General features: G+C 44.4%; 1 protein-coding gene across 3 annotated transcripts; it reads left to right on the top strand.

Annotated features, from left to right (window-relative positions):
- Positions 1-43,921: 43,921 nt before the first annotated feature.
- Positions 43,922-128,251, top strand: TEKT3 (tektin 3). 3 transcript variants are annotated; one of them, XM_030206190.1, is made up of 8 exons: positions 43,922-43,986; positions 82,194-82,801; positions 88,889-88,972; positions 94,321-94,391; positions 102,366-102,509; positions 112,765-112,987; positions 115,689-115,843; positions 126,130-128,251. In XM_030206190.1, the coding sequence occupies exons 2-8, from the start codon at positions 82,223-82,225 to the stop codon at positions 126,344-126,346; spliced, it is 1,473 nt and encodes a 490-aa protein (XP_030062050.1). In that variant the 5' UTR covers positions 43,922-43,986; positions 82,194-82,222; the 3' UTR covers positions 126,347-128,251. The 3 variants fall into 3 exon arrangements, with proteins under 3 accessions (XP_030062050.1, XP_030062049.1, XP_030062051.1); XM_030206189.1 differs by lacking the exon at positions 43,922-43,986 and adding an exon at positions 62,753-62,826; XM_030206191.1 differs by lacking the exon at positions 43,922-43,986 and adding an exon at positions 79,346-79,396.
- Positions 128,252-144,179: the final 15,928 nt, after the last annotated feature.

Below are 144,179 nucleotides of genomic sequence, written 5' to 3'. Positions count from 1 at the left end.
AGACAAATGGTCCATCTAGCCCAGAATCCTGCTTGGCCAATCCCGGTATCAAGTATCTGGCAGAAACCCAATTAGTAGCAAAATTCCATGCTACCAGTCTTGGGGCAAGCAGTGGCTTCTCCCATGTCCATCTCAATAACAGACTATGAACTTTTTCTCCAGGAACCTAGATATGCTGACCGCTGTTACCACATCCTCTGTCAGCGAGTTCCAGAGCTTAACTATTCTTTGAGTGAAAAAAATATTTCTTCCTATTTGTTTTCAAAGTATTTCCACATAATTTCATTGAGTGTCCTCTGGTCTTTATCCTTTTTGAAAGAGTAAAAAATCGATTCACTTTTACGTATTCTACAGCACTCAGGATTTTATAGACCTCAATCATATCCACTCCTCAGTCATCTCCTTTCCAAGCTGAAGAGCCCTAACCTCTTTAGCCTTTCCTCATATGGGAGGCGTTCCATCCCCTTTATCAGGGATGGAGGTCGTACATGCAAATTTATTTCATGCATATTCATTGTGGATATCCTGAAAATTTGACCAGCTCTGTAGGTCCCAAGGACTGGGTTGAGAACTCATGGCCTAAAACTACCCAAGTTTAATGGGGAGGAGTGGGGTTAACTAGGTTAGGATTAACACTGATGTCCCTTTCATGCTCCTTCAAAAGAATAGACAGGGCAAAAGACAGAGTGGCTTTAAAATAATTTGTAAAAAGTTCCTTTAATGAGTACTCTAGTAATTAACATGTTTGTACAAAGATATGAAAAGCAAAAGGAAAATTATCCATAGTATCAAAGTAAATTGATGTTAAGATTATAATACTTCATCCAAGAACTTAAAAGGTCTCCTTTAATGAGCATTATTCATTTTCAAATTCAACACCTCTCATATACCTAACAGATGTTAACTACTCCTCTTTTAAATTTAGTTCCTTTTAGTTCATCTTTCTCCTTTCAGTTAGAGGGGCAGCCTCATTTTACCCTGTTTCCCTGAAAGTAAGACATCCCCCGAAAATAAGACCTAGTAGAGGTTTTCCTGAATTGGTAGATATAAGGCCTCCCCCGAAAGTAAGACCTAGCAAATTTTTGTTTGAAAGCAGGGCTGCCGAGAGCCGGACAAGGCCGCCCCCCCCACCCGAGGTCGCTGGGCCCCCCCCCCCCCTCCAGCCACCCTCTGTCGCTCCCGGAACTAATCTTAAATGCCTCCTTTCACCTTTGCAGCAAGCAGCAGCAGGGCAGACCTCTCCTTCCTTCCGTGCCCCGCCCTCGCGGACGTTACATCAGGTGAGGGCAGGACACGGAAGGAAGGAGTGGCCTGCCCTGCTGCTGCTTGCTGCGAAGGTGAAAGGAGGCATTTAAGGTTAGTTCCGGGAGCGACGGAGAGCGGGCGAGCCAACCCCGATCCAACCCCGATGTTTCCCCGAAAAATAAGCCCCTGAAAATAAGACCTAGCGCATTTTGGGGGGCAAAAATTAATATAAGACAGTGTCTTATTTTGGGGGAAACATGGTAGAAAGGACATAGAAGTTGGAATTGCGATGTTCAGGATGTCTTAAGTTTCACTAGCATTGTGGAACAGAATCTGCTGATGTAGGGGCTTTTCTAAAATACAGGAGAAATAAGTTTATGTGTCGGTAGCATAAGCATCCATTTTAGAAAAAAAAAGTTGACAATTTCAACGGATTGGGAACCAGCACATAAACGTATTTGTTCTGGCGCAAACATATTTATCTTAGCCAGTTTAGAAATACACACGTGTATTTTTCCAGTGCTTTCACAGAGATCAGTATCCCTTGCCAGTTTGGCATTTTGGGGGGGGGGGGGATATTAAACACTGGAGGATTAAGGGGACAACTTCCCCTAATCCCTCCAATTAGAGCAGTTTGTCAAAACCTAATCGTGTTTGGTAGCAGGTGTAAATCTTCACATTGATTTGATAGAGCATTGATGTTCATTCACCTTCTGAAATGAGGTATAAATATGTATCTTCTAGGCATGCTCTAGTCTCATCCAAAACACACCCAGACCATGCCCCCTTTGTAAAATGGGACCTTAGATGTTTATAGTAACGTAGTAAGTGATGGCAGCAGATAAAGACCTGAATGGTCCACCCAGTCTGCCCAACAGTCACACTCATTATCAATTCATGATTAAATCAACAATCAATGTGATATTATATACTTTATCAAGAGAAAAGCCTTAATGAATGAGCCCATGAATTAGTCATCAGTGAGCTTATGTTCCAGCCATCATTACTGGGAAGTTCCCCATAAAACAGGCAGAATCTACCTCAGCCTGTTTCTTGTCTTGTCTCTCATCAGTTTGACACTGAGGCACTAGAAGGTGTGTTTTATTGAGCCTTTGTGAAATTGCTGGGGCTGGCTAAAGCTATTTGACTAGACTTTGGTCTTGCGGCTCATAACATACACTCAGGGTGTGGGTTGAAAAGGTCCAATAATACATACGGTTTGGATTTCCTGCTTCAGTGCAGTGAGACTGCACAACATTCTTTAAGATGATGGTAATATATAGAAAAAGAGCAAGACAATAAATAGAAAAGGAGATGATAACTTTTTGTTATTAGACTAACATTACATTTTTTGATGAGCTTTCAAAGGTAACCCTTCTTCTTCGGGTCAGAAGTTCATTAGAACATGATGGAAAGTGCCTGCAGTACTACTACTACTACTTACTACTACTAGGGTTACGCAGCGCTGTACAGTTTAACAAAGAAGGACAGTCCCTGCTCAAAGGAGCTTACAATCTAAAGGACAAAATGTCAAGTTGGGGCAGTCTAGATTTCCTGAATAGAGGTATAGTGGTTAGGTGCTGAAGGTGACATTGAAGGGGTGGGCTTTGAGCAAGGATTTGAAGATGGGCAGGGAGGGGGCCTGGCATATTTTTTAAAATTTTTTTGTTACATTTATACCCCACACACGGCAGGCTCAATGCAGCTTACATGGGGCAATGGAGGGTTAAGTGACTTGCCCAGAGTCACAAGGAGCTGCCTGTGGCGGGAATCAAACTCAGTTCCTCAGGACCAAAGTCCACCACCCTAACCACTAGGCCACTCCTCCACTCAGGGAGTTTATTCCAAGCAGTACCACTATCTAGAATCTTCTCAGAATAGTGATTGTAGGGGTAATGTTATAAATGACATCAGCAGGTAGAACAGCATTTTACATGCTCAAATATGAGCATATATAATTGCCAGCAGGTATATGCACATTAAAGTATGTGTCTTCACAAAAGAGCCCTATTACAGATAGATAAATATAACAGACCCTGAGCACTGGAGTATGGGAAAATGATTAAAAAAAAAAACTTATCAAGAAGAAATTTGAGTGGAAAATAGTTCAGTGCAAATATCTGGCCTCTGGCTACAACTTTCCAATATGTTAACAAAAGTGTCTGCCAAGGGTTAGGACAATGATTGTAAACAGATGGATGCAAACACTAAAATCACATTTTCAGAAGGGGAACATTTTTATATGTTCCATCCACAGATCTTTATAGAATATTTTTAGATATTAAAATCCAGATTTTAAAATCCTATTTTGATTGGGGGAAGCCAAGATGGCTGACAGAACAGTCGTGCGGCGAGGAGCTCAGTAAGGGGCCCTTTTATGAAGCCGTGTAGGTGCCTACGCGTGCCGAATGTGCGCCAAATTGGCGTTACCGTCCGGTTACTGCGTGGCTCTTGTGGTAATTTCGATTTTGACGTGTGTCCGCTACGCATGTCTGAAAAATATCTTTATTTTCTGGCGCACATAACGGACGTGCGCCAAGTGGCATTTGATGTGTGTAGGTCATTACCGCCCAGATTCTTTACCACTAGGTCCATGGCTGGCGGTAAGGTCTCAGACCCAAAATGGACGCACGGCATTTTGATTTTGTCGCACGTCCATTTTTGGCAAAAGAAAAAGAGGCCTTTTTTTACAAGCGCTCTAAAAAATGGATTGGCGCGCACCTAAAACCCACGCCTACGCTACCGCAAGCCATTTTTCAGTGCACCTTTGTAAAAGGACCCCTGTGTTTTGTTTGCACCTCAGCATCTTTGCAAGAACCCCAAGAATGGTCAAATACAAAAGGAGGGTGTGCAGTTATCCACTTTCCATGCTTCCTCTCTTGCTTTGGTCCAGCAGTCAACTGTGGGCTTCATTGCCCTTTTACTGGTGCTTTCATCCAGGATCAGATGCTTGGTAAGTAAAGCCTGCACCTCTAGTGTTGGGGTCTTGCTAAACCGTGGGGATCTGAGACACCTCTCAGACCTGGAAGTTCAGGTTGACTCTGAGGCATAGGAAGCTGTGGTGGATGTCAAAGTTGCTGCTGAGGTTAATACCCATTGGCAGGATGTGTCAAGGCGGAGCAGCAGCTCTTTTACAGTTATCATTGGCCACTGGACAAACCTTGCAAGATGCTTTGGAGAGTTTGGGCATCTAAAGTATCTTTGGAAAAATTCTGGCTTAAGAAACTTGATATGTTATTAGAAGGACCTGATTTATTGCAAACTAAAGTATAGCATCAGGGTGAGTCACTAGGAAAACAAGTGAAATAACATAATTTATTTATTGCGGCAGTGTCTTGCAGAAAATAATAATGGAGGTTTTTATTGACCAAAGAATAAGAATGGAGTCGCTATATAGTGCAACCTTGAAAATTTCTCAAGTTGCAGCTTGACCAGGTTGGTTTCTGACTTTGAGGTCTTTTCCTCCATTTTTAAAGTTTCATCACTCATTTTTTTCAAACCATGTTGCTTGATGTGAACAGGGGTTTTATAAACATGTGTACCACTGCCAGAATAGAAAAATCCCGATAGCACACAATAGCTGATTATATCCAATTGATGAAGAAAGGTTTTTATGAGCGTGCTAGCAAACCACAAATTTTTGGTTCAGCAAGCAGGGAGATTACTAAGGGGTCCTTTCACTAAAGTGCGCCGAAAAATGGCCTGCACTGGTGTAGATGCATGTATTGGACGCGCGCAGGTTCATTTTTCAGCGCACCTGCAAAAAGGCCTTTTTTGGGGGCTGCAAATGGACGTGCGGCAAAATGAAAATTGGTGCATGTCCATTTTGGGCCTGACAACTTACTGTCACCCATTGACTTAACAGTAAGGTCTCACGCGCTAACCGGGTGGTGCACACAATGTCGATTACCGCTTGGTTAGTGCCACATGCTGGAAATTTTCCGGGGCGCGTAGTGGGCACACGTACAAAATGAAATTACCTTCTGGGCCATGCAATGGCCGGGTGGTAGTTCTGAATTGGTGCGTATTAGGTGTGTATAGGTGCCTACATGACTTAGTAAAAGGGCCCCTAATATTTTTACCCAGGAAGGAAATTTGGCATTTGAGTTTTCTCCGATTGCTGAGGCTTTCACTGCTTATTACCAGGGTATATATAATACCTCTCTATCCCTATTGACCCAATTTTTGTTTAAAGCATCAGGTTGAATTTAGAATCCCTTGGCTCTTCGAATAAAGATCCTTTGACCTTTGGTGAAATATTTTAAGGGAGAATTTTTAATTCCTTCAATGGAATAAAAACAAGGTTAGATATTTCTTTGACTTTTTATCAGTATTCCCAACTGTTTTTTTTTTTCGTAAACTGCCCAGAAAATAAGATGGCCTCTTTGCGCACTCCTTATTTGGAATCTTTCTTGTTCTAGAAGCATGTTTATAAGAAGTATATTTCCTAAATTATATGGAGTTATTACTGGCTCTGTGCTATCTACGTTACCAAAGTATACTAACAGATGGTCGGATATATTGGGGAAGGAATCCACTGTGTCAGACTGGAAAGCAATCTGGAATCATACATTCTGCAGATGTAGTTTGCACACAAATTAAATGGATGCTGAGAGTCTCTATCACTCCTTGTAGCAGCATGGGCAAAGGAGTGGCTTGGAGCCCCAACAAACAAAGTCACTTAGGGCCCCTTTTACCAAGCTGTGGCAAAAGGGGGCCTGCGCTGGCATCGGTGTGTGTTTTTGACGCACACCGAGGCCCCCTTTTACCGCAGCGGGTAAAAGGGAAGGCTTTCTTGTTTTAAAGAAATGACTGTGCGGCAATTGAAGCACTTGCTGTGTGGCCATTTCAGAGGGAGCCCTTATTGCCACCCACTGAGGTGGCGGTAAGGGCTCCTGTGCTAATCTGGCAGTAACCGGGCAGCATAGTAACATAGTAAATGACAGCAGATAAAGACCTGAACGGTCCATCCAGTCTGCCCAACAAGATAAACTCATTTTACATGGTATGCGATACTTTATATGAATTCCAGAGTTTGATTTGTCCTTGCTATTCTCAGGGCACAGACCGTAGAGGTCTGCCCAGAACTCTTCTTGTACTAAAAGTTCTGACGTTAACGTCAAAGCCCCTTAAAATTTACATTCCAGCTCACCCATATCTATTCAGTTATGATCAGGGCGTAGAACATAGAAGTCTGCCCAGCACTGGTTTTGCTTCCCAATCGCCACTAAGATTCCGTGGATCCATTCCTTCTAAACAGGATTCTTTTGTGTTTATCCCACGTATGTTTGAATTCCATTACTGTTTTCATCTCCTCCACCACCTCCAGCGGGAGGGCATTCCACTTATCTACCACCCTTTCTGTGAAAAAATACTTCCTCACATTACTCCTGAGTCTGCCCCCTTCATGATCTACCATTTGTTTGCTCGGGAGTCACTTTGGAAGAAAGTTGAACAGATGATTTGTTCTCAATACTATCCATAACCGGGCAGCATGCGGCACTGCCCGATTATCGTCAGGTACACGCTGGCGCTACAAAAATAAATATATTATTGTAGCACCGACTATGACACTGCTGGAGGTAGGAACTACTGCCAGGCTGATGTAGTAGAAAATAAGGTGACTAATTTAAAGAGGTCAGGGAGAAGCAGCTGGCATACTGGGCAGAGAGCACTGCTGTACTGAGCAGTCTCCCCAACTGTCACTGGCTTTGTGTGGGCCTCTACAGGAAGAAGGGCAATTTGCATTTCCATATGTCTGACTACAGCATCAGCCCATTCCCAACATCAGTATATCTCTTTTCTCAGTTATGAAAACTCACTCCAGATTTCTAGCTCAAAGAAAGCAGCAAGAAGGAAAAGGGAATTCTGTTCCGAGTGACACCTGCATCAAAGCATGCTAATGTAATCAAGCTCATGTAAATGAGGCCATTTTGTATTCCCCAATGCTCAGAAAGAGCACCTAAAACAAAACTGCCTTACCTCTGCAAAAATAACACCAGGTTGGAACAGATATTAGGGTGTTGGAAGAGAGGATTTCTCATGATTCTTCAAAATGTGCCAGTTTTGATTGCTTTTGGAAGCAGAAGGAAGCCTGTGCAACAGTGGTGTAGGAAGGGGGGCGGGAGGGGCGGTCCACCCTGGGTGCACACGCTCGGGGGGGTGCCGGCCCCGCTGGTTCCCTGCTCTCTCTGCCCCGGAACAGGTTACTTCCTGTTCCGGGGCAGAGAGAGCAGGGAACCAGCGGGGCCAACGCAGCTCCAAGTGACGTGCACTCGGGGCGGATCGGCCCTCCCGCAGGTTAGATTGTAAGCTCTCTTGAGCAGGGACTGTCCTTCCCCATGTTTAAACTTGTACAGCGCTGCGTAACCCTGGCAGCGCTATAGAAATGCTAAGTAGTAGTAGTAAGGATGCGGTCCGGGGGGGGGGGGGTTGCGCTCTGGGGGGGGTGCACCGCAGAGGGGGGGTCACGCCGTGCTGCACCCGGGGGGGGGGGTATGCAGCGGCGACCCGCCCCGGGTGCCATTAGCCCTCGCTACGGCACTGCTGTGCAAGCCCTTAAGAGCTGGTGGATTCACCGGTTACAAACTATTGGACCAAAGGTTTTGAATACATCTACAGAATGGAGACTGTTTTTGTAAAATGTTCTTTCCCTTTAAATCGCTTCAATGGGTGTAAACCCATTTTAATTGGTTGTCTGAAGAACTGGCATCCTGTTAAATCCCAGGCGCCATTTTGAAACTGCTATGCCGAGACAATGCTAGTCTAGAATGAGAAGTAGGATACATTCCAAGTTCTGGCTGGGTTCTTGGCTTTTTTGTGGTCTTACAACTGATTTTGTTTTTCAAATGGCATAAGGGCACAGTGAACAATGCGAGTCCCTTAAAAAAGCCAGAGGGCGAAACAGGTCCCTGTTGGGAGCACTGGATTGAAGTCAAGTGGCTGATGTTAAGTGCCTGAAGCTAAGTGCTTTTGATTATTTTGAAATCTTAAATGAAAAATGTAAAAATTAAAAGAATAATGTGGAGGTTTTTCTGACCTTTGATTAAGCAGGCCAGAATTATCTTTAAACTCTGTTGTTTTGTCTTAAAAATCTTTCAGGGCTGTGCTCCTCAATACTTGTTCTCTCTAATCACAACTCTGCACTCAAACTATGGGACAAGAAACTCTCTAAAATTATCCTTCCTAGCCTTCAAAAAATTTCAACTCGAGAGACTTTTCTCTAGCCTATTCTCTTACCAAGCCGCCAAATTGTTTAACATCAACTGCTACATTCAATTCCGCAAAACCTTAAAATCTATTCTATTCTATCTAATCTATCCTACCCTTCCTCTCCAAAATACTTGAGCGGCGCCGTTCACAGTCGCTGCCTTGATTTTCTCTCCTCTCATGCCATCCTCGATCCACTTCAATCCGGTTTTCGCCCTCTACACTCGACAGAAACAGCACTCTCTAAAGTCTGCAATGACCTGCTCCTCGCCAAATCCAGAGGCCACTATTCCATCCTCATCCTCCTCGATCTATCCACTGCGTTTGACACTGTCAATCATGATTTACTTCTTGCCACACTGTCCTCTTTTGGGTTCCAAGGCTCTGTCCTCTCCTGGTTCTCCTCTTACCTCTCCCACCGCACCTTCAGGGTACACTCTCATGGATCTTCCTCCACTCCCATCCCACTATCTGTTGGAGTTCCCCAGGGACCTGTCCTTGGACCCCTTCTATTCTCAATCTACACCTCTTCCCTAGGCTCACTGATCTCATCTCATGGTTTTCAGTATCATCTTTATGCTGATGACACCTAGCTATATCTCTCCACACCAGACATCACCACGGAGACCCAGGCCAAGGTATTGGTCTGCTTATCCGACATTGCTGCCTGGATGTCCAACCGCCACCTGAAGCTGAACATGTCCAAAACCGAGCTCCTCGTCTTTCCACCTAAACCCACTTCTCCTCTTCCTCCACTCTCTATCTCAGTTGATAACACCCTCATCCTCCCCGTCCCATCTGCCCGCAACCTCGGGGTCATCTTCGACTCCTCCCTCTCCTTCTCTGTGCATATCCAACAGACTGCCAAGACCTGTCGCTTCTTCCTCTTCAACATCAGCAAAATTCGCCCTTTCCTCTCTGAGCACACCACACGAACTCTCGTCCACGCTCTCATTACCTCTCGCCTTGACTACTGCAACTTACTCCTCACCGGCCTCCCCCTTAGCCATCTATCCCCCCTTCAATCCGTTCAGAATGCTGCCGCATGTCTTATATTCCGCCAGAACCGATATACTCATATCACCCCTCTCCTCAAGTCACTTCACTGGCTTCCAATCAGATACCGCATACAATTCAAGCTTCTCCTCCTTACCTACAAATGCACCCGGTCTGCGGCTCCTGACTACCTCTCTACCCTCATCTCCCCCTATGTTCCCGCCCGTAACCTCCGCTCACAGGACAAATCCCTCCTTTCAGTACCCTTCTCCACCACTGCCAACTCCAGGCTCCGCTCATTCTGCCTTGCCTCACCCTATGCCTGGAACAATCTTCCTCAACCCCTACGCCAAGCCCCCTCCCTACCCATCTTCAAATCTCTGCTTAAAACTCACCTCTTCAATGCTGCATTCGGCACCTAACCTTTCGAGAAATATAGTATGCCCCCCAATCTATCTGCCCTATCAGATTGACTCTACACTTGTCTTTTAGATTGTACACTTGTCTCTAGATTGTACACCTATCTTTTAGATTGTAAGCTCCTTGAGCAGGGACTGTCCTTCCATGTTAAATCGTACAGCGCTGCGTAACCCTAGTAGTGCTTTAGAAATGTTAAGTAGTAGTAGTAGTAGTATTCAAGAAGTATGTCTTACCGAACTCCTCGCAAATCTGGTTCCCCAACATGACGTTTTTAATACGTCTAATGTCAAACTGATGTCCGTTTCTCTGCATCTATGCATTAGACTGGTTTATCTACCTGCTAATCCGCTCTGTAATCTGCTATGAAACTTTGTCTTCCCAATGTAATCTTTTTGATTCTCTTTACTCTGTAATACGCTCCGAGCCTCTCGAGGCATGAGCAGAATTAAGCACCTGGAAAAATAAAGTAAAGCATTAATTTTTTTGCAGAGCAGTGAAAAAAAAGCTTGTTAAATGACCATGCTGACTAAGCATTGCATGATAGCTCTCATCAGATTGTTTCGTTCACGTGACTCAGAGACATGTCATGTATGCCTGATCGGAATGCACATCTCAATGTGAAACTTTTAGTGACAGAGCGGTAATTAAAATTAAAAATAGATAAGATTTCCTCAAACTTTCTCCTCCCCTCAAGAAGGCTGAAATAGACTAGACCAAATCAGGGATGAAACCAAAGAAGGAGAAGATGATGATGATGATGAAACGCTTCCTTTTTCATTTGAAAACAGGAACTCTCCTCAACTGTTTAGCCGTCATGCCCAGTGCAACCATTCAGATGAAACAGAAGGGCTGTATGCATGAGCAGAACATACTTTACCTCTGATATACTCCACGTGAAGTGAAACTGCCGAGAAGATCAAATGATTTAGAGATCCCATTGTTCTTCAAGTCTGTAGAAAGCCAAAGAAAACACTGAACACCAAAAAGGGGGAACGTGTAATGGAAAGCAAGAGGATACCAAATAAACAGATTCAGAAACATTTGTTATTTTGTATTGCTTGCAAAACAAAATGAAAAAAAAAATACATTCTTACAAATGATTTCATTTTCCATTTGTGCTAAATGGATTTAGTGCATGCTTACAAGAAAAATATGAAATGGCAAGAAACAAACACAAAAATAAAAATAAATAAATAGAGAGGATCATGGAATTCTTTCTAACCTCCCTCTGTGTGAGTATGTCTTGTCTCTGTACTTTTTCTTGGGGACAATTTCTCCAAATGGATTAGTTTTGCGCATAACGTGACAGTAATTAACCTCACTCCTAAGGGGTATGTGCATTATGATCTCAGTTTCTCATATTTACTGATAACGCTCCCTGCAGAACTTGCATGGCTGGGACTCACAATTATATGCATAACTAGAATACTATAAGCTGCATGCATATCACTGGAATTTAGGCGCATGTACTCGGAGCATGGCTGGGACTCACACTTATGCAAATAACTAGAATATTATAAGTTATGTACATATCACTAGAACTTAGGCGCGCGCACTTGGAGCATGACTGGGGCTTACACTTATGTGTATAACTAGAGTACTATGTTACGTGCATATCGTTACAACTTAGGTGCACACGCTTATGCCAACTCTATGATAGTGGGTGGGGGGGGGGGCAGTTCAGGACATCCAAAATGTTTGAAAGAAGGACGTCCATGCCTTTCGCTATGCCTCCGCTGACACACACATACCTCCCCCCCCCCCCCCCCCCCCAGGGACCTGCATACTGCTGCGATGGACCTGAGAATGACATTTCAGGCTGGCAAAAAAAGTTTTTAAAGTTGTTTTTTAGGGTGGGAGGGGGTTAGTGACCACTGGGGGAGTCAGGGGAGGTCATCCCCGATTCCCTCTGGTGGTCATCTGGTCAGTTCGGGTACCTTTTTGAGGCTTGGTTGTAAGAAAAAATGGACCACGTAAAGTCGCCCAAGTGCTCATCAGGGACGCCCTTCTTTTTTCCATTATCGCTCGAGGACAACCATCTGTTAGGCATGCCCCAGTCCCGCCTTCGCTACGCCTCCGACACGCCCCAGGGAACCTTGGTCATACCCACGTTGGGAAGCAGCTGGGGATGCACAAAATTGGCTTTCGACTGTGCCAATTTGGGCGACCCTGAGAGAAGGACGCCCATCTCCTAATTTGTGTCGAAAGATGGGCGCCCTTCTCTTTCAAAAATAAGCCTGATAGGGTTTTCAGTGGTAGAGTGATGTTGTTCAGCACACTCTACCTTTAATAATGGGGCGCAGGAACGAAAGAGCACACCAGTGTACATTAGCAAGTATTAACATGCTACTTGCATTGATCTGCTGCACATTCTTTCGTTTTGGCACTCTGGTTGGCTGATCATGAAATGCAGGTAAATGTGGGTGCTCGTCCAGTGCTAATGGCCTCTAGCGCCCGCATTTACCTCTGATCGTCTGCCCATCATGGAGGTAAAGCAGGCAAAGCGGAAACAACAAAACCTAAACAACACTGGAAGAATGAGGGTGCTGGTGGAGGTGCTAGAGGACCTCAGGAGAAATGGACCCATGAGCAGAGAGCTCCCTCTCAGGCTTATATAGTAACATAGTAACATAGTAGATGACGGCAGAAAAAGACCTGCACAGTCCATCCAGTCTGCCCAACAAGATAACTCATATTTGCTGCTTTTTGTGTATACCCTATTTTGATTTGTACCTGTGCTCATTCAGGGCACAGACCGTATAAGTCTGCCCAGCACTATCCCCGCCTCCCAACCACCAGCCCCACCTCCCAACCACCGGCTCTGGCACAGACCGTATAAGTCTGCCCAGCACTATCCTCACCTCCCAACCACCGGCTTTGGCACAGACCGTAAAAGTCTGTCCAGCACTATCCCTGCCTCCCAACCACCAGTCCCGCTGCCCACCACCGGCTCTGGCACAGACTGTATAAGTCTGCCCAGCCCTATCCCCGCCTCCCAACCACCAGCCCCGCCTCCCAATCTTGACTAAGCTCCTGAATTAAATCCACTTTATAGTGTCTCTAGGCACAATTTTTTTCATAAGTACATAAGTATTGCCATACTGGGACAGACCAAAGGTCCATCAAGCCCAGCATTCTGTTTCCAACAGTAGCCAATCCAGGCCACAAATACATGGCAAGATCCCCCAAAAAGTACAAAACATTTTATGCTGCTTATCCCAGAAATAGTGGATTTTCCCAAAGTCCAATTTAATAACGGTCTATGGACTTTTCCTTTAGGAAGCCGTCCAAACCGTTTTAAAACTCTGCTAAGCTAACCACCTTTACCACATTTTCTGGCAACGAATTCCAGAGTTGAATTACACGTTGAGTAAAGAAAAATTTTCTCTGATTCGTTTTAAATGTACTACTTTGTAGCTTCATCGCTTGCCCCCTAGTCCTAGTATTTTTGGAAAGAGTAAACAAATGATTCACTTCTACCCATTCCACTCCACTCATTATTTTATAGACCTCTATCATATCTCCCCTCAGTCATCTTTCTCCAAGCTGAAGAGCCCCAGCCGCTTTAGCCTTTCCTCATTGGGAAGTCATCCCATCCCTTTCATCATTTTCGTCGCCCTTCTCTTTCACAGAAGACCTTTCTTCTACAAAGCAAAGATGTCCTCAGACAAATCACATAAATCAGACTCTGGATCGGAGTCATCCTCCAGAGCAAAGCGCACAAAATGCGACTCACCTTTCCCCGAGAAGATGGCACCATACAGGCCTGGACTTACCTCGACAGAAGCTGTTATGGAACAGTTTAAGACTCTGCACGAGCTCAGAACTAAACATTTTAAAAACCACATGCACCTTTAAAGCTGATTTGGCCATGTTAACAGCGTCTATGGCAGATTTCCAAATCAGGATGGAGAACATGGAAAAAAACACAGAGACTAACAAACTACATCAACACGTGGAAACCTCTAATGACAAAATCCAAAATTTAGAGTGCCATCTTGAGAACCTGTTGGTAGAACGAGAGTGTTATCAGTCACTTTTCAATCCAAAGTACCAAACAAGTTATTGAAAATAGAAATGTCTGCTGAATGGATCTTCCTTCTGTTTGAATTTTTCCACGGCTGAACTTCTGCCAAGGCAGAAACCCATTCAAACACTTGTAGAAAGCTTTGAACAATGGCCTGTTCATACTCGAATGGTTGTGACATTCAAGTGGAGCAGTTCCAAGTTACCACTTGAACACTGAAACACAACAGATCTTCTCACTTATTACGTTCATGCACATAAACAGGGGTAACATTATAAAGTTTCCATATGTAAAGTCTGCTTTATAAACAGAAAATGGCTCTTATGAAATTGTATGTTCTGTGCATAGGTTTGATAGTTTATCACCATTATTTGTCAAACTCCATGTTCTCCCTTTGGAAGCCTGTGCAATATTTAAATTGTGTATGAAGGTTTTCAGTTTATTACATGGAAAAGCCCCTCAACATATGCACAAATTATTAAGTCAATCTTTAGTCAGTGGAAATCAGTCGTCTCATTTTCCTAAACCGAAAGGAGTAAGATGCTCACATTAGCCCTCTCCTTAAGTCATTTCACTGGCTCTCTATCCATTTCCGCATTCAATTCAAACTTCTCTTATTGACCTAAAAGTGCATTCACTCTGCCGCTCCCCAGTACCTCTCCACTCTTGTCTCTTCCTATGCCCCCCCTCGGGTACTCCGTTCTGTAGATAAATCTCTCTTATCTGTCCCCTTCTCCTCTACTGCTAATTCCAGACTCCGTTCCTTTTATCTTGCTGCACCTCACGCCTGGAATAGACTTCCCAAGCCCATACGTCTAGCCCCATCTTTGCCGTTTTCAAGTCCAAACTTAAAGCCCACCTCTTTACCACTGCTTTTGACTTCTAAGCACTACTCACTTGCCCTGTCCTTTTATCCTCACCTCTTTATTCCCTTACCCTTAATTGTTATGTCTGTCTACCTGTCTTATCTAGATTGTAAGCTCTTGAGCAGGGACTGTCTTTTTGTGTATGGTGTACAGTGCTGCGTATGCCTTGTAGCGCTATAGAAATGATAAGTAGTAGTAGTAGTAGTAATATACAAAGATTTTTGTATTAATGTTTGCAAATCAGACGGCTAAGACCTGGAATTCTTTACCAACTGAGATCAGATTGATGACAAACTATATGATGTTTTTATTTCATAAATTTGTGATTTCAAAAGTTTGAAACTCATAATTATTTTGAAAAGTAAGTGTTTCCTAGGAATGTTTAGTTTTCTAAAATGCATTGAATTGTCTAAAGCATATAATAATTTTATATATATATATATACCGCTGATACCTTCTGGTTCTTAGCAGTTCATAATAATTTAAAAACCAAGGACCCCGTTTACGAAGGCGTCCAAAGGGTACAGTTGGCAGCTTAAGGGGATTTCCTTGATACAGCCTGGTGGGCGAAACATGTTGGATGTATTCCCCTGACTGACTGAGAAAGCTGTTAGAAATCTTCATGATAAGATGAGTATTCTTTGTTGCTTTATATAAAGGAGAAATATCACGTAAAAGTTATATTTGCTATGAAAAATTCTAGTGGAGATAAGAAATAATGACCAATGAAGGAACATAGGGGACCTGTGAAGAGGTGGGTGGGTAAAGATTAAGGGCAATGAAGTATTGAGTCTTTGAGTGACAACGTTGAGGTCCATGATAAAGTAAGAGAGAGAGAAGAGTTGATGATATATAAAGTGGATGCCTTTATGAAATAGTCACTTATAAAAAAAAAAAACTCCTCCATATTCACAATTTAATGGACCATCATAAAATAGGCACTTTTTTTTCCAACTTTCACCTAAAAGCCCTGCTAGAAAATGATCCTTGCATGACTCTTGCAATGTGCGGAACAAATATCCTTGAGAAATACATATTAGGAAATTTTACAAAACATCTGTTTAAAGGGTGATTTTAGAATAGGCTGCCAAGATTGTGCTGAAAGTTATATCAATTTTCAAAGAGAAGTTATGCATACTTTTCCTCTGAAAATTATTACACTTGCTACATAATACGCACAACAAACCTTTGGACAAAATTTACACACTGACTTTTGAAAATACTGAAGGATGTACATTGTCTAAACTCCACCCCAGTTTCAACTCTACTTGCCATGGGTAAAATTGTGCATAAAAGACTAGATTCTAAATATTGCGCCTAAAAATTCTGCGCTGAAAAAACCTGCTTAAACAGTATTCTATAAGCTGTGTCTAAAGTTAAGCACGGTTTATAGAATAAATACTTAAGTGGACAGGTCGTGCGTAAATTTAGGCACTGTCATTTACACCAATGAAAACATGGTGCAAATGCCCACGCCTAAATTTACACATGGAAAACTGTTATTGTACAATTACGCATGCAACACAAAACCACGCCCCCAATCCACTCCGAAATGCCCATGACCCTCCCATTTCCACTCATCCTTTTTTGGGCCATGCATAAATTTAGGTGTGGATCCTGTGTCTAACTTTACGTGCGTAAGTTCAAATTAAATCTAATTAGCTTACTAAAAAGCCAATTAGTGGCACTAATTGGCTCATTATTCTATTAAATTGCACGCACAAATCAGGAGAGTGCCTAAATTTGCACGTGCAATTTTTGGCAACCTTTATAGAATCAGGGGGGAAAAGGCTTGACTTATGTAAATAACTAGAATACTACGTTACATGCGTATCACTAGAACTTAGGCGCACACACTTGGAGCATGACTGGGCTCACACTTATGCGCATAACTAGAATACTATAAGTTACATGTGAACCACTAGAACTTAGGTACACACACTCAGAGCACAGGTGGGACTATTAAAAAGCCAATTATTGGCACTAGTTGGCTCATTATTCTATTAAATTGCATGCACGAATCAGGAGAGCGCCTACATTTGCGCGTGCAATTTTTGGCAACCTTTATAGAATAAGGGGGAAACCCGACTGGGTTGCGTTGCCTTCTGCTGTAGTCAGTTTTCTTAGAGGGTAAGGTCTGTTAGTATGGCAGGTGCATATTGCCAGATCCAGTCCTTGGATCTCAAATTAGGAAGACGGAAGACATTAGCAGCCCCTCCCAACAAAAGAAATCAAGGGAATCTCCTATAAATTTTAAAACAACAATCAGCTTTAATCCAAATCTTTTTACAGAAACTTTAAGCATGTCACCTTCATGGGACCTTGAGAGATGATTGCAGGTCAATAGATCAGGCTGCATCCGTGAAGTATTTTATTAGACTGTCAGTTTTGACTAAACCAATGAAGAGTGAAAAGATTATTATATTTTGCCTACTTACAGATGTTTCCAAAGGCAGACAGCCCTGTTCTCGTTAGCATTCCTTAACATTTCAGCAAAAGTTAGAGAGGTCAAGGGAAAAAGAAAAGAGAAAAATAGAGGCCAAGAACCATGTTCTGGCAGGCTGAAATGTGATAATTCTCATAGTTTAAGCTTTCCAAATTCCTAGTCCGCACAAAGACAAATACAGACTTATAGCAGCAGTATACCGTGCTTATGTCTTTACCTTTCCACAAGGCTAAGTAACCATGAGTTAATGGGCTCCCTCCCAACATATACACTCAAATGAAAATGCTAACCCCAGTCTTATGGTATTGCTGGGATAGAAAGGATTCCTGGGAGGGTACTGAGTGAGTCAGAAAACTCTTTCCTTGAGTTATCTGGGTAGAAGCCACATGCTTTAAAATCCCCGCGCTTTAATTTGAGTAGTGTATCAGATTCCGGAGCAAGATGTATCAATAATCCTGAAGTTCCAGGTGGAAACCGTTGGTTGGAGGGAGTTTTGTACTGGAGAGAGAATTGTAAGTTTTACTATATTAGGAAGGTTGGGAGAAGCAGCAAGCTTTAATATCACTAAGTTTTCCATGAGAATGATATCTAGACATAGAGTGATGTAATATATTTAATTTTTAAGTTGGAACTTCAAAACCAATCCATTTGTTTAGCACAAAGAAACCTGGAAAAATGTACATTCACACACAGTCTGAGTAGCACCATTGAAAATGGTTTTTTTCTAATTAAATAAAAGTCTGAGCAGTTGAAACCACAGCTTGAGAATTGGGCTCAATTATTACTGTTGTTTAATCAGGTTAAAACGTTTTGGACAAGTTCCTGGAAGTAAATGCCACATACTGTTCTTAAGGTAGACCTGGGGAAAGCACTATTTATCCCTGAGGGTAAGCAACATGGAATCCAGCTACTTTTTGGGATCCTTCCAGGTACTCGTGATTTGGATTGGCTGCTGTTGGAAACATGATACTTGGTTTGTTGTACCTTTGGTCTGTCCTAGTATGGTAATTAGCTCTTATGTTGTTCTAGAGAAGATCTGATCATCTTTTAATTGCGTACTCTTTCTCCCTCTCTACCACCAGCTGATTGACCTCTCTTTAAAAAGCCAAAAGAACCTTGAGCCCTGACACAAGAGTCCCTCCCCCACAGCCACGAGGAAGCAGCTTCCCCATCGCAGGGTCCTCAATCCTGGGAGATGCAGGAAGTGTGGGACGGGAGGTGCCACAAGATCTTTTAGGGGAGTTGGGGAGTCTTCAAACTCCTCAGGACATTGCAGAGATGGCATTGTCGACTGAATGTCAGGCCTCCAACTGAGAAACAGAAAATTCCTCTCAACAATCTGAGGTACAGATCAATCAATTTGCTGTTTTCTTTAATAAGCCTAATGAAGTGACTTTAGAACATCTTTGGACATTAATAGCGGACTTTGCTAAAGTACTATGCCCCCAGGTTAAAAAAATGTCGGAAGAAATAGAATCCTTAAAATGGAACTTGAAAGAAACTGATGATGAAATAAAAGCTTTAAATCAAAAGGTTCTTAAACAAGAAAAGGATATACAACAGATTCAACAAGTACAAAATAATATGCTTAAGGATTTGTCGAATCTCAGAAGAAAGACTGAAATATTTGAAAATTACTCAAAAAGTAATAACTTACGTTTTATTAATTTTCCTTTACAGAAAACAGTCTCTCCTCGTGAGATGTTAAACATTTATCTTAAAGAGGTTTGGGAGGTTGGGGAAGAGAATATTCCCCCATTTTCTCAAGTATACTACCTTCCTATTAAAGATGAAGAGAAGCGACAACCTCAGGAAAATCAGGTTTTAGATGTTTCAGCTTTGCTGGAAACATCAGACATAGAACAACTACCAACAACAACTTTTGTGCCTACAGTGGCCTTGACTCCAGATAAAATTTGCATTCTGAGACTGTTTTTTTCAAAAGACGTTTAAAGGAGGTAAAGTACGAATTTATCCGGATGTTTTGAGGGATACTCAAAAAAGGCGTCAGCAATTTCTTCAATTAAAATTTCAAACACTTCAATTAGGAGCAACTTTTTGCCTCACATATCCTTGCAAATGCTTGATCGATTACCAGTCACAGAAATATGTTTATTATGATCCTTCTCAACTGGAGGCTTTCATAGCAGCCAGACAAGAATCGGGAAATAATAACAATTAGTAAACTCTAAACAATTAATAATGCACATCTGTAATACGTTTAGATTGCCTTATTTTTGATGGTGTTGTCCTTTTATATTTCTCCATTTATTTAGGTATCTTGGATCCACCATTGTGGAGTTATGTGAAAGTTATTAGTTATATTTTTCCTAATTTTTGTATTTTTGAGATATATTGCTTTTTAACTGAACTTTTCTGTACAAGTTTGCTTGTTAAATAATTTAAATATATATAAAAACAAAAGACCACCAGCAATTGAGGTACCTCATGAAAGGCTACAGAGGAAATTGGAGGGTCATGGGATAGGAGGAAATGTCCTATTGTGGATTAAAAACTGGTTGAAGGATAGGAAACAGAGAGTGGGGTTAAATGGGCAGTATTCACAATGGAGAAGGGTAGTTAGTGGGGTTCCTCAGGGGTCCGTGCTAGGACCGCTGCTTTTTAATATATTTATAAATGATTTAGAGATGGGAGTAACTAGCGAGGTAATTAAATTTGCTGACGACACAAAGTTATTCAAAGTCATTAAATCGCGACAGGATTGTGAAAAATTACAAGAGGAGCTTACGAGACTGGGAGACTGGGCAGCTAAATGGCAGATGATGTTTAATGTGAGCAAGTGCAAGGTGATGCATGTGGGAAAAAAGAACCTGAATTATAGCTACGTCATGCAAGGTTCCACGTTAGGAGTTACGGACCAAGAAAGGGATCTGGGTGTCGTCGTCGATAACACACTGAAACCTTCTGCTCAGTGTGCTGCTGCGGCTAAGAAAGCGAATAGAATGTTGGGTATTATTAGGAAAGGTATGGAAAACAGGTGTGAGGATGTTATAATGCCGTTGTATCGCTCCATGGTGCGACCGCACCTTGAGTATTGTGTTCAATTCTGGTCGCCGCATCTCAAGAAAGATATAGTAGAACTGGAAAAGGTGCAGCGAAGGGCGACTAAAATGATAGCGGGGATGGGACGACTTCCCTATGAAGAAAGACTAAGGAGGCTAGGGCTATACAGCTTGGAGAAGAGACGGCTGAGGGGAGACATGACAGAGGTATATAAAGTAATGAGTGGAGTGGAACAGGTGGATGTGAAGCGTCTGTTCACGCTTTCCAAAAATACTAGGACTAGGGGGCATGCGATGAAACTACAGTGTAGTAAATTTAAAACAAATCGGAGAAAATTTTTCTTCACCCAACGTGTAATTAAACTCTGGAATTCGTTGCCGGAGAAAGTGGTGAAGGCGGTTAGCTTAGCAGAGTTTAAAAAGGGGTTGGACAGATTCCTAAAGGACAAGTCCATAAACCGCTACTAAACGGACTTGGAAAAATCCAAAATTCCAGGAATAACATGTATAGAATGTTTGTACGTTTGGGAAGCTTGCCAGGTGCCCTTGGCCTGGATTGGCCGCTGTCGTGGACAGGATGCTGGGCTCGATGGACCCTTGGTCTTTTCCCAGTATGGCATTACTTATGTACTTATGTACTCTTTATACACCTGTGTATATATAAAATTACCACAACCACATACACTTGGTAAATGTAATTAATAAATAGATGTGCTAAAAAGAAAGAAAAAGATAAGGGACTAATGAGACTAATATTGTTGTAGATGCATGTTTTTGAAGATATTCATTATGGATGGACTAAGGAAATTGTATCTGTGAATTTTGTTGCAACACGAGGTAGAGAAGAAAAAGACATAATCCTCCGGATTCTACATAGTGTGACTTAAATTGTGCATGCAAATCTGGTCATATTCCAGATTTGCGCATGCAATTTAATTAGGTAACAAGCCAATCAGTGCTGATAATTTCTAATTAAGATGCAATTATTGACACTAATTGGCATGAATTAGAATTTACATGCAGAACTGTCTAAGCATATTCTGCAACGTGAAGCGCATAAATTCTAGGTTGCATAGGTGAAAAGGGGTGTGGCCATGGGCGTGGATTGGGCAGGTCATGAGCGTTTCTCAAATCTATGCATTTCATTATAGAATACACCCATTCTGCATCTAATTCAGGTGTCAGGATTTACACCAAGTGTTACTTGGCATAACTGCCCATGACTAAATTTAGTCACGTAGACGGGCGCTCAGCACATTCTATAATCCGCGCGGAAATTTAGGCTTATTCCATATGGAGGGGCATAATTGAACAAAAACGTCTATCTCCATGGGCGTTTATCTCCGAGAACGGGTCCGTGAAGGGGCGGACCGAACCGTATTTTCGAAAAAAATAGACGTCCATGTTTTATTCGACAATTTGTGAGCTGGGCGTTTTTCTTTTTCAGTGATAATGGAAAATGAAAGCGCCCAGCTCAAAAACGAATAAATCCAAGGCATTTGTTCGTGGGAGGGGCCAGGAGTCGTAGTGCACTGGTCCCCCTCACATGCCAGGACACCAACCGGGCACCCTAGGGGGCACTTTTACAAAAACAAAAAAAAAGGTAAATGAGCTCCCAGGTGCATAGCACCCTTCCCTTGGGTGTTGAGCCCCCCCAAATCTCCCTCAAAACCCACCACCCACAAGTCTACACCATTACTATAGCCCTAAGGGGTGAAGGGGGGCACCTACATGTGGGTACAGTGGGTTTGGGGGGCGGTTTGGAGGGCTCCCATTTACCAGCACAAGTGTAACAGGTGGGGGGGGTGGGCCTGGGTCCACCTGCCTGAAGTCCACTGCACCCCCTAATAACTGCTCCAGTGACCTGCATACTGCTGCCAGGGAGGTGGGTATGACATTTGAGGGTGAAAATAAAAAGTTGTGAAATGGCATATTTTGTGGTGGGAGGGGGTTTGTGACCACTGGGGGAGTCAGGGGAGGTCATCCCCGATTCCCTCCAGTGGTCATCTGGTCATTTAGGGCACTTTTTGGGGCCTTATTCATGGAAAAACAGGGTCCAGGAAAAGTGCCCTAAATTCTCGCTAAAAACACATATTTTTCTTCCATTATCAGCGAAGGGCGCCCATCTCTGATCGCCCGATAACCACGCCCCAGTTCCGTCCTTCACCACGCCTTCGACACGCCCCCATCAACTTTGTCCGCATCCGCGACGGAGTGCAGTTGAAAACATCCAAATTCGGCTTTCGATTATACCGCTTTATTCGTTTTTGTGAGATAAACGTCTATCTCCCGATTTGGGTCGCAATATAGGCGTTTTTCTTTTTCAATTATAAGCTGGAAAGTATGCCTAAATTTAAGCATACTTTATAGAATGCACCTAGGTGTATTTTTTTTCGGTTTGGATTTTTCAGGTGCCATAAATAGAATCTAGTCCCATGTGGAGATAAGTACTGTCTCTGAATTTTAATGATATATTCTGGAGACACTGATGTCCTCTTGATGTGCAATGACTGAAAACTAAATTGGTCCATGCATACGATGATATTGACATCACATATATTGGGCACATTCATTATTATTTTTCTAAGCACACCTATTTATTAATTATATTTACCAAGTGTCTCTCTCTCTCTCTCTGTCCTGAAGCTTTATTGTTTGATATAAAATTACTCCCATAAAGGACAGTCCCTACTTCTTGGAGCTTACAATCTAGAGAGGACAGGCATGATGGACACACCATTAGAACCATATGGGAGGTCATGGGAAAGACAGTAAAGTTATGACTGAAAAGATTTAAGCCAGGTAGGACTGAAGTAAGAGCTCTGGTTAGTTCAGTTGTTGCCCAGTGTAACACAGATACTGAATAACTTTCAGCCCCACTTCTGTTTAAGAAACTGAGATGCACTTCCAAGCACGAAGCCCAGAGTGAAGCAATGAAAGCGAGGAGCTGGTGTGATCTTTGTGCAGCCTTGGGCCATTTTCAAGTCTGTTTGTGCAAGTTTGAAGATGAAGAGCACTGGCTGCTTTATAAAACAACGGTTATGATTATCTTAAAAATATGGAAGTCTCATTTTTAATATAAGGTCAGTTCTCAGCTTTTCCTCGTTTTCCGGTTGGCTTCCTTGGTTGAGGAGCTAGCTGAACTAAAAGTAACAGTGACATGGAATTGAGTGCTGGACCCCCAAGCAAAATTTTGTTGAGGCCCACCACAGAAACAGAACATGACTGCAAATAAAGACCATACGGCTTATCCAATCTGCCTATCCATACCAACTATTGAACTCTACAATCCCTTCCTCTCCCTTGGAAATCCTCTGTGCTTGTCCCAGACTTTCTTTAATTCACACAAAGTTCTTTGTCTCCAAAACCTTCACTGGAAGGCCGGTCCACAGTAGGGGAGAAGGAGAAGAACAACTTTGCCTTCCCCTCCCAAATCCTTACGTAAAAGGTGAATGTTGCACTGTACTTCCAGAAGTGTTGCCACGCTGCCTCCCAATATATTTCTTCAATTACCTAATCCCACCAAGTGGCCAGATCAGGTCTTAAAGGCACTGTCTCCTGCTGGTGAGGGCAGGAAATGTATGCAGTATGCAACAGTCTGTGTCATTTTTTTAATACTAAAAACTACATGGAAAATTTACTTGCAGAAAAAGAACACACAGGTAAATTTTCCCAGAGGCAATAATCAAGGCAAAACCAGCTTTGATTTCTACTACTAACTAATCTGAATCCTGTTCAGAAGGAATGGATCCTCAGAAACTTAGTGGTGGTTGGGTGGCAGAGCTGGTGGGGGGGGGGGGGGGGGGGCTGGTGGTTGGGAGGTGGGGCTAGTGCTGGGTAGACTTCTACGGTCTCTGCCGTGAAAATGGCAGATACTAATCAAGGTCAGGTATACACAAAAAGTAGCACATATGAGTTATCTTGTTGGGCAGACTGGATGGACCGTGCAGGTCCTTCTCTGCCGTCATCTACATGTTACTATGTAATCATTTCTTTAGCACAACTAGACATAGGCAGTGCTGTCCCCACTGCAATCTTATCCATCCTCACCCATCCCCACCTGTCCGCACAAGAATTTAATGGTACCTAAAACAAATTCTGGTTGGCTCGCTCAATCTCTCTCTGGGTTCAAGCCGCAGCACTGCAGGCAAGGAAAGAATGGAAGTTGAAACTTGGAAAATTCTGGTGTGCACATGTAAGACTCATCTCTGATTCACTGGCACTGTGTGATGAGAGGTCGCCACATACACACACCAGTAGGTCAGGTGTCCTCTGATGCTTGTACCTGTCTCAGAGCTGAGGCCTGCATATCAGCCCGGGAGCAGAGAGGGTTAATGGAAGACTTTCGGCATCTGCGCTGTTAAAGCAAGGAGGAGGTAGTACTCAAAGAACTTGGCACTTGATAGGTGAGAGGCTGGCACAGGTGCAGCTTACATTTCCACAGGAACCCCACAGGAGCTGCTTCTGTCCCCACAGGAACTGCTTCCGTACCCACGGGAACCCCACAGAATTACTTCCATCCCTGCGGGAACTCTGCAGTCCTGGAGGGCATTCCTGTAGGATTCTTACGGATTCTGTGGAATTCCCGCAAATCCCATTCCCATGCAGGTCTCTATATTGTATACAAAAACGTAAAGATGGAGAGGGAAAGGGAAATGGGACTTGATATACCGCCTTTCTGAGGTTTTTGCAACTACCTTCAAAGCGGTTTACATATATTCAGGTACTTATTGATGTAAGCCTGTTTAATGTCCCAAAATGTCAGTGTAGATATGGTTTCTGGAGAATGATGGATTTCACTAACATACAAAGAGAGAGAAATGGATTTAAAGGGATACCATCAGTGTTGGTAGAAAAGTGAAATATTTGAAAAGAAACAGTAAGACCCAAACCAATATTTTCCACATCTTTTGTTTGTTTGTTTTTTACTGTTCTTCTGGACAGTCAAAGTGAGTTATGCAGGTATGAAGCATTTTTCTCATATTGATAACTCATCCAAAAATGTCCTTCCTTCAATACGGAGCGAAACACATACTTTTGGTTAGGCTGGGAAAAAGCGTTCCCGATTGCTTGTTTAAGTCGGGGAGGAAAAATATGCAGATTGCATTTTCAGATCTTCTTTTGTGCTGCTACAGCAAATGTCTGCCTGCCTGTAAAAAAAGCTGATGTATGTGATTGCGCATGTTCTGTATCCACAAATTTCAAAGCTAAAGTCTGTGTGTAAGTTCACTCGGATATTTGGCACAAACCCCAATGGAAAAAAATATGCATATTTTTTGTTCCAGTGTGGACAGATCGAGAATTGACAATTCTCACAATAGCACTTAAGTGAATATTCTTACTGGTCAAAACAAGGCAAATTCCCAGGTCTCCACAATAAAATCTTCCATACCAAGGCCCATGCCTTGCATCAGCAGTGCTGAAGTGTCTCTTCCTATGAGCTGAGCATGGCTTCTACAAAATTCATTTTTTCCACAATGCCTGTGCCAAACAGACAATATTTCTTAGAAATGTTTTCTATGCCTGTCTTTAAAATACGTTTGTTAGAGATTTTATAATGTTCCATGTATGATAACTGTCTTCTTAAACACAAGCAGGGAAAGCATGCAGAGCATGGCTCATGGAATTCTTTCCAGCCCCTCTGTGTGTGTATGTGTGTATTTCTGCTTTGCGTGTTTATCTGTTTGTGTATGGGTGGGAGCACCAAAATGTCAAGCAACCATTGAAATAAGTAACCACAATTAGTCAGCAGTTAGCTGACTTAAAATAAAACAGTAATGATTGGTTACTGGTTAATGATTCAAAAGTCCACATGCCAAGTCATAAACTCTTATCAATCTAAATTTTATTTGCTGCTATTGAAATTCTTGAGGTGTTTTTTCTGATGTTCTTCTCAAGGATCCATGCTAGGAATAGCAACATATCACTGAAAAGAATATGACTGGTTCGCAGTACCGTAGTCATATAAGCGTCATAATCTATATGTAGGAAAATTTCTGATTCCAATTCCCAGGGAAGAAGTACAAAATAATAAAAGTGACATTTTTAAAATGTCCCTCTTTTGTTTTAAATATTGTTTGATATATGCAGAGTATCAGGCTTATTTTCGAAAGAGAAAGACGCCCATATTTTGACCCAAATCGGGAGATGGGCACCTTTCTCTCATGGGTGCCCAAATTGGTATAATCGAAAGCCGATTTTGGGCACCTCCAACTGCAGTCTGTCGCGGAAATGAACAAAGTTGACTGGGGCATGTCGGAGGCGTGGTGAAGACGGGACTGGGGCGTGTTTATCAGCTGAGAGATGGGCGCTCTCGGCCGATAATGGAAAAAAGAAGGGCGGCAGTAGCGAGAATTTGGGTAGCTTTTTATGAACCCTTTTTTTTCATGAACAAGTCCCCAAAAAGTGCCCCAACTGTTTTTGCCAGCCTGTATGCCAGCCTCAAATGTCATACCCAGCTCCATCACAGCAGTATGCAGGTCCCTGGAGCAGTTGTTAGTGGGTGCAATGGACTTCAGGCAGGTGGACCCAGGCCCATCTCCCCCAACCTGTTACACTTGTGCTGGTAAATGGGAGCCCTCCAAACCGCCCCCAAAACCCACTGTACCCACATCTAGGTGCCCCCCTTCACCCATAAGTGCTATGGTAATGGTGTAGAGTTGTGGGGAGTGGGTTTTAGGGGGGATTTGGGGGCTCAGCACCCAAGGTAAGGGAGCTATGGACTTGGGAGGTATTTTAATTTTTTTTTTTTAATTTTTACAAGTGCCCTCTAGGGTGACCGGTTGGTGTCCTGGCATGTGAGGGGGACCAGTGCACTATGAATCCTGGCCCCTCCCACAACCAAATGCCTTGGAGTTGTTTGTTTTTGAGCTGGGCGGCTTCAGTTTCCATTATCGCTGAAAACCGATACCGCCCAGCTCAAATCCGCCCAAATCTGATGCATTTGCCCGGCACCAACCGTATTATCGAAATAAAAGATGGACGCCCATCTTTTTTGAAAATACGGTCTGTCCCGCCCCTTCACGGACCCGTCCTCGGAGATAGTTGCACATTGAGATGGGCATCCGCGTTTGATTATGCCCCTCTATGTTAGTCATTTACTAAAGTTTAGTGCGCAAAAACGATGCCATGTGGCCCATTGGAATAACAGCATTTAGCTCACGCTAATGTCTGTTAGCTAAGCTTTAGTAAAAGGGCCCTTAAATGCAGTTGTATTAGCTAAATTACTCAAAATATCAACTTGCTTATTTCATACTCCCCAATTTCCACCTTTCTTTTGTCATCTTAATATATTTCATTTTTAAAAAAATATTTAGGTATTAAGAACCAGATTCTATACATGGCAACTAAAATCTAGGCGCGCTGATTTACGTGTCTAGCAGTATTGTATAAGCTGTGTCTACATTCAGACGCAGATTATAGAAAAGCGCATAGGCTAGGTGGATGCGCCTAGATTTAGGTGCAGCCATTGGCTCCTGTGAAAAGCTGGTGTAAATGTCTACGCCTAAAACTAGGCACGCTCCTCTGAATTCTATAACCACGTGCATAGATTTTATTGATGGACCTGACACACCCACACTCCTCCCATTGCCACACCCCCTTTTTGACTACACGCACTGGAATTTACTTGCGCCTTTTTTTAGAATATGCCTAAAAAGATGTGTGTGTATGTAAATTCCAATTATTTTCAATTAGTGTTGATAATTGGTCATTATCAAACAATCATCAACACTAATAGGCTTGTTAACTACTTGAATAGCGCACGTAAAAATTGGCTGTGCATATAATTTAATGTGCACTACTCAGTACGCCATATATAGAATCTGGGGGTAAACGCATTAACAAAATGTCCTTCCCTGAGTGCACTGTCTAACTGTTGTCTTTATGTTTACTCTGTTAGGTCACATTTAAAAATAGGTTAACCTGACCCCCATTAGGAATATGAAACTGTCTGGATCCTGTCCAAACCAGGAGGATTAAATCTCCATTAGGAATGCATATTTCTTAGCGTGCATTGATTGATTAAGGTATCTTGAAAATTGTAGTGTGTGCAAAATTGTTTTAATGGGATTTGGCTTATTTTGGGGTAATTCTTATTTCAATCTATACAAGGTATTTAAAAAACCTGCAAAAGTTTTCCCAGAAGCAGAACAGCTACCATAAAAGCAATCTAATCTAATAATTTGCTCCTCCAACGTTCCAATGAGGCTACCTGCGTTCGTAATCATCTCCTGACGTCACTCGCCCATAGTAGAAGCCTGCGTGCCTGACGTCAGGAGATGTTACTGTGGTCGCCTCTGTCTCGCGGTCTTCGGACTCTGCATCGCTGCCGCTCTCCTCCACAACAGCACATCCCTCTCACTTCCCGCTCAGGTGCCGGTCGTTCCATCTTCACTTACCAAGTCAGGGTTACGACGGCCGCCAGCAGCGCTAAAAGGCATGCAGCCTAGGCCCTTTTCTTTCTCTCAGCTGTGGTCCCGCCCTTGCGGAAACAGGAAATGAGGGCGGGACCACAGCTGAGAGAGAGAAAAGGGCCTAGGCTGCATGCCTTTTAGCGCTGCTGGCGGCCGCCGTAACCCCAATGAGGTAAGTCAAGATGACTTTCAAACTTCATAGGGAGGGGGCCTGGAACTGGGAAGGGAGGAAGGGAGGGACAACGACCCTGGAACTGGGAGGGAGGGGACAACCCTGGAACTGGGAGAGAGGAGGGAGGGAGGGGACGACCCTGGAACTCGGAGGGAGGGAGGGGACGACCCTGGAACTCAGAGGGAGGGAGGGGACGACCCTGAAATTCGGAGGGAGGGAGGGGATGACCCTGGAACTCAAAGGGAGGGGGGTGGCACACACTCTCAATCTCACACACACACTCTCTCACAGACACACTCGCACCCAGTCTCTCTCTGTCATACACTCTCGCACATTCACTGTCTTGCTCTCTCACACAGTCACTCTCACACACACTCTCTCAAACATACACACTCCGAGGAAAACCTTGCTAGTGCCCGTTTAATTTCTTTCAGAAATGGGCCTTTTTTACTAGTATCATAACAAAAGAAACAGTAAACAACACATAATTACAAAAATATTAGCAATGTATCATATCTTAGTGCACCTCCATATCTCCCCACGTGGAGCATTTAAAGCCACATTGCACCCCTGTGATGACTGCCCAAAGTGTGCGGGGACTGGAGTGCATTTAGGTCACAAGTTTTGGCTTTGCCCTCCAGGCCTAGACTTTTAGACTGCCTTGTGTGCTCATGTGTCCTGGGTGCGGAGCACCACATGGCGGCCTATTCCCACATTGTTATTTGATTCCTTCCATATTCGGGGACCGACCAGGGTGGGTTTGAAGGACTTTCTGAGATGGGCAATGATCATGGGGGAAAAGACCATTCTCGGTGCCTGCTTACAGCCAGACCACCCCTCAATACAGCACTGGCGGTCGTCCATGATCACGTTAAGCACCTTGGAATGTAAGGGTATCCAAGATCTATCTTCATGGAGAGGAAATCATTTCCTTCAATGTTAATCCCCTTTTTGCGATACTTTAACTCTGCTTGCTTGCAGTAGGATTTTGAATGGTTAATAATTTTATGACTGAATAGATGTTGCATTGGTAGAAGGGGGATAAAGGGATGGGGGGGGGGGGGGTAGAAGGGTGGGGTGGGGTTAGGGGAGTTATGGAATTTATGCATTGTAATTTGAGGGTTATTATGATGGTGTCATGGGTTACTCATGTGTCTCAAGTATATTTGTAACTCTACTTGACTTTCTGTTTGACTCCTGTGACCATTAATAAATAAATATGATTTTTAAAAAAGTTGAGTAATGTGTATTCCATGATAGCCAATAAATAGTTTGGCCAGTCACAGTGCTGTGTCCCCTGTGTGAAACTAGCCACTACAGAGGAGTATTGATACCAGGGCTTTTTTTGAGGGGGTGCTTTGGGGTACCGAATACCGGCACCTTTTCCATTGTCTACTAAAATTGACCCATGGTCCTCATATTTAATGAAAGAGCTCAGCCTCTACATACAAATTCGGCCTTATTATAGATTCCGTGACTGATTGCAGAGGACCTGGCTATTGTGGGGTGTGTCCTTCATTGATCACCCCACCCCTGAAGGATGGCATAGCATTTGAGTACCGGCGCCTTTTTCACTAGAAAAAATGCACTGATTGATACTGACCCACATACCTTAGGAATTCTTTTTTGCTTATTGCGCTGGGTTCTTTTCATATCTCAGCATGGCATGTCCGCTTAGAACATGCACAGGTTTCTGATATGGGTCGGCACACAGCACCATCAATTTACCTAAGTTCAGAATAATGGGAATAGCAAAAAAGGAGGTGCTCTCTAACCTTTATGCTCTGTGCTTTACAACCATGTAAAATATAATAGGGTCCTTTTACTAAGGTGCATCGAAAAATGGCCTGCGTTGGTGTAGACGAATGTATTGGATGCGTGCAGGTCCATTTTTCGGCGCACCTGCCAAAAAGGCCCTTTTTTTGGCTGAAAATGGATGTGTGGCAAAATAAAAATTGCCATGCATCCATTTTGGACCTGAGACCTTACCACCCACCCATTGACCTAGCAGTAAGGTCTCACGCATTAACCGGGCAGTAATGGTCTACATGCATACAATGCCGATTACCACCTGGTTATCGCCGTGCGCTGGAAAATTTTTGGCATGCTTAGTGGACGTGCGTAAAACATGAAATTACCGTCCGGGCCACGCAGTAGCTCAAAATTGATGCATGTAGAACGCACGAAGGCGCCTACATGGCTTAGTAAAAGGACCCCAATGTTCTTTATGGACAGAATAGGTACAGCACAGGATGTGGGATTCAAAGTGCCAACCATGTTTTCTCATATGATAAAAAAAGATTCTAAAATATGCAAATATAAGACTATAAATTCTCCAAATAGCTTAGCCAGCCTCAGAAGTATCCAGAACATCTTAGCGTGGAAGTACATTTTCTTCAGACTGTACAGTAACTCCCACAAAGCAAGGATTTTCTACTGGAACAATTTAATAGAGACAATTATAAAACGAGGCACTTCTAGTCTCTGCCCTGCCCAATGGCTCCATTGGAATGTCCTAATTGCTCTGGGAACAAAAGCTTCTTATATTCCTTTTGGACCACATGGCTTTGCTTGGGTTCTCCACAGTCAGCCACTGCACAAAAACTCCCAGTGTTTGTCAGCATATGTCCTGCATGCCCTTAGCACACTGCTGCAGAGTCCTCACTCCACTTTCATATTTCTAGCCTCTACTGTGGTATGTAAGAAATGGCCATTGATAAGAAAACTTCTTTCCAAACATGCCTTTGATCATGTAGTCTTCATTTAACTTTCTTCAGCAAAACAGCATGATATGGCACTGTTAAATCCATTCAAACTTTATACAATTCATCAAAGGATAATTGGAAAGATAAGGATTTATATGGTCGAACAAGTAAGAAACCATGAAGATTATTATCAAGGCAATATGAAAATTGAACAAGTGGGAAAAGCATGCAGATCATGGCTCATGGAATTCTTTACAACCTCTCTACAGGGGTGTGGGATGGGTGTGTGTGTGAGAGGCATTTTTCCAGAGGGGTGTAATTTATCAGTGGGGGGGGGGGGGGGGGGCGCAAATGCTGGGGAAAAGTGTTTAGAGGTGACAGTAGTTTGTGGGGTGGCAGGGTAGTTGCTGGAAGTAGTTTTAGGTTGTGAGACAGTTGAAGGGGCTAGTTTTGGGGGCTGGGTCTGTTTTGGTGGGATAGATGCGAGAATTAATTTTTGGGGGTGAGGCAGTTTGTAAGGATGGTTTTATGAGGTGTTGCTAGTTTGTGGGATGGTTGGGCAGTTGCATGTAGTTAAGTTTTGAGGGTGAGGCAGTCTGTGGGGTGTTGGGGCTATTGCAGGAGGAGGGACAATTTGAGTAGCTGGAGAGTAGAGCACAGGGAAAGGTAGTTTGAAAGGACTGATATGAGGGGTGTGCAAACAGGGCAGTTTCCCTGGGTCCCCATGCCAGAAAGAGCCCAAAACCTGTCCAAAAGTGAAGGCCGCACAGCCTGCTGGCAGGATCTGGGGCCATCTTTCAAATTTCTGCCCTGGGCCGAAGTATGTCTAACACCGGCCCTGTCTCTAACTGCTATGTTCACTGTTTGTAAGTTTCTATGTTGCAGAATCTGCACCTCCTTCCATAGAAATGCAATGGGCTATTTTTTTTTTTGAGGAGGGAGGGAGTAGTGGACTTATTTCTCTGCTGGGGGAGGGGGTATTGTAAGATGGAGTTGTAAGACTGATTCAGAGGAATTTGGATTTTTTTCTTTTCCACAGCGGGACAGGATGACTGCATCAGCAGATAGTGAGGATGCACTAAGAGGTAATTCTATAAAAGACAGGCACCGCATACACACTTAGAATGAGCAGATAGGTACCCAAATAGGAGGGAACACACCAAAGGAAAATGTTTGCACATGTACACCAAGGCCCACACAAGTATGCACTATCAAAAGGGGCATGTTTGGAGCAGGAAAGAGTGTGTGATGGGTGGGGACACAAAATATACATGTATGACATATTCCGTGAGCGTCGGCGTATATTGAGCTACTACTGAAAAAGGTGTGAGCAAAGTCCAAATAAATAAATAAATAAATAAATAAATATGTCACCACATTTAAGCATGCTATATAGCAACTAGAATGGAAAGAAGATGTCTCTTTGGACTTGGAGCAATGGTTGGTGCTCCTGCCTGGGTTCAAAATGGCAGCTATGAATCCTTGTGGCAGTTTTGCAGTACTACCACTACAGGTCAATCTGCCACATAAGCGAGACCACAAGCAAGGATCATAGCTGCAATTTAGAAACTAGGCAGAAAAGGAGCTGGAGTGGAGGGAGGTTGGTTGAGAGAGATCCGAGTCAGGTAAGGTAGCCTTATTGGGAGGGTTATGTGCTGGAAGATTTATTTGCTGGGCAGACTGGGTTTCATTGCGACAAGCTGGAGGTGATTTATTTTCCGTTACAACTGGGGCCTGCATTACATGCCTCAGCAGATAGTGCATGCACTATCTACCGAGACATGTAACACGGGCCCATGCAGTAAATATAGGGCAGATGTTGGCCACTGTGGCAGAGCCAAGAGGTTGGAGAAGCAGCAGGAGGGAGTAGCACAGGATTTAGTGGTTTTAGAGATGGTTCTCCCACAGTTCTAACTGGGACCAAGCAACAGTCCCTTTGGCCCAGGGAATATGGGAGCAAATCCTAGAAGTCCAGTGAGTCAGCAGTTGGCTAGGGAGGGGCGCTGAAGGTATAGCAAGTGAATTTCCCTGGGAAGGTAAAGCTGTTTAAATTGGAAATAACCAGGCAAGGCAGAGGAGCAGTGTTACCAGTGGGCATGTTTCTCACCAAACTGGGCTACTTTTGAAGGCCAGCAGCAGGAAAAGATTTGTGGTTTGGGGTTTTAGGGCTACTTTCTTGCAGCATGTATAGTTTCTTGGGCATAGCTGCACTAGAGGCAGTCCAATAGCATGGCTACTACCCTCTTCATGTTTCCTGACCCTTCAACTATCAGATTTTTCCCCATCCATTCATTTCCTCACCTGACCACTGCTCTGATTCGTGCTCCTGACCCCTGCCCCCCAACCCTCCCTGATTGCATACCCCTCTGATCCCTCTTACCCTCCCCCCACCAAATAGCACAGCTCCTCCTCTGACCCAAAGCCCTGCCCACATGTAGTCTTTTCAAATCTATCCCCACCCTTCTCACTGCCTTCACCAAGCCCAGCCCTTACCTAGATCTTTGGTGGTACCACGGGCTAGACTGGAAGCAGTTGTCCTCTGCTCTCGCCTGTCCTGCTGTGTTTTTCAAAATGGCTGTCTTGAGTCCTAGCGATAGTCTCACAGTACTACTGCTAAGGATTAGCTTTCCATATAAGGAGAATGCTATGCGATGCAGCATGACTACACTCTTTGGTAAATGAAGAAAACTGAGTATGTACGGGGGGGGGGGGGGGGGGGGGGGAGTGGCCAGAGGCAGTAGCAGCTTGAGGATACTGCTGGTCGCCGAGGTGGAAAAACATTTTGGTTCTTGCTGGGGGTGGTCATTAGTTGGCAGGGCTTGGAGGTTCCCACCAACTCAGGTATTTATATTTTGCCTTTAGTGTGACGGCACCAAGGGCAGTGAGAATTTCATGCCTACCCAATTTGGGCTCAGGCCCTCGCAAAATTAGCCATCAGGCTACACCATTGTCTAGCAGTTCTGGGTTTGGGATGCTCAGGCCTAGGTAGATGAGAAACACAGTAGCTCTAAGGTAATACCAAGTTGAATTAGAGTCTTCAGGTTTTCCTAGGTGAAGTGGTTATCATAGCCACTCCAGGTCAGAAGGGAGAAATTGAGCCAGTTCATATTTTCTGTATAATACTTGCAGGAACCTAGCTCCAATTTTTTAAGAGTAAAGTCAGGACTGGTTCAGTCTAGTCCTCACAGATTTGTAGCTCTGTTGTAACCCTATTCAGGCTCAAATATAGCTGTATCTTTCCTTCAAAACAAAACATAGGAGAGGTAGATTTTGGACTTTGGTCCTACAGCCAAAGGAATTTTATAAAGAAAGAGTCAGATTCAGAGCCGCCCAGTTTCTCAGTTCCAGGACGGAGACTTTTTGGCCAGTTTTGGAACTTATATCCCAAATTAATGAAATTATATCCCAAAGCAGTGCCATATTTATAGTCCAAGACTGGGTCAGTTTGCTTGTATAGTTTTGAAATGGAGCAACTTTATTGGCTCATGGATTTAAAAAAAAACAAAAAACAACCCAATAAATAATACACACAAAAACAAATCGTTCAGGAAGCCTGGTGAAACATTTGTTCAGTTCTTGAATTTAAGACAGTTGGCACGATTCACTACATCAGGATCAAAGTAACGATGAGAGACTATGAAAGCACAAAATAAAGGCCATGGCCCCATGGGATTACCATTGCATTTTTCAGACCAGAACAATTCTGGACAAAAGCAAAACCAGACCTATTCCCACAACCTCAGCACAGACTCCAACATGAGCAATGAATTGTCTTTGAAAGCTACTCATAGCCTGAGCCTCTTGAGAAAGTCATAGTCTTGATAGTTTAAAGGCTGTATCTATCCTCCAACCTCTACTGACTCATCAGATCCAAATGTATATCACATTACAAACTAATCTCATTAGTAGTATATATTATTAATGCACATGCTGCAAAAGAAAATATTCATAAGTCAAAATAAAGTAAATCATCTGTTTAATTGATTTTGCCTTTTATAGGGTGACAAGTCTAGAAAAAGCAGGTGGGTGATTAGCGGTAAACAAAATCAGCCTCAAAGTTGCCTGACCTTCACGACTAAAAATCTGTGATCTACATGAAGGATTTCTGCAAGAAACTGAAAACTTGGTTATTTGTGGAATAATTTACAGTACGATCAGGGCCACCTTAACCACCTGGGCAAACTTTTGTGGATGGTCCTGGTCCAGAAGTACCCTCCCTTTCTCACCCTTTCCCTTCAGTACAGCAATGTTCTTCACCCTAGTCCAGCAGCACAGCTTCCTTAGCCTCTGCCAGCCAAGCCACTTCCTGGTGAAGCAAAGCAACATAAAAGCACAGACTTGCCACCTAATCCATGATATCAATGGCTCTGCCAGTCCTGGCTCTTTTGACCAGACTTCTTGTTTCTGAGAGGCATAACCAATAGAGCCATCAGCAGTGTGGACTAGCCAGTAGATCTGCACCTTTATGCTGATTGTTATCAGTGGGAAGAAGTGGGTCTACTGGGGAGGGGGATAGGGGAATTAAGCTGTTGGACCAGGGGAGGGGAAAGACACTGTTGCACCGGCGTGGACCTGGTGCTCTAGGATATTTTACTTTGGAGTCCCTGTTAATCTGGACTTTGGGCAGCTGCCTTTTTGCCCATAAGTAAAAATGGTCCTTTGAATAATGAGTGATTGCTATTGTAAACCCTCTAGTGGTGGAGTAATGAATTACACTTTTAGAAATTATGTAAAGGCGCTCATTTTCAAAGCACATAGACTTACAAACTTACTCGCACACTTCTTTTATGTGTATCTTTATCTCCACCATCTTTTGGTTATTTATGCTTCTTTGGCAGAATAGGAGAGCAGATTTCATATAGCATGTGAACCTCCGCCATTTGGGTTCATCCACCTTTTAAACTGAACTGTACCGTAAAGGCATACAATGATAATTCTTCCAACGGGTAGATCAGTGTGGGAAAACCTGGTTCTATTGTGGAAAATCTATACCCATGAGTGTTTCCATTTAATGAAACTGCAGTTTCCAGCCAAATGCGGTGGCAGACCAAGGAACTGTCCACTGAATTCTTTGCACTCTTTATACAGTTAGGACTGCATGGAATTAAAAAGTGTTTGAAATAAAAACTCAATGCTGCCTTTCCAGGTCACCTTTAAACTCTGGAATCTATAATGATGTTTCTCCAGAGACGGAATGGAATGGGATTTGGCAACCCGGCAAGTACAAAAATCCAGATTACGAAGCAGTCACACCCAGCCTTTCACCACATTCACTTATCCTTGGAAGAGATTCCTTTTAACATTTTGACAGCTGTATCATTTCTGGTCAGATTTGAAAGCTCTCTATGAACAATTAAGGGTTTATTTTTAGAAACATGGCATGTATTTGAAAGCATTTGAAAGCTCATGCCCCTTCTGGGGCTACAGCAACTTCTTAGCAGAGATGTCAGATAAAAGAAGCTGTGATGCCTGATTCTGCATAGGTCATCTAGGAAGGAAAAGTGACGCCCACGTCTGGTCATTCACAATTTGCAGAGTATTTTATAAAAGACTTGCTTAAAGTAGAGCCTTTGCAAAATACAGTACCTGTATAAATAAATGTAAAGGGGTGTCTCTAGCATTAGTGCTAAAAACAGGGCCCCTAATGTGTGACACTTTAGCATATCCCATGATAGTAGGGCTGGTCTTAGGCAGGGGCAACAGGGGCGGTTGCACAGGGCCTCGCACTCCTAGGGGCCCCACATCTCTGGCACGTCTGCCCTTCTGTCTCGGAACACCTGCCTGCTCCGTACCTTAATGTGCATCCACATTGAAGTAGAGAGTATCAGGCAGTGGCAGCGATTTTCATATCCTGTCAGCTGCCGAGCCCAGATCCTCCTCTCTGCTGCGTCCTGCCCCCTTTTGATGTCACTTCCTGCTTCTGCAAGTGCGGGATGCAGCAGTGAGGAGGTTCTGGGATCGGCAGCTGACAGGATATGAAAATTGCTGTCTGCCGCTCTCTACTGAAACATGGTGGATGTATATCAAGGTATGGAGCGAGGTGGGGATCCGAGAGCTCTAAACCGCCTTTTAAACTGATAAATTATGGCTTATGGTGGCAGGTGTGGGAGGGGAGGGCAGGCGCAGGTGGGGGGGGGGGGGGGGATCCACTTAATTGGTCTGCACAGGGCCCCGCAATTGCTAAGACCGGCCCTGCGTGTTAGGCCATTTTTTGCTGTGTTAAGTGCACCTTAGCACCTGACGCAGCTTAGTAAAAGGATCCCTTTGTCTTTTTTTGTAAACAATTTCACTGTTAGTACATTAGCCCTGCTGAGATTAATGGGGCCTGTTGATACAGTGGACATTAGCATGTTTTTGCATTTAGATAATAGGTGCCCAGTTTCTTAGCATGTACCATACAGTGATTTGATTTGACTCTATAGAAACAGTTCTGAATATATGCAGGGCTTTTTATGTCTAGCATAGACAGAATTTCTGGTTAGTCGAGTTTTAATCTTAGGACAAGTTCCAGCATGCTGTAGACACACAGACCCTGATACCACCCATTCTCCTTAAAAGGAATGAGGATCAATTAATATCAGAGCAGTATTGCTAGCTTGTCAAGTGCTTCAATTTAGTATGCTGGTGTATTAAATAATAGTTTGGATTAAACTATGTTTATGTTTATTGAGAAGTTTAATATACTGCTACGTCTAAAAAAAGGTTGCAGCAGTGTACAATAAATTAAATTAAAACAAACGATTATAATAGGAAAGGAACTCCAAAACTTTCTGAGACGTTCCGAGAGAAGAGGACATTTCTCTGGTAAGTGAACGCTATTTTGCTTTGTGCTTTGGGAACTTAAAGATTGGGGTTTAAAGGAGGAATTGTAGGTTAGTGTTAGGCAAAATAAAAATATAAAAAGCAAATTTTATCAACTAATCTCCATAGTCTTTTCCACTTAGTTTTAAAAACTTTGTACCACAGCATTAACAGATAGGATCTAGTTTAGTCTTCCCACCCACCCCTAGGACAACTCTTCATTTACAGTCAGTTATTGTAATTAGGGTAACAAGCAAGGAGTGCTCTTACAGAGTTTTAAATGCATTTCATTACCATCTAAGAAGGAAACACTAAATAAATCATACAATATACTATCCAACTTATTTTCGAAACAGGCTCGGCCCTTCTCTCTCTCTCAGCTGTGGTCCCGCCCTTGCGGAAACAGGAAATGAGGGCGGGACCACAGCTGAGAGAGAGAGAGAAGGGCCAAGCCTGCACGCCTTTTACAGCTGCTGGCGGCCGATGTAACCCCAATGAGGTAAGTGAAGATGACTTTTAAAACTCGTAGGGAGGGGGCCTGGAACTGGAAGGGAGGGATGACGACCCTGGAACTGGGAGGGAGGGAGGGAGCCTGAAACTCGGACGGAGGGGGGGGAACCCTGAAACTTGGAGGGAGGGAGAGAGGGGTGGACCCTGAAACTCGGATGGAGGGGGGGACCCTGAAACTCGGAGGGAGGGAGGGATGGACCGTGAAACTCGGAGGGGAGACCCTGAAACTGGGAGGGAGGGGGCGCCCCTGGCACACACTCTCAATCTCACACACACACACTCAATCTCACACACACACTCTCTCTCTCACAGACACACTCGCACCCAGTCTCACTCTCTCTGTCACACACTCCCACATTCACTCTCTCTCTCACACATAGTCACTCTCACACACAAACATACACACTCCGAGGAAAACCTTGCTAGTGCCCGTTTCATTTCTTTTAGAAACGGGCCTTTTTTACTAGTTTCCATATAACGGCAGGATTGCTGGCACCATTTTGGATGATGGCACTGCTGAGGGCAGGAATGACTGGGGATCACTCCTGCCCACACCAGTAGCGTAGCCAAGGGTGGGCCTGGGTGGGCCCAGGCCCACCCACTTTGGGCTCAGGCCCACCTAGTAGCAGCACCCCTATGACGTGTCTGGCAGGGATCCCCAAGCCCCACCAGCGGAAAATTCCCAACAACTGTCCTTCCTGCATACCAGCCTTCCCTCTAATGTATTCTCGCCTATGCAGAAACAGGAAGTTGCATCAGAGGGAAGGCTGTGGGGCCAACATGAACAGTGTGTATTAGTTGCTGCTCGATGCCAGTGAAATTCTGCTATTTAAAAGGTATGCGGGGGAGGGGGATGTTTGAGAGACCATATGGCTTGCAGGCGAGAGATGGAGAGACCAAATCACTTGTGGGGCAGGGCGGAGTTCTTCTGCCCACCCATCTTGGGCCCAGGCCCACCCAAAATTGGGTGTCTGGCTACGCCCCTGGCCCACACCACTAGATACAAGGGATTTTAACTAAGGTAGGTCCAGGAGACCCTTCAGGTTAGGGGCCCTTCAGCTGGGGCAGGGGCAACGTCTGGGGCTGACTACTATGGGGGGCCCTTTAGGTTGGGGGTTCTGGTTGAAGTGCCACTAGGGGAAGGGGGCTTAAGAGGGTGAACTCCGATGCTCCTGAGCTTACCAGGTGGCTCATGAGCAGCATTATTCATTTACCATGGGAGTCATCAACCTGTGGTACTGCAATGGTAAATCAAGGCACAATAAAAGCCCCTCTTTTCCCGCACCTTGATAACTTCCCCCTAAATCTCAAATGAAATTCCATCATGGTATAGTTTGTGCATAATCAAAGTTGGGATTTGCTGTATTTGCATAGAACCCACAGCATCCTAAGGAATCAGTGAAAACGTGCATCTTGCTGATGCCATATGACAGTTCCCCCTGAAACAGGAAGGTACATTTCATAATTTAGAATAGGGCTCATACTTTGGTTCTGTCTCAGTTCTTTATCTATTAATATTGTTGTGGTAGGGTAAGGAATTGGAAAGTGGGGGCGGGTTCTAGGGTGAGCAGAGCTGAAGCAAAGATCCACTCATTTGGGATCTGCCTGAGAAGAACTGTGATCCTGCAGGAGATTCCAAACAACATAAATCCAGGGGGAAATACTGAAAAATGTCATATTACCCTACTGGCTGCCTGACCCTCGACCATTCTTCTAACGTTTGGAGAACCCTTCTCATTGTTTCTACTCCCTCCTGGGTATCCACTCTATTGGCTATCTTTGTGTCATCTGCAAAAAGGCAAACCTTTCCTTCCAACCTTTCAGCAATATCTCTCACAAATATATTAAACAGAATCAGCCCCAGTATCAACCCCTGAGGAACTCCACTGCTCACTTTCCTTTCCTCCGAGTGGACTCCATTTACCACCATCCTCTGCCACATGTCGGCCAACCAGTTTCCTATCCAGGTCACCACTTTTGGTCCTTTGGGGCACCTTTGTGTGACTTAGTCGTTATTAAAGCAGGTCTAGACCAAAACATCTAGGTTTTAGCCCTGGATGTTTTTGCTTTGTTCCATTTTGGCAGAAAAAACATCCAAGTGTTAGGAACACCCAACATGCCTCCTTGTGATTTGGATGCACTTTAGACAAACTGAATAGAAAAAATTGGTTTCGAAAATAGCAATTTGGATGTTTGGGGGAAAAAATGTACAAATGCCACGTTGTGCTGCTTTTTGGACGTTTCTCTGTTTTAAAAATGAACCCTCAAATTGTCCACATTTTGCTCTATAATCAATACTCTTAGGGTTACTTAGTGCAATCCACAGCTCTGCCCATGCCTGGGATGTCCTGCAATAATTGCTCATGTATCTCGCTTCTTGGTAATTTGCTTCTTTTATTGCCAAAAATATAAATAAACTTAGAAGTTTAAATTGGGCTAATAATTAAATAATTACTGTTAATGTTCTATTGTAGAGTATGAGTTTGTTTCCTGTACATAATAAGCTCAAATGTTTGCAGGAACTATGGCATGTCTACTCAGTAAGCAGAAGACAAATTAAACTCTTGGTGAGGTTTAATGACACCCTTGGGGGATGGGACTCTGTATCTCTGTAGGTTGTACACCTTGTTATTGTAGTCAAACATGATATTCCAGATTTCAGTTATCATTATATTGAAGGAACATGACCATTTAACCTCTCCACACCAGAAATCTCGGCAGAAATCCAGGCCAAGATATCTGCCTGCCTGTCTAACATTGCTGCCTGGATGTCCAAAACTGAGCTCCTTATCTTCCCACCTAAACCAACCTCTCCCCTTCCCCCACTCTCTATTTCTGTCAACAACACGCTCATTTTTCCTGTCTCATCTGCTCGTAACCTTGGGGTCATCTTCGACTCCTCCCTCTCCTTCTCTGCACATATTCAACAGATTGCTAAAACCTGTCGTTTCTTCCTCTATAATATCGCCAAAATTTGCCCTCTCCTTTCTGAGTACGCTACCAGAACCCTCATCCACACTCTCATCACCTCTCGCTTGAACTACTGCAACTTGCTTCTCACAGGTCTTCCACTCAGCCGTCTCTCTCCTCTTCAATCTGTTCAAAATTCTGCTGCACGATTAATATTTCGCCAAAGTTGCTATGCCCATATCAGCCCTCTTCTGAAGTCACTTCACTGGTTCCCTATCAGTTTCCGTATACAGTTCAAGCTCCTCTTATTAACCTATAAGTGCATTCACTCTGCTGCCCCTCACTACCTCTCCACCCTCATCTCTCTCTACATTCCTTCCCAGGAACTCCGTTCACTAGGCAAATCTCTCCTAATTGCACCCTTCTCCTCCATCGCTAACTCCAGACTCCGTTCCTTTTATCTCGCCACAGCTTATGCCTGGAATAGACTTCCTGAGCCATTATGTCAAGCTCCATCCCTGGCCGCCTTCAAATCCGGGCTAAAGGCCTACCTGTTTGATACTGCTTTTAATTCCTAATTTGTCACCTGCTCGTAACCTTTATCTTGTCTTCCTCTCTTCAATTGTCCCTTTCCCTATGTGTCCCATCTGTCTGTCCTACCCTTATCCCTTATTTGTCCTGTCTGTCTGTCCTGATTTAGATTGTAAGCTCTCTTGAGCAGGGACTGTCTTTTCTTCATGTTCAATTGCGAAGCGCTGCATACGACTGGTAGCGTAGCACTATAGAAATGATTTGTTGTAGTAGTAGTAGAAATATCAAAATATGCCAGATGTAATGAAATCTATTCAGAGCACATTTTCTTAAAGAATCAATTGATTCCAAGTCCATACAGCTGAACAAACAGCTGAAGAAGCTGTTTTGACCTGATTCTCATAGAGGGCCTGAGATCTTCCATTTTGGCTAACTTTGAGGGGGGCCCTTTTACTAAGGTGAACAGAAAAATGGGCTTGATGGTGCAAACGCTTATATTGAACACGCACAGGTCCATTTTTACCACAGCCAGTACAATGCCCCCCCCCCCCCAAATAATGGCCATGAAGTAAGATTCTTACCGCATGACCATGCGGCAGGAAGCACTTACCACCACCCATTGAGGTGGTGGTAAGGGCTCCCGCAGTAACCTGGCGGTAACCGGTCAGCGCTTGGGGCAATGCCCGATTACCTCCCGGTTAGCACCGTGCTAGGGAAAGAAATGTCCTGAAGCGCCGGAAATGGCACATGCTCCAACCTGAAGTACCGCCGGCGGCCGCACTGGTAGTTCTGTTTTAGCGTGCGGTAAACCCGCATTCAGCTTATTGCCGCTTTGTAAAAGACCCCCTCAGGGAGCTGCACAGTATCTTTGTCAGTTCTCCGAGTCTTTTTTCAAGATGATCATTGCCTCATACATCCTAGATACCCGACTGCCAATTACAGCCACGTGCATTGTAAATGGAGTGTGATGGCCATCAAATCGTCTACTGTACACACTATAAATAGAGCACTGTAGACTGTAACTGATAGTCCATTATCTGCCCTGTAAGCAGAATGCTCCGAATAACGAATGGCTTATTATTTTACCATCCTTGTGTGTGGTGTGGACTATATACTGCAGTTTGTATTTCAACAATGCTCATTTCAAGGGCAGAAAATTGTGCTATTGTCCACTGTAACAATGAGATGTGCCCTGCATTAGTAAACAGCCAGTGTAAGCCTATCAGTTATTTTTATTTATTTATTTATTATGGTATTTATACCCCATATTATCCCCACAGACATGCAGGCTCAATGTGGCTTACATAAACCGGAGAGAGAGAGAGAGAGAACTCCGGGTGATATCAGATACAAATGAGAATAATAGAGTAGAAGGGCAAGAAAGAAAAGGTACTTTACATATAACAGTACAAGAGAATAGGACTAAACAGGATCCACGTATGCCAGCTGGCAAAGGCGATAGTCCTATATTGTTCCCGGAGAAAATGCTTTGGTAAACAGATGCGTTTTTTAGTGCCTTGTGAAAGGTAAGGTAGTCTCTCAGGCTGGTGATGTCTCTAGGAAGTGCATTCCACAGTTGCGCACTGATGAAGGGAAAGCTTGACGCCTGAATAGATCTGTGCTTACAGCCTTTCCAGCTGGGATAGTGCAAGGTGAGATATAATCTTGAGGACGGGTCAGCATTTCTGGCTGTTATAACAGCTTGTTCTAGGTATGTACATAGTCTTCACTGGAATCATGAGGCATACTGGCTTTTTGTGAGTGAATTTAGAGGATAGATGCTTCGCACTTGTTAATGTTTAATTCTTTTGAGAGAACTGTTTGTGTTGCTAAGGAAAGATCACCTTAGCAGTGCAATCTGGGCTCCCGGCAAGGTCATCTCAGAAGAATCTGTTACTTCCTCTTTTGAACTAGTGTACCTGACTTTTTTCCCCCCCTAAGTCTTATCCCCTACACACCAACAGACACCTTAAATAGACACAATAGTCTTCTTAAAAGAACTCATCAAGCTGGGAAAGTGGAGAGAGGGCCCAGTTGATTCTGAGTCTTAACTAATTTCTCTGGAAACATCTCAGGATATTGTTACAACTAGGGCAACCCTTCTAGCTACTTTTTCCACTGAACAAGAGAAAATTAATTTATATAGTACAGTGAAACCTCGGTTTTCGTCGATAATCCATCCGAAAACAATCGGCAAAATCCGAAACTGACAAAAACCGAGGCAATTAATGAGGACGCCCAAAATCGGGAGAAGGACGTCCTGATACAAATTGGGAGATGGACGTCCTTCTTTTTCGACGCAATCCGAGGCAACCGACGAAAACCGAGACAAATTTCTAGTCGAAAAAAATCAACGAAATCCGAAACCGACGACAACTGACATCAACGAAAACCGAGGTTTCACTGTACAGTAAAATTTATATATTTTACTAAGCTGTGGCAAAAAGTGGCCTTCGCATGGCTTTATGCAGATCTTTCCCAAACACTAAGGCCCATTTTTTTACTGTGGCTGATAAATGGCCAATTTCTATTTTTTTGTGTTAGTGGCCTTGTGCTACATGCCATTAGTGTGTGATTTCAAAACAATCAGACTTTTCCACAGAACATAAAAATAACTCTTGACCAACAATAATGTGGTATAACAAAAACCAATGCTAAACTAGGTAAAATTAAAATATAGAGGGAAAAGGCCTCAAAAGTCTGCACTACTTAATGAAACTTCATGAAATTTAGTACTTCAACAGACCTTCACTTCATCATTGGACAGAAAAGCATCCAAATAGCCAAACATATTTTATTTTATTTATTTTTTCTTTTCCTTCAGTTCATCACATGCAATATAATGATGTCACAAATTGTCAAATGCACATTTGTGCATTCAAAAATTCTCAAGACAATATGATACTTCTCTGATAACTCCCACCGGGGTCCCGTTTCACCTGACAGCTTTATCAAGGGAAAATCTCCATTGTGCCAAAACATATATTAACTTAGAGCTCACCAGTATCTTACATCATTCACCCTTAATAATCAGATAAGCCCTTGGCAGTAGTATACTATTGGGTTCATTTTCGAAAGAGAAGGACGCCCATCTTTCAACATAAATCGGAAGATGGACATCCTTCTCTCAGAAATGTCCAAATCGGTATAATCGAAACCTGATTTTGGACGTCCCTAACTGCACTCTGTCATAGGAACGGCCAAAGTTCAAGGGGGTGTGTCAGAGGCGTAGCCTAACACTTGGATGTCCTTGACCCATAATCGAAAAAAACAAAGACGTCCCTGACGAACACTTGAACATTTTCACCCGGACCTGTTTTTCTTACGACTAAGGCAAAAAAGGTCCCCGAACTGACCGAGATGACCACCGGAGATAATCGGGGATGACCTCCTGTTACTCCCCCAGTGGTCACTAACCCCCTCCCACCCTCAAAAAAATCTTTAAAAATATTTCGTGCCAGCCTCAGATGTCATACTCAGCTCCATCACAGCAGTATGCAGGTCCCTGGAGCAGTTTTAGTGGGTGAGTGCACTTCAGACAGGCAGACCCAGCCCCACCCCCCCCTACCTGTTACGTTTGTGGAGGAAACAGCGAGCCCTCCAAACTCCACTACACCCACATCTAGGTGCCCCCCTTCACCTGTAAGGGCTATGGTAGTGGTGTACAGTTGGGGGTAGTGGGTTTTGGGCGGGGGGTTGGGGGGCTCAGCAGACAAGGTAAGGGAGCTATGTACCTGGGAGCAATTTATGAAGTCCACTGCAGTGCCCCCTAGGGTGCCCGGTTGGTGTCCTGGCATGTCAGGGGGACCAGTGCACTACAAATGCTGGCTCCTCCCACAACCAAATGGCTTGCATTTGGTTGTTTCTGACATGGACGTCTTTGGTTTCAAAAATCGCTGAAAATCAGAAACGTCCATGTCTAGGGACGTTCATTTCTAAGGTCGACCAAATTTAAGGATTTGGACGTCCCTGACGGTATTTTCGAAATGAAAGACAGACGTCCATTTTGTTTCGAAAATACGGGTTTCTCCACCCCTGGACTGGGACATTTTGCAAGGATGTCCAAATCGAAACATGGACATCTTTTGAAAATTCGCTGGTCTACATGTCATCACCATATCTACCACTGTTTAGGTATCATAAGAAGTGGGTGGAAAAGAGCAAGTGCTGTCTCCAAAAATAATTTATCAGCTCATGTCGGTGGTTTCCTTCTCCCTAGTTCTCCCCTGAATTTCAAATGTGCCATTTACTCTGCACTAATAATATTTTTAAATAAAATATTTTCTACACTTTGCATTCCTTAATCTTCTGTTCTCCTTCAGGCCAATTTTCAGAAGCCACTGATTTTTTTCAAACACACATCAGGGCAATTCACATTTATGAGCATAGATTTTTAGAATAATGAAATATGTGCACACACACATGCAATAAACCCCTAATTCTATAAAAATTGCAAAAAATTACACAATTTAATAACAAGCTAATTAGCGCTGATGATTGACTTTTACAAGCAAATATTGGCACTAATTAGATTCAATTGAAATGTGCGTGTGTAAATTTAGGCACAGATTCACGCCTAAATTTTATGTGAGTCAAAAAAAGGGGGTGTGGAAATGGGAGGATCAAGGATGGGTCATGGGCGGGTCGGGGGTTTTCCTTTAAGTTATGCTGTAGTTAAAGAATAAGAGCATCCACACCTAAATTTATGCACGGGTTCTTGCACCATATTTTAATTGGTGCAAATGACTATGCCTAAAGTTAGGCATGATTCCCTGGTGTAAGTGCTATTCTACACTGTGTCCGGAAAAAGGTGAGCCTCCTAAACATTTTGCAACAACAACCACAAACCTGCACCAAATTAAATTTTTATGTGCACAAACTGACATCTATTACAAAAAATGTTGTGTGGTTTTGTAGAAATCCATCATAACATTACTGAGATGTAAATTTTAAACAACACTACCCAAACGTTAGATTATATTTTTGAATGTAGGAAAAGCTTTATTCATAATTCACAGCTAACAAAGCACCAGAGAATACAGACAGGAGTAAAACCATTCACTGAATTTATTTGGCTGGCGTGGCCTTGGCATCCCCGCTAGAAAAAGGTAGATTTGGCGTGTTGGGGTGGGGGTGGGGGCAGAGAGAGGAGGAGGGAGGAAATATGCACCTGGAATTTAAGTGTGAGCATTTATGCCAGTCACAGAGCTGGTGGAAATGCAGACATCGGGAGATATGCACGTATCTTATAGCATTCTTTAAGGTAAGTGCATAAGTGTGAGTCCCACCCAGACTGTCTAAGTCAGGGGTTCTCAACCCAATCCTTGGGACAGACCCAGCAAGTCAGGTTATCAAGATACCTTCAAGGAATATGCATGAGATAATTTGCATGCCCTACCTCCACTGTATGCAAATTTTTATCATGCAAATTTATTATGAACTAGTAAGAAAGACCCGTTTCTGTTTTAAAGGAAACGGGCGCTAGCAAGGTTTTCCTCATAGTGTGTATGTTTGCGAGAGTGTGTGTGTGAGAGTGACTGTGTGGGAGAGAGAGAGAGTGACTTTGCGAGTGTGTGTGTGTGTGTCAGAGAGAGAGTGAGACTGGGTACTAGTGTGTCTGTGGGAGAGTGTGTGTGTGTCAGAATGACAGTGTGAGCGAGTGCATATGTAAGACATAGTGAGACCGAGAGTTTGCTGAACCCCCTTCCCCTCCCCCTTCCACCCCTGTCTGAGTTCCTGAAACCCCTGCCACTTGTTCACATCTGAGTTCCAGGACCCCCCCCCCCCCCGCCACTTCTTCCCATCCCCCCTCTCCCCTTCCCACGCCTTTCAGGACCCCCCTCTGTAGTTTCAGGATCCCCCCCTGTGTCATTCATGACCCCCCTTCCCTCCCCTGTCATTTCAGGAGCCCCCCCCCACCTCCTGCACGTTTTTACCTCCTGCACGTAGGGACGCCGCTTTACACAGCCTCTTCTTTCGCTTCTGTTTCAGCTGTTCCTGTGATCCCACCCTCAAGGGCGGGACCACACGAACAGCAGAAACAGAAGCGAAAGAAGGACCCCCTTCTCCCCCCATGTCGTTCATGACCCCCCCTTCCCTCCCCTGTCATTTCAGGACCCCTCTCCCCACTTCCTGCACGTTTTTACCTCCTGCACGTAGGGACGCCGCTTCACACAGCCTCTTCTTTCGCTTCTGTTTCAGCTGTTCCTGTGGTCCCCCCCTCAAGGGCGGACCACATGAACAGCAGAAACAGAAGCGAAAGAAGAGGCTGTGTGAAGCGGATGACGTCACTGATCTACCGACGGAAGCAGACCATGGAGCCACGGTCCCAGGCAGCTTTTGAATGTTGGTGGTGAGAATTATTATATAGGATATCCTGAAAACTTGACTGGCTAGGTGTGTCCTGAAGACTGGGTTGAAAACTCCTGGTCTAAATGTACACCTCTCTGTCAAATATACGCTATGTAAAATATATGTGTATTTATAGAAAGTGCTTAGGCAAAGGTTGGGTATTTACACATGTATGTATAATGCATATGTGCGTACATGCCATTATTCTAGTCATTTACACAAGTAATCAGCGAGTATAGAATTAGCCATATTGAAACATACAGGGCTCCTTTTACTAGGTTGCGGTAAGCACTAGCGCATGCTACCACAACTTAAAAGGGTTTACCGCGGGACATGATGAGGCATCTCACGGTACGTTCTGAATGTGAGCATGCAAACCATGCACTACAAAATTTGTCTCTGAAGGGGTGTGTCTGGCAGCAGACAGTGGGTATGATAGCGTGAATCAGTTAGCGCAGCCACATTACTGCGCACTGAGCAGCACATCATTAGCACAGGAGCCCTTACCACCTACAAAATAGGTGGTGGTAAAGGCTCACGTGGTATTTTTGTTAATGGCTGGGCTAATGGCAACATTAGTACATGGGCATTCATTTGGAAAATTGAAAATCAGCCATTTTCCAGCTGTGGCAAAAATCTTTATTTATTTATTTGTTGCATTTGTACCCCACATTTTCCCACCTATTTGCAGGCTCAATGTGTCCTTAGCACGTGGGAAAGGCTGCATAAGGTCACACTAAGGCCACCTTTTTTCTGCAGCTTAGTAAAGGGACCCTGTAATGTTTAGAATAATAGCACATATGCAAATAAATGACAGAATTCTGCTCCTAAGCACTATTCTGCAAATTCCAGCTTAATTTGCATAGCATTTATTTCCAAAAAGGGATGTACACAGGGATGAAGCATGGGCAGGATATAAGCAGGACTCCCACTTAAGCAAGTCACTTTACAAAGCGGCAGTAAGTCCAATGCGAGCTTACCGCTCGCTAAACAGGAAGTACCGCTGGGCTACCATAGCAGCCCGACGGTACTTCCCACCCCCAGCGCGCCGTCATATCTGGCGCCGGGGTGTACCCAGCAGTAATCAGTTACCGCTGGCTTAGTGTGGGAGCCCTTATCGCCATCTCAATGGGTAGTGGTAAGGGCTCCCCCCTCCCCCCGAAGTGGCCGAGCGGCAAGTGCTGCACTTGCCACATGGCCATTTCCTGCAGAAAAGAAAGATCTCTGGTAAAAGGGGGCCTCGGAACGTGTCAAAAACACACGCCAACGCCAGTGCAGGCCCCCTTTTGCTGCAGCCTGGAAAAAGGGGCCCTTACAAAACATTGTCCCTTGGACCAGTCAAACAAACCTTATCTTAAAAATGCGTATTTTAAACTGAACTAGTCCTGGGGTTTGATCCAAATGCAATGAACTGCCACACAGGTGATTGAGTCTGGGTTGGTTGGCGTTAGGTGTATCGTAATGACAATGTATTCAACATGGGGAAGGAGAGAGGGTGGCCGGCCCTGTTGTCCATAGGTGATTGTTTTTGCGAAGGCTCTATAGCTCTTGGTCTGATGAGGATTCCAGTGAAGTATGAGAAAAAGAGAAGGGGCAATGCCGACCATTATCTAATCCTCCGAACGATTGACATACAAAATCGTTTTGTAACACCTCTTTCTTGTGAACATATATAAATGTGCACATACACACACACACGTGCATGCATGCATAGAATGGATTTTTAATATCTCTGGAAGTTATTAGTTTCATACAAAAGTGTGATCTGCCTGTGGCAGTTTTGTGATTGCTATGCTTGGAATTTTGGATGGCAGGAAACTGTCAGCTTTGCCTGGGTATATGTTGTGTCCACACTTGCTCCGACACTCCTATGCTCTCAAAAAGGCCAAGCTAAGCCACAAAAATTGCAGCCATCCCTGATGCCACTTGAAACACAGTCATGCTGACAAGTCTGTGCTCCACTGAAGAGTTTGACTTTTTAACTTTTCGATTGTGCTTCTTTTAGACATTATCTCCCTCATCCTACGAAGTTATGTGCCCAAATTTCTGACTAGCATGAAAATTTGCATGCACAACTTAGAGAATAAGGTCAGTTGCATGCATAACTTAATATAATTAGCTGCTAATTGGCCTTAACAAACAATTATTGGCTATAATTGGCACTAATTGGCTGTTATGTGCATAACTGCCCGTTAGTCCATATTCTATGAGCTGTATGCTGAACTTCCAGAGAACGGAATGGGTTTAGTGTGTGTGTGTGTGGGGGGGGGGGGGGGGGGGGGGGGGGAACGTGTCACACAGTTATGCACATGGGTTATATAATACTAGCATTTATGCTTCTAACTTCCTAGTCATAACTTTAGATGATGTACACAGAATTACCCCCATGAACAATTAAATTTTTGAGAGTTAAATAATGACCAGTTAATATTTATCTTGCGGGGTCAGTATTCTTTTGAACACTGACTGTTGCCAGCTAAATTAGCCCTGGATAGTCAATGCCAGGCCATGTGTAGGCACCAGCATTGAGTATCCAGGCCTGACTGGATTGCTGCTGGCCACCAAAATTTATGCGGGTCCCAGCTGATATTTAGCCAGGACATGCATAAATGGAATCCACATATTTTGAAGCTAATCTCTCTCCCTCTCCCTGAAGCAGCTCTGATCCACTTCCTGCCCTTCCCCCTTCCAGAGCCTCAGAAGGCCCCCTGAGGCCTACTTACTGACCTTGGTGGTCTAGTGGTCCTTGAGGCAGAAACGAGTTCCACTCGCTGTTGTCCCTCACAGTGCCTAATCGAAAATAGCTGTTGCAACCTATAGCAGTAGTCTCGCGGTACTCGAGCAGGGGGGCCTGTGGTACTCGAGGGAGGGCAGGAGGAGGGTTGGAGCTGCATCAAGGGCAGGAGAGGAATCGGAGCTGCTTTGAGGGGGTAGGGGGCGGAAGGGGTGTTGGAGCTGCTTTGGGGGTGCAGGAGGGAGAATCTGGAGGGGAGGGAGGGGGACTGATGAGCTTCGGTCCCACTGACAGATATGTGGGTGCCGGCTGATATTCAGTGTCGGAATCTGCATAGCTAAGCGAGCAAAGTTATGCCCTGCTATTTATGGACTGATGGTTAGACTGAAGGAACAACAATGCGGAAATAAGTTTTTGTTTCACATGTGTTCCTATATTGTGATTTCAATCTCTCGCCACCGAAACAGTTTCATGAATTGTGTTTTGCTTAAAACACCTTAAATCCAGTTTAACTGTTTTATTTTTTTACCCTGCAGTTCAATACAAGGGCACAAATTTACTTTGGACATCTCTGAAAGCACCTGATATATGTGTTAGAATTTAACAAGGAGTGTGAAAATCACTTTGTACTGCAGACTAGAAAACCAGTATTTTATTGTTCACTGGATGCCTTGTTTGAAGCTCGGCCAAGTGCATTAACAACTTATGAGAAACTTAATGACAACACTAATTCATTCTAAGGCAGCAGATAGAGATATATAATTTTTTTTGTTTCTGTTGTTTGCAGCCACAAGGGAAGGCATTGACTAAATTAATAACCAAAATCTAAGGTCAACAAAATCTATGTAAATAAATCCCACCTCAAACATTCTGAAGCTCACTGCAAGGCAGTGAAGCCCTGAACTCCTGTAATCTTCAACTCCTGTAGTCTTCTTAGGCTAGGCTATCAGGACCACTCACCCTAACTCATAGACCCACCCTCAGCCACGCCCCCCAGCCACGCCCCATCTGGACATAAAACGCTACCTCAAAGTTCTGAAGACAACCTGCTGAAAGTCATCCCTAAACAGTTCGTAAGTTCATGGTGGTGAAGCCTTCCAAATCACCATCTCTATGCCCCGCCCTCGCATCTAATGTCATGACATCGAGGGCGGAACACAGAGAGTGAAGGGACTGCAACCACCTCCAACAAACAACGAACCAGGCAGGGGGAGGAGTAGGGAAACTCCTCCCCCTGACTAGGAATTGCTACACAACCTCCATTGCCCCAGGTAAAAATATCGACGCAACAACAGGAAGCCCCGCCCCTACCCCCTTCCCTCCTCGCCGCATCACCCGACCCCTCCTGCCGCCGCATCACGAACCCCCCCAATCCACCGCCTCCCCACCCGCAACGGCTAATACAAACTCTGTCATGCTGCTGCTGCTTCTCCTATTCAGCAGCAGCAGCCAGTACATAAAGACAACAACAAAACAAAAATCTCATACAACGCACCTCCGTAGAGAACCATCTCAGATTGGCAGACGTCTCTGCAGCCGCTCCTCCTCTACCCTCAACGTCACTGCCCCTGCAGGGAGACCCCGGAGGAACGCACAGACGTCAGAGGGGAGAGGAGGAGCGCCTGCACAGACGTGTGCCAATCTCAGATGGATCTCTACGGAGGTGCGTTTTGCGACACAGTGTTCTTTTGTTTTTCTTCTCTTTATCTACTGGCTCCTGCTGCTCAAAAGGGGCCGGCCACCATTAACATTCACAGTTGTGGGTGACGAGGGGGTCCATGAAGGCACGGGGGGAGGGGTGGCGCCCGGGTAGGGGGGTCGGGTGATGGGCAAGGGGGGGGGGAAACCTTGCTAGTGCCCATTTCATTAGAAACAGAAATGGGCATTTTTTTACTAGTAAAGTAATAGAACTCCTGTCCTAGGGGATGATGGAACTGCCTGTGACTTGGTTGGGATGTTGGTTCCAATCCAGCCACACCTATCATAGTTGTTTTTTTTAATCCAAAGTTAAGATAGTTCAGGTCAAAATGAGGGTCAGATTTCAGTGACCACAGGCAGAAACAGAGAGCATGGGAAAGTATGTGGAATGTAGGGGGGAGAGGTGTCCTTTGGATAGGGTTACCATATTTTGTCCCCCAAAAAGGACACATGCCCTGCCCCTTTCACACCCCACCCCACGCTCTTTCATGCTCTCACTCCGCCCCTGTCACATTTTCCCCTCCCCCGTCACACACCCCGTCACTCCCCCTCCCCATCACCCCCCTCCCCGTACCTTACTACTGCCCTGGTGGTTTAGTGACCTCTTCGGGGCAGGAAAAAGCCCCCTCTTTCCTGCCTGGACCGCTGCCCTGCATGCATCTTTCCTATTCGTGATCTCGGTGCCGATTCAAAATGGCCACCGAGAGTTGAAGTCTTGCAAGGTCATGTCAACTCTCGGCGGCCATTTTGAATAGGTGCCGAGATCACGAACAGGAAGGATGCATGCAGGGCAGCGCTCCAGGCAGGAAAGAGGGGGCTCTTTCCTGCCCCGAAGGCGGAAGAGGTCACTAGACCACCAGGGCAGTAGTAAGTAAGGGGAGGGGAGACTAGCAATCTGCCCGTTTGTCCGGATTTCTGGACAAACAGGCAGATTGGCAAAACCTGCCCGGTTGCCCGGACATGTCCACGTCCGGGTAAATCCGGACATATGGTAACCCTACCTTTGGAGATAAGAAAGCATGGCAACACTAGAACAGTTCTCCAAACTAAGAGCAGGTTCCTCTGCAGCCCAGGTAAATGGCACTTTCAGAATTTGGTGACCCGGGTATTTGCAGCTTTGAATTTGTTTAGTTTGTCTCAATATATATATATATTTCAGGGCTGAATTTGTAGACAAAAAGGAGATGGAACTCTGGGGTGGGGACAGAAGCAACAGGAGAAGAAGGGTTGCATTAGAGAGCAGAGTAACTACGGTCTGCTCCAAGTTTCTCTTCTCTTCTGGCTGGTTGGAAGGGAGAGGTGCAGCAAAACACCCTTGGTGCTCTGCAGTCTGATCCATTTCAGGCTTTTCCCCTCAGAAATTAAGCCCTATTCCCCTAATTCTATAAACTTGCATGCTCAAATTTCCGACTAGTGCACAAATTTTTATGCACAACTTACACGATTAGCTCAGTAGCTCACCTAACTTACCCCCCTGTTTACAAAGCTGTGCGGCAATGCTGACACAGCCCTTTCAAAATGGATGGGCTGTGTCGGTTTATAAACTTACTATCCAAATGTCTTTAACTTCAAATGAACTCCCTCCCCTTCATGTGCTTTCTTTTTTTTTCACATTGACATCTAAATTCTGCTGTCATTAAGTCAGTTTCCTATATGATCATCTCCAGAATCATTAAGACAAGAGGACAGTAGAATTAATACACTTCAGAAAGCAAGATAAGGCCCAGAACAGTCAGTACTATAGAGAACAGTGCTCCTCTCACAATAAATAGGGCAAAATTTCTAACATACAGAAGACGAGAAATAGCTCCTGCTTAATATATTACTTTCAGTTTTGCTGGCTGACTTGAAAAGATTTGTTAAGACCTGTTTAGCTGTCACGGACCATGGTCTTTCCACAGTGGACACAGACAGAAACATACCCTGGCATGCTTTAAAGGTGTAGATTGTGTCCAACACAGCGAAGGTGATAAAAAAAAAACGATGACAACTAGATGATGTCCGAAATAAAAGTTTATTAAAGCATCCAAAGACTCGCGTTCTAACAGGCTTATCCTGTTAGAACGCGTTTTTCTGAGCTACTAATTTTACTTTGAATAAGATGGAACATCTGAATAGCCAGCAGGTTTAGAGACATTCTACAGAAGACTCCTGAGCCAGGCCGGTGTGGTTGAAATATGACTCGTGTCGAGACTTTGGATGCTTTAATAAACTTCTTTATTTCGGACATCATTTAGTTGTCCTTTGTTTGTCACATTCGCTGTGTTGGACACAATTTTGTGATCATGAGGGCTCTTGTTCTTCTGTGTTTGCTAAGTTAAAGGTGTGGATACCATGCTCAGTAACGATTTGTGAACAAAGTAGTAAACTTCCTTCAAGAGTAGAAGGCATTGTTGTTTCAAAAGGGGTTGGAAAGCTCTGCAACATACAAACGTATCTCAGATCTACTTTTTGTAGTAAAGTTGTTGGTTGTAGTGTTTGTCCAAATGAATACACAGAAATCAAAGGTAAGAAGATGAAAAACAACCCCGTTAGTTTGTTGGGCTGACATATTTTCTTGACTAGTTTTCAGGAGCAAACACTTCTTTTCAGGTCTTCATTTTGTTTTGACCTGATAAAAGGAGTCATAGCTCTTCAAAACAAATCCAGAAAACATATTTGGTTAATCCAATGAAAAAGTAGCATCATATTTGTTGATCTCAATTTCTTCTCTTTCGGAGACACATACCTCATGGAAACCCTTTCCCCAAGTTCTGCAAGATTCTGAAACAAAATTATTATATTAGCCCAACCTATTTTATATTATCCACAAGTATCTGTCCTTTCCTCATTTACTGGAACACTCCTGTGCATTAGCTCTTTTGTTTGAACAGGTTCTCAAACAAACAAAACAAAACATTTATCACAGGTGCTGCTAAGCCTAGATGAGGAACTGAGTTTTTTAATTTATTTATTTGTAGCATTTGTATCCCACATTTTCCCACCAATTTGCAGGCTCAATGTGGTACATTTGCCGTAATGGCGTATGCCATTTCCGGGTAACAGAATTACCAATGGTATTGCGTTCAGGTGCATACCTACATGGTAATATACATGGAACAGATCATGGTATAAATATATAACATGTGCATATATACATGGTAAGGGAGTATACATTATGGTAATGCATGAAGATACTGGGTAATAAATTGGGTTGTAACATACATTAGGTCATCGGCTATGGAAAGACCATATTCGACATGAGGATTAAAGTGGTAGTGGTAGTTCATTAATATCAGTCAAATGATAAGATTTCAAGTATGTCTAGGTCGTGTAAGGTCCTATTATTAGTATTTAAGATGGATGTTTATGGTATGCCTTCTTGAACAGATCTGTTTTCAGTAGCCTTCGGAAGATAGTTAGGTCTTGCGTGATTTTTATGGCCTATGTTGAAATGATGATTCCTCACAGTCTTTTAACAAGGCAGGAAGAGCTTAGGGGCATGCGAGGTGTTAAATCCATGAAATGGTAAAGGTTGCTGAGGAGGAACGGACAAGTGAGGACATGCAGAAAATAATACTTGGAGCACACATAATAAAAAGAAAGATATGCAACTGCACTGGCCTTTATTGCAAAAAAAAAAAAAATGACATGGTCTAGGAACCCAAACTTTTGATTTAAAATTAAATTTGCAGGCTCTGACTCCTGGATTCTATATAGGTCACCCATATTTGGGCAAGATGCACTAAAGACTCGTTAAAGCCCTTTCCTTACCGATTCCCTTAGTGAATCGGTAAGGAATGGGTATGCATCAAGGAATAGGAATGCAAATGAGCTGTTCGTTGTAGCTCACTTGCATTCTCTATTCCGTCATTACACAGTCGGCCGGTCGTGTATGCGCAGAGCAGCCAAGCATTATGCTGGCTGCTCTGCGCATGCCAAATACGCCTCCCTGTGCCGCTCAAAGACGCCGCGCTGCTCACCCCCTCCAATGCGGCTCGACAGAGGACAGTGCAGTTGAGGACGCCCATCCAAAAAAAATGTCCATTTTGGCCGTCATTCCCCTCTGCAATAATAAAAACTTCTTTTTTGGCAGCGCGTTTAGCTCAGCTAAATGCGTTGTGATTGGCTCAGAGACTTCCAGGTCTCTCAGCTGAGTGAAGCACTGCCAAAAAAGACGTTTTTATTATTGAAGGGGGGGGGGGGGGAATGACAGCCAAAATGGACGCCCATCCAAAAAAAACACGTCCATTTTGGCCATCATTCCCCCCATGCAATAATAAAAACGTCTTTTTTGGCAGTGCTTCACTCAGCTGAGACCTGGAAGTCCCTGAGCCAATCAAAACGCATTTAGCCAAGCTAAATGCGCTGTGATTGGCTCAGAGACTCCCAGGTCTCTCAGCTGAGTGAAGCACTGCCAAAAAAGACGTTTTTATTATTGCGGGGGGGGGGGGTGATGAGCAGGGAAACCTCTTCTTCTTCAGGGTTCAGCAGCAGAGTTAAAGACTGCGGGGGGGGGGGGGGGGGGGGGATGACGTTTTTTTTTAAGCGGAGCATTTTTTTGTTCCCCGATTTTCTTTTTTGTTACTTTGGGCCAAGTTTTATCCCGTGCAGCCCCAATGAGAGGTACAGACCTCTCATTAGATTTTCCAGCGTTAAGGCAATCGGAAAAGGTTAGTGCATCTCATTACAATAGGGTTTCTACACAATTTGCTCATCTGTATTCCATTCGGCTGGAAAAAAGTCTTTAGTGCATGCCAGGGTTTACTACTTGCTCGTTAATGGCTCGTTAAGTTTAGTGCATCTCAGGGGCATGCGAGGTGTTAAATCCATGAAATGGTAAAGGTTGCTGAGGAGGAACGGACAAGTGAGGACATGCAGAAAATAATACTTGGAGCACACTTAAAAAACGAAAGATATGCAACTGCACTGGCCTTTATTGCAAAAAAAAACAAAACGACATGGTCTAGGCACCCAAACTTTTGATTTAAAATTAAATTTGCAGGCTCTGACTCCTGGATTCTATATAGATCACCCAAATTTGGGCAAGGAGCCCAGACCCGTGTGCAGACTAATTAGTTAATTGGGTGCTAACAACCAGTTATTGAAGTTGATTGGCATTTAATTGGCACTAATTTAGATTTGTGGGTGCATCTGCCTACATGTGCTTACTCTATAATGTTGCATGCCCAAAATGTTTTCTGTGTAACCCAAATGGGAGCACAGGCATGGGAGGGTCAGGGAATTCCAAATATTTAGGCACAATGTTAGAGAATACCAGGATTGTGCACCAGGATTTATACCAGGTTTCAGCTGGTTTAAGTCCTTGTGCCAAAAGTCGGTTGCAGGAATCCATTCCAAGTGCTATTCTATAAATAAATTTCAGCCCAGAGCATCCTTTATAGACTAGCATTTAGCATGGATTTTCCCTGGCTCCTAAATTTGAGCGGCCCTGAATGCTTAAGTTATGTGCCTTTAATCTCAAGCACCACCTGGTTCAAGATAATGGATTAAGCTGGGTGACACATGTGGTAGGCATAAAGATCATCACATAAGTTATTCAGTTAACTGTAGCCGAGAATTCTGAATGGTACCTACTTAACCCAGCTGAGGATGCAATTTCTGCAGGAATTGTGTTAGTACCAGTATTTTTATAAAGACATACAGAAGGGCATTTTCAAATCAAAATTGGGACGTCCTGCTCATGATGTCCAAAAAAGCCCGTCCATCTCACAGCAATGTTCAAACAGGAAAAATGTTGGGATTTCCTGTTCAAAAATACACGAGAACGTGCTTGCGCTGAAAATGACCAAAATGCAGTGGCGTACCAAGGGGGGGTGGTGGGGGCGGTCCGCCCTGGGTGCACGCCGCTGGGGGGGTGCTGCGCGCCGGTCAGCGTCGTTGGTTTCCATGCTCCCTCTGTTCCGGGGCAGAGGGAGCATGGAAACCAATGACGCTGACCGGTGCGCGGCACCCCCCCCCAGCGGCGTGCACCCGGGGGGGGGGGTTCTTTTGCCGGGGTGGGGGGTGTCCCTTTGCCGGGGGGGTCACGCTGTATGGGGGGGCGCTGCACCTGGTAGGTGGGGCGCATCGGCGATCTGCCCCGGGTGTCAGTGCCCCTCGGAACGCCACTGCCAAAATGACCAACCAAAATGAAACATCCAAAACGTGAACACCAAAAACACCTGGCTGAAAAATGTCTGTCTGGCATCCTTTGTATAAAAATGTCCACAGAGATGTCCCTGTAGAGTAGAGGGATAACCTAGTGTTCCTTGCAGTGGACTTTAAACAACAGGACCCAGGTACAAAATCCCACCTTAATTCCTTTATATGTTACTAGCCGTTAAGCCCGTTAAAATGGGTGAGATTTCTAGCTACCCTCCTCACCGCCGCTCCCTCCCCCCTCTGTGCCGGGCCCCCTGCACTGACCTGACAGCGCCTCTCACCTCCGTGTGAAAGCGCTGCAGGCAGCAGTAGATTGCTCTGCTGCTGCCTGCAGTGCTTCCACATGGAGGTGAGAGGCGCTGTCAGGTCAGTGCAGGGGGTCTGATAACGAGGGGGGCGGGAGTGGTGGCGGGGATGTGGGGGGAGGGTGGAGGTTGGTGCACGCGATGTTCGTTTCCAGGCTCCAGCGGCAGCGTCTGACAGTCCAACTCCATTTCCCTCTCTATTCCATCCTCTGACATCATCACGTCTTGACGCGAGGGCGGGACAGAGAGGGAAGTCTCTACTGCGCATTTGCAGGTGAGTCGGTCACTTGCCATTTATATGTTTGATTGTAAGCCCTCCAGGAACAGAAAAAAAACCTACTCCGTCCTATACTGAACGGTATTTAACCAGCTAGGAACTGCACCGTAATGGTTAAATACTCTCGAGCCGGCTATCCACCGATATTCAGTGGGTGATAACTGGCTATCTCCCCTAAAATATCCCGGTCAGCAGCTATGTTGCATGACATAGCTGGTTAACACTGATTTTCACCAGCAGACCGGTTAATTTTAGCTACCAGATAGACCCCAGTAAATAGCAGGTCTATCTTTGGCCGCTAGAACCTAGCTGGTGGCTTAACCAACTATGTTTGCGGCACCAAAAACACAACAACAAAAAACAGAAATTCAATGTTGGTGGCTGGATAGGGCCCCACCATTGAATTTCCAGGTTCCCCGGTGACAGCGGGAGTTAGCCGGACTAACTCCCACTGTCTCAATTTTGGGACCACTGTACCTAACTGTACACCACTACAATAGCCATCACGCTTGCAGGTGTCTTATAAATTCGGGTACAGTAGGTATTTCCGTGTTCTAGGAAGGCTCACAAAATCCACTGCATTAACCTCTAGGCTACTCTTTACACTTACTTGCTTGCTGCTGTATTAGGAATGGCTATAATAACTGAAGCTGTCACACAGCTTGGTATCCACTGTCATTTTCATTTCTTAGGAGGTTGGAGGGGGTCAGTAACCCCTGGGAAGCATCTTTTTGTGCCCAGGATGTGACTGAAACAGGTCCAGATAAAAACTCTTTTGCCTTGAAGGCTCAATCACAGTCCATGGCCTGTGACTGCCACACCCCAAAGTCTGTAAAGTTTCCTTCTCATGCTGGGCCAGCCAGGTCTCAGAACCGGGTTCACTAGCATCAAATTGAAAAGGTTGGCTTACCTCAGCCAGGTCATAGTAGCCAAGCCCCGGAAAAGCTTCTATTGGACCAAATTGGACCAATAGAAGCCCCAGAAAAAAACCGCCGAACTCGCATAGCAGCAACGAGAAAACCGCCTAAAAAACCGCATCCCGTGGCCGGCGAAATTTTCCCGCCGCCGCTAGCAAAAATCCGCCCAATTGGGCGGTAAAACCGCCCACCTGGCAACCTTGAGCCAACCCCACTCTGCCTCTGTCTTTTATAGCTCCTGGTTCCTGTCCTTCGGCTCCATCCCTCCCATCTCACTTCCTCTCTGGGTGGGACTAGGATTTTTAAGGTAGTTTGAAGTACCCGAGGGACCATTCTTAAGGGTGAGGGGCAGTGTTCTATATACACCCTCACAGTGGGCTACTGTTAAGATGAGCTATTTTAGCAGAGGTCCCATTTTATGCAAGGAAACCTAGGTTTCTAATAACTGCAATTAACAGTAAAATAACTTAGGCAGAATATTGGTCTTAATGGTAGCAGATGTTAACTTAGCCCCCAAATCCTGATTTTACAACACCGGGATGGATATATGCATTAAACTAAAAAACGTGCATCTGCATGGGGGGCATATCTGGGCATGTTTTGAGTGGGACTAGGGCAGGACTACAAAATAAACATGCATTTCCCATTTCAGAAGGGGAATGTACATCTAAACGCAAGCAGATTGATATCAAAATTTACACCTGCTACCTGGGACATCTAGGTTTTAGAAAAATGTTTGTACTGAACAGTGCTCCGCTGGAGGGATTAGGGGAGGTCATCCCCTTGATCCCCAAGCAGTTTACATCCGACCATGCCTGAAAATGAAACTGGTAAGGGACACCAGGCTGTGAAGGAGTGTATAGGATGTCTTGAAACAGGTGTACATGTAGACAGGGAAAAGTTTCCTGGATATACATATATTTGCCATTCTAAAATATGGAATCCACATACACTTTTAAGGACCACCAAGTCACACCCAGAACACACCTCCTGCAAATCTCACTGCGCTGCAGTATAATAACAATAATAATATAAATATAAAGTAACATCTTTCCTGAAATTGCTACTTAATACGTGCAAGCAAACCTCGGCAGCCTTTCTGCTCATTTTCTGTGAAGCCAGTGAGAGACAGAACCAGAACTGTTGAACAGGAACCAACTTTTCAAAACAATTAGGGGTGATAAATCTAATGGAAATTATCCTTCCCCGCACACAGTGAAGGAGTTTTCTTAACGTTTTGGAGGTGTTCAAGCACCCACAGAGCTGGCACCTATGGACTGGTGAGTGGTTCATTGTAAAGTCCTTGCTAAGGTGCTGGGAGGGGGGCACTTTTAAGAAGAACCCCACTGACGGGGGTAAAAAAAAAAAAAGCCAACATGAGGGGTGTGACAGAGGAGGAGAGGAAAGCCAGTCCGGAGAGCTGAGGAACTGGGATCACTGGAGTGTGGCAAGAATGAAAGCCTGGCTGGAGCACAGCGAAGAGCTACAGGGGAAGCAATTCTTAACACCTTTGTTTCTGATCAAATCGGGGACAGGAGGTGATTCTGGGGGACTCTGCTTCAAAATCAGGGGAAACGGTAACCCGACCCACCCAGAATGCGCCTGAATTCAGCGCCAAGCTTGGGCTCTCAGTCGTTCATTATGGACGGAAGCATGTTGTTGTCACGTTACTTTTGCTTGGTTTACATTTCCTGTCTTTCTAGCGAGAGCTCAAGATGAAGAGCAACAGGAGGAAAGGAGTAAGAACACAGTTTAATGGCAACACTGCTTCAATAAGGGGTGGGGGGGACGGGGAGGTGGATCAAGTGATTCCTCCCCGGTTCTCCTCCTCATTTCCTCTCACTCTCAGGCTGCCCGGTAACCAGCTTCAGCGTGTCCATGGCAACGATGGGGAGGAAAGGAACGTGAGGATTTCCCTACCTCCTTGTGGATTGGATCAGCTTCTCGGCTCCCACCGGTCGGGCGCCCTACGAGTGGCCAGTCGAACCGACACTCTGTGGTGTGTCACACAGAAGGGGCGGGCCTAGAGCCAGGAGAACTAAGATGCTAGAATCCCTGTCAGCGCTGAGGAGGCAGGAGCTGCCCGGGTCTATTGGACTGGCACCAGTTGTAGAGGCATCTTTGGGTGAGTTAGCACGAGCAGGCACTACCAGGGGCATACCCAGATTTCGATGGGAGGGGGGTCCAGAGCCTGAGGTGAGGGGGCACATTTTAGCCCCCCTCCTGGCGGCACCGCCGCCGGGCCCCCTGCTGCCGCCCTTCACCCCCCCGCCGCCACAGTCCTCTCGACCCCCCCTTCCCGCCGCCAATCCTCTCCCGCTGCGTACCTTTGCTGGCGGTGGACCCCAACCCCTGACAGCCGAAGTCCTCTTCTCAGCCGCGCGGCTTTGCCAAATGATCTGATCAAGTTTGAATCTGTTTCTGTGCGTGCGTCTGACGTCCTGCACTTACATCGTGCAGGACTTCAGATGCACGCACAGAAACTTGATCAGATCATTCAGTAAGCAACGCCGCGCGGCCGAGAAGAGGACTTCGGCTGGCGAGGGTTGGGGTCCCCCGCCAGCATAGGTACGCGGCGGGAGAGGGTTGGTGGCGGGAAGGGGGGTCGAGAGGGTCACGGCAGGGGGGCCAAATCTACAGGGGCCCATGCCCCCTTGGCCCCATGATAGCTACGCCCCTGGGCACTAAATTTGCCCCTTTCCACAAACCAGTCCTGGTTGCAAGGGGTCGCCACCACCCTCCCAGTCGAATGATGCAGGATTACTGTCACACACTGACACGCAAATTATTGTATTTAAAGCTGTTTTTCCCAGGCTACATGAAGCACACAGGTTGGAGGTGATTTACTTTCTATTCAAGGTTAATAAGCAATAAAACAAATTTAAAAATCGAGAGGCACTCCATAAAAAAAGATTTTGACATCCTTTATTTTTTAAAAAAGAACTACTCAAGGGGTAAATATTTTTTAAGTTCAAATAATTTTATTAATACAATATAAACAATACTTAACAGTATAAAACAAGAACTATCATGAACAATATAAACAATAACCATTACAGTTAGAAGATGGGAAATGACATTCAAGTAGTGCTATACAGTACAAATCAATATATCAAATCAAAAACAAAAAAAACAGGTTTTTATGAATACAAATAGTGCTTCTGTAGAATTGAAAATTGTAAAAAGAAAATAAAACTGAAAAAGAAATACACTAATGGGGGAGGGGCAACAGAATACAAATCAATGGACAGTCTTCTTATCCTGTGCAGCAGAAAAATGGGGGGGGGGGGGGGGGGGGGGGCCGGGAAAAAGACATACACTCCTTTGCAGCCTATAAAATAAAATTTAAAAAACATTAAAAAGGGAAGGGGTGGGGGTGCACACACACAGCCTTCTTTTGCAGCCCATAAATAATAAAAAGGGGAGGGATGGACTGAAGAGAGAAGCACACACAGTCTTCTTTTTTTCCAGACCGTAAATTAAAGGAAAAAAAGGTGAGAAGGGGTGGGGGAGGTTCATAGCTTTTTTTTCAGCCTATTAAAAAAAAAAAAGAAAGAAAGAAAGAAAGAAAGAAAGAAAGAAAGGGGAGGGGTGGTGAGTCACACACACACTCTTTTTTTCAATCCATAAAATGCATGGTCAAGACAAGAGGGGTCATCAAGGGAAGCAAGAGTGAGATTTCAGAGGGGGGATGGAAGTAAGGGAGACCCAGAGATGGGGGGGGGGGGGGGGGGCAGGGAAGCAAGGGGAAATGTCAGACAAGGAGGTTGAAGAAAACAGGAGATGAGGTATTCCTATCTAATCCATTATATACAGACTTTAGCTCGCCCAAAACAATAGCAAATGCTAAAGCAATAGCAAAAGTTTATTAAAAATAAATGTGTGGTCTAAAGCTGTTCTAGTTGGATAGGCAGTGCCTTAAAAGGTGGAGGACAAAAGATTTTGTTTTCTTACTTATTTGATAGCTTCTTAATTTATTTGAAAGCTTCCTCTATGTAGATATAAATATCATGAAATAAAAATTGAACATCACCACAGGTTAAAAATTATTATAGCTGGTAGAAACAGCAGTTATAATCTCTGTATTTTGTGCTCATTTTTTACACTGTTCTATACAATACAGATGGCAAAATTTCAGTGAGAATATCCTGTTTTTTTAATCTTAACTGTTCATCTTAACTGTTGCTGTAATCTGCCTTTGCGAAGCCTGGTGTTATAAAGGTGGAATATACTGAAATTAAATGGAAGTAAATATAAAATCTCCTTTTCGTTGGGGCACGTGGAATCACATCTGCATCTGATGTCTGTTTTGGTGTCCCTTTACTATGTTGAAAACATTTCTGCATGAATACAGGGGGTGAGGGAGGTGGAGGCCCTATAGCCAGCCCCTCCAAATGACACATTGATTTAAAATGTAGAACAAATTAGTACTCTAACCAATGAAACCAATACTTCCTCTGTGTACATCCATAGGCTGCACAAGCGAGCATGTTTAATATAAGTGAGATTAAATAAAAATGCTACCAACAGTAAAGAACAACAAGGATGTAGCTGCTCATAGGTTTGCTTGCTTTACTTTGAGTGTACTAGATGACGGCTGCGCAGGGAAGGAGGAAACATAGACTAACTTAATTGGTTTCAACTCTTTTGACATCATCCCGTTTCCTGTTTTCTTCAACCTTCTTGACGCTTCACACAGTATCTGGCAGTGGAGGGATTTTGTGTTGCTGTTACTAAGGGAAAGGATATCCATGTATTCTATCACAATTGTACCAAGGATAGTGAAAAGAAAACTAGGCAAAAGGAAAAATGGGAGGGGAGTGCAAGGCAATCATATTCTCAGAGATGGGCATAACTCTCAGTAAAGAGCATAAATTCTTTGAATATTTAGCTCATAATTGGTACTTTATGCTGGGTTTTCTGCTTTTATTTGAGTTCAACTTTGTTTATTCAACTTCAGGTTTTTCTCTCTTGTTTTTTAAGAGGCATAATACAAACCTTGTAAGTTGATTAAAGCGTCTTAAGTTTCAGTAAAAAGGTGTCAGCGAATATATTTGCTTTGTATTTATTAACCTGTATTTCTGTGCTTTCAGATTCAGTACTGTAGCAGCACTGTCACTGAATTCACCTCAGCATTTTATGCTGCCCGTTGTATGAAATCCCACTTCACAGTACACAAATGCCAACATCTTGCCATGCTAATATAAGCTTCAAGTGTAAAAAAAATATATTTCTATGTTTGTATTAGTGTTTGCACTTGGCTGCCACTTGGCAGTACAGTGTAAATGGTCAGAGAGGTTCCTGTTTGGTTGTTTCCTTTATAGGAGAGTCAGAGCCTAGGTACCTTCCCCTTGGAAGATGTGCTAATCCCAATGAGAAGCAGCCACCAGTGTCGCCTAGGCTTGTCTTTTCCAAGAATGTCTGGTTGCACCTTCTCTGCTGTGGGATGCTATGGCCTGCCTACCTTTTGGCGCCTATTTTACAAAAGTCTGCTCCCCCAGACTTCAAAACCTACCTACACCTCTCAGTGGCAAGATACACATTGGAAAGAGGCAATTGGTGACCAGATTTTTTCAATTGATTTATACCTATTGATACATTCAGTGGCTTTCCATTCATATTCATGAATCACAGCAATAGTATGCCACCAAAAGGTAGTATTAAGCAAAGATGTAGTTTTCCAATTTGAGAAGATCATCTGTATTGATTACAGATTAACTGGCTGTGCTGCAGCTCTGTCTGTACATTTTAGACTTAGCAGCTCTGTCTCTGAATCTCCCCCACAAATTCAAACTTAGTGGGTGTGACCTGATTCTCTGTTAGAGGGGCAGCCTTCTATACCAGTTTTTCTTGAGAAATCCATCTTTTTTACAGATTAACTGGCTGTGCTGCAGCTCTGTCTGTACATTTTAGACTTAGATCCCTCCCACCCACCCCTCTACCCACCCACCCCTAGGGTGATAGTTCTTATATACCCTCCCAAGCAACCTAATCTGCCTGCAGATAACTGCTCTGTCTCTGTGTTCAGGCTCTTCACCTCCTTTCCTCCCACATTTTTCAAACATAGTGGGTGTGACTTGTTCTTACTGGGCAGTGCCTACCTGCCTGCTGCCTACCATTCCAGTTTTAAGCCTCTAATCCAGCTCTGCCGTTCTATCTATCGCTTAACACCTCAGTCACTACATATATACCCATAACACCTCAGTTACTACTTATGGCCCCTTTACACATTCTCTTCCTTGCCCTGTCCCTTCCTAATCTTTTTCCCCTCCCCCTACCGCTGTCTACCACTGGAACTCACTGCCCACCCATGTCCTCTCCCATCTTGCTCACTACTGCAATACCCTACTCACCCCCGTCCCTCACCACCTCACCATCTCTCCTGTCCCCCTCCTCCTTCCTAGCTCTCAACCTTCAACACTTCCTTCCTGCCATTAACCCATCCCCATTCCTCCTAAGCGCATCCCGTCTTCGTCGCCTTCGTCGCCCTACCTCCCCCACCCTCCTCCGCACTCTCTTGCTCCTCCTCCTGCTATCCGCAGGAGACATCAATCCCAATCCAGGTCCCCCACACCTGTCTTCGTCCTATCCATGCAAACGTTTCCGGGATGTCTCCAATCTCATATCTATTCCCCTCCTCCCCCCCTCTTCCCTCCCCTTCTCATGTGCACTGTGGAATGCCCACTCGGTCTGCAACAAACTTCCCTTCACCCACGATCTCTTCATCTCTCATTCCCTTCACCTGCTTGCCCTAACTGAAACCTGGCTCTCCCCTGACGACTCTGCCTCAGTTGCGGCTCTATGCCATGGAGGCTATCTCTTCTCCCATACTCCCCGCCTAGTTGGCCGTGGAGGAGGCGTCGGGTTACTACTCTCGCCCTCCTGTAGCTTCCAACCCCTCCTCCTACCACAGTCTCACTGCTTCTCATCCTTTGAAGTCCACTCCATCCGTCTATTCTACCCGTTGCCACTCAGAGTGGCAGTCATTTACCGCCCCCCTGATAAATCCCTCCCTTCCTTCCTCACCGACTTCGATGCCTGGCTTTCTGTTTTTCTTGAACCCTCATCTCCATCCCTCATTCTCGGAGACTTCAACATACACGTTGATGACCTGTCCAACTCTCACGCTTCTCAGTTCCTCACTCTAACATCATCCTTCAACCTCCAGCTTTGTTCCACCACCCCTACTCACCATGATGGCCATTGCCTTGACCTCGTCCTCTCCTCTTCCGGCTCACCCTCCAATTTCCACACCTCAGCTCTTCCTGTCTCTGATCATCACCTGATCACCTTCACACTTCTTCACCCTCCCCCTCAGCCCCGCCCAACATTAACCACTACTTCCAGGAATCTCCAGATTATTGACCCTCCCACCTTATCATCTAGTATTTCTAATCTCCTCCCCTCCATCATGTCCTCCGAGTCTGTTGACGAGGCTATCTCCGCTTACAATGCCACTCTCTCCTCTGCTCTGGACACCCTTGCACCATCCACCTCCCGTCCCACAAGGCGTACTAATCCCCAGCCCTGGCTGACCCCTTGCATCCGTTACCTTCGCTCCTGCGCCCGATCTGCTGAACGCCTCTGGAGGAAATCTCGCACCCATTCAGATTTCCTTCACTACAAATTCATGCTATCCTCCTTCCAGTCCTCACTATTCCTTGCCAAACAGGACTATTACACCCAATTGACTAATTCTCTCAGCTCTAACCCTCGTCGTCTCTTCGCCACCCTTAACTCCCTCCTCAAAGTGCCCTCCGCTCCCACCCCCCCGTCACTCTCTCCTCAATCACTGGCTGACTACTTCCGCGACAAGGTGCAAAAGATCAACCTTGAGTTCACTACCAAGCCACCTCCTCCTCTTCACCCTTCAACCCTCTCCCTCAACCAACCAACCCAGACCTCTTTCTCCTCCTTTCCTGATATCTCCGAGGAGGAAACCGCCCGCCTTCTTTCCTCCTCAAAATGCACCACTTGTTCCTCTGATCCCATCCCCACCAACTTACTTAACACCATCTCTCCTACTATCACCCCCTCCATCTGTCATATCCTCAACCTCTCTCTCTCCACTGCAACTGTCCCCGACACCTTCAAGCATGCTGTAGTCACGCCACTCCTCAAAAAACCATCACTAGACCCTACCTGTCCCTCCAACTACCGCCCCATCTCCCTCCTACCCTTCCTCTCCAAGACACTTGAGCGCGCAGTCCACAGCCGCTGCCTTGATTTTCTCTCCTCTCATGCCATCCTTGATCCGCTTCAATCCGGTTTTCGCCCTCTTCACTCGACAGAAACAGCACTTTCTAAAGTCTGTAATGACCTGTTCCTTGCCAAATCCAGAGGCCACTACTCCATCCTCATCCTCCTGGATCTATCCGCTGCTTTTGACACTGTCAATCATGACTTACTTCTTGCCACACTGTCCTCATTTGGGTTCCAGGGCTCTGTCCTCTCCTGGTTCTCCTCCTATCTCTCCCACCGCACCTTCAAAGTTCACTCTCATGGATCTTCCTCCACCCCCATCCCCTTATCTGTTGGTGTTCCCCAGGGATCGGTCCTTGGACCCCTTCTCTTCTCAATCTACACCTCTTCCCTGGGCTCCCTGATCTCATCTCATGGTTTCCAGTATCATCTCTATGCTGATGACACCCAACTGTATCTCTCCACACCAGACATCACCGCGGAGACCCAGGCAAAGGTATCGGCCTGCTTATCCGACATTGCTGCCTGGATGTCCAACCGCCACCTGAAACTGAACATGTCCAAGACCGAGCTTATCGTCTTTCCACCAAAACCCACTTCTCCTCTTCCTCCACTTTCTATCTCAGTTGATAACACCCTCATCCTCCCCGTCTCATCTGCCCGCAACCTCGGAGTCATCTTTGACTCCTCTCTTTCCTTCTCTGCGCATATCCAGCAGATAGCCAAGACCTGTCGCTTCTTCCTCTTTAACATCAGCAAAATTCGCCCTTTCCTCTCTGAACACACCACCCGAACTCTCGTCCACGCTCTCATTACCTCTCGCCTGGACTACTGCAACTTACTCCTCACCGGCCTCCCACTTAGCCATCTATCCCCCCTTCAGTCTGTTCAGAACTCTGCTGCACGTCTCATATTCCGCCAGAACCGATATACTCATATCACCCCTCTCCTCAGGTCACTTCACTGGCTTCCGATCAGATACCGCATTCAATTCAAGCTTCTCCTTCTTACCTACAAATGCACTCAGTCTGCTGCCCCTCACTACCTCTCTACCCTCATCTCCCCTTACGTTCCCGCCCGTAACCTCCGTTCACAGGATAAATCCCTCCTCTCAGTACCCTTCTCCACCACCGCCAACTCCAGGCTCCGCTCATTCTGCCTCGCCTCACCCTATGCTTGGAACAACCTTCCTGAACCCTTACGCCAAGCCCCCTCCCTGCCCATCTTCAAGTCTTTGCTTAAAGCCCACCTCTTCAATGCTGCGTTCGGCACCTAACCCTTACCGTTCAGTGAATCCAGACTGCCCCAATTTGACTGCCCCGATCGGACCGACCGTTCACTTGTCTATTAGATTGTAAGCTCTTTGAGCAGGGACTGTCTCTCTTTGTTAAATTGTACAGCGCTGCGTAACCCTAGTAGCGCTCTAGAAATGTTAAGTAGTAGTAGTAGTAGTAGTATTGTAATAGCTAAGACAATATCTAGTAATCGAGGTTGCCATTTATCTAATAGTTTGGAGAGAGCTAATGAGAAAGTCAAATCTTCATTTATAGGAAGAAAGCTTTTAACTTCCGCCCGTATACAGGGCCGGTCCAACCCAGTAAGCGGGGTAAGCACCGCAGGAGGGCGCCTGCCTTCAAGGGCGCCAGCTCCCGTGGCCCGTCCAGCTGTTCGACGGCCTTCCCGTTTCCAGCTCCTGCCGTAACGCTGCATGCAGCGGCGCACGCGCTTTATACCTCTGCGGCGCAGCTCGTCTCCTTCCAGCCTGGCCAGCAGCTCCTCTGCTCTCGATGTCACGAGACGCCGCCTCCTCCCTCTGCGGCACCCTGCGTGCGCGCCAGTGCGCCTTGCGGTTGCGGCAAGTAAGTACCCTAACTGCCTAAGCATCTCATGTCTCGTGTCCTCCTCCGGCTAGCTCGCTCCTCCGTCCCAGGCGCTGAGGCTTCCAGCTGACTGCCTGACTCACTGCCTAAGCTTCTGCCCCTGCCCTGGCCTTTCCTGCACTGGCTAGTGCACTCCTCATCCACCCCTGCCGTCCATGGGCCATGCCACCAGTCGGGACTCGCTCGGCAGAGCAGAAGAGAAGAAGAATCTTCTCAATCAAGCTCAATAACGCCAGTAACTCCAGGTAATGGCCCCGCGGGGGGGGGGGGGGCACCAACTGATAGTCTGCAGGGGGGCACCAGAGACCCTAGGACCGGCCCTGCCCGTATAGATGTCCAAAAAAACAAAATCAAGGGGCAGTAATGTATCATAGGATTTAGATCCCCTCATGATGAGGTACAAGACCAGCCTTAAGATTTATTCTTAATGAACACCTCTTTAGCCTTCAAAAAGGCGGTAAATGCATCCAAATAAATAGAATAAATAAACATTTTATGTGGGGTCCAAGGTGCTCTATGGATTAGAAATTATAATGTTTGAGTGAGGCTAGTAGAAAGAGTGGGTCTATTAACACAAAGAAAATAATTTGCCATTCCATGTCAGTACCTATCCAATTGGAATCCACTTCCCATTTTGTTTTTAAAGATGAACGAAGAGGAAACAATTTATTTCTCATTTTCTTATAAAAGAATGACATAGTATAACCAAGTATAATGGCCAAATTAAAATCTTTTTCTACCTTAGAAATCAGTTTAAAGTGTGATATATTAGGGAGACCTTTTTTAAATACTATATTGTAATTGTATCCAATTATTTATTTATTTTTGTTACATTTGTACCCTTTGCTTTCCCACTCATGGCAGGCTCAATGCAGCTTACATATTGTATACAGGTACTTATTTGTACCTGGGGCAATGGATGGTTAAGTGACTTGCCCAGAGTAACAAGGAGCTGCCTGTGCCTGAAGTGGGAATTGAACTCAATTCCTCAGGACCAAAGTCCACCACCCTAACCACTAGGCCACTCCTCCACTCCACTTGAATGGTGAAAAGGTTGTATTTCTCCATTAAAAATTAAAAAGATACAAATGAATTCTCAATAATAATTTGATTTAAGGACCATATTCCAAGCTGACAGCAAGATTGTCAATAAGAGTTTTATTATCTATCATTATTTTGGTGATACGCCAAATGGGCGCAGTCATAGACTGCCAACAAGTAAATAGGGTATTATCTAAAGCAAGTAAAGCAATGAGTGTAGGTCTTACAGGTTCTCTATCAAGGGAAATGGTCAAGCTTTTAGTTTAAGGCAGACATTGAAGAAGCATATTATAAAGAAGTGCCTTTTCTATCAGGAGCCAATCAAGACTGTAAGATTGGTCAGTTTGATTAGATAACCATTGGGCTCCATAATGTAAAAGATTAACAAGGTGGTAAGTAAAAAAATCAAGGAATCCAACACCTCCATCTTCTTTAGAAGTTTTGAAAGTCTTTAATGCTATTCTAGATATCTTTCCATAGATATTTAGTAAGCTTTTTAAATCTATATTCTTATAAAAAAGGATGGAGTCATCGATAGTAACATATTAATATTGATAGGAGGCATAATTATAGTTTCGATCCTACCCCATCAAGACAGGGTTAATGCCTTTGAAGTAAAGTATCTATTTTGTTAAGGATGTTATCCATATTTAATCCATCATTTGTTCTCTGTCTCTATGGAAAGCATGCCCAGATATTTAATATATAAAGGAGACCAGCGAACGTCAGCAGATTCTAAATCTGTCTGCATTGTATGGTCATTCATGACTATGATCTCAGATTTGTACCAGTTGATTCAATATCCAGAAAATGAAGAAAAATGATTATCTAGTTTAAGAAGAGCAAGAATTGATATCATTGGATCTGTCAAAAAGATCATGAGGTCATCTGCAAATGCCCACCTTCATGCCCATTAATAACCACACCAGATATATTAATGTTATTTCCAATGGCAATCAATAGGGGTTCCAAAGCTAAACTGAATAAGAGAGGGGATAATGAGCATCCCCGTCTAGCTAGATTGACATTATCAAAAAGAACACCATTTATCTGAATTCTGGAACATAGTTTAGTATTGTATACAATACTTCAACCCATTTAACAAAATCAGAACTACATCCAAACCAATCAAGAATTTTAAATAAATATGGCCATTCGATCATGTCCAAAAAGATAGCCAAGGCAGAAGATGAGATTTTGCTATTTGTAAAAGTCAATAGGTCATGGAATGTTCTAGCATTGTATCCAGTGAATCTTCCAGACATGAATCCAACTTGATAAGTACGGGTTAGACAACAAAGTATAGACTCTAGTCTTGTAGCTAAAACTGTAGCCATTATTTTACAGTCTAAATTAAGTAGAGATATGGAATGAAAAATTTTGAACTTTGGTTATGTCATGTTCTGGTTTGGGTAAAATAACAACTTGTGCTTCAGCAAATTGACCTTGTGACGTGAGATATTGCCATAAGAAGTAATATAAAGAGCACAAAATGGGAGCTAAATTGCCATGAAAGATATGGTAAAATTCAGCTGTATACCCTTCTGGTCCTTGTGTCTTGTTGCTAGCCAGAGATTTAATGGCAAAGGGTTATTTCGCCAACTTTAATTGGTGCACCAAGAGAATCCTTTTATACATGGGAAATGACTGGATGAGGAAGGCTTTCTGTGAAGTTATTCATATCACCTGTAGGATTTGCACAAGAAGTGCTGAATAAAGGTTGATAATAGGTGAAAAAGGCTCTGGAAATATCATTTTCTGTGGTAGCTATCTTGCGTATTTTCGAAGGAGAAGGCCAGCCATCTTCCGACACAAATCGGGAGATGGCCAGACATTTCCTAAACCCGGCCAAATTGGTATAATCAAAAGCCGATTTTGGCCGGCGTCAACTGCTTTCCGTCGTGGAGCCAGCCAAACTTCAAGGGGGCGTGTTGGCGGCATAGAGAAGGCGGGATGGGGGCGTGGGTAAGAGATGGCCGGCTTCGCCCGATAATGGAAAAGAAAGCCAGCCCTGATGAGCATATGGCCAGCTTCACTTGGTCCATTTATCTTTTAGGACCAAGTCTCCAAAAGGTGCTCCAACTCACTAGATGACCACCGGAGGGAATCGGGGATGACCTCTCCGTACTCCCCTAGTGGTCACCAACCCCCTTCCACCCTAAAAAAAAAAAAATTAAACATATTTTGGCAGCCTGTATGCCAGCCTCAAATGTCATACCCAGCTCCCTGACAGCAGTATGCAGGTCCCTGGAGCAGTTTTAGGGGGTATTGTAAGCTCTTTGAGCAGGGACTGTCTTTCTTCTATGTTTGTGCAGCGCTGCGTATGCCTTGTAGCGCTATAGAAATGCTAAATAGTAGTAGTAGTAGGGTACTGCAGTGCACTTCAGGCAGGTGGACCCAGGCCCATCCCCCCCTAACTGTTACACTTGTGGTGGTAAATGGGAGCCCTCCAAAACCCACCCCAAACCCACTGTACCCACATGTAGGTGCTGCCCCCCTTCACCCATAAGGGCTATGGTAGTGGTGTAGAGTTGTGGGGAGTGGGTTTTGGGGGGGACTCAGCACCAAAGGTAAGGGAGCTATGCACCTAGGAGGTATTTGTATATATTTTTTTAATTTTTAGAAGTGCCCCCTAGGGTGCCCAGTTGGTGTCCTGGCATGTCAGGGGGACCAGTGCACTACAAATGCTAGCTCCTCTCACAAGCAAATGCCTTGGATTTAACTGGGGTTGAGATGGCTGCTTTTAGTTTCCATTATCGCTGAAAAACAAAACTGGCCATCTCAAACCCGGCGAACTCTGGCATTTGGCCGGGGCAAACCGTATTATTGAAAGAAAAGATGGCCGGCCATCTTTTTTGATAATACAGTTTGGCCAGCTGTTTGCGGCGCCGCCAAAATAGATCGCCGGCAATCTATTTCGCCGGCGCCGTTCGATTATTCCCCTCTATATTTCAAAATAATGACATCAAATCTTATCAAGACAAAGCTTAAATAACACAGTATGCCCCTTAGTAGTATTCAGCACTGGAAATGCATGACATATCAATAGAATCAAATAAAATTTGACCAAATCAATATTCCTATTGTCAAAACTATAAACATAATTAAAATAAAGAACCAGTGACATTCCAGTAGCCATTTCAAGTATTTAGATACTTAAAAGGTTCTCAATCTGTATATGAATAAGATGCACCTGCCAACCCAGATATAGAGAAAAGGGAAAAAACGAAGTAATGCATATGTAGGCAATGTATAAAGTCAACATATGTTTTTGATTGCATTTATGCTCTTCCAAAATGTATCACATTTCGTAGGTGAGATAATAAAATGACATAGAAATGTCATATTCACATAATAACAAATAATATATGTAGTTAAATTAAATATCATATAGTTACCAAGAACTTCAGAGTTAAGTTACCATGATAACAAGTTCAAGACTCATTCATATATAAAAGTGAGAATAGGAGATCCCATTATGGGAAAATATGTATCCATATTATCAATATATGAGTAGTCATCCCTTTTTCATTTGCATGATCCATTCACGTAGAAGTTCAGGCTCTTTATAAGTGGTGATATGGTAATTTTCATTCTTGCGGGTACATTAATCCAAAACAGGCTCCCAAATCTTTCTAATCTTGCCTGAGTATTAGAAATGCTTTCCTTTTCATAGCGGTGGTTTTTGCGAGGTCTGGTAGAATAGGTATTTTCTTGCCTTGATACAATAGAGAAGGCTTATCTTTTGCAGCCATGAGCATTTGACGGGCCTGTGGGTTTGACACATTAGCTAATTGGCGGAATGGTGATTGGTGGGCCCTTTCAGTTTCAAGGGCCGGAGCGGAATCAATGTTCAAGAATCCAGGTAACTAATCTGTCAAAAAAGATAACATACTTTGATTTTCTACTCCTTCTGAAAGGCAAGATCCTTGTATTATTTCAACGGGAACTGTTCGCTAAATCTTCAAGATCCTCTCTTAGGCCTTTAATGATGTTAACACTGGATTAGATTAGAGGCAGTTCATCTTCTGCTTTTGTTGTTGTGTGTTTCTCTAAGGCCTCAGCATACAATTGAGAAGCTGCAAATTTAGCATGTATTTCCTCAATCTCTTTTCTCATGTCACGGGATAATTCAATATGTGACTAAAGAATGTCTTTAATAGATTTAAGTTCAGATATTACTGCGTCTTTAGTGTTCCTGGAAGTTCTAGATCTGCCAGGTTTGACAGGAGAGAGTGAGTCTGATTTGTGGCATTTAAGACCAGAGGCCAAATGAATTTGATTTTCAGCTTTCGTAGACTTCATTGTAAAAATAATATTGAAAAAGTACATCAACTGGGATGACAAGGTGATTTGATGTGACGATAATCTGGGTAGAAAAGAGAGAGCTCTACGCTTAAGCTGCAATTCTGTCTATGAGCAGAAATGGAAGCCTCAAGGGTTAAATCTAATATTTCACCGCCTGATATTTAGCGCTATTTAACTAGCCAGAATGGCTGCTGACTGGTTAAATAGTGCTTAACCAGCTATCGGCTGATATTCAGTGGGGGATAACCAGCTATCAGATAGCCAGTTATATCATGCAATATAACCGACTATCCACCAATTTTTAAACCAGATTTAGCGGCCATAATTGGCCGCTTGAAAACCTGGTATATTTTTGGCCAGTTTGAAGATAACCGGCTAAGTCTGAATATAAACCGGATATTCAGTGTGGTCACTGGAAACAGCCCGGTATCAGTGGCATACTGAGGGTGGGGTGGTGGGGGCGCTCCGCCCCGGGAACACTATGCAGGAAGGGTGCAGGGAGCAGCCGCGCAGCTGTCAGCTCCGCTGGTTCCCTGCTCCCTCTGTTGTTACTTCCTGTTGCTGGGCAGAGGGAGCAGGGAACCAGTGGAGCAGACAGCCACGCGGCTGCTCCCAGCACCCCAGCAGGTAAGAAGAATGCACCCGGGGGGCTTGGAGGTGATGTGCCCAGGGGTGGCGGTGATGTGCCAGGGGGATGCTGCGCCAGGGGGGTGTCATTGCACCTGGAGGGGTGTCATGCTGCACCGGAGGGGGGGGACAGATGATGTTGCACCCGGGGGGGGGGGAGGGATGCGCAGTGGTGATCCGCACTGGGTGGCAGCCGACCAAGGAACGCCACTGCCCGGCATTGAATATCCAGGCTTAGTGCCGAATGCAAGAATTAGCCAGTCTAACTCCCGCGGTCTGAATATCGGCCCCTTAGTTTATATTCAAAAGATTGGTGAGTCCTACATACATAGTTACACACTGCCTCTGAATAGACCTAGTACACTTCATTTGTTTGTTAGCAAACATTTACAGTAGATTGCCATGCTTGCAATACTAATTATATGCCTTTCAACTCACTGCTCAGAAATCTTCATGATCTTGAAGTCAGAGAACAAAGAAACAGAAGACTGTCCTAATATTACTCCTTCTTAATAGTCATTAGATTGATTAATTTGCAGAATGTGTCTTTCAAAACAATGCAGTCCATAAATTGATTCTGAATTCCTATTAAATAAAACATTGCAATGTTCTCCTCACAGCTACTTAAGCCCGTTTGAATTATCCATAAACACAGCTGACATTGTTTTGCTTGCTCTGTATTACTGCTGACTGAAAAAAAAAAGATTTTTTTTCCAGTGGTATTTTTAGTTTGAAATATAAACTCTCTGTTCTAATGGGTCATGTTTTTTTTAAAGATTAATTTTAGCAGTGAACCCTAACACCATGAATTATAAAACCAAAATAAATCACTTTTTATATACGAGCAATACATTGTATTTGCTTAGCAGCTTTGTTTTTCAGTTGTATAAACTGAGTATAAGGATGATGACGACATGCAATAGTAGAAACACTTGGTTTTCAGACCTTTTCCCAAAGTGGTGCCTTTGGTTGCTAGAGTCCTTGAACTTTTTTTTTTCTCCAAAAGATCCCCCATTAATTTTTTTTAACATAAAGCTATTATGCTTGACCACTAGCAGTCGCTCCTCATAAGTACATAAGTAATGCCATACTGGGAAAAGACCATCGAGCCCAGCATCCTGTCCCCGACAGCGGCCAATCCAGGTCAAGGGCACCTGGTAAGCTACCCAAACGTACAAACATTTTATACAAGTTACTAGCCGTTGAGCCCGTAAAAACGGGCTAGTAAAGGAAGGGGGGGGGGGGTTTGAAAGGCCCCCCCCGGATAGGTCGCCGCTGCCCCTCCCACCCAGAGTCGCCGCCGCCGCCCCCCGGAGTCCCCTCCGCCACCCCTCCACCCGGGCCGGGTACCTGGCTTCACTAGTCAAACCACCGGAACGCAGCACATAGCACATCTGAGCTGCCGTTGGCCTTCCTTCTTCTCTGCGTGTGTTCTGCCCTCGTGTGACGTAATGTCGGCGAGTGCGGGACACAGGCAGGTAAGGAAGGCCAACGGCAGCTCAGATGAGCTGTGTGCTGCGTTCCGGCGGTTTGAATAGTGAAGCCAGGTACCCGGGCCGGGTGGAGGGTGGGTGGCGGCTGCGACTCCGGGTGGGTGGGAGGAGCGGTAGCGGCAACCCTGGGGGGGGGGGAGCGGTGGCGACGGCGGTTCCCTCACTCGCAGGTGCGCAGGTTCCCTCTCTCTCACGCCCCGTCATCACGTATTGACGCGGGGGCAGGACAGAGAGGGTCTCTACTGCGCATTTGCGAGTGAGTACGCCTCTTGCCATTTATATGTTTGATTCCCATAAATAACATATACTGGGCTAAATTCTATATATCGGGCTTTAAAAATTGTCTCTGAAAATAATACACCTAGGCATATTCTATAAACTATGTCTAAACTTAGGCGCGGTTTATAGAATTCGCCAAGCGCCTGTCTGCGTGACTAAATTTAGTCACGGGCATGCACGCCAAGTAAAACTTGGTATAAATGCCTACATCTGTTAGGCACAGAACAGGTGTATTCGGTAACAGCACGCATAGGGTCCTTTTACTAAGCCATGGTAAAAAGTGGGCTGCGGTAGTGCAATCGCGTCTTTTGGGCGCACGCTGGGACAGTTTTTATTGTGTCTGAGAAAAAGGGCTTTTTTTCAATGGGCCAGGAAAAGAGCCTGCGGTAAAACTGAAACATTGGCATGTTTATTTATGACCTGAGCCCTTAATGACACCCATTTGATCTAGTGATAAGGGTTCACACGCTACATACGCGGAGACTGGTCAGCATGTGCCAACTGCCGATTAATGCTGGAAATGTCACGTGCAGTAGGAAATAAAAAAAATAATTTGTCCAGGCATTATGGATGCATGCCAAATTGAAATTAATACCAGGGGTGCACACTATCCTGTCACGATTGTGACTATATTCCCTGTCGGACTTGCTTTGGGGTTCCTCCAGCCAAGCCAAGTTTGTGTGTAAATCCTGAAGCCTATGTGAAAATCCTGAAATCCGTTCCAGTCCAGTCCATTCCGGGATCCTGTTCCAGCCAAGCCATGCTCTGCTGTTGTGTTGCTAAGCCCCACCCTGCTGGTAACCTCACCTGTAGTGCCTTTATTACCACCTGGGAACTTCCTAGGTTTGCCTTTGCATCGCTATAGGTCAGTCGGTGTGCTGTTGCACTTCTGCTTGGTTCTGTCTGTGGGTATTTTTGCCTTCTGTTTCAGTGTGTCTGTTTGGGTCAGTGGTGTTTGTTATATTCCTCTTACTTGTAGCTCTTGCTCTGTCTCCTTGTGCTGGCTGCTGCCAGTGGGTGTGTATTTAGCTCTCACCATACTGCACCTGGGATTGTTCTCTCCGGTTGCAGTACTCTGTGGTGAGCCTGTTTCTCTCTAGGGTTTCTCTGCGTGTTTTGTGGCTGCCTTGTGTTCAGCCTTCTGTTTATGCTCTGGTATTAGTTTGTGGTTGTAGCCTAGCTTTGTGTTCTGCCTTGTCTGTCTTATTTTGTGTCTTTAGTTCCTCCGCTGCCTTTTCCCTCAGTCCATGTTTGTGCAAGCTTGTTGTTGTATCCAGTGTTGCCAGATGGAAAAAAATTTCCACGCCCCAAACTAGCCCCCCAAAAAACCGCACAAACTCATTTGCATATGAATGACATCGTTAATAAATATTAATGATGTAAATTTGCATATGAATTGCATCATTAATAAATATTAATGAGTCCATTTGCATACAAATGATGTCATTAAGCCCGCCTCCATGGGGCTTCTATTGGCCGCAGCCGCGGGAAAACCAGCCAACCTGCGGCCGTGCAAAAAAAACGTGGCTGGTGAAAAAATCGCGGCGGGGCATAAAAAAGCCGCCCAAAATCTCGCAACCCGCTCGCGGCGTGAAAAAGCCGCAGCGGGTCACGGAAAGGAGCCCAATTGGGCGAGAAACCCGCAGCCCTGGCAACGTTCCCTCAGTTCTGAGTCCTGATTCCTGGCCCCTGTTTAGTCAAGCTTGCTTTGGAGTCCTATTCCCTGTGTGAGTTCCTGTACCCTGTAAGTCCTGCCGGCTGCCCGCACCTAGGGGCTCAACCCCTAGGGAACGGCAGTCAAGTGCAGGTGAAGTCTTGTTCCAGTCCGAGTGTTCCAGTCCAGTGTGTTCCTGCTTTGCTTATCTACTGCTGCAGCCCCTGTCTTGTTGGTGTGTTAGCCCAGTTCTGGTTGGGGGGTTTTGCCTGCCACTGCCGGTCTATGGCAGTGGTCCAAGGGCTCACGAATCCGGTTTTCCCTTGAGAGGCTTGACATATCCTGATGGTAGTTTCATTTTGGTATGTGCTGCTCGCACGTAGAGCCTACCAAACCTTTGTAAAAGGGCCCCATAGTTTTTAGGAAAAACCATGACCTGTCCATTCCACACCCATGGCCACGCTTCCTTTAACAATCTGCATCTTAGAATTTACACGCATCACTTTACAGAATATGCTCAAAATGTTGTTTGCATAAATTCTAATTAATGCCAATTAGTGTCAATAATTTCTTGTTAAGTGGCAATTATCAGCGCTGATTGGCTTGTTAAGTTGTGCGTCCCAATCAGAATACAGCCTGATTTGCACATGCAACTCAAGGTATACTATATAGAATATGGAGGACTGGGGTTAATTTCTTGCATGGAGAAAGCAGAATTCAGATACCTCAAATAACTGCGTCCAGTGGCTATTTCTCCTCTATATGTCACTGAACAGGTGATTTACTTGATCTGGTTTATATTTTATGTTTGTGTTTATTCCACATTTGATATACCGCTTTGGTTCTCATTCAGTTTATTGACTTAAGAGATAGCTCCGCTGTAAATTAAACTAATGCCCCAAAATCGAGGTGTGACTTCATTTAGAAATAGCACACAACTCTCATTAGCAAAATACATATGGGTCAATATTTGAAGTGGTAACCTGAATTTTTTTAAATGCTGGTGGTGGCATTTACAAAAAAAGATATATTCAGCACCACTATACAGATAGATGGCAGCACTGAATATATATATAAAGCAGTTACTGGCACATTAGAGAGCTGCATGGAATGGGAATCCCTTGGAACCTACAGGATTCCCAAAGGGATGGAAGAAGTTGCCAGGGAATTCCCATGAGATTGCAGTCAAAATATCTGGCAATTCCAAAATGATGCTTGGAATACTTTGGCTTTCCATCTGTAATCTGGACACCTTCCAGCAACAAGAGAGTATTTGACTGACTCCTGAGGCAGGCGCCACAGGTGCCGAAACACAAAACTATGTCAAGTCTGTTTTACGTTTTAATAAACCCATTGTTCAGATAGACATTTGGTCTGCCCCCTACTTTTTCCTTTGTCTACACTTAATTCTGCCCTGGCACTATTTGGATAATGCCACTGAAAATCCATGGATAGAAGACTTATACATTTAGCAGAAGTCGCCACAAGGTGCCCAGTTATAAAACTGCCTTCTGCATGTATATGTGACTTTGCATATTGACCCGATAGTTTATTGAGAATTCACAAAATCTTGATGCTCAAATCTGTCCTATTTTACAGCCCTAGCCAGTCCAAAGAGCAGGAACTCTTGTGTGGGAAAATGACGATACACTATTTTACAATGCCTGTCATTGAGCAGTTAGATTGGCTTGAGAAGATCTTTGCATGGAGGTTTAGGAATGACCTGTTGATAATGGCAGTCTGTTGACTGAGTCAAAATCTGCTTTAGACTGGATCAAAACAGCAACCATTCTATGGAAACTTGAGAAAGCTTTTGACATCAAATGTGGTCATTATGTATGATGAATTACTTTACTGTGTCCTCATCAATGTTATTTTTTAAAATCCTGTTCATTAGTAGTTTCTCTCCTTGTGTCTAAGGCAATGTTCTTAAGTTACATAACATGTTAATCAGATACTTATTCTAGTTTGACCCCTGCAACATTTATTTTCATTTTTCTCCCCACAGGAAACATCACTGGATGACAGTATTCCACCATGGAACTTCTGGGTTCTACCTTAACTGCGACATATGCTCGTCCTAGACCAACACCTACTACTTTTTTGCCCGCAATATCCACCATGGCATCAAGTTACAAGAACCGGTTTCCTCATTACACACTGAGTCATAGCTTGACTCTTCCCTGGAGACCCAGCACCTATTATAAAGTAGCATCTATCACTCCAGAGTTGGCTCCCCTGTCTAGAACTACTCAAGATCTCCCTCCTACCAAGATCGTCCCCTACCCTGGTAACAGAACAGCACTTTTTACTAGGTATACATCTGATGACTGGTATAAATCCAATCAGGTTAGTTATATAGACTCTGCTACATCCAGGCGTAGTGCAGTAAATTTGAGAGCAGATACCAACCGGATGATTCTTGACAAAGAGCAACAAACAAGAAAGACCCAAGATGACACCAGTAGAAACTTGGGAGAACGAATCAATGATATTACATTTTGGAAGGCAGAAGTAAATTATGAAATTGACCAGATGATTGGGGAGACAAATGCTCTATCAGATATGAAGAGAAGATTGGAAAGAGCCTTGGCTGAAACGGAAGGGCCTCTTCAGGTAATGGTGGGAGATGACCAATAATGAGTAGTGAGTCTATAAATATGTAGAAGGCTTATTTCAGTTGTGTTCACATAAGAGGTATCCACATTGGATCTAATATGTTGGTGATATCAAAGGTCAGTCCATAGGACATGAGTGAGACAATAGTGGACATAAATTGGTGAGAATAGCACTGGAGTTCAGGTATTGTGCAGTTCAGACTCACTGAGAGCTGTAGGGTGTTGGAATATAACAGCTGGTCTGGTACCAGTGCTAACAGTGAACGAGGAGTAAGATTCATGGTGCTGTACACAATTTGGGATGGGCCCCAGGTGCTTGTGCCTAATGAGGCCCCAGAAAGGTGTCTAGAACTTATATGGTTATCAACAAGATGACTTGGTACACAAAGTCCAGGATGAACAGATGGTGAAAGGATGAAGACAATGAGATACCAGTATAGCACACAAAGAACAATTTATTGGATGAACACAAACCCAATGTGGCCACATTTTGGCAGATGCCTGCATCAAGGGTGAATTTCAACATGATGAGAAGACCTTGAAAAATATCAATAATTAGATAATCCTCAATCTTTCTATGAATCTACTGTAGCTTGATCAGCAAACAATTAGATAATCCTCAATCTTTTCTATGACTCTACCGTAGCTTGATCGACTGTCACAATCTAATTATTCACCGATCGAGCTAGAGTCATAGAAAAGATTGAAGATTAATTCATTATTTATTGATATTTGTCAAGATCTTCTTATCCAGTATTGAAATTCACCCCGATGCATGCATCTGCCAAAATGTAGCCATGTGAGGTTGGTGTTCATCCAAGAAATTGTCCTTTGTATGGCCCTGGTATTATATTGTCTTCATCCTTTCACTGTTAGATCATCCTGGACTTCATGCACCAGGTCACCCTGTTCATCAGCTTTCCTGTTTTGCCTCTCCATTTGACCCCAGGACTTGTATAGTACGAGTGCTGTGTTTTCTTGTTCTCCAAATGGGGCTGACCACTAAAGAATCTCTAACATTTCCATTATCCTTAATGGCATCACCAGTTTCTGTGAGCTAGGGCTGCCAGTATTTTCAAGACAAGTTGATCTGGTCCTGGTTTTACCCTGCTGCAAGCAGGGACTTCCAGTGTTAGTGCTACCCTTAGGCAAACTAGGTGGTCACCTGGAGTGCCAAACTTGGAGAATGGCAGAAAGTGCCCATGAATAAGGCTTTACAGTTGTGGCTTCCAATTTTCCCAGGAACTGCAGCGGCAGGCCTTGCTTTAGGCGTGGGCAACCAGGACAATGGCCCCAAACCTGCAGGAAGTTGAAAGAGCCACAGCCTGCAAGCAAGCTTTGCGGCCCACTTCCTAGCATCTGCCCTTTGCTTTATCATGTCTAATAGTGGTCCTGTGCAGCTATAACAATAGCAATAAGACGGAAGAGAAATGTGGCATGGAGCCTCTGAACCCCTGTGTGCTGTGCTCTGAAAGTTAGCCGGTCCCACCCTTTCTGACACAGACTTCCTGTTTGCAAGGGGGAGGAGTGGGGCCGGCTGAACTTGCAGAATGCAGTAGTTCAGAGGCTTCACAGCACACTACTTTCCTATCTTATTGTTATTTCTGATGCTGCAGATCCTGTAAGTGTGGGGGTAGGAGCAGGGGGATAGTGAAAATGAGTGTTGTCCTCTAGCAAAATGAGGGTTCTCTTAGACTGCCTAATATCTTTGCACTGCTCTTGGGGACTTGTAGTCTTGCTTTCCTTAGATAATGCCATGGGGAAATCAGAACTACAGGTCCCAGCATGCAGCGAGGTAAAACCATGGCTGGATCATCCTAACCTGAAAATCTGGAGCCAGCTGAAAACCTTACTGTGAGCTCATAGTGAGCATTAGTGTTCCTATATCACTATCTATTCTAATTTGCAAGTCCAAACTTCTGTAGTTGCAGCGGTATATCAAATGCCTTAATAAATATAAACTAGAACAATAAAACTGTACCTCAACATCTGCATCTTCGCCCTCTCAAAAAAATGACCGCGTTGCTGATAACATTGAGTTGAATGTACAAAGTTCAGCACAGAAAATTGATTGTGATGTCATCAGCAATTTTGGTCTATTAGTCAAGTTTGTGTTGTGTGGTGTGGTTTTATTATATTACAGTATTTCAGAACCATATGGCAAAAAAGCATATCAAAATATTTAAAAATTAAAAGTGTGGTGGCTGCTTAGCTTTGAATACGGGTGCTTTTTCCTAAGACATGTTGTTTTCTCTCAGCCTTTCATATTTGAAGAAGATACAAGGGCTGAGGAAGTGCTGTGCAAAGCGTCTACAAGGGGCTCTTGAAATATGTCACAGGTTTGTGTGAGAGGCAATGGGGCTGAATCATAGCTGTGATGCGCTCTGCTCTATTCAGTACCTGTCAGCCTCATCCTGATCATTTGATGTGGATTATATCTGGAGGATGTTTGTAAATGATTGTTAGAACCAAATAAGCCAGCCTCTCTGACATCTGATGCAGTAATAGCCAGGTATTTAGCAGGATTATCTTGACACAATCTCCTTATTCCTAGACTTGCCAAAGAGAAGAGAACCTGCCTCATGTTATGCCATGGACATTGTTCTATGAAGGGATGAATCCCTGCGTGGGCCTTCTGGGCCCAGGTCCACGGGCCCAAAGGTCTGGGGATGGGCCCTTCTCATTATCAAGGCAGACTTTGAATAGCAGCCTACCTGTACAGTCCAGTTCTTGTGTTTATCAGGAACATGATAAATCTATTTAGAAACTCTGCTGAAACCCTGGCATTTACCATTTAATAATGTTCATGCCAATACCCTGTAACACTAAAAGTAACTTGATGTTATATGTGCACTTATATAAATTTAAAACACTTGTACAGTTGCATCTATATTGTGTTCCTTGTGTGATGGATAGTACTACTACTACTACTACTTATCATTTCTAAAGCGCTACTAGACGTACGCAGCGCTGTACACTTGAACGTGAAGAGACAGTCCATGCTATGTACACTGGCTGAGAAACACTGTTTGAGGTTACCAACTCAGAGGGAATTCCACCTTTGGTTTTCTTGTACTCCTTCTGCCTCCTGCCTACCTCTTGTGCATTCCTTTATCATCATCCTCATTCCAAGGACTCTCATACCTATTCCCCACTTTCATACTTCCCCCCCCCCCCCCTCCCATGTTTCTTTTGCACCTCTGACTCTCTACCCTGGTTTGCTCTCACCTTTTGTACCGCTCTCTGCCATTTCATCTCTCACCTGCTGCAGTACATGTAGCAGTGTGGACCCTGGGGAGAAAAAGGTACTTGAAGGGGAAGGCATTTGTCCCTTTCTCATTTCCCTGTCCCTGACCTTCAAAACTTTTCGCTCTCAGCTTGTCACTTTCTAAGCATTGAACCCGTCTTTGCTCTCCCTATCAGGCACTCAACCCCTGTTTCATTCCCCTCTCTAACTTTTATCTCCTTCTCATGCTCCAGTGGTGTAGCCAAGGGTGGGCCAGGATGGGCCCCAGGCCCACCCACTTTGGGCTCAGGCCCACCCAGTAGCAGCACATCTATGATGTGACTGGCAGGGATCCCCAAGCCCCACCAGCCAAAAACTGCCAACAACTGTCCCTCCTGCGTACCTTGTAAATAGCAGATCTTCGCCTTCAGTGAACAGCAACTGATACATACTGCTCGCTCCGGACCCACAGCCTTCCCTCTGATGTATTCCCCCACCTATGCGGAAACAGGAAGTTGCATCAGAGGGAAGACTGTGGGGCCAATATGAGCAGTGTGTATTAGTTACTGCTCGCTGTCAGTGAAAATCTGCTATTTAAAAGGTATGCGGGGGGAAGGGGGATGTTTGAGAGACCATATGGCATGCAGGCGAGAGAGGGCGAGACCATATCACTTGTGGGACAAGGCGGAGTTCTTCTGCCCACCCATCTTGGGCCCAGGCCCACCCAAAACTGGCTGTCTGGCTACGCCCCTGTCATGCTCCCCCTCTCCTAAGTATTTACCTCCTCAGTTCTTCATCCCCCCCCCCCCCCATAGCTTTTATACCTTTATTCAACTTCTCCTTGACCTCTGCCACCTTCTACATCATTTACAGCTTGCCTGGTACTCAGTGGTGGCAGAAAGTGTCATCCGCCTTCTCTCATGGAAGCTAGCTTTACATTTACTGACCGTTGGTAGGGTGTCTTCCCTTCAAAAGCCAATCCTTGTCATTCTTGCATGGGATGATGAGGGGAAAGTAAAGAACTACAGCAACAGCTGTTTCTGACTACAGCTGCGTTGTGGTCAGGGCAGGATTAACCCTATGGTGGGCCCTAGGCAAACAAACTTGTTGGGACCTCCTTCCTAACTCTCACATTTCATTATGACAGCAGAGGAAGCAACTGAGATACTTACACTGTATTCACAAACTCGTGTTCGGAAAGAAAGGGGCAGATTTTACGGATGTTGTAAAGAAAGAAACGACAGATCTTAGCAATCTGCTGGATATGAGCAGAGAAGGAGCGCGAAGAGTCAAAGATGACCTCAAGGTTTCGAGCTGAGGAGACAGGGAGAATGAGAGAGCCATCAACAAAAATAGAAAACGGGGGGAGCGGGGAGGTGGGTTTAGGGGGAAAAATGAGAAGCTCGGTTTTGGTCATATTTAATTTCAGGTGGCATTGAGACATCCAGACAGCAATGTCAGACAAGCACGCTGAAACTTTGGTCTGGATGGAAGGTGAGCTATCAGGGGTAGAAAGGTAGATTTGGGAGTCATCAGCATAGAGATGGTAGAAAAAGCCATGGGATGAAATTAATGAACCAAGGGAAGAAGTGTAGATAGAAAAAAGGAGGGGACCAAGAACAGAACCTTGAGGTACGCTGACAGGCAGAGGGATAGAAGTAGAAGAGGATCCACCAGAGTGAACACTGAAGGTGCGGAGGGAGAGGTAGGAAGAGAATCAGGAAAGGACAGAGCCCTGGAATCCAAGTGAGGACAGGGTATCGAGGAGTATGCTGTGATCGACAGTGTCAAAAGCAGCGGAAAGATCAAGAAGAATGAGGATGGAATAGAGACCTCTGTATTTAGCCAGTAATAGGTCATTGGAGACTTTAGTAAGCGTAGCTTCGGTTGAGTGGAAAGGGCGAAAACCAGATTGTAGTGGGTCAAGAATAGCATGTGAGGAGAGAAAATCAAGGCAGCGGTGGTGGACAGCACGCTCAAGTAATTTGGACAGAAAAGGGAGGAGGGAGATGGGTCGGTAATTAGAGGGACAAGTAGGGTCGAGTGAAGGCTTCTTAAGGAGAGGTGTGACCACAGCATGTTTAAAGGCAGCAGGGACAGTCGCAGTAGAAAGTGAGAGGTTGAGAATGTGACAGATAAAAGGAATAAGAGCAGGAGAGATGGCATTGAGAAGGTGCGTGGGAATAGGATTAGAGGAACAGGTGGTACATTTTGAGGAAGAAAGGAGAAGTGTAGTTTCCTCAATAGTAACTTCAGGAAAGGAGGAAAGGGAATGAGGGGAAGGAGAGAAAGGGGAACGGACTAGTGGAGGGAGAGGTGACGAGGTAGAGAATGCAAGGTTTATCTTTTGAACCTTGTCGTGAAAGAATTCAGCAAGGGTCTGAGGAGATAATGAAAGGGGAGTTGGGAGTTTTTAGCCTTTATGCCACCTAGATAGTTTGTTCTGTGAGGCAGGATAGAAAGTTTTTAATAAACTTGAAACTTTTCACTGACATCTCCTGCCAACTGAAGGAAAATCAGGTGTTTCTATATAGGGTTGCAACAAGGAGGCAAACCAGGTATGTGGGGGAGGGGGGAGCCAAAGTGGCATTTCCATACATTGTAAATATCCCGGTCTTGGGAGCTACTTTTGTCCCATGGGTTGCCCAACGCTGGTCTGTGTCACAGCTCTGTGTTCTTCACATATGTCTAAATTAGGCCTTTCTACCTACACTGTGTGTGGAAACACTACATACCATATCTTCTGTGCATACACTTTTTGTCTTTGCTGTCATTTTTGCCAGGAATTAAACTGAAGGCTTACAGTGGTTGTCATTTTTTTCTCTCAATCCCTCTCACTCCCCCTCCCCCACCCCACAGGTGGCTCAGGAATGTTTGTACCACAGAGAGAAGAGAATGGCCATTGATTTAGTTCATGATGAAGTGGAAAAACAACTGCTGAGGGTGAGTTGTTGGGGAAGAGACAAAACAAGATGGCTTTAATGAGGTCACTCATTGGTTTTAGTACAGGACTTCGCTGTGAATTAGGGGTTCTGAACCCAGTCCTTGGAACACACCCGGCCAGTAAGGTTTTTTTTTAGAATGTCCTCAATGAATATGCATGAGATATATTTGCCGGTAATAAAGGCAATGACCAGTGGTGTTCCTAGGCTGGCTGACACCCGGGGCGGATCGCCGATGCGCCCCCCCCCCCGGGTGCAGCGCGGCACCCCCCCCCCCCCCGGCAAAATTACACCCCCCCCCGGGTGCATTTTTACCTGCTGGGGGGGGGGGGGGGGAGTGCCGCGCGCCTGTCGGCTCCGAATCCGGTCGTTCCCTGCTGCTCCCTCTGCCCCGGAACAGGAAGTAACCTGTTCCGCGCAGAGGGAGCAGCAGGGAGGGAACGAGCGGACTCGGCCAACAGGTGCGCGGCACCCCCCAGCGGCGTGCACCCGGGGCGGACCGCCCCACCGCCCCCCCCCCCTTGGTACGCCATTGGCAATGACTGCAAATCTAGCACATATATATTCATTGGGGATATCCTGAAAACCAGACTGGGTTCAGGACCCCCTACTGTAAAGTGTACAGAAACTAATTTATTTATTTAAAAATACTTGTATCCCCCCCCCCCCATCACTTTTGTTTCTAGGTGGATCAAAAACTGTGAAATAATGATAATGTCAAAACATAATCCTATGACAAGTACTTGAGTAATAAACTGGCAAGTAAAACAAGTGGTGTGAACATTACAATATGAGACAATAAACCAGTGATATTCACCCCCCCCACCCCCCCCCCCCGGTCCTCTAGGGCCGGAAACAGATTTTCAGGATGCCTCCAATGAATATGTATGAGAGAGATTTGCATGCATTTTATCCCCATTGTATGCAAATCTATGTCATTCATATTTATCAGGGATATCCTGAGAACCTGACCCATTGGCGGCTCTCGAGGCCTGCAAATAAATACCACTGCAGTATGGACTAGATCTCTCAGACCCTGGGCATGTAATTGCTCATTAGTTTGAAAGCTGATAAATGAGACCTCTATTGCTGCTACAGAGTGAAGCAGGAGACTGAGAACCAGAGAAACCAAAGTTCAGATCCCACTGCTGCTTCTTGTGATCTTGGACAAGTCACTTAACCCTCCACTGCTTCAGGTACAAAATTAGATTGTGATCCCTTTGAGGACAGGGAAATACCTAGTGTGCCTAAATGTAACTCATCCTGAGTAACTACTAAAAAGACATGAGCTAAACCCAAATGAATAAACAGTGCAGTGGGGCTTTAGTAACATCCTACATTTCACTACTCCCTACCCGTTTAAGTATGAATATTAAGCTAGACCATGGGAGAATGGATTTAGTTCTGGCCTTTTTTTGGTTGTAATTCAAGGTCAGTTACATTCAGGTACAGTCTTTCCTTGTAAATATTCAAAGTGATTTAAATGGCCAGAAATGGCTTCTGGCTGTCCGGAGCTAACTGGGCATATTCAGTGGCACTTAGAACCGGTGATTTTATTGGCATTCCTGGTGCGGAGTTGGCTCTTTGCCAGTTGAGTGTCTAGGATAATTGCATAAACAGGACTGCATAAAACACAGTCCTATCTGTATGCGGTTCAGCGTAGCCACTTAAGTGCTCAATATTGACTGACGGCAATCTCAAACATGAGGTCTAAGATGTGTTTACCTATCATGCTAGATTATCAGGGTTAAAGTGTTAGAGAACATCCGGTTTGTAAGATTCCTGAGGTAGGCCGTTGTGGCTGAAACACGATTCGTGTCGGGTCTTTCGATGTTTCAAATAAACCTTTGAGTTTCGTACATCATCTAGCGTTATCCTCTTTTGGTGTCACCTTTGCTGTATTTGCTATATCGTTTCCTGCAAGGGACTTTTTCTTCTATTTTATGTTGATCAATGTTGCACCTAACCAGCTATGTTTTTGCCACCTGTGTATACCCAGAAATTCAGTGCCGGAGCCTGGACATGACCCAGCATTGGATTTCGGAGGATAACACCAGCAGCGGTCAGCAAAAGGCTGAGAGCAGCCAGCTGAATATCAACCCCTAAGTTTGTATCTGAGGCAAGGAAGGGTAATGGGTCTTAGTCAACAATAGGAAAAGTTTGTGACCCTTTCCTCCCTCTTGTACAAGTTCTCCACCCCAGACAGGCACAGGGGGTTCTGTTACAGGTAGAAATGGGACAGACCTATCTAACAGTGAGTCCAGAAGTGTTCCAGTGTGTGCACAGACCTAACACAGCATTAAGATCAGACGGCACTCTCCTCCTACTTTGAAAAAAAAATGTTTTGATGAAATAGCAAAAGTAAGGAGCCCTTTTACTAAAGCTTAGCCCACACTAAGTGGTCGTTTTACCAAGCTGCGGAAAAAGGGCCCTTCAATAGTGGCAGGGGCCATTTTTACCTCAGTGAGTACAAAAGCCCCTAAAAAAGACATGGCTATGTGGTAAAATTATTCTTACTGCGTGGCCATGCGGGGGAAGGGAGCACTTATGGGTGGCGGTGAGAGCTATGCTAGAAATTACGGAATTATGGAAATTATTCTTACTGCGTGGCCATGCGGGGGAGGGGAGCACTTATGGATGGCGGTGAGAGCCATACTAGAAATTACGGAATTATTTTCTGTAGCGCTGGAAATGGCGTGTGCTTAAGGCAGAACTACTACTGGTGGCCGCGTTGGGCCGGTGGTGGTTCCGGGTGGCCGTGTGGCAACCCTTTAGTAAAAGGGCCCCCTCTGCTGCATGTCCTGTTTTATACCTGGGCCACGTGACACTTAGTGCACTCTAAAGTCCATTAGCGCATGTTAAGCTTTAGTAAAAGGGCCCCTCAGTCAGGCTGATAGTGAGAAGTTACTCACGTGGCATGTTGCTGTAATTCAGTGATCAGGGAGAAATCTTTAGGCACTAACCAATAGGAGGGCAGCTTTAAAAATACTGAATGGCATCACTATGAGCTCTGGCTTCCCTGAGATCACAACTTAAATGGCCTGTTTCCCTATAGAGGACTAAGGTACAAAACAGAAATTTAACACAGGAAAACTGTGAACTAGTGGCTGGGTGTTCTGTCAGCAACAGAGATATGAATGATATTGAATGTGTGGTTCAAGATTTATTGGAGGAGGAACACATGGGATGGGAATGGGAACTGTCAGACAGACAGACAGACAGACACAATGATTTTATCAGGCAAGTTTCCCTGTAGGAAATTGCTAACAATAAAAGAATATCTCCCATAATACAGTACAGTCTTGATTATCCGAACTTCACTAATCTGACCATCCAGCATACCCGACAGACCCCCCCCCCCCCCCCCCCCCCCCCGCCTTTCGGTGACATTATCGTGTCTGTTTCCACTTTTCCGTCGTAGCATAAAGGGAGATTTCATACCTGAGACAATTTGTTTCAGACCCAGGACCCTGCTTTTACAGCAAAACAGCACCATTGTGACCCAAGACTCTGCTTTTACAGCCTTCGTTTCTGCATTGTTTGAGGGGTTACCATTCTTTTCTGTATTATCCTACTTTTCACTTATTTGACAACAGGTCGGTCCTGTTGATGTCGGATAATCGAGACTTACGGGTAATTTTAAGACTGCTCATGCAGGTGCAAAGCCTTCAGGTATTTCTGTTTTGTAGCACTATTGGACACGTGTACCAATCTACAATAGTGATCAATGTTTAGGTACATGAAGTCTAAGCAGTGAGCGATAGTGACTTGCTCATTGTCACAAGGAGTATCGGTGGGAGAAGCAGAATTTGAACTCTGGCTTCCCTGGTTCTCAGCTGGGTGCATTATCCTCTCTAGGCTATTTCCTTTCACCCCCTGGTTTATATACTAAGCTGCTTCCTTTTGTGTTCATACTTTCACTTTCAAAGTTACCTAAAGAAAAGGCGCCCACACACATTTACAGCTGCAAATATGTACAAGTAGTTGAACCCTCACCCCCCCCCCACAGTTATGCGCATAGATGGTCAGTATATTAGCATATATGCATAAATCTGGCGTATGTGCGCTTACGTGCCAGTGATATGTACGTATCTTATAGTATTCTATAAGTTAACCCCCAGATTCAGTAAAAAGTGATTAACGTTGCATGTACAAATCAGCATGCGCAGCCAATTGTGTGTACAATTTAATTGTTTTAACAAGCTAATCAGCACAAATAATTGGCCAATAGCAGCAATTATCAGCATTAACTGGCACTAATTAGAATGTATGCACGCAACTTTCTAAGCGTATTCTGTAAAGTGGTGCACATAAATTCTAATGTGTGGATCACAAAAGGGAGGGGCATGGGCGGGTTATGGGTATTCCTGAAAATTAGCGCACTGTTACAGAATATGCCCGATCTGTGCCTAAATAAGACGTAGACATTTACACCAGGTTTCAGTTGGCATAAATGGCTGTGCCGAAATTTTTAGTTATGGGTACGGCCGCTATGCGTATTCTATCAACCGTGCCTAACTTTAGGTGACGTTTGTAGAATAGCGCTAAACGTATTTTTTTTCAACAACAATATTTTTGGCTCCTTATATAGAATTTGACCCTAAATGGATACATTTATGCCTTGCCCATGCTCTGTCCAGAGTCCATCAATGTCTGTAAAACAAGTGCTTTGTATGATATGCGAGTATTTACAGAATAGCGCATAGGCACGTATTCAGCATCTACTTGCATATGGCTTAACATTCTGCCCACTTACGCTTATACCTCGCACATAAATGTTAGCAACTACTTTGTAGAGTTATGCACTTATACTTGAAAATTCCAGAGTATATGCATATTTCCAACCTCGCCCTCCACCCCCCCCCAAAAGAAGGCCTCTTCCCACTGCAGCTAAAAGAATATGAGAAATGCACCTCCACGTGTACTTCTAATTTCACATAGGGTAGGTAATTTGCTAAAGGCTCATTTCTGCAGATAAGGTGCTGTTTTAGCCATGGAAACTGCTTCTAAAATTATCTTCCATTTACGTGCAGTGTAGTACAAGTTAAATCAGATTACTGTTGTCTGGAAGATATGTCTCCTGCTCTTTTTAGCATACCCAGTGTATGAAAACATAGTAACACAAAGCTTCCAGGCTCTGTGGAGAGAGTGCCACTGCAAAACAAAATATATGCAGACCAGACAAAAGTAATTGTTCCTCCAGTTTGCTCAAAAACTGTGTCTAGAAATCACACATCAAGCTTGCAGTACCTAAAAGTGGTTATGAACAGCTACCTACAGCCTTCTAATTTAATCTCCCGGTCAATGGCAAGAATTTGTTTTAGAGTTTATTTTTTTTCTCTTTTACAGGAAGTTGAAACTATTAAATCTTGTCAAGAAAGAATGAGGAGACATCTAGACAAGATTCTAGCTCAGCTGGCGTAAGACTGATCATTGAGTCTGAATATCTCTTAAGTGAAATTAAAGCCACATTCTTATGTGAAACTGGGCCATAATAAGGGCACATTTCAAGCCTCTTGTAAAAAGTGATTCACAACCCCATCCTTGAGACCCTCCCAGCCTATCTGGTTTTCAGAATATCCATAAGAGCAGAAAACATGCCATGCTAGGTCAGACCAATGGCCCACTGAACCCAGCATCCTTTCTCCAGCAATGAGCAATCCAGTTTGCTGGAAGTACTCAGAAGATGACTTCCCTGTTGCTCATTGCCAGATCTCCCATCTGCCTAATGAGTATTAATGGATTTGTCCTCCAGAAACTTGTCCAAACCTTCTATAACCCCAATTTGATATCAACTTTGACCGCATCTCTGGCTCATGATATTATAGACCTAATTTATATTCTCCTCTCAGTCATCTCTTCTATCTGAAGAGCTCTAACCTGTTTGAGGGAGTTGTTCTGTCCTCTATCATTTATAAGCCCAATATTCAAAACAGAAAACAAAAGAGGAGACGATCCAAAACCTACCGGATATGTAGACATCAACAAAGTAGTGAGGCAAATACAATACTTAACCTTTGTATACTACCAATTGTATCTGTTATCCTACAATGAATATGCCATAACAAAACTCTGTACACTACCAATTATATCTGACATCTTGTAATGGCTATGACATAGCAAAACTCTGTAAGCTACATTGAGCCTGCAAATAGGTGGGAAAATGTGGGATACAAATGCAATAAATAAATACAGATGACATATGTTTAAATAAAATGCGGTCCTGTGCAAAATCAATTGCAGGGCCAGTGTATAAACCAGGCCCTTCTGCTCTGCTCTGCCTAAACAGCTCCAGAAAACTGGTGACATAATGTATTACCACCAATATATGTTCACAGGTTTGATGACCCCTGAGGAAGGCTCACATGCCGAAACACTGCCGTGTTAGGTCTTTAATGAGTTGTTTCTATGACTACAGTAAAGGTCCTTGAATTTTGAACATCCTCCTTCTATTCGCCTCACTACTTTGCTGAGATCCCAATATTCAAAATATTCTTAAAGCAGCAGCCGTATCCATGATTTTTAGCAGCACTGTCCAGATAAGGGTCAATTCTATAACTGAAGCACCTCTTAGAAGCCTGTTCTATAAAGGAATATAGGCAACTACTTTTCTTTATAGAATACTAGTCTAACAGTGAAAATGCATGCCTATAATTTAGGCATGAACGCAGGGGCAGCCCAAAGCAATCTGCCACCTGAGGCAGGGATGAAATGGTGCCCCATCCCCCAGCATCCCCCTCCCTGGCAACTGTTGGGTACAGTAGGTTTTTGGTGGGTTTTGGAGGGCTCATCATACAATATGAGGGGGTAATGGTGAGACGTGTACCTGGGACCTTTTATGTGAAGTCCAATGCAGTGCCCCCTAGGGTGTCCCACTGCTCTTTTGGGATGTCTGTTGGCCAGTCTACTAAGAATGCGCCCCCCCCCCCCCCAATACATCCCAATGGCTTAATTTTGTGTGTTTTCCTTTTAATTTTTTTTTTAATCTTGTAAAAGATAGACACACTGAGCACAAAAACATCTACAAATGGCTATTTTCGAAACAAAAAGTTGGACATTTTATTGGTTTGAAAATGGCCATGTTTGCTACTGGAATTTTGGACGTTTTTTCGCAATATGTTTATGTTTATTAAAAATGTGCTAAAACAGCCTTTTTTTCAAAAGTAAATCAAAGTGATGTATAGCAACTAAAAACTAAACAATAAGAAAGGAACTTCAATAATTGACAGAAAAGAATACAAACGTACAAGAACAATTGCACCAAAACAATAACAATAGGCACTGACATGTATCTATAATCATCTGCTCCAGGCCAAGGGGCAACAAATCATGAAAACGTTTTATTAAAAAGATAAGTTTTTAGAGCACTTTTAGTTCTTTAGTAAAGGTTCAACTCTAATATGCTGTGGAAGGTTGTTCCATAAAAATGACTCAAGAAAATAAAAGGCGCTTTTTCGTGTTGATTTCTAGTAGGCCTGCTTAGGACTAGGCAGAACCAATCTGTGATCTTTTAATGTCCGGAGACAATGAACTGGGGAATATGGTATAGTTAATCTAGCATGGTAATCAGGTCAACTTGTATGGAGGACTTTATGTGTTAGGGTAAGTATTTTTGAACTGACCCCTAAATTCAACTGGTGGCCAATATAATTTTTGAAGTAATAGTAATATGTGATTGCAACGCTTAACAGAGGACGGAATAAAGTGATGCTTTGTAGAGACTGTAGCCTCTTTAGTTCAGATTTAAGAGCCCCAGCATATACTACATTACAGTCCAAACAGGACACAATGAAGGCATGGAACAAAGTATGCAGTGAACTAAAATCTACGAGACTACGAATGGATCTTATTCTCCATAGCATGGAAAAACCCAATCAGGTCTATCATTACCCCTAAATATTTAATTTGCTCAACTGGTTGAATTGGAACGCTGAACAAGATGGGAATAACTGATGGAGGAGAAGCTTGGCCAGTAATCCAACAAGTGATTGTCTTCTGGGGGTTAAGAAACATATGATGATTATGGAACCATGTGGCTACTTTGTCTAGACAGATTTGTAGAGGGTTCAAGTCAGGATTGGTATTGATTGTATAAAGAAGAATAAAAATGTTGTCTGTGTGAATATAGGTACTTAGACCAGATGCTTGGATCAATGAAGCTAGGGGGCTGATGAAAATATTGAACAAAGTCGGTGTTATTATGAAGCCTTGCGGAACTCCACATTTAAAAAGATAACTGTCAGATTGCTGATCAACCAAATGGATTTTAAAGGTGCGATTGCTAAGAAAAGATGTAAACCATTTTTGTGTCACACCTGTCAGTCCAGTAGTAGTAGAGAGACAGTCTAACAAAAGTGTGTGATCAATTACATCAAATACTGCTCAAAGACACTGCCAGAACAATATAGCCCTCATCCAGCTTCTGATATATCTCACTTAGTAAAGAAGCCAAAACTGTCTTGGTACTAAACCCTGCCCTGCAACCAGATTGTCAAGGATGTAATATCAGATTGGCTTCCGTATGTGGTAGAAGTTGGTAAAAACAACATTCTTAAGGTTGCTTCTTTATATTCATCATTTTCAAGTCTTTTTTATCTGACCCAGTAAGTTCTCAGTTGTCAGTTCCAGTTTCCAATGGTCATCTTTTAATTTGCCTTCAATTAAGGAGTTGGAAAAATGTTTGAAGAGTTGGAATATTACTACTTGTGCTCTCAACCCTATCCCTTCTAGTTGGCTTAAGATTCCTTCTCTTTGCCTTTTTCCTATTTTTCAGCAACTCATTAAGAGTCTTTCGGAAGGACTACTGCCTGACTGTTTGAACTCAGCTATCGTTAGGCCCATTCTTAAGCAATCTGCTTTGGACTGTTCAGTTTGGCAAATTTTAGGACGGTTTCCAATCTGTCGTTTTTAGCCTAATTAATTAGAAAGAAAATATTGTGCTAAGGCGTCAGCTGGGAGCACGGTGGATGAACCTGAAGAAAGCTGTGTAGAAGTTAAAGAATTAAAAATTGAGAATAATATTTTACTAAATTGGGAGTCTCCAAAATCAGTTTTGAATGATAAGCGCTCTTGGGTTTTTAATTTCTGAAGTGTACAACGGTTGTTGTGCGTTACAAAATTGGAGATTACCGTATTTTTCGGACTATAAGACGCACCGGACCATAAGACGCACCTAGGTTTTAGAGGAGGGAAATAGGAAAAAAAAATTTTTCCTTTTTCCCTCCTCTAAAACCTAGGTGCTCCGGTGCGTCTTGTCCGAGTTCGGGATCGCCCTCCCCTACTCACGTCAGCGATGTTCCCTGGTGGTCTAGTGACGTCGGGGCAGGAAAGAGCCCCCTCTTTCCTGCCCCGTGCGCTGCTCTCCGTCCTCCTCCGTCCTCCTGTATGCTGCCTGACGGTCTCGGCGATATTCAAAATGGAGGACGGAGGAGGACGGAGAGCAGCGCGCGGGGCAGGAAAGAGGGGGCTCTTTCCTGCCCCGACGTCACTAGACCACCAGGGAACATCGCTGACGTGAGTAGGGGAGGGCGATCCCAAACTCGGGGGGAGGGCGATCCGGAATCGCTACCTTCGGACTATAAGACGCACCCCCCATTTTCCTCCCAAATTTTTGGGGAAAAAAGTGCGACTTATAGTCCGAAAAATACGGTATCTGCTCACTTATTATTCTGTCACCGGTGCTCTGCCTGCCTCACTTGGTGCTTCAGAAGAGTCGAGCCTGAATGATACCAGGGATTATTCTTTTTCCTGCTGTTATGACATTTAATAAACTGAAGGAGAGCAACATCATGAAGTTTATTTAGTAGAAGAGAATTCCAGAGCTGAACCTGAATACTCTAGATGATGTGTAGGGAATAGCTAATGAGCATAAATATGAAGGTTGCTGTTTACTGTAAGTTATGTGGGTAACTTCCAAACTTAGGTGCAGCACATGCCAGTTCTATGGCTGGCATAAGTGATTGTGCCTAAATGTTAGGTGCATTGATACCCAGTCATACCAGGATTCTATAAAGAAATGTAGATAACTACATTTCTTTACAGAATAGGCTCCTACCATGTGCCCCCCCCCCCCCCACCGATGTTTAGTTCTAGACACCCTGTTGTTTATTTATTTATTTTGAAAATTTATATATCACCTATAGCTAAATGGTTTCCGTAAACACATTCATAATAAAACAAAACAATAAATAAAACAAAATCATAGCAGCATCACTTAACAGCAAAGAGGTCAAGTCCAGAGATAGCCAAAAAAATATAGTCACAAAAAGGTGTGTTTTCAAGAGCTTTCGAAACTGTGTAAAACTACCACAGAGATGAAGCTGACCAAATAGTACGTTCCATAAAGAAATTTTGGCTACAACAAAAGCTGTAGCTCGTGTATCCGCATGGCGCAGCCGCATCACTACATCAGTAGAAAGCTGCATAGCAGTCGCTGACCTCAGTGCATGTCTTGGTTGATAAACATCCAAAACTTGTGTTACAAGATATAATTTAAATGTTCTTAATATCTATTAAAAATGTTACAAAGTTGTCACAGTCCTAATATGATATTTAAGAACAAAGAGCAGGGGAATATTTTAAGAGCACTCGCAAAAATTTCTCCACCACTTACCCACAAGGTAAGAACGATTCAAGAATAAAAGGAATTAAGTGTATTTATTGGATTGCATTAACCAGCATTACCAGATCTAAAGGACAAGAACACTATATATTTAGATTCAAAAGGTTTATTATTTTACAATATGATTAATGCAATCATATAAATAAGGTTACAAACGAGAGATAGTTCTTTTAAGAGATCTTTACAGATAATCTGTACTTAAGTAAGGTAGCCAGTTTAAAAGTTAAGGTTATAATTTAACTTACAGGAGAGTCTTTGTTGCAGAGCTGAGTGATGAGCACATGGTCAGGAGCAGGGAGCAGGGCTTCTGCAGTGATGGATGAGTTGACTTGCAGCTGAAGAGAGAATCTGCAGAGAAGAATCTGTGTTGCAGTTGAAGGGAAGCATCTGCTTGTCTGGAACAGCTTCTATCTTTTATATCTTACAAGCTGCAGGAAGCCATGCCACGCGAATGTCTTGGTTTCCTGGTTTGCACACGACCCGGAGTAGTTGCAAAGCATTGTGGTATTTTGGTCTCATGTCTTATGACATCACAAGACTTGCTATCAGGATTTTGCTGACAAATGGTTTATTGAAGTGCAAGGCTTTCCTGTTTGAATCTCTGTGATAGATACTCTGATAAGATTTGTCTGGGGCGGCCAGCAGGTGTCCTTTGTCTTTAGTAGCTGGATTTCACACCTTTTCCACCTGCCTGTCTCCTTGCCTCTACTGGTTACCTTTGAGATTTGTTGTGTTGATCAGCCAGGCTTTTTGATCAGAGGAAGAGAGTCAATTTAACCTTGAGGCAGTCTCTTACTTGAGAAGTCTTTTGTTAAAGAGGGAGAAAAAGGGGGAGGTGAGGTCCTTGCAGCAGTACCTTTTGTCTTTTAATTGTTCCCCAAAGGGAGGGGGAAGAGGGCTTTTGGAATGAAAGCCAGTTTCTACTGCATCTTCAAATATATTTTTAAAGCTGTATTTTTGTGTTGCTATATATATATATTTGTATCTGATTCAGCACAATATCATGCTACACATTTAATTTTGATGATTAAACTCATATCACACTACACTTGCTTCAAATAAAATGGAGCATGAGCAAATAAAACCTGATATATAATCGTCAGAACCTTAAATTATATTATTTGCTAAACAGCCAACACAGTTGTTTAAGAACAGGTGTTACATGGGAAGACTTTGACATACCCACTATTACTCGAGCAGCTGCATTCTGGACCACTTGCAACGAATGCCCTGATACTCAGGGATGATATCCCAATATACAAAGCATTGCAGTAGTTCAGATGCGCCAAAATCATACTTTGAACTACACATCGAAAATCATACAAAGAAGTCATAGATTTCAATTTATATACCAGATGCAAATGTTTAAAAGCCATTTGGACTACATTAGGAGTCAATATTTAAAAGTGATTTAACTGAGTAGGAAGGTTCCTACCTGATTAAATCCCGATGGCAGGTTCTGCCGCTGATATTCAGCAGTACCTAACCAGTTAATGCCGCTGAGTATCAGCACAGACTGCTGTGACACTGTTCAGTTAGTGCCGGTGTGGGTCTGGCGCATAGTCAGAGCAGAGCTGGGACGTACCTGGGTAGCAGCAAAGTGCTCAGCTAAAGTTAGGCAACATCTGGCATCCGCTAAAGACCGGATAATCAATGTTGGTGTCTGTATTAGGCTTGTCATTGAATATTTGGGTCAGATTCATCTTATGGCAGTCAGCGCCTTTAAATTCACTGACTATCATGGGATGAATATCAGAAGTTAATGTTAAACAGAATATCTGTGCCACTGAATATCTTACTTCTGTATGTTCTAAAATGTATATAAACCCCCAAATTCTATAAATGGCACCCAAATTTGTGCACGCAATTTAATTGAATTAGAAGCCAATTAGCACCAATTGGCAACAATTTGAATGTACACGCTCATCTTGCTGGCCGGTGTTGTATAAAGGCATTGCATACATTTTTAGCATGCAACTGGAAAGGGGGCATGGCCGTGGGAGGGGCATGGGCGGGTCAGGAGCATTCCCTAAAGATGCACACACGATTATAGAATCCATGGAAGCCGCAGGGTTGAGTTGGTATAAATCCTCGTGCCCAGAATTGGATGCAGATTCTAGCACTAAGCACTATTCTATAAACGACACACAACTCTGAGTGCCATTTATAGAATGGCGATGAGCATTCTTTTTTTTTTACGCACCAAAATTTGGGCACCATTTACTGAATGTAGTCCAAAATGTATAGCTTTGTGTTGTACTTGTTTAAGTGCAATTGAAAGGCCCATGGGGATGTTGCCAAGGCAGTGTTCATAGCCCCTGGGAGAGGAAGGGAATTTGAGCCATCACATAACCCAGTGGCCAGTCTGAATCCATGTGTATCATGTCTGGAGGGAGTCAAAGTCTGTGTCCATTGGCCGAACACTATCCCTGCAGTGGCCAGGCTAAGTTGGGGGAGGGGGGGGGGGGAAATCCCTGGTATAAGGTTCATAGTACTGTGGTTCAGCAGAGGTCAGTTCCTACCCAGTTTGAAGTGTAAAGAAGCAAGAGGAAACTGCAGGACCCAAAACAAATTAAGAATCAGGATTGAATTCCATAGTGTAATATTGTGATATGTCTTTCAAACATTGTATTGACATTCTCATCTCATCTTTGTGGGTTGTTTTTAGTAACCTGAACTTGCTATATCCTTTCTGGTTCATACATAATAGAAAAGACCTGGCTCCTGTTTCAGTCTGTGTCAAAGCCTCAGGAGGGATTGTTTTGTGTTACAGATCCAACAGAGCAGCTCAGCATGAGCTGGAAAGAGATGCCAGTGATAAGCAGACGGCCTTGCGAATCGATGACAAATGCCATCACCTTAGGAACACTTCCGATGGTATTGGTTACTTCAGGGGAGTAGATCGCATCGATGCAACGTAAGTACCGCAAATTTAATGGCTTATATGTATACGATTATAGCTAACCATCAAGAAAGCACTACTACTACTACTATTTAGCATTTCTATAGCGCTACAAGGCGTACGCAGTGCTGCACAAACATAGAAGAAAGGCAGTCCCTGCTCAAAGAGCTTACAATCTAATAGACAAAAAATAAAGTAAGCAAATCAAATCAATTAATGTGTACAGGAAGGAGGAGAGGAGGGTAGGTGGAGGCGAGTGGTTACAAGTGGTTACGAGTCAAAAGCAATGTTAAAGAGGTGGGCTTTCAGTGTAGATTTAAAGGTGGCCAAGGATGGGGCAAGACGTAGGGGCTCAGGAAGTTTATTCCAGGCGTAGGGTGCAGCGAGACAGAAGGCGTGAAGTCTGGAGTTGGCAGTAGTGGAGAAGGGAACAGATAAGAAGGATTTATCCATGGAGCGAAGTGCACGGGAAGGGGTGTAGGGAAGGACAAGTGTGGAGAGATACTGGGGAGCAGCAGAGTGAGTACATTTATAGGTTAGTAGAAGAAGTTTGAACAGGATGCGAAAACGGATAGGGAGCCAGTGAAGTGACTTGAGGAGAGGGGTACTATGAGCCACGCAGATGTATTTCCCAGTTTTTTGATCCCTGCTTTTTGTGAAGGGGTGTTATTTCGGGCTCATTTCACAACAGCAGCATTGAGCTTTGAAGTTAACATCTTCCCTTGTTTGGGACTATGACCAGGATGGAGTACTTAGCTATTTTCTGGGATGTTTGTCCAGTGGTCACAACACAATGATGCAGCATCTTGTAATATCATTGACATAGCATCATCGAGGATGCTGGAATAAGTTTAGATAAATCCTAATTCAATGCCTGTAGGTGAGATTGAACCTTTTGAAGACTGTCGAATGCATTTTCCACGCACCAAGGTGACGATCATGCTCATTTTCGAAAGACATGGACGTCCATCTTTCGACATAAATTGGCACTTGGACGTCCATCTCTCAGAGACGTCCAAATCTGTATAATCAAAACCCAATTTTGGACGTCTCTAGCGGAAGTCCGTCACAAGGACATCCAAATCTGAGGGGGCGTGGTGAAAGTGGGACTTGGACGTCTTTAAGCCATAATGGAAAAAAGCAGAGACGTCCAAGACTAAAACTTTGATGTTTTCACACGGACCTGTTTTTCTTATGAATAAGGCACAAAATGGTGTCCGAAATGACCAGATGACCACTGGAGGGAATCGGGGATGACCTCCCGTTACTCCCCCAGTGGTCACTAACCCCTTCCCACCCTCAAAAAACATTATTAAAAATATTACTTGCCAGCTTCTATGCCAGCCTCAGATGTCATACTCAGGTCCATGACAGCGCATGCAGGTCCCTGGAGCAGTTTTAATGGGTGTAGTACACTTCAGACAGGTGGACCCAGGCCCATACCCCCCTTATCTGTTACATTTGTGGAGGAAACAGCAAGCCCTCCAAAACCCACCAGAAACTCTCTGTACCCTCATATAGGTGCCCCCTTCACCCGTAAGGGCTATGGTAGTAGTGTACAGTTGGGGATAGTGGGTTTTGGGGGGCTTAGCACACAAGGTAAGGGAGCTATGTACCTTGGAGCATTTTATGAAGTCCACTGCAGTGCCCCCTAGGGTGCCCAATTGCTGTCCTGGCATGTCAGGGGGACCAGTGCACTAGAAATGCTGGCTCCTCCCACGTCCAAATGGCTTGCATTTGGACGTTTTTGACTTGGAAGTCTTTGGTTTCGAAAATCACCGAGGACGTCCAAATCTAAGGACATCCATGGTATTTTCAAAACAAAGATGTACGTCCATCATTTTTCAAAAATATGCTTTTCCGCGTGTCCGGATTTGGATGTTTTACAAAGATGTCCAAATCCCAACTTAGATGTTTCTTTCGAAAATGCCCCTTTATGTGGACTAAGTGTTCAGAGGATCACTTAGAAAAAATTCAGTTCATCCAATCAAATTAATATAATGCACAAGTCTCTTGTGGAGAAAGAATATCAAAGATTATGGGCCTCTATGACCACACAGCGTGCAGAGGAAGTATAACATGGATGGAGTTTTGCAAGATCAGCGGCACACCTTTTTGGTGGGTAGGGCCAAACAATCCAACCTTCAGCCTCACCTCCAAGCTTTCCAGTTGCTGATGCTATGTCAGAAAACTATTGATGGGGCTGTGACCCCAGTGGTCCACCCCATTTTGCTGCCTATGGAGTCTTAGAAGCTTCACCCCTGAATGCTTCCTTCCCCTCTAGGGCCTCAGCATTGGCAGAAGTTACCACCATTAGTGAAACATGATTCTGTATTTGCCATCATGAGAATGAGATGATTTTATTTTAATGCAATAAATTAAAATATATGGGTGGTACAAGCAAGACCTTCCTTGCAGGGAGGACAGCTCAAGATTAGTGTCTACTTCAGATGAAAAGAATGATGAATGTTTATAAAAATATAGTTTGAGAGAAAAAAAATCACATGTCTCCTGAAACTGACATCTCCTGGTTTCCTAGAAAGACCAACATATTTCTACATTTAGATTTTACTCCTTTTGTTAGTGAGATGAAATTGGTCTTGATGTTGTCATTAATCATTAATTGGTCTCTGAATGGAGAATGAAGGAGTACAAAATATTTTCATAACTGTGAAATTATTCCTTTAATATTACTGTTTTGATGGAAAAACAACGAAAGAGGTCAAGGAGAGAAGAGAATGAAAAGTGTATTTATGGACTGGAGTGAAATGCAAGAGTGGGGGAGAATGATTTTACTACAGAAAATGTATCAGGCTTCCTGAAAGAAATAACACAGAGGCAGAGACTGGGATTATTGATAGGAATCCTGATTCTAGGGATAAATGCAAAATGTAGCAGGGATCGATATTCAAAAGGGTTTAACCAAGCAGGAGAGGCTCCTGCCTAGTTAAACCCCGCTGGCTGGCTGCCAATATTCAGTGGCAGTTAACCAGATAGTTTTGCTGAATATCTCCACTAACCGGCCATTCCCTAACTGGCAAGGTTAAGGGCAAAACTTGCTTCCAAATACACAAATTTTTCTACAGAATTTCAAAATCACTTTCAACAATACACTGTACAGTATATTCACTGTTGCTAAAGGATTTTCATAAAAATTACAAAAAAGGAGGAAAAGACGTTTAATGTTAGCAAGTGCAAAGTGATGCATGTGGGAAAGAGGAACCCGAATTATAGCTACGTCATGCAAGGTTCCACGTTAGGAGTCACAGACCAAGAAAGGGATCTAGGTGTCATCATTGATGATAAGTTGAAACTTTCTGCTCAGTGTGCTGCTGCAGCTAAGAAAGCAAATAGAATGTTAGGTATTATTAGGAAAGGAATTAGGGCTCTTCAGCTTGGAGAAAAGGCAGCTGAAGGGAGATATGATAGAGGTCTATAAAATAATGAGTGGAGTTGAATGGGTAGACGTGAAGCAAGGACTAGGGGGTATGTGATGAAGCTACAAAGTAGTAAATTTAAAACGAAACGGAGAAAGTGTTTCTTCACTCAACGTGTGATTAAACTCTGGAATTCATTGTCAGAGAATGTGGTAAAGGCGGTTAGCTTAGCAGAGTTTTAAAAAGGTTTGGGCGGCTTCCTAAAGGAAAAGTCCATAGACCATTATTAAATTGGACTTGGGGAAAATCCACTATTGCTGGGATAAGCAGTATAAAATGTTTTGTACTTTTTGGGGATCTTGCCAGGTATTTGTGACCTGGATTGGCCACTGTTGGAAACAGGATGCTGGGCTTGATGGACCTATGGTCTGTCCCAGTATGGCAATACTTATGTACTTATCCGGGTGCAACAGCAAACTTGTCACTGACATCTTCAAAGCACTGACTGGGCTATTGATCATCAATGGCCAAAGACCTCTTAAAATATATATTTTTTTACTTTTTTAATGCACCAAAATCATTATTTTTAGATCAATCTATGTACGCAAAAATTTTTTAAAATAACTTCTTGACTGATCCGGCTGCTAAACTCCTGGAGTTATGTGACTTGCATGAGTAGTGCCGGTGTTGGCAAGCTGAGTGCTGGTGCAAGTGACTTCAGCCAGTTGTGTTAGTATTTTACAAAGAATCATAGGTGCCTACTGTAAAAAGTTTTGGGTGGGTGAGAAGAGGATCGGAAGGAGGGTGAGGAGAGGACATCGGAAGGGTTGACTGCTTTAAAAAGTTATGTGGGTCTTGGGCGATAGTCAGCCGGGGCCAGCATAGCTAAGTGGGTGAATTTAGGACAGCTTTGAAGCTGTCCTAAATCATCCGATTAACTATGCGGGTGCAGGTACTGAGTAATGCCGGCACCTGCATAACTGCCAGCTTCTCCCCAGCTCCACCCCCTGGACTGCGCCTGCCTGACCTATCCATTTTAAACGTGGCCAGCCAACAATGCCCAGTTAAGCGTCGCTGAATATAGGTGGTTGGGCAGCCCTGAGCAATATAAGCAGACAGGAGCCTCTCTTGCCCGTTTAAATTGCTTTGAATATTGGTCTGACAATATTTAACATCACTAATACAAATAAAAAAATAAAAAGCTGGAAGCAGAGAAGGCAGGGATTGAATGGTACTGAGTCAAGATTAGGGTTGTACCGAATATTCGTATCGATTCGATTTGGCCCTGAAATCATTATTTGTATTCGGCCAAATAGTGAATTAAATTCAAATACGAATAATCTGGGGCTCTACAGTGCTAAATGCTACTGAAATAAACACTTGATCTCCCGATTTCACATCGCCTCTTTTATTATTTGTTATATAACATATAGTAACATAGTAGATGACGGCAGAAAAAGACCTGCATGGTCCATCCAGTCTGCCCAACAAGATAACTCATATTTGCTGCTTTTTGTGTATACCCTACTTTGATTTGTACCTGTGCTCTTCAGAGCACAGACCGTATAAGTCTATCCAGCACTATCCCCGCCTCCCAACCACCAGTCCCGCTTCCCACCACCGGCTCTGGCACAGACTGTATAAGTCTGCCCAGCACTATCCCCGCCTCCCAACCACCAGCCCCGCCTCCCAACCACCGGCTCTGGCACAGACCGTATAAGTCTGCTCAGCACTATCCTCTCCTTCCAAACACCAGCCCTGCCTCCCAACCACCGGCTCTGGCACAGACCGTATAAGTCTGCCCAGCACTATCCCCGCCTCCCAACCACCAGCCCCGCCTCCCAACCACCGGCTCTGGCACAGACCGTATAAGTCTGCTCAGCACTATCCTCTCCTCCCAAACACCAGCCCTGCCTCCCAACCACCGGCTCTGGCACAGACCGTATAAGTCTGCCCAGCACTATCCCCGCCTCCCAACCACCAGCCCCGCCTCCCAACCACCGGCTCTGGCACAGACCGTATAAGTCTGCTCAGCACTATCCTCTCCTCCCAAACACCAGCCCTGCCTCCCAACCACCGGCTCTGGCACAGACCGTATAAGTCTGCCCAGCACTATCCCCGCCTCCCAACCACCAGCCCCGCCTCCCAACCACCGGCTCTGGCACAGACCGTATAAGTCTGCTCAGCACTATCCTCTCCTCCCAAACACCAGCCCTGCCTCCCAACCACCGGCTCTGGCACAGACCGTATAAGTCTGCCCAGCACTATCCCCGCCTCCCAAACACCAGCCCCGCCTCACGATCTTGACTAAGCTCCTTTATTTATTTATTTATTTGTTATGTTAAAGCTCAATGCCCATTATTCGTATTCAGTATTCGTATTCGGCCAAATGGTCAAATATTCTATTCAGTACAGCTTTAGTCAAGATCTCATTCCTGAAAGTGGTCCCTGGAGGTGAGAACTGATGCTTAAGCGAAAGGGGCTGGTGTGTGAGGGAGGCTTGCACAGCTCCCGCTTCTGTTGTCCTTCTTCTGTGGTGGGGCTGTATGTATGTGAGAGAAGCTTGCAGGGCTGCTGCAGCCCTCTTCTTCCTTTGTTTCCAATTCTGTCACCGGCACTGAAGCCAGTTCACTTAAAAGTTTAAAAGCAGAGAAGCTGTGCTTTAGGAGACAGTACATACATTGTAGCAACCCCTCACCAACTACTGTTTGGTGAGAAATAATGTAAGAATCGGTACGAATGACATGTTTCAGCAGGCAAGCAAAACTTGCATGACTAAATCCCATTTTTCAGGAATCTATGTTTCAGAAATCTTTGTTTCTCCCGTTATTAAGATTTTAATTAATGGGAGAAACAAAAATCTATGAAACCAATAAATGAAGCTCCAGTTGGACCTCCAGTTTTGTACACCTTTTTGAGGGTTATATCAAGAGGAGGTTTAGCAAAGAGGGTAATGCTATAAAGGGGCACCTGTTTTAGGCACCAAGAACACATTTATTTGGAGCCTATTCTTTAAAGAAAAGTAGACATTTATTTTTGGTTTTTTTTAATAGGTCAAAACTGCAGCTATATTTTGAGTGTATGTGTATCCACTTATACCAGCTGTAGAGCTGGTGAAAATGCTGGCACCTAGATGTTAAAGAACACACATAGATAATAGTATTTTCTAATTTATGTGCATAAATGTCAACCAAATACATGGCCAGCCCAAACTCTGCTCATGTGAACTCCCACCTGGAGCATACACACTATTGAATATTAGTTCATACGTACAGAATAGCACATTGCTGGAACATGGCTGCCTCACTGGGCCACCTTAAAGGAGTCAGGATGGCAGGACTCAGGCAGAGAGTAAATTAAAATCCCTAGTGTGGAACAGGCCCAGAACAGGGAAAACAGGTCCTCCAAGAAAGATTCCAAGCCAGAGCAGAAGTGTTTGGAGATGGGCCCAGGGCAGGAGGAAAGGGCCTCCAGGAGAATTTCTATCCTGTGACTGCAGTGTTTGAAGACAGGCCAAGGTAGAAAATTATAGAGTACAAGTGGAGTACTGAAGCTGGGCCTGCTAGGAGCTGGTCATTGTGCGTGTTGACAAGTGTGAGTGTAGTGAACAGTGCTTTTTTTGTGCTGGTACGCGCCGGTACAGTGTACTGGCACCTTTTTTTCCTAGGCTCACCTGCCCGCCCTTAGCTCCCCAGCCCTGCTTTCTGTTCCTGCCACCCGTGACGCGTTTAAATCTTTTATTTATTTTTTTTTACGTGAAGTCGCAGCGCCGGTGTTAGTGAGAGGACCAGGCTCGCCTCCTCCTGCCTTCCCTTCATTCCCTCTCAGTGTCCCGCCCTCGCGGAAACAGGAAACTACGTCACAGGAAGGCAGGACACTGAGAGGGAATGAAGGGAAGGCAGGAAGAGGCGAGCCTGGTTCTCTCAATAACGCCGGTGCTGCGACTTCATGTAAAAAAAAAAATAATAAAAGATTTAAACGCATCGCGCGGGGGGGGGGGGGTTGGAACAGAAAGCAGGGTTGTCGGGAAGCTAAAGGCGGGCAGGTAGGGCTGGGGCACTGGAACTCGATGGGGGCTTAAAAGGGGGGCAGATGGAGGCCTGGGACAAGTTACTGGACATGGAGGGAAGGATAGGGGGCAATGGAGAATCGCTGGACATGGAGTGGAGGGGAGGGCAGAGGGGAGAGGAGAAATCACTGGACATAGATGGGAGGGGAGGGCAGAGGAGAATCGCTGGACAGGGAGGGGAAGGCAGTGGAGTAGCACTTTAGAAATGTTAAGTAGTAGTAGAATCACTGGACATGGAGGGCAGGGGAGAGAGGAGAATCACTGGACATGGATGGGAGGGGTGGGCAGGGGAGAGAAGAGAGGAGAAATCGCTGGACATAGATAGGAGGGGAGGGCAGAGGAGAATCGCTGGACATGGAGGGCAAGGGAGAGAGGAGAATCGCTGGACACAGATGGGAGGGCAGAAGAGAATCTGGACATGGATAGGAAGAGAGGGCAGGGGAGAGAGCAGAGTTTCTGGACATGGATGGTTGGAGGGAAGGGCAGGAGAAATGCTAGACATGGATGGAGTGGAGGGCAGGGAAGAGAGAAGAAATGTTGGAGGGAAGGAAAGAGATGCACATGGTTGGAGGGGAAGGGAGAGAGGAGAAATACTGGACATGGATGGAGGGGAAGGAAGACAGAAGACGTAGATGCACGTGGATAGAGTGGAGGGGGAGAAGAGAAATGCTGGACATGGATGGAGGGGAGGGAAGAGAGGAGGAGATGCACATGGATTTAGGGGAGAGAGGAGAAATTTTGGACATGGGTGGATGGGAGGAGAGAAAGTTGAAATGCTGGACATGGATGGAGGGGAGGGAACAGAGAAGAAGTGAGATGAACATGGATGGAAGGAAGGAGAGAGGAGAAATGCTGGACGTGGATGGAGGGAGAGAGAGGAAAAATGCTGGACATGATGGAGAGAGGAAGGAGATGCATACTGACAAGGTGAGGGAAAGGGAAAAGAGGAGAAAATCTGCACATGGATGATAGGCAAAAGCTGGATCCACTCTATACCTCCTCCAGTCAAGTCCGCAGAGGACCCAGCTTTTACCTATGGATGTAGGGCAAGAAATGAAGGAGGAAAGTAAAGAAATAAATGGAAAAGAAGCCCTGGAAACGGAGTTAAGGGATCAGATAAAGAGCCTCAGAATCAGAGACTGGGACCAACATGTTCAGAAAAACAGTCACCAGACAAGAAAAGTAGAAAAAAATCATTTTATTTTCATTTTAGTGTTTGGAAGATGTCCAATTTGGGAATTTACATCTGCTGTCTTATTTTGCACTGGGTATACTAGAGCTGTAACAGCTTATAGAAATTATTTATAATGAAAAAAAATCACAAGTTATTTGCTCCTATACTGGTATAGTATTTTTAATGATACTGCTTATATGCGCCACAGCTGGTATAAGGGGTGTGGCTTCTGTAGGTGTGGCTACAATATGGGCGGAGCCATAGATGGTGACCCCCACCCATAATGAGTACCGGTACCTTTTTTCCTACAAAAAAAGCACTGGTAGTGAAACTGGGCTTCAGGGAATCTGAGAGAATAACATTCCTTTTTATGTAAGACTGAGCTTTCATTTGAATTCTGCCTATTTTTGCTTCCCAGATTAGTGACAATAACAGACTTTCAGTATCTTTTAGCTTATTATAATGACTTTTCTTCTGATTTACACTGTTTGCTGCCTTTATCTGTGTAGGCTCCATGCCTGACCGCTACCACAATTTGATATATTGCCATTCCAAAGGGATATCATGGTGGGTTACAATAAGTCCAGGATGTTACTGTTGGAGAGAGAGGGTATAGTAGCCAAACTACAAATGGAGTTAGTTCGTGAAAGTGCAGCATTATAACTGCAAATCATTGGTCCCTCTGGGCAATGGCATAGTCATGGATGGGCACAGTTCCACCCACTTTGAGCTCAAGCCCACCCAGCATCAGTTTGTGGTTTGTGGCTGGTAGGGATCCCCGAGCCCCACCAGCGGAAGACTCACAGCATCCGGCATCTCTTAACTTCACTCCCCCAGTCCTCGGAACCTTTTAAATTCTTTAGTGCTGGGCTGGCTATGAGCAGTGACTGATACCAGCTGCTTGCCCCAGCCGTGAGCCTTCCTTCTGATGCAACATCTTCTTCACAGGACCAGAAAGTTGCATCAGAGGGAAGGCTCAGAGCTGGCAGGAGCAGCCAGTATGAGTCCCTGCTTGCTGCCAGGCCAGCACTGAGGGATTTAAAAGGTACTGGGGGAGGGGGGGTTGGGGAAGTGAAGTTAAGAGATGTAAGATCATTTGGAGTGGGGGAGATGCTGGGCAGCATGATGAATTGGGGGTGGGGCTGATTAGGGGCCTGAAAGTTAATTGGTGTGGGGGGAGGATGTAAGGCTGAAGGTTCATGACCTTAATCAGGTACCACCAGCAACACGTATCGCAAATTACTGCAGAGAAAAAAAAGAAAATGGAAAGAAGTGACGTAACACACCCCTGCAAAATGCAGACAAGTGGTTTTGTCCCAAAAGTTGTGCATGTGATGGAACTGTATTGGAATAAGTTGTTCAGGAAGATTGCATTATTCCAGTTTTCTGACTGACTGAAATTAAATAACTGTACGTATAAAACAGCTGTACCTTTTACTTAATTTGAGTCACAGCTGGAGGTCAGCACAGTAGTTTTGAAATTCTATACCAGGCACCAGTATATCCTGTAAATAGTTGTACTTTCAGATCAAAGGCTTTCTCTACAGATCATTTTAATGCCACTTCCTGCCTCCTAGGTTACAGAATGTGTCTGTAATCTGCCTCCGGAGCACTGCTCTATTGTGTGTCTGTCTATCTTCTTTTTTCAAGGATCTCGGTGCCAGAGACGTGGGCCAAGTTCACTGACGACAACATTTTACGCTCCCAGAATGAGCGGACAGCCTCTTCTAAGCTCAGGGATGACGTAGAGAACCTGATGACGATGACGGCCAACGAGATGTGGAACCAGTTTAGTACAGTCAATGTCGCCTTCACCAATCGCATTGCGGAGACCAAGGACGCCAAAAATAAGCTGCAAAACCATCTAGCTAAGGTAGGCTGGTTGTTGAAGATCGACAATCTCCTGCAACCTTAATTGTGTGGGTTTTCTCAGGCATTGATGATATGGTTGTAGAATCAACCAAACAGTAATCCTTCAAGATACAGCTTGCCATAGTGAGAGCCATTTTATTTGCTGATGTCATCAAGTGGCGTACATCATGTCTCACTTAAGTATAGGCCACTGAAATAACAATACCTTAATTTGTTTCACTTTTACTATCGCTGATCCATTTGAACTGCAGATATGGAGCAAACATGCACAAGAGTGAAAAATGACTGCTCTTTGGCACAATTCAGGTGTGTCTGGGAAAGACACAAAGGCACTTTAACCCATTAGTTCCCAATGTTCCCATAATAAGCCATATAGGAACAAATTGATGGGAACATTGGGCACTAATGGGTTAATGCCAGAGGATGAAAAGGAAAGATCCCAGATCAAATAAGACCTGTGGCAACACAAATACTAAGACTGGGTAGGCCAAATGGTCCTTATGTGATGTGTTAAGATCTTCTCTGCCTCTGTGTTGAGGTGAGCATGTTGATACTGCAGTGAGACAATATGCCACTGGTGAGATCTCTAGTGGTCCTCTCCATGACCACTGCATTATATATTAGTGGTGCACTAAAGGTTGCCAGGGAAGAGAATTTTGATTGCGTGGTAAGATTACAACGATCTTCCATAAAGCAATCAAAGTTTTGAATGGATCATACACTGTTCAATACATCATGGAGATCTTCAGGTTTAACCTGGAGACTCCGGTTACCCAGTCTCTAGAGCAATGCCAGAGATCTCCAGATTAGGGATGAGAAGCCAGAAGACTTATGTTTCATATTATTTCCTATGTCGTTTCCAGGATTGTTTATTTTATTTGTTTCGTTTGGCCTTTCTTCATCCTGGGAACAGTCAAGTGAAGGTCACTTAGCCTTCCATTGCTTCAAGTACAAAACTAGATTGTGAGCCCTTGGGAGAAAGGGGAGTACCTAGTGCACCTGAATGTAACTTGCTTTGAGTTGCCACTACAAGTGTCAAGCATGAATATTTTTGTGTTGTATTATTTTGAGGAATATTTGTTTTCTTTGGGGTGGGAGGGTATTTCCAGGAATATTTGTTTTCTTTGAGGGGGGGATCATTATATTGTCATGGAAGCAATATTGTTAAGAGTGACACTCTTCCAAAAGTGTATGCACTCTTTCCTGATAATGCGTGCATGGTTCACGCATGCACACACTATTGGAAAAAAGGTTCATGCATGGTTCACATGTGCACACTATTGGAAAACAGTGCAGGTGTGGTTCACGTATGTGCACACTATCAGAGAAGAGTGTGTGCGTGGGTCACGCATATGCACACTATTGGAAAAGAGTGCATGCATGGTTCACACATGCGCACGCTAATTGGAAAAGAATGTGTACATGGTTCATGCACGCGTACGCTGTTGGAACAGAGTGCATGCATGGTACACTCATGCACACACTAATTGGAAAAGAGTGCATGAATAGTACATGTATGTGCACACTATCGGAAAAGAGTGCATGTGTGGTTCACACATGCACATGCTATCGGTTTAGAAAAGAGTGTGCACTCTTCATGAATAGTTTGCACACTCTTGAAAGAGTGTGCTCTGTTGATGATATATGGGACCCAATAGTCAAAATGATTAAAGGCCAATTATGTCGCCGGTACCGGGAATTTTCAGCAGCAGTTAACCAAATAGTGCTGCTGAAAATGTCCGATTAGTGCCCAAGCTGAAATTGGCAACTTTGGGTCCTTCTAGGGGCGGAGTTTGCATTTAGCCAGTTAAGTGTAATATTTGGCACTTAACTGGTTAAAGGTAGCCACATGGACCACATAAAAGGCAGTTAGAACATAAGAGTAGCCATACTGGGTCAGACCAATGGTCCTTCTAGCCCAGTATCCTGTTTTCTAAACAGTTTTCCAAGTCAGGTCACAAGTACCTGGCAGAAACCCAATTAGCAGCAACATTCCATGCTACCAGTCCCAGGGCAAGCAGTTGCTTCCCTAATTCTGTCTCAATAGCAGACTATGGACTTTTCCTCCAGGAATTTGTCCAAACCTTTTTTAAACCCAGATACGCTAATCGCTGTAACTACATCCTCTGGCAATGTGTTCCAGAGCTTAACTGTTCGTTGAGTGAAAATATATTTGCTCCTATTTGTTTTTAAAGTATTTCCAGTTCTTTATAGACAGTTAATTGCCGAATATCGCACTTAACCGGCTATATTTTGGCTGGCTCCCTATACCCGGAAATTCATTGCCAGAGCCCGGACATGGCTTTTCGGCATTAAATTTCTGAGTATAATTCCAGTGGTGATCAGCAAAACACTGATCACCGCTGTCTGAATGTTGGGCCCTTGGAGACTCTGAGATTGTATCAGTTGGTTCACTATCAGAAAATAGTGAGCACTCTTGGTGAATAGTTTGCACTCTTTAGAAAGAATGTGCGCTATTGACAGTACGTGGAAAAATAATACATTTCATGTTTTTTTCTGCTTGTTTTCAACTTCCAACAACATAAAAAGATATGGGAAGTGTCACTTCAAACAAATGCAGATCCCTAGTTAGCACTGAAAAAGGCTTGTGTGAATTCCTTCCCCTTCTTTTCACCACTGTGATGCCTCCTCTCTAACACACTGCAATTTTATTGGTCTTTGCTGTGCTTTTAAATTCGCAGACTCTGCAAGAAATCTTCCAGACTGAAATAGTAATTGAATCGCTCAAAAAATCCATCAAAGATACAAGTGCTCCCATGAAAGTGGCACAAACCAGGCTGGATGAGCGCACAAGGAGACCGAACGTTGAACTGTGCAGGGACTCAGCTCAGTTACGGTAAGGCGAAAATTCTAGAATGGAAAATAGCCTTCAGGAGGAGGTGCACAGTGATGTCAGACATTTGTTACAGTTGTAAACTACTATTATTATTACTGCTGCTACTTATTTCTAAAGTGCTACAGGCATACAGAGTGCTAGATAGACACACTAAGAGAGTTAGTCCTGTTTCACAGAACTTACAGTCTAGCCAAGGCAAACATACATGACACATAAGAAATTCTAGAAAACTGTGGTTCAGAGAAGTGGTCCGTATTAGAGACGGGCAGTCATTAACAATGACGTAAGAACATAAGACCAATGGTCCATCAAGCCCAGTATCCTGCTTACAACAGTGGCCAAGCCAGGTCACAAGTACCTGACAGAATCCCAAGTAGTAGCAAGATTCCATGCTACCAATCCCAGGGCAAGTAGTGGCTTCCTCCATGTCCATCTCAATAACAGATTGTGGACTTTTCCTCCAGGAACTTGTCCAAACCTCTTTAAAATGCAAATACGCTAACCGCTATTACCACATCCTCCAGCAGCAAGTTCCAGAGCTTAGCTATTCTTTGAGTGAAAAAACTATTTCCTCCTATTTGTTTTTTTTTTTTTTTAAATTTGTATGAAGTCTTTATTGTTCATTGAAACAACACAAAGAATGCAAAATACTATCCATCAAGTCACATTTTCCTATGACTAATACAATATTCCACTAATGCTTCATACAGTATAACTCGTCGTAGTTTCAACTTTCCAATATCAACATCATTGAACTTCAAAGTTTTTTCAACTTTTTAGTAAAGCAAAGGTTACCCTCCCTCCCACCCCCCTACCCCACCCCACCAAGAGAGCACCGCTGAGCACTACCTTTTTTTTTTTTTTTATAACTAAACACTCTCTTTTCAGACATACTAGTTCGTCAGAGCCTCTATAGGAATGTACTTCCAAACAGAATGCCATTTCCCTATTTGTTGTGTATGCTCAGCCACCAGTCTCTCCATTTCACGTACATACCTCAACTTATTAAGCCACTTAGCTAGCGGGGGAACTCCCTCCCTCCTCCATTGTGAAGCTACAGCCACCCTTGCTGTACCAACCACATGCTTAGCCAAAATTTGTTGACAGGATAGTAGGCCTGCGATCCTAGCAGAGAACAGGAGCACCTCGGGGGCCCAGGGCACTGTACACCCTATCCAGGCCTGCAGCCTATAGTGTACCGCCTTCCAAAAGGCACGAATTTTAACACAATTCCACCATATGTGCCCCATGGTACCCTCTTGGCCACATCTTCTCCAACACATGCCCGAGGCAGTCGGAAAAATCCGCCGCAGTCGAGCAGGCGTAAGGTACCACCGATATAATACTTTCACAGCATTCTCCTGCAGGGGTACATGGGTTGACACCTTCACAACTGCTTTTTCTATGCTCTCCCACCCAGGGTCTCCCAAGCTCACCCCCAGCTCTCGCTCCCAGCTTCTCCTATGTACCCCGTAGCCGGGCGCCTGTTTGCTTATATTATGGTACAGGGAACCTATCAGTCCCCTAGAGGAAGCATGTCGCTCACATATCTCCTCCAGGTCTAATTTCTCACGCTGCATCACCTCCCTCACCGCCTTACTTTTAAGGAGAGATACCAATTGACGATAGGCAAAGTCACCTCCCTCCACCCCTGGGTATCTATCCAGCAATGTGTCAAAAGATACCAGGGTATCAGCTTCAAATAATTGGCCCCAGGTTCTCACCCCTATCTCATACCATTTAGTAAAAATCCCCGTTACCGTCCCAGGTAAAAATAAAGGATTAAAGGCTATTGGAGTATACCGGGTCAATATACATTGTCTCTTAGGGAACAAACTATCCCAATAATGGAGCGTTACAGCTATGGAGGGACAAGCTCTTTCAGTCATACTTCTAAAAGACTTTGGCAACCACATTAGTGCACTCAATGGTTTGTCACCCACCGAATGTTGTTCTATTTGCACCCATTGGCGATCCGGGTATTCTTGGTACCATTCAAGTGCTGCTTTCCCCTGCGCTGCCCTATAATACCATGCGAGATTAGGTACCCCAAGTCCTCCCCTTTTCCTTTCCTTATATAGGAGCGATCTCGCTAGCCTAGGACGTTTTCCTGCCCAGACGAATCGCACCAGTTTATCTTGTAAATTAGCTAAGAATCGCCTGGGCATTATCACAGGCAGCACCTGAAAAAGGTATAACAGTCGTGGCAAGACATTCATTTTAAGAATAGCTATTCTGCCAAACCATGATGTTCCCAAATCTCCCCACCTCTCTAGATCTTCCATAATAATTTTGCCCAACCCCTTATAATTTGCATTAAAGAGCTCCGAAGGATCTCTAGTCAGATTCACCCCCAAGTATTTTAAATGTTTGTGAGCCCACCGAAAGGGAGATGAAATCTTTAAAGACTCCACCACGTCCTCCGGAATTGTCACGTTCAGGGCCTCAGATTTTGCCATGTTGACCCTAAATCCAGACACAGCAGAATACTGCTGTATCATTTGTTCTAGGTGCGGGAATGTGGTCAAGGGTCGAGTGACGAACAGCAGTACATCATCTGCAAATAAGGCCATTTTATGAGTTCTATCCGCTATCTTGGCTCCCGAGATATCAGGATCAGACCGCACACGGGCTGCAAAAGGCTCCATCACCATTGCAAATAATAAGGGAGACAAGGGGCAGCCCTGCCTAGTACCTCTATGTAGAGTGAATAAATCTGAATTTCCACCATTGACCCGAACACAGGCCTTGGGGAACTCGTAAAAGGCCCGAATCCAGCTACGAAATTGTATTCCAAACCCCATATTTTCCATCACCTTATACATGAAGGGCCAGTGAACCCGATCAAAGGCTTTTTCCGCGTCGAGGCTTAAAAGACATAACGGCTTCTGGTTGTTTTTTGCCAAGTTCATTATATCCACCGCCCTTCTAATATTGTCCATCGCCTTTCGATACTGTACAAAGCCCACTTGGTCTGGGTGAATAAGTACTGGTAAAATAGGGGCCAGACGATTTGCCAGTACCTTAGCCAATATTTTGACATCTGCATTAAGCACAGATATAGGTCTGTAGGATCCGCATTCAGAGTGATCTTTACCTGGTTTAGGCAGGACCGCTATCCATGCCTCCATCATTGACTGAGGTAATGACCCCCCTCTCCCCACCTGATTAAACAGATCTGCTAGGAGCGGAGCTATCTCAGGGGCAAACTTCCTATAGAACTCATTGGGCAATCCGTCGAGCCCGGGCGATTTATGTGAGGGGAGACTACTAATTGCCTCCTGGATTTCCCCAGGGGTGATTGGCTCATCTAACATTGTCTGCTGCTGGTGACTCAGAGAGGTAAGCTCACTGTCCTGTAAGTAATGATCTATCAGGTCCATCGAAGGGTTGAGCTCCTGGGCATATAGATCTTTATAAAATTCCCCAAATCTGTTTCGTATTTGTTCGGACGTACTTAAGGTACCTCCTCCAACGTCTCGTATCTTTATGATATTCCGCTCAACTTTTTGCCTGCGCAGCTTTATGGCGAGAAGGCGCCCTATTTTGTTAGCGTATGCATAGGAGCTCACCCTATTCTTTGCCTGTAGCATGCTTAGGTGCTCCGAATATATGGAGTCAAGGCGCATTCTCTGGGAACTAAGTTCTCTCAGAACCCTAGCTGAGCCATTGGCCTTATGCTGTTCCTCTAGCAAGCGAATGCTTTCCAGGCAATTCGCGATCTGCACCCTACGAGCTTTCGATTGTCTACTGGCCAGTTGTAAAAAATATCCCCGGGTCACCGCCTTCATAGCATCCCATATTATGCTAAGCAAGGGCCCTGAGCCTAGATTAAATTCAAGGTACTCTTTCAACATTTGTTTATAGCCATCTACCACTGCCCCCTCCCGCAGAAGGCCAACATTCAGTGTCCATCTTTATTTTTTTTTTCGGCCCTAATATTTGGTAGAGTCACCCATATTGGGGCATGATCCGACAAAGTCACATTACCTATCCCTGCTTCAGGACCATGCTCCACCAGGGTTGCATCCACAAACATATAGTCAATACGTGAATAAGAATTATGTACTGCAGAGTAAAATGTATAATCTCGTACCCTCTGGTGTTTCACCCTCCATAGGTCCACTGTGCCCAGCGAAAGCGCCAAAGACCTCAAGGCCAAAGAGTCCCTCTTACCCTCGCCTCTGGGGAGCCCTGAACGATCTAGGCTTGGATTCATCACTGTATTAAAGTCCCCCCCTATTACAAGTGAGCCCTGCGCAAAAGTGGCCAAGGAGTTTCTAACCTTCTCCAGGAACCCAGCCTGTCCTGTGTTAGGCGCATATATAGAGGCCAAGGTTAAATCCACATTATCAATCGTGATATGCATAAAAATATAGCGTCCACCCATATCCCGCTTTACCTTAAGAACCTGCACCCCAACCGCAGCATGAATCAAGATCGCAACTCCTCCCTTCTTTGACCCAGCTGCTGATGCACAATACACCACTGGGTACTCTGGGTGGGAAAGAAGCCTTTCATGCCTACCCACCAAGTGCGTCTCCTGCAGGAGAACCACGTGTGGTCTATGCTGCTTTATTTCCTTATAAAACTTTTGCCTCTTCTGGGGCATGTTCAGGCCCTTTACATTATACGAGAGTATTTTTAAGTCTGTATTCATCTCCATAGTTTGTAATAAAGCTGTTCTATCGCACCCCTACATGATATCTCTATACAGTGCCATAGTGCAAAATGTGCGCCCTTCATACCCAGCAGTGCCCCTCTCTCTCCCTTATTTTCCCATATCCCACTATCCCCCCTCCCTCCCGCCCCCCCCCTCCCACCCCCTCCATTCACACCAGTTGAAAGACCAATGTCCTCCAAGTGGGTCTTTAGGAAGTTATTCACCCACCACACAGTTCCCAAACCCACATCTATCCCTCCCCTTCTATATCAGCTTACACACGATCCCGCTTACCCCTCTCCCTTACATGCTTCATTACTATTCCCTCCCTTCAGTTTACCGTTTCAACACTCTTCAAGGTCCTATATTTTAGGGCTGTTGTCAACCCTAACATCAGTGTTCAAAGTCAAGTGGCACATGCAGCTATGCCTACCCATCAAGGTAATCTCCTGGGAGCATGTCCCCAGTGTCCCGATCCAGCCTGAATCAACGCTTCTGGTTATTGTGCTTTGCGGGTCCCGGGGTTCTCTGCCATCGCTGAAGCCTCGTCTTGGTAGCTGGCGCCACCACTCCAGGTGCAGTCTTTGCGGACACCATCTCGACAGCGTGCAAGGCTTCCCATGCCTCTTGAAGAGTTTGCACCCGATATTTGGTGCCTTTCAGAGTGAAGTTTAATGAGAAGGGGAAACCCCATCTATATTGTATCTGCTGTTTGCTCAAGACTTCCAGCGCCGGTCTCATCAGCCTCCTCATCTGGAGCGTGTATAACGAGAGGTCCTGGTAGACCTGAACCGGGGCTCCACCGTACTCCAGGCTCTTTGTCTTCCTAGCTGAGGCTAAAACTCTCTCCTTAATCTCATATTTGTGAAATCTCGCAATGATGTCCCGTGTCTGCTGCTCTTTTCGCGCTCCAAGAGCTCTGTGCGCTCTATCCAGCTCACATCTCATTTCATCTGCCTCAGGGCCCAACAAGGTAGAACATAATGTGTGCACTATCTCTGCCACGTTCTCCGTGTCTCCGCCCTCTGGGACTCCTCGGAAACGGAGATTATTTCTTCGTCCCCTATTTTCAATATCATCTAGTTTGTATTGCAGGAGCTCATGTTTTTGTTCCATCGTCTGCAACATGTTAGTATGCTTATCAAGCAGTTCAGCGTGCTCATCTATTTTTAACTCTGCCTCCTCCACTCTGCCGCCCAGTTCTCTGAGATCCGCGCTGAGCGTATCCATGCGCTCTAAAATTTCCTCTTTTGACTGCTTAATCTCCGACTGTATCGTAGCAGATAGCTTACGGAGCTCAACGGACAATCCTTTCTTGGAAGGGGGGGCTCGCGCCTCAGACATAGATAACGCTGAGTCCGAGTCCGACGGAGACCCGCGCTCCGGGGACTCACGGTGTCTGGAGGCCTTACTCGCCGTGCTTTTCTCCGCTTTTTCCATCTCTTTTTTCCGGGTCGAGGCCGCTTTACTCATAGCGTCTGTGTGTCAGGAGGTAATTTCTTACAGTTTCGCGATTTTTATCGCCGTTTGGATCGGATTGTTTCCAATTTTGCAGCTTTGGGAAAGGGAGCTGTGAATTCAGGCTGCCATGCTGTCGGCTGACGTCACTTCCTCCCCTCCTATTTGTTTTAAAAGTATTTCTATGTAATTTCATTGAGTGTCCCCCTGGTCTTTGTTCTTTTGAAAGAGTGAAAAATCAATTCACTTCTACCCGTTTTACACCACTCAGGATTTTATAGACCTCAGTCATAGCCCCCTCAGCCATCTCTTTTCCACAGGGAAGAATTCAGGAAACGACGCCCAAAGTTAGGTGCCGGGATGATCTACACTAAGCTAGTATTCTGTAAAGATGCTCTGCGTGGGGTGCCCTTTACAGAATACTACCTTGTGCATTTACGCCTTCCGAAAGCTGGTTTAAATGCTGGGTCCCAACTAATGGCAGTTAGGCACACAAATGACAATATTCTATAACATCGATCGCACCTAAATTCTGGGCATTCCCTTGCCCCACACATGCCAATCCCATGGCCACGCCCCCTTTGGAATTATGTGCTATGAAAATTAGACATGCATGTTATAGAATAGGGCATAGGGCAGATCTGCGCGTTACTCCTAATTACTGCCAATTAACACCAATAATTGGTTGTTATTGGCTAATTAGCCCTCTCCCCAATGTTTACTAAGCCGTAGTGCAGTAATGCCGACATTGCTGCTTGGCAGCCACTAGCGCAGCTTGGTAATCAGGGGGATAGGTAATTTAGGTGCGGATCTTGCACGTCCAACTTTTGGCAACTTATACAGAATCCAGGAGATAAGGAGCTTGTTCTGTTGTACAGTTAATTTTATGAACATTTTATTCTGTACTTTTCATAAAAGAAACAAAAAGTCAGCCTTGCTCCTTTAGACAACATTTACACTTCCTTTACTTATTTTTCCTACCAATTTCTTCTCTGTTACAAAATCCTCCTTGTTAAAAAAAATTCTTTTAAACTTGAAAAGGAAGCTGAAGAACATTACGCCACAGCTTCCATTATTTCAGTTTTTGATGTGTTTGAGTCTAAGGCAGAGCAAAGAGCTGCTGCCCATCATGCAGAAGTATTCCTCGGAGGCCAAATGCTTGGAATCCGTCCAGTGTGCAACATGAAGGAATTGTCCTTAGCCGCTGACAGCCCTCTTATCCTACTAAAAAAAATGATCCTTTACACATTCTTTTAGCATGAGAACTTGCAGAGCAAAGCAGAGTGGATTCAACAGTCATTTAGGAAAAGAGGGTGCAGATAACAAGCTTTTAAACTAGCAAACTAAAAAAAAAAATGAAAATCTAATTAGTACTGATGGTTTAAAATTACCGATGATGATGACAGCTGCAGATTACAATATAAAAGGTTTGATGGAAACAAATACAAAACGTTAAAATGTAAATATACTAAGAAGGTCATTCTAGAACAGGCATAGCCAAGTTTGGTCCTTAAGTTGGCCGGGTTTTCAAGATATCCCTAATGAATGTGCAAGAGAGAGATCTGCATTAGAGAATGACATGGGGACGGGGAACCGTAGTAACCGCAGGGATGGGGACAGGGACAGAGCTCACGGGGACGGGGCGGGGACAGATCCCATAGGGACGGGGACAGATCCTACAGGAACGGGGCGGGGATGGGGACAAACTTTGTCCCCGTGTCATTTTCTATTTTGAAGCCTGTTAATGAACTGGACTGTTATTTATGTTTAAGTGATGCCTACAAAGATATTTTGATTTTTTGGAAAAACAAGCACACATACTGGCCACAACTAGCAAAATTTGCATGGGGAATCTTGTACATCCTGCTACCCAGGGCCGCTGAGAGCCAGAGCCGGGCCCGGGACAAGGCCGCCCCCAGGCCTCCCCCACCCACCCCACCCGAGGTCATCGTCGCTGCCGGGCCCCCCCACCCGAGGTCGCCGGGCCCGCCTCCACCTGCTACCAGGCCCTGAACTAACCTTAAACACCTCCTTCCTTTCCTTTCACCACCTTTGCGGCAAGCAGCAGCAGGGCAGACCTCTCCTTCCTTCTGTGCTCCGCCCTCGCGGACGTTACGTCAGGCGAGGGTGGGACACGGAAGGAAGGAGTGGCCTGCCCTGCTGCTTGCCGTGAAGGTGGTGAAAGGAAAGGAAGGAGGCGTTTAAGGTTAATTAGTTCGGCAGCGACGGCGGGCGGGCCTGACTGCGGTGGCGCCAGGCCCCCTCCGGAGGCCCAGGCCCGGGGACTTTTGTCCCCCCTATCCCCCCCTCTCGGCGGCCCTGCTGCTACCAGCTCATCTTCTAAGAAGATAACTTCTATTCCAGGAAGGACTGTGGAAGACAGGAGAGCTAGATTGAATCCTGAGGTTGTTGATGACTTCTTATTCATCCACAGATTAAAAAACCATAACAGTGCTTCATAGGGCATATTTTTCCCCTCTAGGGCATATAGAACGGGTTGTATTTTATACCCCTGGACATTTTAACAGTGTGAATTAGGATTCCTTTGTGTAGTACAAATCACCTATTGTTGGGGTCGGAAGGGTAGAGGGTGGTGGTGGGGTTATTATAGCTGCTCATTGTTATAATTATTCTCTATTTGTAATTTATACACAACAGTTGCACAGCGTATTGTTCCTTTTATACTTTAATAAAATGATTTAAATATAAAATCATAAGTGTTCAAGGATTCTGCAGGAAAACTTGGGCGCCCCCTTCGATTATGCCCCTCTTTGTGTTTCACTTATATATTCTGATATTTGTCAACATTTGCTTATTTCCGATCTGAAGAAGAAGGGTTACCTTTTGAAAGCTAATTAAAAGATGTATTAAGTTAGTCCAATAAAAAAGGTATCATCTTATTTTCTTTTCTCTGTTTTGATTTATTTCTATTTATTACCTTTAAAAGCGGACTAACTTGGCTACCACACAACTTTTGTCATCTATAGGTTAGAAGTTGGTTGACTGACAAAGAACAGAGGACAGAGGGTAATAGGAAATAGAATTGTCTTAGAGGAGAGAAGGGCGAGTAGTGGAGTGCCCAAGGATTGGAGTATAAGCAGCAGTTACATGTCCAACATCACCCAAGTGGCTTAGAGGTGACATTGGTGATAATACCTTTGTATAGGTCAGTAGAGAAATCTCATCTGCATTGCCACTGCAGTTCTGGACGCCTGACCTCAAGTTTACAGTAGAAGTGTCCTACAGGGCCTGATATTCAGCTAGCGACGATCAGCATTTTGCTCTGCTGCCGGCATTAAACTCAGAAATTCAATGTCGGGCCATGTCTGGGCATTGGCCTTGAATTCCTGGGTTTCCAGTGCTGGCTAAGACATAGCCAGTTAAATGCGATATTCAGCATTTAACTTGCTATGGGTTACTGCAGTGGTTCCCAAAACTGGTCCTGAAGGCACTCCGGCCAATCAGGTTTTTCAGGATATCCACAATGAATATTCCAGAGAGAGATTTGCATGCACCGCCTCCACTGCATGCAAATCTCTCTCATGAATATTCATTTTGGATATTCTGAAAACCTGACTGGCTGGGGTACCTACAGGACCAGGTTTGGGAACCACTGGGTTACCGCATTAAGATAGGACTGACTTTTATGTGGTCCTATTTATGCAGTTAACCTGGCCAGGTTAGTACTGAGTATCTACTCTTAACAGGCCAAGTGCCAACTCCACCCCCTGGAATGCCCCCAAAGTAGCTGGTTTTCAGTTTGGTGCTTTCAGTGGCAGTAACTGGAAAAGTACCGCTGAAAATTGGCGTTTAGCCCTGAACAGGTGATTTAACTGTTAGCTGTTTCTGGCCAGTTAAATCACTTGGAATAATAACCTCATAGGCTAATATTCCCTTATTTCTTATTTGTCCTGTTTGTCTGTCCTAATTAGATTGTAAGTTCTGTTGAGCAGGGACTGTCTTTTCATGTTCAACTGTACAGCGCTGCGTACATCTAGTAGCACTATAGAAATGATAAGTAGTAATAGTAGTAGCTTTAAAATAACATTAGTAAATGTTTCTTTTTGATTAATTTAACAAGAACATTTCTGTGTATGAGACTCTGATTCTGGCTAACTCATCACTTCTTTTTTTTTTTTAACTTGTTTTCCTTGTTGGTTTGCAGCTTAGTTAACGAAGTGTATGAAATCGATGACACTATTGTGACCTTGCAACAGCGCCTGCGGGAGGCGGAAGACACCTTACAGATGCTGGTGCACACCAAAGCAAACTTGGAGCATGAGCTGGCCATCAAAGCCAATTCGCTGTTCCTCGACCAAGAGAAATGCATGGGCTTGCGCAAGAGTTTCCCTAGCATCCCCAGGCTAGTGGGGTACACCTAGACAACTGCAAAACCAGCCCCTGTAACACTTCCCAGAGCAGAACAATCGAAAAACTGACCTCACTGATCATTATTTCTTTTTTTGTTGTGTTATGATGTAGTGCAGTGCCGTGTGATGCAGAGCGTTGGCCAGAAATCTGAAGTTTTACAGTGGTATACAGAAAGCCGTAGGTCATGCTAAAAGCAAAAACTAATAATAAAATTGTCGTTATATACTGCAGCTTTTGTTATTTCATTCTCGTTACCAGTACTGTAGACAAAACAGGAAAAATGCTGGCATGGGCCTGTCAGTAAGTCTCACAATTAATGTAAAACAATTATGAAACGTACTACACAGAGTCAGAAGAATTAATGACAAGCTTTGAACACAATCTAACAAAATTGAGCTGTAAAGGTGGCTAACTGATTAAAGCTCTGCATCTATGCAGACGGATCCAAGATGGCGATTAGATCTGTTGTAGTTACACGAAGCTCCTGAACACCAGAGTGTGGGTTTTGGTTGGAATTCCCCGGTGTTTAACATGGGGAAAAGGAAAGGAAAACCGAGGCTGCTAACCTCCTCGAGTCCCACGGAGACCCTATCCGTCCGACAGACCACCCTGGAGAGTTTTGGAGTTCGGAGGCTGGGAGCGCCAGAAAACGCTTCGACGGAATCCGCAGTGTTGGAAGCGGACCGTAGCATAGAGGGAGTTTCACTCAGCCCTCCCTCCAACACAGCTCCTCCAATACCGGGTGGTGGAATCGTGCCGACGGGGTTTCAGCGTCTTGGAGCGCCCAATGATGATCAGGCTTCCACTGCTGAGAGAGGAGGACCCGCAGCTACGCAGACCCCGAGAGAAGGATCTTCGGTGGAGAATCAGGTGATTCAACTTGCTTCCCCTCCTATCCAGGGTTCAACCCCCAGAAGTAATGGAGAATTGTGAAGACCAGCTGTGATAACGTTAGAAATTTTATGGGATGCGATTCAGGGTTTGAATACTTCCCTCCTTCAGTTATCTAATACCTTTAAAGGAGAAATTGTGGACTTGAAGCAAAATTTTCAAGTTTTGTCAGATAAAATTGAAAACTATTCCCAAAGAACTGAATCAATAGAAGGGGAGATAACCAGTCTACAAAGATTATCATTAGCAATCAAGGATAGAGAGGTGCAAGTTCGTAAGTTGGAGTACTTGGAGAACCAAGGAAGGAAAAACAATTTAAGATTTTTAAATTTTCCTAAGTCACCACTCATTTTAGCTCCTGATTTGCTAAGGAAATATTTTGGTGAAGTATTGGGAATACCGACTGAGGGGTACCCACCCATAGTGAGGACCCAATATAACACGGGAACTTCTAAATCTACTATATGACCTCAATCTGAAATGAATCTGACAGAATTTTTAGAAAGTTCCCTAGATGTTATAACAGAATGGACTACTCTTCTTGTAACATTTGCCTTGGAATTGGACAAAAATAATATTTTTTAAATTTATTTTTGCCACATGAATGCAGAGTTTTTAGGAGCAAAAATTAGAATATTTCCAGATCTATCCAGGGAAACACAAAAAAGAAGAACTGAATATCTGGGTTTAAAACCAAGAATTCTTAATTTGGGTGGTACGTTTGTGTTAAAGTTCCCCTGTAGATGTTTAATTTCTGTAAATGCAAATAATTATGTCTTTTTTGACCCTAAGAAACTGCTGGAATATATTAATTTTAAAGAGGGAGCTAGAGATACCTTGATTTCGCCTAGTAATTGAATGCGCTATATATCGACTGCGATTATCTGACTCTCTACAGATCTATTGATAATAATTTTACCTATTTTTCTATAATTCCTAGTACTTGGATCTAATAATGTGGACAAAGTTGAAATAATGATAATTTTTCTTTCCTTTTGTGAAATTTATTCATTTTCTTGTTAATTTATTTGTGTTATTACTTAAACTTTTATGTAAATTATATAAATGTAAAATATAAATGGTAAAAAAAATTGAGCTATAAAAAAGTGCAAATCCTAATGATGCAGACAAAGGTGCATCCTTTGCTGACCTTTTCAAGATTCACATAGATCAGGCAAGAAATAGCCCATAATCTTCTGCAATTCTTTTGAGCAAATTTAGAAAATAAATATTGTATTGTATCTTAAATATAAGTCACTTTCCTCCTCTGCTGTCATGCATCAGACCTTGAAACATTAAAGCAGCAGGCAGGAATGATGGCAAGGGACAGGACTACAGTACTTCTGTATGACCAGAGTTAATTTGAAAGCTAACGGCAGTGAAATCGGTGTGTTCTGATCTATCACCCAGGAATTCCATTGGAATTAATAGAACTTGGTAGGTGATAATATCCAGAGCAACGTTGTGCTTCAATCGCTCTGTATCTATTGAAGAAGCAGCACAACCTACAAACAGTCTCGATTTTTCCAGAATGAATATGGCTACTAGATCTCTGCTCTACACCCGGGTCACACTTTCTTCTCTAGACAGATCCCAAGCTGAAACACAAAGCAAAAATCTTCGAAGTAACTGTTCAAACGGTGCCAACTGACTTATTTTAAAATATCACCGGGGGGGGGGGGGGGGGGGGGGAATCCTTAAAAGTGCATAAATAAGTTTTAGCTTATATAATATCAGTAAAACCCCTTTTGGCCAGGGTATTAGTTGTTAGCTACCGGTTGTCTGCATTTAAGACTTTTGGCTTCATCTCTGACTTTTAAGTCCTGACACAGGATGAACTTCTATGAAATGCCGATTGCTCAGCCATTAGGAAATTCTGCAAAGATGACAGGTATGAGTGAGTACTATTGCAAGCTAGGGGCCTTCAGAGGAGAAGGAGTGAAAGAGTATTAATATTTTGGAAATGTAACTTTTATATATTTCAACCCAAAGCACACAAATATCTCTTCAATAAAGAGAAGGTAATAATCTTATAACATATTGAAACCATAATATTTAAAGCATAGTTTAAAGGATACAATTAAATATTGTTGGATCCATTAGAGCCGCATAATTCAACCCTCAGGCAATCATTTAGGGGCCATTTTACAAAGCTGTGGTAAAAAGTGACTGTGGTAGTGTAGGCGCGTGTTTTGGGCGCACGTTGGGCCACTTTTTACCGTGGCTGGGAAAAGGGCCACTTTTTTAATGGGACGAGAAATGGGTGTGAGCAAAAATTAAAACTAGCGCATGCCTATTTATGGCCTGAGCCCTTACCCACCAGCTATTGACTTAGCAGTAATGGCTCTTTTGCTACCCGTGCGGTAATGGCCGTGCTGCCGATTACTGCCGGGAATACCCCTGTGGTAGAAAATAGGAAAATCTTCTCTACTGTGGGATTTGGCGTGCGCCAAGCTCAGAATTATCACTGGGCGCACGAGCTACCTCAGCAGTAGTGCCGATTTGACATGCGCTGCTCATGCGGTAGCCCTCCTGCGGTTTTGTAAAAGAGCCCCTTAGCCATTTAGAAATAGGGTGAATATGTAATTATCATTGATCAATCAGCATCAGCATAATTTTCAAAGTGCTATCAAAAAGTATGAACACTACTTATCTTTTTTATTTATTTTCTTCTCAAAGTATTTTTATATTTTTTCATATATAAAAATTCACGAGCCCTTTTACAAAGCCACGGGAGGGCTAACGCACAGGTAGTGCATGCCAAATTGGGGTAGTGCTTGCACCCAGTGGTAATTCTGAGGTTGGTGCATGCCAAATACCACGGCAGCAAATATTTTTCTATTTTCTACAGCGGGAGGCGTTCCCAGCGGTAATCAGCAGCACGGCCACGTTGGCGCAAGCTGCATAGTTACCATGCGGGTAGCGCGTGAGCCCTTATCGCTAAGTCAATAGCTAGAAGCAAGGACTCAGACTGTAAATAGTTTTAATTTTTGAGCATGCCCATTTCCTGGCCCATTAAGAAATGGCCTTTTTCCCCAACTACGGTAAAATTGGCCCAGCGTGCACCCAAAAGATGCGCCCACACTACCACAGGCCACGTTTTACCACGGTTTTGTAAAAGGACCCCTAAAAACAGGAGTCCCTTCCCTCCCATCCCTTACCAGGTTTTTAAAAAATGTCCATGCCTCATTCAGATTTTTATTCTTTATTTGAATTTGCTATATATACTGCCTTAACTGTCATGCAGAACAAAGCGGTGTACAGACTAGGTGGAGCAATGGAAAGGAACTACAAACAATCCAGACAGGAAAGTTCACACAAACAAGAGAAACCACAATCTTTACAAATTTGAAAGAAGTGATAGAAGGCTAACAGAAGAAAAGGAAAAAGGAGGGGGTAACTAGGTAGGTGGAATAAGAAGAAAGAGGTGATCATGGATGATTCCTAGTCTCCTATGCATCATAAGCCTATTGGAACAGCCAGCTCTTCATGAACGTTTTAAAACATGGAAAAGACAGTTCACTCTGAATTGTCGAGGTAGGCTGTTGTATAGAAAGGGTGCAGTGAAAAAGAAGGCACATCGTCTAGTCTATTCATGCTGTGCCACCATCGGTCCAGGTAGAACCATTTGGTCATTTATGGAGCCAAGTTCATGAGAAGGAGTATATAGGACAATAAGCTTAGATAGATAGGAAGGAGCACCCAGTTGGAATGCCAAGGGTTTTGGTAACCAGTGGTAGTTCTTCAACAAGGGGGAGATTTGATCTGTTTTGCGAGCTGGATGGCTGTATTCTGGAGAGTTTACAATTTCTTTAGAGCAGACTGGGGACAAACAGAATAGATGATATTACAGTAATTGAGCCTCGTAGTAAGAAGAGACAGTAAAAGGGCATGGAAGGAATCATGGTTGAAGAATTGTAGGATGGATCTAAATTGTATTACGATAAGGAGCCCCCAGATCTCAGCACTGTTGAAATTTGCGGAATAAGAGAAAGTTGTGAATCTAATGTAATACCTACATATGAGAAAGATTCTAGTGGAGTAATCAAAGTACCAATAAGATGAAGGGCTTTGGTTGGTCTTATTATTATTATTAGGATTTATTTACCGCATTTTTGAAGGAGTTCATTCAAGGCAGTGTACAGTAAGAACAGATCAAACGAGCAATAGGCAATTACAGCAGTAAAAATATTCAAACAACAATATAAAGTATGGCATAGTATACTACTTACAATGTCAACACAATACGTAATAGAACATTTTAATTGATAGTGAAGGGCAAAGCAAAAATGTAACATATAGATATATGTTGCACATATATAGAATCTATGCTTTGGAACTTAAGTTACTCAGTTTCAGGCTGGAGCCTTTTGACCAGTCCAGGTTTTGAACTTACACCGCAAAGCAGTATGGGATTTGTAGTGCCTGCCCTTGAAATCATTGCTGCAAGTCCCATTATGCAGATGGATGAAGTGGTCAGATTAACAGGGGCGTAGCCACGGGTGGGCCTAGATGGGCCCAGGCCCAGCCACTTTTGCTCCAGGCCTGCCCAGCCTCTTCTGCCCGCTTTCCCCATCCGCGTGGTCTGCTCACTTTTACTGCCCTGAAGCGCCGTTCTCCCTCCAGCACTGGCGATTCCCATAGCCAGCCTTCTGCCAGTGCGCATTGTCGGGGCCTCTTCTCAGGCACGTCCTGCCTACTCTGCAACTTCCTGCGTCCCACCTTTGTGGAAAACAGGAAGTTGCACAGTAGGAGGGACGCGCCTGAGAAGAGGCTTCGACGACACGCACTGGCAGAAGGCTGGCTATGGGAATCGCCGGTACTGGAGGGAGAACGGCGCTTCAGGTCAGTAAAAATGACCAGAACTGACCATGTGGAGGGGGCTGTCGCAGTGGGGGGGGGGGTAGCAGATGGAGAGGAAATGCGGTGGCGGCGGCAGGCGGGGGGGGGGGGGGGATGGTAGCGGGTGGAGAGGAAATGTGAGGCCTGTGCCCACCCAGTCCTCCTCCAGACCCATCTAAAAATTAAACTCTGGCTACGCTACTGGGTCAGAAATCCAGTACTGGCCCTAAATGTTCAGCCTGGACCACAGGAGTCAGCACTGTGTCCAGGCGGGAGGGAGTAATTTCCATTAGATTTTGTTTATTTTCTCTGAATCTGCCTTTGCTAATCAAGCAGCGGAAGCAGTGGCCCGTCTCATCTCTCTGGGCAAAGTTACATATGCCCTCCAAATATCTAGCTTTCCCAACCTTGAATCTGCTCATGGCAGTTCAGTACAGGCTCAGCCGTAGCTAAGTCTGTAATTAAAGAGGAACCCAGTATGTAGTAGATATAATAAGAAAGCTTATTACAATCTTACCAATGGTAATACAGGTAGGTTAAGCATTCACATAATGGAACCGCATATCATGGCACGTCCTCTCTCTCTAGCCTTCTGGAGTCTCCCTTCTCTGTTCGTCTTCTCCTCTCGTCTCCTTCTTCTTCTCATCTCGTCTCGTCTGAACTAATACTCCTCAAACTGCTGCTTATATACAATTTTGGCCCTATTCATTTCAATGGACCCCAGCTGTCTCAACAGGGCTCCTAGTCCTTATCAGTTGATCAGAATGACTTCACATGTTCCCAAACCTTCCTGTAGCCCCCCCTTTGGATGTTCTCACCCGGGGTGCAGCTGACCCAGCACTATCTCTATGTAACCATAGCAACTCTTGCTTATGACGTCTTGCAGGTGCCAATCTCAGGATTGTTTATAGAGTAGATTGCCCCCACCCTTGCCAGTTCAGCACTTGCCATAGTGAAATGTAACTGTGTCAAAGGTGATCTCTGATTTTTACAAGCTAGCTCTCTTTTGTATCAGAGATTATTCTGATTTTAAGAAGCCTAGCTCTTATTATGAGCCATTGGCCTGTATTTTACTGAGAGCAAGGGCTAGCATAACTCTTCAATTTAGCACTCCCAATCATTTGGGGAAGTTGGCTCCTAAGGCCTGGAACTTGGTAACTTGGTCAGTGATTGCACTGAAGAAACTGTGTGATAAAGACTTATATTGACTATTCATTCTAAGAATATATCTCAGAACAGAGGACTGTCTCCATACAGGTTTTAAAAGTGCGATTAAAAGGTTATGTAACCTCATTTTGACTCATTGGGTGACCAGTTGTTATAACAGCCTGCACATGTTTTTACCCTTTAACTGAACATTATAGAAATATTATCATCCAGCTGCCCAGAGAGGAATGTGGCACAATTTGACCTTTATGGCTGACTCAAATAGCAGAAGATTCCGATTGGATCCAGATGAGGGGGAGGGGGAGGAGAGCCCACACTGAATCATATCCTCCTTCCCTTCCAGAAAGCAGGAAGTGTTGCCCCTGACGGGAATCAGATGACCCATCCTATAAAAACATACAGTCTCCGCGCCAAGCAGCAGCATGCAGTACCCTTCCCCCCTTCAAACGCATTCCTCTAGAGAGTGGCTTTAATAAAGAGCAGAGGAAGGAACTGGAAAACTATGTGCAAGGAAATTTAGTGATCCAGCAAGAACATGGAGCCGCCTTCTCTCACAGCGCTGTGCAGAATCAGGGCAACGATGTGTGTGTGATTCTGATCTCTCCTTTATAAGCTACTCAGCGAAGAGGGTGATCTGATCACGATCATTGATTCCGTGGCAAATATTCTTTGGATCTCGCAGACGCAGCCAGTATGAAACTTAGGGATCAGCAACTGACAACAAACACTCTCAAGTTCCCTCCCCTCCCCTGGTTATCATTACTGAAGTTACAGAGTGGACGGTGGGGGAGAGGGCAGGGATGTTTACCCTCAGAGGTCTGGTACAGAGCTCCTTTAGGGTCCAGTTTTCTGGGGCTAGGCTGGGCTGGGGAATCTCAGTTAATCAGGCACCAGCAAGAGCACACAGCCAGCAGGACCACTTTGGCTGCATGCCTATTTCCCTCCCCCTCAATAGCTGCACCTGAGGTGATGATTGTCTCTGCTTTACCTGCCTTCCCAGCCTGGATCCCCACCAGCGTTTCTCTGACTGTAAGTACCCATCCCATCCTCACCCAATCTCTCTATGTCCTCTAACCCCCCCCCCCCCCCCCCCCCCCCACACACACCTCCATCACCATCTTGAGACTAGCAAAAGTCTATTTTATGACTTAGAAATGAAATTGGGCAGACAAAATGGGCATTTTGGTTCCTATCTGCTGTCATTTTTATGTTCCCACTCTGACCCTAACACTCTCTTTGCCCCATACCCCAGCAGCATTATCAGCCTCTCAAACTTTTCCATCCCAGCTTCTCTCAACCCACCCCGCTCAGCCCAGCAGCTTTCCTCAGCCCCTCCCCACTCCAAAGGCAGCCTCAATCTCCCTCAGACCCCTGCACTCTACCAGCAGCAGCCTCAGCACCTCTGAACCTCCCCCCTCCCAGTAACAGAGAGGTTCTCTGGAAACTGCCCCTATTTGCCTACTCATCATCAGACGGGGTCTCAGTAGGCAGCAGATTTCCTCCTTCCCCTGGATGCTGCTGATGTGTACAGATCACCAACAGTACATTTATTTCAGTCAGGGCAGCCAAAGGGGTGGGGACAGGGGGGCAAGATTCCCTGGGCCCGGCACTGCTGCTGCTGCTGCACTGGCAAGGCTTCCCAGCAGGGGCGTAGCCAGACAACATATTTTGGGTGGGCCTAGGCAAGAAGTGGGTGGGCACCAAGTGTTCTCCCCACCACCAAAAAAATATCTAAGCTGGCAGGAAAACGCTTCTTTCCACTTTGGCAGTCTGCAGAAGGCATGCTCTGAAAACGGAGCATTTGCAGGTTCCAGTATCGTTGAGAGTAGCGGTTTTGTTACTATTAGGCGGAAGTCTTCAGCTGACGGAGCTTTGGATCCCCACCAGCTACTGCTAAATGTGTGCTACTGTTGGGTGGGCCTGAGCCCTAAGTGGGTGGGCCCTGGCCCACCCAGGCCCACCTGTGGCTACGCCATTGCTTCCCAGCGGTGGTGCTGGCACAGGCAGCCAAGGAAGCAGAAGAAGGTAGCAATTGGTCTCCTGAGAGTTACCAGGTGGCCAAAAGTTTTACAGCCCAATTTCTGTCCAAGAGTAGCCCAAAAATAGTTCCAACACTTTTGACACCAAAAATAGCTATGTTTGTGTGTGTGTGTGTGTGTGGGGGGGGGGGCATGTCATGGGGTCTCCATTCAAGATAGTGCTGGTTAAACCTGCTTGTGGGTTATCACGTTAACGCGTTGTCTTCTCTGCAGGGGGGGACGACTTCCCTATGAAGCGGGGATGGGACGAATTCCCTATGAAGAAAGATTGAGGCTAGGGCTATTCAGCTTGGAGAAGAGACGGCTGAGGGGAGACATGATAGAGGCATATAAAATAATGAGTGGAGTGAAACAGGTGGTTGTGAAGCGTCTGTTCACGCTTTCCAAAAATACTAGGACTAGGGGGCATGCAATGAAACTACAGTGTAGTAAATTTAAAACAAATCGGAGAAAATTTTCTTCACCCAATGAATAATTAAACTCTGGAATTCGTTGCCGGAGAAAGTGGTGAAGGCGGTTAGCTTAGCAGAGTTTAAAAAGGGGTTGGACGGTTTCCTAAAGGACAAGTCCATAAACCACTACTAAATGGACTTGGGAAAAAACCACAATTCCAGGAATAACATGTATAGAATGTTTGTACGTTTGGGAAACTTGCCAGGTGCCCTTGGCCTGGATTGGCCGCTGTCGTGGACAGGATGCTGGGCTTGATGGACCCTTGGTCTTTTCCCAGTATGGCATTACTTATGTACTTATGTACTCCTTCCCCTGACTGTGACTACTTCCTGTTTTGGGGGGGGGGGGGGGGGGGCTTGCTTGCCCTGGGCCCAGCTTTGTCTCTCGGCGGCCCTGATTTCTTCTCCTGGAAGCTGGATAACAGATACAGGGTAATGCTTCAGAGGTTTTGGGGGCAGGAGAAGAAGGAGAGGAGAATATTCTACAGGCTTGGGCGGGAGAGGAAAAGGAAAATGCTTTAGGGTTCTGGGGGTCACGGTAGAGACAAAGGGGAATGCATCTGGAGATTGGGGGGGAGACAGAGACAGGGGAATGCTTTTTGGGTCTGGGGGTGGAGAGAAATGGGAATGCTCCTGAGGACTTGGGGTGGAGTATTCAAGAGGGGAATGATTTCTGGGGCTGGGAATGGGACTACAGACATGGTGATGGGAGAGGGTAGAAAAAAGATGCTAATGGTGATATGGGATGAGGAGATGTTTTTATTTATAATAATGCTTGACATTATGTTTCAAAAGTTAATTGTGTGTGTGTGTGGGGGGGGGGGGGGGGGTACATGGCTGAAGGGTTGCCAGGGCACCCAATACGCCTGCACAGACCCTGCATCCAAGAAGGTAACAGCTAACCCCCTACCTCCATGCACCATCAGTGCAAAACTGATCACAGGACACAGGCCACACAGAAGGATGCGTGCCTGCCCTGTTCTTGCTGCGTGTTCATCAGTGCAATGCATCCCACTGCTATTAGGTCAGGGTGTCCTTGCAGTGTTCCAAGAAAGGAATCCTTCTAGTTCCTGTGCATGGCCAGAAAATGTATGTGAACAGTGATGAACCCTGACACACATTTCCCAGAACACTTCCCTGTGTCTTCCATGGTGAGAGAACTGGAGACACCCCTCACCAATGACTTTTTTCTTTTGCAATTTTTAATTAAAGCACGTGCATACAGCAGTAGGGGGAGAGGTGAATGGAGTACTGGGATTAGTTAAGTGCTGGTAACAATCATCTGAAAACAAGAATGATCTTGGGAAAAAACAAAAGTAGAGAATCACTGGAGGAAGGAGAATTAAATGAACTGTCAGGAGACTATGCGAAGGATGGCCCAGGAATAGGGTATATGGGCAGGGACTTCAAATAAAACCGCAAATGATGGTAGTGAGGTAAAGGGATGGTTAGTATGAGAAACATCCCCCAGGCCAGTATTTTGGTACCGTCTGCCCCCTGGGGAAGACTGCTAGGGAGTAGCAAGGACATGTAATTCTATTAACTTGTGTGCACAATTTTATGCTTAATATGCAAAATTGTGTGCTCCAGTTAATTTAATAATTATCTGCTAATTAGCATTAACTACCAATTATTGGCTATAATTAGCCTTAATTGTCACTAATTAGCAGTTACACGCAAGCGCGGAAATGGCTTACATAGTGATAACCCGGCGGTAATCGGGCATCGCCGCTCACTGTCCGGTTACTGCTGGGTTAGAGCGGGAGCCCTTATCAGCACCTCAGTGGGTGGCGGTAAGGGCTCCCCATCGCATGGCCATGCAGTATGCGTTCTATAACCGACCGCATGGCCATTCGTGTCTGGGGGCTTTTTTAAACATTGTGGTAAAAATAGCCCTGGCGCAGGGGAAAAACTGCCCCCGCCGCTAGCACAGAATCCTTTTTCCTGCAGCTTGGTAAAAGAACCCTTATGTGCACAAAATCCATAGTGCACAACTGTGAGATGGTGTGGACCTGGGAGGGGCACAGGCGGGCCTTAGCAGTTCTGCGCATGGGTTATAGAATACGATCAGTTAAGCACCTAACTGGCAGCTTCTGAGCTAGCGTAAGTGCTTGTATGTAAAGTTAGGCACATAATTTAGGATTTAAAATTGTATTTTATAACTCCAATTATTCCTGATTGTTGGTTTTTATTTGTTTTAGATTGTGTATGTTGTATGTAATTCGCTTAGAATACTAAGATAATGCGGAGCATATAATATTTGAGTAAATAAATAAAATAATTGCTGATATAGAATTCACAGTTAGAAGTCCTTTTACTAAGCCACAGTGGGGCAAACGCATGGGTAGCGTGCGCTAAAATTGACACTGCCACTGGGGTAGTGCAGGCGCTCTGCGGTAGTTTTGAATTTAGGACGCGCTACTTCCCGCACTAGAAGATAATTTTTTATTTCTACCACGGGGGAGTGTTCCTGGCGGTAATCAGCAGTGTGGCCACATTAACGCTCGTTGTCTGATTATACCTGAGCCCTTACTGCCAAGTAAATAGGTGGGATTAAGGGCTCAGGCAGTAAATTGCTGTGAGCTACTTTTAATATTAGAGCACGGCCATTTACTGCCCCATTAAAAAAAGGCCTTTTTACTCGCTGTGGTAAAAAATGGCCCAGCGCACGCTAATTTCATCTCTAAACTAGCACAGGCCACTTTTTACCGCAGCTTAGGAAAAGGGCCCCTAAGCACTCATCATCTGGATGCCTAACTTTAGGTGACCTATTCAGAATCAGCCCCTTACTGTACATGCCCACAACCACAGTGACTACCTGACATTCATACACACACATACCCCCAACACACACCCTTTAACGTCCTACCCACACATCCTTAAACTGAAACGGCTAGACTCTCGCTATACAGATAGAGTACATGTGAGCACCATACCACTGATATATACATAGGAGCCACTTTTCAAAATGATTGGGGGTGCTGAATTTTTTTTTTTTTTACAGGTGGTGCATTTCCCCCTCATCCCCCTCCCTCTCCCCTCCCCTGTCCTCCCTCCCTCCTTCCTAGTTCCAGTCCCCCTCCCTCCTTCCCACTTCCGGTCCCTCCCAGTTCCAGTCTCTCCCAGTTCCAGAACCCCCTCCCTCCCTCTGAGTTCCAGGCCCCCCCCCTCCCCTATCTCTCTCCTTTCCCTTCCCCCTCCCTCCCTCTCTCCCCCTGAGTTCCAGGGTCGTCGTCCCTCCCTCCCTCCCTCCCTTCGAGTTCCAGGCCCCCTCCCTCCGAATTTTAAAAGTCATCTTGACTTACCTCGTCGGGGTTACGGCGGCCGGCAGCAGCGGTAAAAAGCGTGCAGGCTCGGCCCTTAGTTCAGTTTTCCCTTCTCTCTCTCTCAGCTCTGGTCCCACCCTTGGGGAAACAGGAAATGAGGGCGGGACCAGAACTGAGAGAGAGAGAAGGGAAAACTGAACCAAGCGTCGAGCCTGCACGCTTTTTACCGCTGCTGCCGCCGCCGTAACCCTGACGAGATAAGTCAAGATGACTTTTAAAATTCGGAGGGAGGGGGCCTGGAACTCGAAGGGCGGAGGGAGGGAGGGAACGAACTTCCGGTGGGTGAAATATTGGGGGTGGTCGAGCACCCACAGCACCTACGGAGTCAGCGCCTATGGATATATATACACACACACACTATCAATCACTACATTGGTTGGTTGCCGCTAAAGACATATATAAATTAGGGGGTCTTTTACTAAAGTTTAGTTCGAGTTATCTGCAGCAGGACCCATTTTATTCCTATGGGCCCTGTTGCACATAACTTGAGCTAAGCTTTATTAAAAGACCCCCTTAAGGAGGTGCTGGTTCCTGTGATTTTTTTTAGGGAGGGGGGGGGTCACAATTAGTATTTCCTGGAAGAGACTGCTGTTAATTTGTCCCTGAAGAAGGTGCGGTAATGGTGGAACATGAACCCATGTAGAAGTGGACAATTGTGCAGATAAATAATATTTGAAGTGGATTTTTGGATTCTGGACGTTCCCCATAGATATGGAAAGATTTGGATTTTATGACTCTTGCTTCTTGAGTGGGAAAAAAGAAATCTTCATGGAAGAAATGCATATTGATGTTTTTTTTTTGAAGTGCACTATATATATTTTATGTGTGATTTTTTTTTACATTATTGATTGTGGGGATGGAGTGTGTGCAATGATTGAAGCTAACCACTGTTGTAATATGATTAGTTAAAACATAAGTGGTGACTCCTTCTGAGCACATACTCATATTTAAAAAGTTTTTTTTATATATGATTTTTATTTTCAATAAAGTATTTCTAAGCAAATGTTTTTTTTCCCTCTTTTGTCTTTGTATTACTTTTTTGACTTAGGGTGTTTAAAACATTTATTGTTTTCTTTTTTCTTCCTGTTTTTGGTTTTAATGAATATGCATGAGGGAGATCTGTATACAAGCCATAGCATTGCCATCATATGCAACTCTATTGATGCATATTCATTAGGGATATCCTGAAAACCCTTGAGGACTGGGAATGAGTACCACTGCTCTGTGGGATTTCTATGCACAGTAAAACATGGTGGTCTAGAACATCTGATCCCCCTGCCTTGAAAGGAGAGATACCAATGGATCTGCTTACCCCTCCCTTCCTGTCCCTCAGACACTACTGCATGTTTCTGCATCCAGGTTGCCCTGGTATTATGTTTATTGTTACTTAATATACCACCTTTACAAAACAAAGGTCAAATGATGGCAAAATCCCAAATGATGTCTCAGAATGTTCTCCAAACAAAACTGTCTGTTTTCTAGTAAGTCCAAGATACAACAAAAAAGCATCAAGAGCCTTCAGAAACAGGACACAGTTCCTTTAAATGTAACAGTCAAGTTTCAAAGCTGGACCCGACAGGGGCCGTGTTTCGGTGCACAGCGCCTGCGTTGGGGGTCTGTTGTAAACATAAATAACATTTTAAATCACAAAATGGTAAAAACTATAATAAAAACTAGTTAATATAAATTTAAAATGAAAATGAATACAAAATATAATGTATGAAACAACATATGAAATCTATATACTGAGAATGACATATACATTATAAGTGAGGACAAAGTCACATTATTTTGATACAAACCCCCCCCCCCCACCCCGATGATTACAGCAGACCCTTCTTTCAGAGCAGATCCTCCCACCCGTCTCAACTTTGCCTTTTCAGAAACAGAGAAATGACTTGGCACACTGACCTGAGTGCTAAATGGCAGGGTGGAAGAGATAACCAGTGCCCCTTATCATCAGCCACCAATTACAACTGGGATAAACTGAAGGAGAGAGATGAAACAACTTGGCTTTGGTCACTCAGAAACAGTATTATACAGCCTTCTACCTCAGTCACCAGTTTAAATATCAATTCCTGCTGCCCTTTGTGAAATGAGTGAGTGATACCAGCCCATTTCAGGGGGGCTAGAGCAGAAATGTTCACAGGAGAACCAGGGTTAAAATTCATAAGTTTGTTCCTCTTTATATACATATCTGTTCACCACAGGACATGTAAAAAAAAAAAAGAGTATGACCGCAGACGTCTTATAATACAGAACTCAGCTGTCTTTAAGCTGCAGTGAAGCCTGCTGGAGTAATAAAATTATTCGTATATACAGTGGGGGAAATAAGTATTTGATCCCTTGCTGATTTTGTAAGTTTGCCCACTGACAAAGACATGAGCAGCCCATAATTGAAGGGTAGGTTATTGGTAACAGTGAGAGATAGCACATCACAAATTAAATCCGGAAAATCACATTGTGGAAAGTATATGAATTTATTTGCATTCTGCAGAGGGAAATAAGTATTTGATCCCCCACCAACCAGTAAGAGATCTGGCCCCTACAGACCAGGTAGATGCTCCAAATCAACTCGTTACCTGCATGACAGACAGCTGTCGGCAATGGTCACCTGTATGAAAGACACCTGTCCACAGACTCAGTGAATCAGTCAGACTCTAACCTCTACAAAATGGCCAAGAGCAAGGAGCTGTCTAAGGATGTCAGGGACAAGATCATACACCTGCACAAGGCTGGAATGGGCTACAAAACCATCAGTAAGACGCTGGGCGAGAAGGAGACAACTGTTGGTGCCATAGTAAGAAAATGGAAGAAGTACAAAATGACTGTCAATCGACAAAGATCTGGGGCTCCACGCAAAATCTCACCTCGTGGGGTATCCTTGATCATGAGGAAGGTTAGAAATCAGCCTACAACTACAAGGGGGGAACTTGTCAATGATCTCAAGGCAGCTGGGACCACTGTCACCACGAAAACCATTGGTAACACATTACGACATAACGGATTGCAATCCTGCAGTGCCCGCAAGGTCCCCCTGCTCCGGAAGGCACATGTGACGGCCCGTCTGAAGTTTGCCAGTGAACACCTGGATGATGCCGAGAGTGATTGGGAGAAGGTGCTGTGGTCAGATGAGACAAAAATTGAGCTCTTTGGCATGAACTCAACTCGCCGTGTTTGGAGGAAGAGAAATGCTGCCTATGACCCAAAGAACACCATCCCCACTGTCAAGCATGGAGGTGGAAATGTTATGTTTTGGGGGTGTTTCTCTGCTAAGGGCACAGGACTACTTCACCGCATCAATGGGAGAATGGATGGGGCCATGTACCGTACAATTCTGAGTGACAACCTCCTGCCCTCCGCCAGGGCCTTAAAAATGGGTCGTGGCTGGGTCTTCCAGCACGACAATGACCCAAAACATACAGCCAAGGCAACAAAGGAGTGGCTCAGGAAGAAGCACATTAGGGTCATGGAGTGGCCTAGCCAGTCACCAGACCTTAATCCCATTGAAAACTTATGGAGGGAGCTGAAGCTGCGAGTTGCCAAGCGACAGCCCAGAACTCTTAATGATTTAGAGATGATCTGCAAAGAGGAGTGGACCAAAATTCCTCCTGACATGTGTGCAAACCTCATCATCAACTACAGAAGACGTCTGACCGCTGTGCTTGCCAACAAGGGTTTTGCCACCAAGTATTAGGTCTTGTTTGCCAGAGGGATTAAATACTTATTTCCCTCTGCAGAATGCAAATAAATTCATATACTTTCCACAATGTGATTTTCCGGATTTAATTTGTGATGTGCTATCTCTCACTGTTACCAATAACCTACCCTTCAATTATGGGCTGCTCATGTCTTTGTCAGTGGGCAAACTTACAAAATCAGCAAGGGATCAAATACTTATTTCCCCCACTGTATCTATATTTATGTAATGGCACTGTGTGCGCTGCTTTCATGAGGTTACAAGGGGGTTCCTGTGAGCTGTTGCAATGCAAGCTCACACAGTGAGTGGAATACTCCTGGCAGAAGAAGCAAGCTGTCTGTTGTACGAAGTAAATTTGAAGCAAAGGTCTAAACTTGATGAACACATTGAGGCTAAAAGAACTCTTGCATAAAGCTATTTAGAAGTACAGACTGAGGGAATGATCTAAGAAAATTTCAGTGTGTCTGAGTATCCCTTGAGGCAGTGTCAGATCTATTATGCAAAGTGAAAGCAGTTGTCACCACCAAGACACTGCCTTGAGCAGACTGTGTCCCCAAAGTAAGTAGCCATAAGTGGTCGGTGACTTAGATGTTTGGGGAGGTTAAAGTGGGGCGAGGTTAGGGTGGGGCTAGGGCGGAGCAAGAGGGTGCGGTAGGCCAAGTTAAATTCCTTTGGGTTGTGACACATTTAGCCCTGTGTCAGCAGTAAAGGGACAGTGGGAACACTTTTTAACACAGCTATTTCGCACTCCCCCCACCTGTTATCTCTGTTACCGATGGTATTATACATACTGAATACACCAAAAATAATACAACATATTAAACAAAACAATACTTGTAGCATCCTGGAAATAAATGCAGGTACTTTAACACATGGCTCCCCAGTCCAGCATCTTCCTGTTGGCAATGTTCAGCAACATTGTAACAGAAATCCTGTGGTTACTGGAAACCATAAAATGATTTGCCTCTCTCCAGTCATGTGGCATCTCTCTTCCCTCTCCCCAGTCATGTGGCATCTCTTTTTTCTTTCCCATCATGCATCTCCTCTCTCGCCCCTTCCCCCAGTCTTGCAGCATCTCCTCTCTCCTCCTCCATCCAGAATCTCCTCTCTGTCCGCCTGCTATATGCCATCTCTCTGCCCTTGTCACTGCCCCATCCCCAGCCATGTAGGATCTCCTCTTTCTGTCTCTCCTGCTTCCCCACCTCAGCTATCCTCTCTCCACCTGCCATATAGCATCGCCTCTCTCTCTCTCTCCCTCCCTCATTTTGCCCCTACCCAATATTGCCCCTCTGTCTCTCTTACCCCCTACCATGCAACACAGTCTCTCTCTTTCTTCCTCCCATTCAAAATTGCCCATCTCTCAGGCCCCATTGCTTCTCTTTCTTCCTCATATAACATCACCCTTCTGTCTCTCACCTCCCAGCATT

This window comes from Microcaecilia unicolor, chromosome 6 (genome assembly GCF_901765095.1).
Source record: "Microcaecilia unicolor chromosome 6, aMicUni1.1, whole genome shotgun sequence".
In the NCBI taxonomy this organism is placed as follows: Eukaryota; Metazoa; Chordata; class Amphibia; order Gymnophiona; family Siphonopidae; genus Microcaecilia; species Microcaecilia unicolor.
Note: the sequence above shows the minus strand (reverse complement) of the source record. Positions and strands in the feature narration are given on the sequence as shown.

Excerpts from the sequence above, each read along its gene's own strand:
- TEKT3 (XM_030206190.1), top strand. The coding sequence starts at position 82,223 with ATGGAACTTCTGGGTTCTACCTTAACTGCGACATATGCTCGTCCTAGA. Across the intron at positions 94,392-102,365 it reads AAGATTCTAGCTCAGCTGGC|ATCCAACAGAGCAGCTCAGC; the intron begins GTAAGACTGATC and ends TTTGTGTTACAG. Across the intron at positions 102,510-112,764 it reads GTAGATCGCATCGATGCAAC|GATCTCGGTGCCAGAGACGT; the intron begins GTAAGTACCGCA and ends TCTTTTTTCAAG.